The sequence below is a fragment of the Marmota flaviventris genome, chromosome 2 (assembly GCF_047511675.1).
Source record: "Marmota flaviventris isolate mMarFla1 chromosome 2, mMarFla1.hap1, whole genome shotgun sequence".
NCBI lineage: Eukaryota > Metazoa > Chordata > Mammalia > Rodentia > Sciuridae > Marmota > Marmota flaviventris.
The window spans coordinates 184,814,654-184,958,832 of NC_092499.1; positions in this window are offsets into that span (position 1 = coordinate 184,814,654).

The window sequence follows — 144,179 nt, forward strand, 5'->3', positions numbered from 1 at the left end:
TCAACTCCATTTTTCCTACTGGTTTGTGTGTGTATGCTTTTTTGTCAATTTATTATCAACTTGTTAATCATGGATTTTATTTTTTTTATCTAGCACATGTGTAGAATTTATCTTCTACATTTCAGTGTTCGTTTTCAAAAATTCATAAACAAACAAGGAAGTTACAATTTTATAGAGTCAAACATCCCTGCCTTTTCGATACCAGTTTGCAAGTTTATTATTGCTTAAGCCCTTTGGCATTAACTTTTCATTTAGAATTTTTAAAAAAAATTTATGTTTTTATCACAGATAAGTATATTTTTTAATGTGGCATGAAATAGATGTCTACCTTCTTTTTTTTTTCTTTTTGATGGAAAACCAGTTGGGCTGGCATCACTTTTTAGATTTCCACTGATTTGAAATATCGCCTTTTTCATTTTTCAAGTTGTCATCCATTCTGGAATCTGTTTCTAGGCACTTCATTCTCTCTTGTTCCTTAAACTTTTTTTTAAATGCCAACATTAAACTGTTTTATTACAATGGCATTCTACTATATTTCAATGTCTGGCAAAGAGAGTTCTTCTTTACAATTCTCCCAGATTTGAAGCTGAGGTTTAGTGTTGCCCCTACCCTGATTTTTTTATCCAGCAAGCCCCTGAGAGCAGGGCATCTGTGGCTTGAAGGATAGCAGGCATCCAGTCCCCTTTATAAAATCTTCACTTGTAAACCTGGATGGATTACATTTTTATGGCTGGACCCTGATGGAGAGAATAAGAGGGTATTAAGGTGGATGAAGGTTCTGTTGATATACAAAGGAGCTGGCATCCATATTTAGAACAATTAATTTTCCAGGATATAATCTTCAATAGCAACAAGAATATAAAGTGTATAAGAATAAATACAACAAAACACATGAAAGACATTTATGGCAGATTTTCATCAACATTCATAATGAAAAACATTTGATATATTAAGACATATTAAAATTGAAGTTGACTGGGCAGAACGGGAAGCATGAAATAAAGAGATGAGAAGCCGCAGACTGGACGAGGGGCTTGGTCAATCAACTAACCTCAGATATTTAGCATCAGAGTACAGAAAGGGCCTCTACAAATCATAAAGTAAGAACACAAGTGAGCCAGCAGAAAAATGGCAAAAGCCAGTAACGGTGACCTAATGATGAACTCCACAACCTGTGAAGGCCACTCCAACTAAAACCACAGGGAGTCATCTGTTCCAGCGACCATGTTTGCACATTCTGCGCTGGGATATGGCTCAGTTGGTAGAGTGCTTGCCTCGCATGCGCAAGTCCCTGGGTTCAATCCCCAGCATCACAGGGAAAAAAGAGTCATATTTGCACATTTTAGTTTTAATTGACAGCATTAAATGTTGGTGAAAATGCAACTAAGGAAGTTTTAAGACTCTGTTTATGAATAACTGTAATAGCACCATGTAGCAGAAAATTAAAGCAATCCTAACTTGTATTCATTTAACCACATAGCCTCAACATGTATAGACAAATGTTGACATTACTCTATGGGGAAATGGACAATTGTACACTTCAGTATACTCTTCTCAGTTATGAACAGTTCAGGCAGACTAAAATAATATTAAGAACAGAAAACGGAAGGCCACATTAACCAGCCTGACTTAATAGTCATTTTTTAGAGCATGACTTATGACAACTGTAAAAATACATTCTTATCAAGTGCACATGGAACTCTTAACAAAAAGACCAAATATGTGCCCTTAATGTAAGTTTAAGATTTCAAAAGACTGAAACCAGAGAAGAGGTCCTCAGATATCAATGGAGTCAAACTAGAAAACAATAATAGGAAGACAACTGGGAAATCCACCAATATTTTGAAATTAAGCAACACATTTCTAAGTAGTCCTTGGGTTTGTAAAATAAATTACAATAAAAATTATAAACTCTCTTAAATTATAAAAGACAACATATCAAAACTGCAGACCTCATCAATAGTAGTCTTTACAGGGAAAATTATAGCTTAAAATGTATATATTATAAAAGAAGAAAGGTAAAGAATCAAAGGTAGGTATTTAGGAGGAAAATAGCAAAATTAAATCCACAGAGATCAGAAAGAAGAAACCTAAGTGAAGACAAAAATGAAAAGTAAGCAAATGAACAAGAAATAAAATGAAAAAGTCAAATTATTTTTGTTTTAGGAGTTTTTTTTTTTTTTTTTTTTTTGCGGGGGTGCTGAGGATTAAAGTCAGGATTGCACCCTTGATAGGCTAGCACTCTACCACTGAGCTATGTGCCCAGCCCAGCTTAGTTTTCATATCATTCAATTGGAGAGAAAAATTTGACCTCTGTGTTATGGTAATGCCCCCCTGCATTGTAGGATATTTAACAGCATCCCTCTACCCAGTATATGCCATCAGTGCCTGGTTGCTAAAATCAAAAGGATTGCCAACAAGAAGTTGAAAGGATGCAGAACTACTAGGAATCCCATAATTATTCTTTGGGACCGCTGAAAATTTTTAGAGAAGTATCGTTTAAGGCTAAGCACGAAATATATGACAATACTATAACCTATGAATTGCCAGTTTCTCTTCTGAGTGAATCTACACATGCATGCAAACATACATATAAAAGATTTATACAACATAAATCTGTTTTTATATCCACTAGGGTGCCTTCATAACAATATTGTCTGTAATAGCCCCAAACTAGAAACAACCTAAAGTTAAAAAAAAATAAGTTTAATCTGGTATATCTATACAATGGAATATTATATAGAAATAAAAAAGAAATTTTGTCTATATGCAACAAGAATACATCTTACAGACTTGATGTTCAATGAAACAATGCAGATATAAATGATGCTACTTGCATGAAGTTCAAAACTTATCTATGGTTATAGAGGCCATAAATAATAAAAGACATAAGAGGCCTGGGCTCCAAGGGTTTTTTAAATGTATTAAATATTGATCTAGATAGTGACTGAATGTATATGCATATATGTAATATATGAGTAATACATATTTTTATATGTATTATATGTATTTATATAATACATATATTTATATGTATGAACATAAAGTTCATATGACATACTTAATAAAAAATAATTTTAAAATAAAATCCATAAGGGAGTTACTAACATACAGTAAGAACCTGACAAATATTAACTAATAATAGGATATCTCTTACATTGTGTCCATAGATAAGAGAGTGCAAAAGCATCACATTGGCTATGGAACTAAATTATACCTTTCTTTTGAATCTTAGCTACTTTGTCTTGTTACCCACTGCTGTAGCTATCAAGGACCTTGCTTCTTGGGAATAATGAGAACATCAACAGTGAGTTTGGGCAGGCATGCGATTGTGGGCACAGAGCTAATCCAAGCCTTTGATGATTGCAATGTACAAGCCTCATCTTACTGCCTGGCTTTCCTTCCTGATGAAAAAAGTCCCCCTACTCTGGCATCCCAACAGTACTCCTTGGACTCTTCCTGTGCATCGTTGTTTTGTAACTTGGCAGCTAAGATTCTATGACTACAGGTAACTTCGCAATGGATAGACTGCACTCTATACTGAGGTCAAGGACTCTGGGGCAGTTTCCACCCTGGTCTTGCCCTGGTCCAATTGAATATTACCATTATAATAGTATTGATTGCTCCAGGGAGGAAGGTGTGGGGAGATACTCCATGCATTTTCATATTCAGAGGCCTGTGAGCTTGTAGCCAACTGAAAAAAAATTTCATGAAGACCATGGTTGTGGGAGACGCATGCACATTGTCCAACTTGTGGCCACTGAGACTGAGGTTGAGGTGTGGGTCAAGGCACAAATACTGCAGGAGGAAGGAAGGATTCCAGCTCTGGGTGAAAATGTCCCATTCCCCCTTGAGGTCCATGGCTTATCAGGATGTCCCATCCTGGGATCCCAACACAGAAGCAGACTGAGGGAGAAGACGGAGTCAGAACAGCTCTGTGTCCACTTCTCTCCTGCTCCATTCAAGCCTGAACCCTCTCATCTCCCTTCACCCTCAGCAGATCATGTGGTATCAATGCTATGTTCAGTCAAGCCCTCCCGAGGTTATTCCTTCCTTCTTTTCATTATTTTTTAAATTAACTTATGTGCTTATGATATCCACTATTATGGAAAATAGTATAGAGGGTTAGGGTTAGGGTTAGGTATATAGCCAAAGGAAAAAAAATGGTATGAGACCCTGGAGTCTTGGGTTTATTGCAGAATTATTCACAATACCCAGGACATGGACTCAGTGTAAGTGACCATGGATGGAGGAATGAACAACAAACAACATGTGTGTATACATACACTACAGAATACTCTTCAACCTTAAATGGTGAAATCCTGTTATTGCCCACAACATGAGTGAACCTGGAAGACATTATAATAAGTGAAATAAGCCAAGCACAGGAAGACAATCTTCTTCCCTCCGCCACTGAATGAATTTCTAGTTGTTCATCTTCCTTGACCTACTTCTCATCCATAAGGCAACCTCCCTGATTTTCCACTATGCTCATCCTCTGTGCAATTTCCCTTTTCCATCTTTATTTAATTCACACCCCTTTTCTTCCAGCATTCAGTTTCTTTACCACCTCCCACATTGAAGTAGAATTCCTAATTTCTTTGGGGACCTGTCTTCCATTGTCCCTATGCCAGTCTGCCTTTCAAAATCAAACTCTGAAGACCCCTCAAAGTCTGCATACTTTCTAAGGATTTTCTCCATTGAACTAAAAGATAAACTTCTATGACTGGGAAATGCCACAGAAGCACTCGCATCACTTCAGCAGGTGTATTTATCTTCCTTGCAAGACAGGAAGTTCCCGGGGGGCAAACACTCAGCTGTAATTACTTTTTGTGTGTTGAGCACCACCACAAAGAGTAGACCCAATATATACTGGTTTATTGACATAACAATGATAAATATTTACATAAATCATCACATATGGGAAGAAGACATCAAAAATGCCAAACAAATCATTAATTTATTAGGAAAATTTAAATAAAAACCACAAGGAGATACCCCTAGAACAGCTAAAATGTAAAATGGACATGCTCTAGTGTGGGCAATTTTGTAGAGAAACTAGAATACTTGTGAATTTCTAGTAAAAATGCAAAATAGTACAGCCCTGTGGAAGATGTCTGACTGTTTTTTATGAAACTGTAAATGTAAACTTACCTTGTGACCCAGTAATTTCTCTCCTAGATATTTATCCAGGGAAGATATATTATGCTTATAAAAAAACAAAAACAAACAAAGAGATTCAAGATGGTGGATTCAGGAAGGCTGTCTTTCCAGTGGCTTCCTGGCTCAGAACTCACGCAGCAGGAGTACGGCTTCTCGGCAAGACGGGTGAAAGATAGAATTCATTAAGATTTGATACTGGATGGTCAGAGACTCTTAGGGACTCAGGAATTTAAGTGCATTTAACAAAGGACAAGAAAGAATATATTGGAGCCACGCCAGTTGTGGTGATGGTAGCTGTTCTGGTTCACTGAAGAGAGAAGGGACAACCCAGGCACAGAGAGAAACACAATGGACACATTTGGCAGGGAATGTTATGGAACAGAAAAGCAGCCTGAACTTGGCTGAACCAGAGGCGGCACAGTGAGCTGGTGTCTGGGGCAGGACCCAGCTTGAGAAGGCCAGGCTGAAGCTTGCTTCTGCTGCTGTCCCAGAGATCATGGCACACATTCCATATAGTCTCCGCAAGTGCTTCCCATGTGACCTAAGGTGTACCTCGCAGAACATGAGTGAAGATTGTACCTAGGGGCATTCAAGTCAGAAAAATGGAGGGCAGTCCAACCTGCTCTCCCTATGAGTCTGTGAGTGAGATGACCAGCTGAAGAGAATTGGGAGAGTGAACAGGCAGGCACGACCACACTCGGGGACTGAACCTGGGAAGGGTATATTCATGCATGGCAGAGCATGGGAGACTTGTGAAGGACTGGTTCCCCTGCCCTGGGAGTAGAATTCTGGGGAAGCTCCTGAAGTCCAGACTCCTAGCAGAGATTGGTGTCTGTCCCTGTTCATGTGTTGATCTAATCTTTTCAGAGCAGATGCCACCCAACAAAATCCCAGATGCCTGATTAGAGTGAAGCTCCAGCCACTGGGACTCTCCTTGAAGAACTCTGCAGCAGCCCCACCCTAGGAGTGCATGGATCTGGTCAGACAAGACAAAGCTCCAACACACGGTATTTCCTATTCTGTCTAACCTTCAATTAATAAGGAGGGAAATCTAAAGCTATTTCATCCAGCTTCAGTTTTAGGCCACTGCATCTGTAGGCTGGATGAGCAAAAATAAGGATTTAATAACCTCACTCTGTGCTCTCCGTAAAGGGTAGATAGCACGAGAAAAAATACAAAGTAGGTATAGGCAGTGGTCATCCATCCTTATCCATAGTTTTGACAACCTCAGTGGAAACAGTTTCTCTCTCTCTATCTATCTCTATCTCTATCTCTATCTCTATCTCTATCTCTATCTCTCTCTGGTAGTGGAAATTGAACCAGGGGTGCTTTACCACTGACCCACATCCTCAGCCCTTCTTATTTTTTATTTGGAGACAGTGTCTTGCAAGTAGCTGAGGGTCTTTTAGGGGGAGGTGCTCTTGCTAGGCACCAATTGGTTCATGGAGATAGAAGTATAGACATACAAATACACACTTGTTTCTTTTTTCTCATTTTTAGCATTTAAAAAATGATAGTTATTTATCTTGCCTTTTGAAGTCTAGAGCTTTATGGTTTTTTTGTATTTTTTGGTTGTTGTTTGATCCTCTTTATCTCCTTTTCTCTCCCTCTAATAACCAATTTTTCTTATTCTCTTTCTCTATCTAATTGTTTCTTTTATTTATTTTCCCTCCACCTCCTTTATTGCAATTACTGTTATAATTATGATTTCTCTGTGTTCCCTTTTTGAGAATTCTATACTTCCTTTCATCTTCCTATAACATTTTCTTTATCTCTTAATGAACTCTATTTTTACCATCTTTTAACACTATTTGGTGGATATAATTACTGCCATCGTTATTCATACTGTAGCAAGTATTAGTCCTGTGGATGGTACAGTTGACACCTGCTGTTTACTTTAATGCCAGATCTAGTTCATGGCTATTTGTTGTTTCTTCTGCTAGAAATTGCTGACCCCACCATTACTGTTTTTTTGGTAATAAGTATTATAGAAGTTATGGGACACACACCTTGATCCACAAGAAAACTAAACATACTCAGATTTCAACAATACATTAATGCAAAGAATAGAAGTGGGAAAAACCCAAACTAACAACCAGGCTCCAAATAGGAATGGCTGGAGAAGGCCTCAGATCCCACTAATGGAGCTTCACTCCTACAGAAAAAAATGGAGAAGGACTGGGGTTGTGGTTCAGTGGTAGAGCGCTCTTCTAGCACATGTGAGGCACTGGGTTCAATCCTCTGCACTACATAAAAGTAAATAAATAAAATAAAGGTATACAAAAATAGAAAAAAAATGGAGAGAATTACCACAAAGACTGGACATCACACTTATGAGGAGTGTCAGTTTAGACCACTCCCATATCCATTTAGAATATGTAGAGTTGTTAAGTGCATAAGAGGGATCACAGAGAGTGTACCCCACATATCCTGCTCTATAAAACATAATTGCCAGATGTCTAAGAAGGAACCCACTCTTTTGAGACCTACAAGGAAAATGGAATACCCAAGCTCTGACATAATATGAACTGTACCCAAATATACTAATTATAAGCAAAGAACTAGCAGAGAAGGTGTAATACAAAACATACTTGGAAATATATTGAGAAATTTACAGCACTTTAACATCACAGAACACTTTGGCAAGATAAGACTGTGTCCTAAAAAGGCCCACAGAAAAGAAATTCATTCCAACTAATGCATAAAACCCAGCACAGGAATACAAGAAATATGAAAAAAACAAGGTACAGGACACCTCCTAAATTTCATAATTCATCAGCAACTGACTGCAAAGATATTGAAGTGCATGAAATACAAGATTAAGGAAGTTTTTAAAAGATTATATAAATGATCAATGAATTCCAAGAGAACACAGCAAAACAACTGAATGCATTAGGAAAGTCACTACAGGATATGAATGAGAAATTTAATAAGGAGATAGAGATATTTAAAAGGAATCAAGCAAAAACCTTTGAAATGAAAAATGCAATAAATCAAATAAAATATTCAGTTGAAATTCTCTCTAATACAATAGAACATGCTGAATACAGAATCTCAGAGCTGGAAGACAGTATGGCCAGCCTTGAACATCCAAACAGTATTAAAGAAAAGAAAATAAGAAACCATTATTGGTGTATACAAGAACTCTGGGAAATTTAGACCAAATTTAAGAATCATTGCAATTTAAGAAGGTTGTGAGATGCAGGCTAATGGCATGGACAACCCCTTCAGAGAAATAATAAAATAAAAATTTCCAAACTTCAGGAATGAGATGAACATCCAGATACAGGAGTCATTGGGAACACAAAATAGATAAGAACAAAAAAACCCCCTTTCTATACTACATTAATTAAAATGCCTAACAAACACAACCATAATGGAATTTTAAAAGCCCCAAGAGGAAAACATCAGGCCAATTTAGAGGCAAGGCAATAATAATTACTTCTGATTTCTCAGCACAAATTCTAAAATCCAAGAGGGCTTGAGATGATGTGTTCCAAGCTCTGGAAGAAAATAACTGTCAATAAAGGTTGCTATATCCAGCAAAACCATCCTTTAGAAACATGAACAAATAAAAAGCTTTCAAGATAAGCAAAAACTAAAAATGTATGTCTTTCTAGATGGCACTACAAAACACACTTAAAGCAGTACCAATCACAGGAAAAATAAAAAAAACAAGCCCTAGCACTCACAAATGGACAAATATATTTAAAAAGTAGTTAAACAAACAGGAACAAAAAAATCAAAATGTCAGGAATTAATAAACATCTCTATATAATAATGTTGAAAGTAAATGGTCTGGTCTCAACTCTCCACTTAAGAGACATAGACTTGCAGAGTGGATTAAAAACAAACAAACAAAAAAAGACCCAATTATATGTTATTTGCAAAAGACTCAACTTAAAAGCAAAGACAGCCACAGGCTAAAAGTAAAAGGATGGAAATTAATATGCTACGCAAAGGGAGCCTGAAAACATGCAGAGGTAGCTATTCCCACATCTGAAAAAACAGACTTAAGCCAAAATTAATCAGAAGAGAGACAGCGAAGGTCACTTCATGCTGATAAAGGGAACAATCCAACCAAGAGATATAATGCTAGTAAATATTTATGTCCCAGACTTCAGTGAATTACATAAAATTACATAAAACAGGCACTACTCTATGTAAAAACCCAGATAGATCACTATACAAGAACACAGGGTGATGTCAACACACATTTCACCAACAGATAGATTATCCAGACATAAACTCAATAAAAAATTCTTCAGATCTAAAAAAAAAAAATCAAAATTAAATGGTCTTAATAAACATCTATAGAATTTTCCATAAAACAACAGCCAAAATCACTTTCTTCTCAGCTGCTCTTGGAAACTTCTCCAGTACAGACCACATTTTAGGCCACAAAGCAACTCTTAGCAGATCCAAAAAAAAAGAAAAGCAAAACTTATAATTCTGTACATCTTATCTGATCATAATGGAATAAAATTAGAAATCAAAACCAAAGAAAATGCTGAAAACATAAACACATAGAGATCAAACAATATATTTTTGAGTGAGTAGTGACAGAAAAAATCAAGAGAAAATTTTTTAAAATTCTTAGAATCAAATGAGGATAACGTATCAGAACCTCTGGGACACTATGAAGGCAGTTCTAAGAGGAAAGTCTATTGTTAGAGTGCTTACATAAGAAAATCAGAAAGAACCCAAACAAAAAACTTGGTCATGCATCTCGATGACCTCAAAAAATAAGAGCAAACCAATTCCAAAATCAGAATAAGAAATGAAATAATTAAGATCAGAGCTAAAATTAATGAAATAGAGAATAGAAAAATATAAAGGATTAATAAAATGAAGAGTTGGTTCTTTGTAAAGATAATCAAGACACAAAAATCCTAACCCAACTAACTAAAAGAAAAAGAGAGAAGACCCAAATTATTAAAATTAGAGATAAAAAGAAATCTCCACAAGCATCACAGAAATCCAAAGTATCAAGGTTTATTTTGAAAATGCATACTCCAATAAATTAGAAAACCTAGAAGAAATAGATATGTTTCTAGACACATGACCTGCTAAAATTGAATTAAGAGAAAACGGAAAACCTAAACCAATCAACAGCTAGCTATCTAGAAGCCAGATAGATAGATAGAATTGAGATAGAAGCAGTAATAAAATGCTTCCAACAAAGAGAAGCCCAGAACCAGATTGATAGTTAACTGAAGTCTCTAGACCTTTAATGAAAACCTAATGCCAATGCTCCTCAAGGTGTTCCATGAAATAGAAAATGTTAAAAAATCCAAATTTATGTTTTGAAACCAGTATCACACTCATATCACAACCAGATGAGGACCCATTCAGGATAGGAAAGTAAGAACCAATATCCCTGACTTAGATGTAAAATTCTTAATATTAACAAATCATATTCAATAGCATATTAAGAAGAGTGTACATAAGTACATAATAATCAAGTTGGTATTATTCCAGATTGCAAGAATTGTTTAACATGTTCAAAGAAATAAATGTAATTCACCAGGTAGATAGAATTAAAGATAAAAAATATCATAGTCTTCTTAGAGAAAATCTTCAACAAAATTCAGCATCCATTCCTAATGAAAACACCAAAGAAAATAGGAATAAAAGGAATCTCAACATCATAAAGACTATATATGATAAACCCATCATGATAAATGTGGAAAAACCAAATGCATTTTCTTTAAAATATACAACAAGTCAAAAATGTCCTCTCTCACCACTTCTATTCAACATAGTACTATAAATTCTAGAAAAGACAAAAATTGTGATCTACTAGAAGACTTGTAGAGCTAATAAACAAATTCACCATAGTGGCAGGTTACAAAGTCAACATACAAAAAGCTTTCCTATACACTAATTATGAATTTTCTGAGACATAAATCAGGAAAGAATCCCATTCCTAATAGAATTAAAAAAAAAAAACTAGGAATAAATGTAACCAAGGAGGTGAAAGACCTCTACAATGAAAACTATGTGAAAAGAAATTGAATAAGATACAATAATAGATGGGAAAACCTCCCAAGTTCATAGATAGGTAGAATTAATATTACTAAAATGGCCATGTTACCAAAATCAGTATGCAGGAAAACCCCAATGTAAACAATGCAATCCCCATCAAAATACCACAGAAACAGAAAAAATAGTCTTAAGCTTTATTTAGAGGAATAAAAGACCTGAAAATAGGAAAAGCAATTCTAATCCTAAAAATAAATGCTGGGAGAATTATAACACCTTATTCCAAATTATATTATAGAGTCTTAGTAACAAAAAACTGCGTGGGACTGGCATAGAAACAGACATATGGAACAATGGAGTAGAATAGAAGACACAGAGACAAACCCACACATCTACAGTCTTCCTGATTCTTGATAAAGGTGTCAAAAACATACACTGGAGAAAATATAGACTTTTAACAAGTGGTGCTAAGAAAACTAGTTACCTTTACGTAAAAGAATGAAACTGAATCCCTGTCTTTTACCCCACACAAGTCAACTCAAAATGGATCAAAGACTAGGAATTAGATCAGAAACTGCTACTTCTAGAAGAAAATGTAGGGTCACGACTTCAACATATAGGTGCAGACAATGATAATCTTAGTAGGACTCCAAAAGCTCAGAAAATAATACCAAGGATTAATAAATGGAATAGCATCAAACTAAAAACCTTCTGCACAGCAAAGAAAACAATTATGAATGTGAAGACAGAACCTACAGAAGGGGAGAAAATCTTTTCTAGCTATGCTGACGGAGAATTAATATATAGAATATATAAGTAACTTAAAAAAATAACATAAAAAATAAATGAATAAGTGAACTGACACCTCTCAAAAGAAGAACTTAAATGGCCAACATGAAAAAATGTCCAACATCTTTAACAATTAGAGAAATGCAAATAAAATGAGATTTCATCTCATTCCAGTTAGAATAGCAGCCATCAAGAATCCTAACAGACTCAGCTGCTACCCACCCACAGCACAACGCCATCGCCGGGGTCCCCCAACCTCACCAGACACCCTGGTGCTGAAAGCAGACCATCTTGGCTCAACAATCTCCCCATATTAGGTGGGAGCAGTTCCCAGATCGGATCTCCAGGGGCCAGTGGATTTTCACAGAAATCACCACCGCTGCAAACACCTGCACAGAAATTAGAGCCTCTGGGCTCAAGTAAGTCTGTGGACTCTGGACCCAAAGCCCATAGTTCTAGCTCACACAGGGCTCACAAGCAGCTTAGCAGAAACACCTACCAGCACCTCTGCAGAACTCCAGACTGCGCTGCTCCCACGAGGTCACTCGGCTGCTACCTATCCACAGCAAAAGGCCATCGCCCAGCTCCCCCCACATCAACAGACACCCCGCTGCTGGAAACAGACCAACCCCATCTTGGAAAACATTCCTCCATATTTTGTGGTGGGCGTGGCTATCAGATCAGATCGCCATTTGAGCAGGTACCTGATTTCCAATTCCTCCACCATCCCCAACAGCGTTAACTCAGCACAGTGGGCACCCAACACAAGAACAGCTCTCAGTTGGACTGGAGTGCAGTGCGATCAGGGCACCGCCCACCTGGTGTGAGCCTGGGGGTGACAGGTCCCATAGTTGGGACCTGATAAATAAGAGAAGGGAGGGGACTAAAGTCTAGAGCATAATAGAGAGATCAGGTTTTGGAAAATCTCCAGGCAACAAAGTGAGACGAAACCAGGGGCTCAAGTCAGATGAGTGGTCACAACAAAAGACCCTTGAGGTGCTATTTCCCTGCTAGGACAGGTGGGAGGCATTCTTTGCTTCCAGGTGCTCTACAGTAAGTCCAGTCTTCACATCCTGGTTACCTACACCATCCTGAGGGCAGAGTCACCTACTGGATGAGAAGAGAAAAATACGGATCTCTAAGAGTATTTTTTTTTTTCCCTCTCTTCTTCTTTCTCTTCTACCCTTCTATGCTCTGGCCCTCACATCCCCAACATATGTAAAACCAAGAACTTTGCATGAAATAGGACTTTGAGGTCTAAGTCACCTGAATAATATAATATATAGGAATTGCATAAGCCCCCCTTTTTTTTTCCTTTTTCTTCTTTTTTGCTTTCTTTCTATCCCTTTTTTCTTTCTTCTTCCTTCACCCTCCAAATTATACTATTTTAACATCCTATATTTTTCTAAAAACATATGCATGTTTGTTTTATGTACTCTACTATCTTCCCACGTAATTGTCTACCCCAAATTACCTTCTACATATTCTCCTGTTACTAACCCTCTTCACTAGATTTCTCCTTCACATTTCCTAAGATATATTAACCTTTTACCCTCACATCTTCTCCCCTCAACATTTTGTCCTACTTCTGATCCCTGGTTTATTGTCCACTGTCAGAAACTGTAAACCTTTTTATGAAACTACTGATTATATTTTAAATAATAATTGAATCCAACATTTCTGTACATTGAGACTAAACTTTAAATGTCTTAATAACAACAATTTGTTCACAGGTGATGTATTGTTGATATTTGGATCTGTTAACATTGTCCTTCCCCACAAAAGAGAGATCTTGGAACCTTAAAAGAGCACTATGAATCTAGAGGGTAAAAACAATAACACACCAGATCCACAGAGCTAGAAAGAAAGACACATGATCAACATGAAAAGACAAGGGAAGAAAGTACCACAAACAAATCAAGACAACACATCATTAGAAGCCTTGGCAGCTATAGCAGAAAAAAGACAGAAAAAGATTTCAAGATATTCATGGTTAAAATGTTTTTAGATCTTAAATAAGACATATGAGAACAAATACAGGCAGTGAAAGATCACTTCGACAATGAGCTACATAAATAAATCCAAGAAGCAAAAGATCACCTCCACAGGGAGATAGAGGTTCTATAAAAAAAACAAACAGAAATTCTTGAAATGAAAGAAATAATAAACCAAATTAAAAACTCAAATGAAAGCATCACCAACAGAGTAGACCACTTAGAAGACAAACATCTGACAATGAAGATCAAATAAATCATCTTGAAAAAAAACAGACCACACAGCAAAAATGATAAGAAACCACAAGCAGAACATTCAAGAAATATGGGATAGCATAAAAACACCAAATTTAAGAGTTATTTTATTAAGAGTTATTTAAGAGGAAGGTATAGAGGTCCAAACCAAAGGAGAACAATCTATTTAATGAAATAATATCAGAAAACTTTCCAAACATGAAGAATGAATTGGAAATCCAAATTGAAGAAGCCTACAAGACGCCAAATGTACAAAATCACAACAGACCCACACCAAGGCACATTGTAATGAAAATGCCCGACATACAGAATAAGGAGAGAATTTTAAAAGCCACAATAGAAATGAATCAGATTACATATAAAAGAATACCAATTGGGATAACAGCAGATTTTTCAGCTCAGACCCTGAAAGCTAGAAGGTCCTGGAAAAACATATATCAAGCTCTGAAAGATAATGGGTGCCAAGCAAGAATCTTGTATCCAGCAAAATTAAACTTTAGATTTGAAGATGGAATAAAAACCTCCCATAATAAACAAAAGTTAAAAGAATTTCTTGCTAGAAAATTGGCACTAAAAAACATCCTTGGCAAAATATTTCATGAAGAGGAAATGAAAAACAGCAATTAAAATCAGCAGAGGAAGGTAGTACACTAAAGGCAAAACTAATTAAAGAGGAAAACTAATCAAGTAAAATAACAAAAATTAACAAATATGTCTGGAAATAAAAACTATGTCTTAATAGTAACCCTAAATGTTAATGGCTTAAACTCATCAATCAAAAGACATAGGCTAGCAGATTGGATAAAAAAAAAATACCCAACAATATGCTGCCTCCAGGAGACTCATCTGATAGGAAAAGACATACACAGACTTAAGGTGAAAGGTTGGGAAAAATCATACCACTCACATAGACTACGGAAGCAAGCAGGGTTTTCCATCCTCATATCAAATAAAGTAGAGTTCAAGCCAAAGTTAATCAAAAGAGATAAATATGGACATTACATAATGCTCAAGGGAACCATACACCAATAAGACATAACAATCATAAATATATATGCCCCAAACAATAGTGCAGCTATGTTCATCATACAAAGTCTTCTCAAGTTCATGAATCAAATTGACCACAGCACAATAATCTTGGGTGACTTTAACACACCTCTCTCACCACTGGATAGATCTTCCAAACAAAATTTGAATAAAGAAACTATAGAAGTCAATATCACAATCAATAACTTAACCTAAAGGACATATATAGACTATTTCAACCTGTATTAAGTGGATACACTTTCTTCTCTGCAGCACATGGATCCTTCTCTAAAACAGACCATATACTATGCCACAAAGCAACTCTTAGCAAATACAAAAAAGTAGAGATACTACCATGCATTTTATCAGATCATAATGGAATGAAATTTGAAATCAATGACAAAATAAAAAATAAAAATTTCTCCATCACCTGGAGATTAAACAATATGCTGCTGAATGAACAATGGGCCACAGAAGACATCAAGGAGAAGATTAAAAAGTTCTTGGAGGTAAATCAGAACACAGACACAACATATCGAAATCTCTGGAACACTATGAAAACAGTTCTAAGAGGAAATTCATTGCATGGAGTTCATTCCTTAAAAGAAGAAAAAGTCAACAAATAAATGAGCTCACACTACATCTTAAGGCTCTAGAAAAAAGAATAACAAACCAGCAGTAAAATGAGTAGAAGGCAAGAAATAATTAAAATTAGAGCTGAAATCAATGAAATTGAAACAAAAGAAACAATTGAAAAAAATTGACAAAACAAAATGTTGGTTCTTTAAAAAAATAAAAAAAATTGACAGACCCTTAGCCATGCTAACGAAGAGAAGGAGAGAGAGAACTTAAATTATCAACATATGGGATGAAAAAGGTAATATCACAACAGACACTACAAAAATACAGATGAAAATTAGAAATTATTTTTGAAATCTTATATTCCAATAAAATAGAAGATATTGAAGGCATCAACAAATTTTTTAAGTCATACAATTTGCCCAGATTGAGTCAGGAAGATATACACAATTTATACAGACCAATATCAAGTGAGGAAATAGAAAAAAACCATCAAAAGCTTCATCCAAGAAAAGCCCAGGACCTGATGGTACTCAGCCAAATTTTACAAGACCTTTAAAGAAGAACTAATACCAATAATCTTCAATTTATTTCAGAAAACAGAAAAAGAGGCAGTAATTACAAACTCATTCTATGAGACCAATATCACCCTGATCCCAAAACCAGACAAAGACATATCAAAGAAAGAAAACATCAGACCAATATATCTAATGACCATAGATGCAAAAATTCTTAATAAATTTCTGGCAAAACAAATACAAAAAATATCAAAAAGATTGTGCACCATGATCAAGTGGGATTCATCCCAGTGATGCAAGGTTGGTTCAATATACAGAAATTAATAAATGTAATTATCATATCAAGAGAATTAAAGATAAGAATCATATGATGATCTCAGTAGATACAGAAAAGGCATTTGATAAAATACAGCACCCCTTTATGTTCAAAACACTAGAAAAACTAGGGATAACAGGAACATATCTCAACATCATAAAGGCTATCTACGCTAAGCCTCAGGCCAACATCATTCTAAACAGAAAAACTGAAGGCATTCCTTCTAAAAACTGGAACAAGACAGAGATGCCCTCTCTCACCACTTCTATTCTACATAGTTCTTGAAACACTGGCCAGAGCAATTAGACAGATGAAAGTAATCAAAGGGATATGTATAGGAAAAAAGGAACTTAAATTAGCACTATTTGCTGACGATTTGATTCTATACCTAGAAGACCCAAAAAACTCCACCAGAAAACTTCTAGAACTAGTAAATGAATTCAGCAAAGTAGCAGGATACAAAATCAACACCCATAAATCAAAGGCATTTCTGTATATCAGTGACAAATCCTCTGAGAAGGAAATGAGGAAAACTACTCCATTCACAATGACTTAAAAAAAAAAGATACTTGGAAATCAACTTAACAAAAGACATAAAATATCTATACAATGAAATTATTTTGAAAACTTATACTCCAATAAAATAGAATACATTGAAGGCATCAACGAATTTCAATGAAATTAGAACCCTAAAGAGAGAAATCAAAAAAGACCTTAGAAGATGGAAAGATCTACCTTGCTCTTGGATAGGCAGAATTAATATTATCAAAATGACCATACTACCAAAACCACTATACAGATTTAATGCAATTTTGATCAAAATTCCAATGGCATTCCTCATAGAAATAGAAAAAGCAATCATGAAATTCATCTAGAAAAATAAGAGACCCAGAATAGCTAAAGCAATTCTTAGCAGGAAGAGAGAAGCAGGTAGCATTGCCATACCAGAACTTAAACTATACTACAGAGCAATAGTAACAAAAGCAGCATGGTATTGGCATCAAAACAGACTGGTAGGCCAATGGTACAGAATAGAGGACCCAGAGACTAACCCACAAAGTTACAATTATCTTATATTAGACAAAGGTATCAAAAACATGCACTGAAGAAAAGATAACATCTTCAACAAATGGTGCTAGGAAAACTGGAAATCCATATGCAACAAAATGAAATTAAACCCTTATCTCTAACCATGCACAAAACTTAACTCAAAATGGATCAAGGACCTAGGAATTAAGCCAGAGACTCTGTGTCTAATAAGAAGAAAAAGTAGGCCCTAATCTTCATCTTTTATAGGATTAGGTCCCAACTTCTTTAATAAGACTCCTATAGCACAAGAATTAAAAGCAAGAATCAATAAATGGGATGGAATCAAACTAAAAGTTTTTTCTCAGCAAAAGAAATGATCTGTGAAGTGAACCAAGTGCCTAAATCCTGGGAGCAAATTTTTACCCCTCACTCATCAGATAGAGCACTAATCTCTAGGGTATATAAAGAACTCAAAAAGCTAAACATTGCAAAAGCAAATAGCCCAATCAACAAACGGGCCAAAGACCTGAACAGACAACTTCTCAGAAAAGGATATACAATCAATCAACAAATATATGAAAAATGCCATAATCTCTAGAAATCAGAAAAATGCAAATCAAAACTACTCTAATATATCTCTCCAGTCAGAATGGCAGCTATTATGAAGACAACAATAGTGTTGGTGAGGATGTGGGAAAAAGGCTCACTCATACATTGCTGGTGGGACTGCAAATTGGTGCAGCCAATATGGAAAGCAGAATGGAAATTCCTTGGAAATCTGGGAATGAAACAACCATTTGATCCAGCTATTCTTCTCCTCGGACTATACCCAAAGGATTTAAAATCAGCATACTACAGGGACACAGCCACATCAATGTTTATAGCAGCACAATTCACAATAGCTAAACTGTGGAGCCAACCTAGATGCCCTTCATTAGATGAATGGATAAAAAATATGTGGGGGAGGGATAGGAAGGACAGCAGAATAAATTAGACACTAGTAAAAAAAAATATGGTATATATATATATATATATATATATATATATATATATATATATATATATATATACACACACATACATACACAATGGGATTTTACTCAGCAATAAAAGGGAATAAAATCATGGCATTTGCAGGTAAATGGATGGTGTTGGAGAAGACAATGCTAAGTGAAGTTAGCCAATCCCCAAAAAACAAATGCTGAATGTTTTCTCTGACATCAGGAGGCTGACTCATAGTGGGGTGTGGGGGGGAAACATAGGAGGAATAGATGAATTCTGGATAGGGAAGAGGGGTGGGAGGGACAGGGAGGAGGCAGGGGATTAGCAAGGATGGTGGAATGTGATGGACATCATTATCCAAAGTACATGTATGAAGACACGAATTGGGTGTGAACATACTTTATATACAGAGATGTGAAAAATTGTGGTATATATATGTAATAAGAATTGTAATATAAAAAAACAAAGTACATGTATAAAGACATGATTGGTTTGAACATTCTTTATATACAAAGATATGAAATATTGTGCTATATATGTCTAATAAGAATTGTAAAGCATTCCACTGTCGTGTATTTAAGAAATAAAATCAATTAAAAAAGAAAATTATGAAAAATAAAAGCTTCCCTGTAAAAAAAAATTAAAAATGCTCAAGAGGACAAGAGGATGTGGAGAAAAATAAATACTTGACAATTATGAATTAAATTACTATGGTATTCACAGGTTTTATTTTGCTTTCTTGTTTTTTGTTTTGTTTTTGTGATTCTTTTATCTATTTTTTTTCTATATACCACAGTATTCATTTAAAATAATTAAAGTCATGATTCTAGAGCGATACATAGATACCTATGTTTATACCAGCACAATTCACTATAACCAAACAGCCTAGGTGTCCATTAGCAGATGAATGGATAAATGAAATGTGGTATATATACACACTATGTATATGTGGTATGTATATATGTGGTATATATATTCAGCCATGAAGAAAAATGAAATTATCATTTGCTGGAAAACATATAAAATTGCAAACATTATGTTAAATGAAATATGTCAAACTCAGAAAGTTGAGGGGGGGTCACATGTCTTCTCTCTTATGTGGAAGCTACAAAGGATAAAGGAAAAGAAAGTTTGGGGATCTCATAAAAACACAAGACAATAAGAAGGAATGAAACTGGCCAAATTATATTGTTAAATTGTGTGCATGTATGAATATTTAATAGTAAATCCCACCACTATATATAATACAACAATAAAAGTAGGAAAAATAAGTAAAAGAAAAAAATCACAAAGCAAAACAAAATCTATGAATGTTTCAGTAGTTTCATTCATAATTATCCAAAACAGAAGACAAATCAAATGCCTTTCAACTGAAGAATTGGTCAACTGTGACACATCCATACAAGGGAGTTTGTTCTTTTTTATTTTTTTCCAGCAAAAAACAAAAAACAAAAACCATAAACAAATTCCTAATACAAATAACAACTGGATGCATTTCAAATGCATGATGTTGAGTCAAAAAAACACTCAAATAGCTTCCTAATATTTGGTTCTATTTGGATGACATTCTAGAAAAAAAAAACCCTATAAAATAGAAAGCAGATCACAGATTGTCAAGAGTTGGACATGTGGTTAGATTTTGAGGGATGTTAATGTTCTATGTCTTGATTTCAGTAGTGTTAAGATATCTCCATATTTCTAACAGTCAGAACTGTATTCCCCCCAAATGATCTTTTTCTGTATGTAATGTTACACCTGGAGTTGAATAAAAAATGGGAAGAAAAGACTTTTTTTTTTTATTGTGGGTTGTTCAAAACATTACAAATTTCTTGACATATCATATTCCACACTTTGATTCAAGTGGGTTATGAACTCCCACCTTCACCCCATACACAGATTGCAGAATCACATCAGTTACACATCCATTGATTTACAAATTGCCATACTAGTGTCTGTTGTGCTCCGCTGCCTTTCCCGTCCTCCACCCTCCCCCCTCCCCACCTCTCCCCTCCCCTCCCCTCCTCTCTCTCTACCTCCTCCACTGTGTAACCCTGAGGGTCTCCTTCCATTACCATGCAATTTCCCTTCTCTCTCCCTTTCCCTCCCACCTCTCATCCCTGTTAAATGTTAATCTTCTTCTCCTGCTCTTCATCCCTACTCTGTTCTTAGTTACTCTCCTTATATCAAAGAAGACATTTGGCATTTGTTTTTTAGGGATTGGCTAGCTTCACTTAGCATAATCTGCTCTAATGCCATCCATTTCCCTGTAAATTCTATGATTTTGTCATTTTTTAATGCAGAGTAATACTCCATTGTGTATAAATGCCACATTTTTTTTATCCATTCGTCTATTGAAGGGCATCTAGGTTGGTTCCACAGTCTTGCTATTGTGAACTGTGCTGCTATGAACATCGATGTAGCAGTGTCCCTGTAGCATGCCCTTTTTAGGTCTTTAGGGAATAGACCAAGAAGGGGAATAGCTGGGTCAAATGGTGGCTCCATTCCCAACTTTCCAAGAAATCTCCATACTGCTTTCCAAATTGGCTGCACCGATCTGCAGTCCCACCAGCAATGTACAAGTGTACCCTTTTCCCCACATCCTCGCCAGCACTTGTTGTTGTTTGACTTCTTAATGGCTGCCAATCTTACTGGAGTGAGATGGTATCTTAGGGTGGTTTTGATTTGCATTTCTCTGACAGCTAGAGATGTTGAGCATTTTTTCATGTACTTGTTGATTGACTGTATGTCCTCCTCTGAGAAGTGTCTGTTCAGGTCCTTGGCCCATTTGTTGATTGGGTTGTTTGTTCTCTTATTGTATAATTTTTTGAGTTCTTTGTATACTCTGGATATTAGGGCTCTATCTGAAGTGTGAGGAGTAAAGATTTGTTCCCAGGGTGTAGGCTCCCTATTTACCTCTCTTATTGTTTCTTTTGCTGAGAAAAAACTTTTTAGTTTGAGTAAGTCCCATTTGTTGATTCTAGTTATTAACTTTTGTGCTATGGGTGTCCTATTGAGGAATTTGGAGCCCGACCCCACCGACTGTAGATCGTAGCCAACTTTTTCTTCTATCAGACGGCGCGTCTCTGATTTGATATCAAGCTCCTTGATCCATTTTGAATTCACTTTTGTGCATGGCGAGAGAAAGGGATTCAGTTTCATTTTGTTGCATATGGATTTCCAGTTTTCCCAGCACCATTTGTTGAAGATGCTATCCTTCCTCCATTGCATGCTTTTAGACCCTTTATCAAATATAAGAAAGTTGTAGTTTTGTGGATTGGTTTCTGTGTCCTCTATTCTGTACCATTGGTCCACCCGTCTGTTTTGGTACCAGTACCATGCTGTTTTTGTTACTATTGCTCTGTAGTATAGTTTGAAGTCTGGTATCGCTATACCGCCTGATTCACACTTCCTGCTTAGCATTGTTTTTGCTATTCTGGGTCTTTTATTTTTCCATATGAATTTCATGATTGCTTTCTCTATTTCTACAAGAAATGCCGTTGGGATTTTGATTGGCATTGCATTAAACCTATAGAGAACTTTAGGTAATATCGCCATTTTGATGATGTTAGTTCTGCCTATCCATGAACAGGGTATATTTTTCCATCTTCTAAGATCTTCTTCTATTTCTCTTTAGGGTTCTGTAGTTTTCATTGTATAAGTCTTTCACCTCTTTTGTTAGGTTGATTCCCAAGTATTTTATTTTTTTTTGAAGATATTTTGAATGGAGTGGTTGTCCTCATTTCCATTTCAGAGGATTTGTCGCTGATATACAGGAATGCCTTTGATTTATGCGTGTTGATTTTATATCCTGCCACTTTGCTGAATTCATTTATTAGCTCTAATAGTTTCTTTGTAGACCCTTTTGGGTCTGCTAGGTATAGAATCATATCATCTGCAAATAGTGATAATTTAAGTTCTTCTTTTCCTATTTTTATGCCTTTAATTTCTTTCGTCTGTCTAATTGCTCTGGCCAATGATTCGAGAACTATGTTGAACAGAAGTGGAGAGAGAGGGCATCCCTGTCTTGTTCCAGATTTTAGAGGGAATGCCTTCAGTTTTTCTCCATTCAGAATGATGCTAGCCTGAGGCTTAGCATAGATTGCTTTTACAATATTGAGGTATGTTCCTGTTATCCCTAGTTTTTCTAGAGTTTTGAACATAAAGGGATGCTGTACTTTGTCGAATGCTTTTTCCGCATCTATTGAGATGATCATATGGTTCTTATTTTTAAGTCTATTGATGTGGTGAATAACATTTATTGATTTCCGTATATTGAACCAGCCTTGCATCCCAGGGATGAATCCTACTTGATCATGGTGTACAATTTTTTTGATATGTTTTTGTATCCGATTCGCCAGAATTTTATTGAGGATTTTTGCATCTAGGTTCATTAGAGATATTGGTCTGTAGTTTTCTTTCTTTGAAGTGTCTTTGTCTGGTTTAGGTATCAGGGTGATGTTGGCCTCATAGAATGAATTTGGAAGTTCTCCCTCCTTTTCTATTTCCTGAAGTAGCTTGAAAAGTATTGGTATTAGTTCTTCTTTAAAGGTTTTGTAAAATTCTGCTGTATACCCATCCGGACCTGGGCTTTTCTTAGTTGGTAGTCTTTTTATGGTTTCTTCTATTTCCTCAATTGATATTGGTCTGTTTAGGTTTTCTGTATCCTCCTGACTCAATCTGGGCAGATCATATGACTTAAGAAATTTATCTATGCCTTCACTATCTTCTAATTTGTTGGAGTATAAGGATTCAAAATAGTTTTTGATTATCTTCTGTATTTCTGAAGTGTCTGTTGTGATATTGTCTTTTTCATCCCGTATGCTAGTAATTTGAGTTCTCTCTCTTCTTCTCTTCGCTAGCATGGCTAAGGGTCTGTCGATTTTGTTTATTTTTTCAAAGAACCAACTTTTAGTTTTGTCAATTTTTTCAATTGTTTCTTTTGTTTCAATTTCATTAATTTCAGCTCTGATTTTAATTATTTCTTGCCTTCTACTTCTTTTGCTGTTGTTTTGCTCTTCTTTTTCAAGGATTTTGAGATGAAGTATGAGATCATTTATTTGTTGGTTTTTTCTTTTTTTAAGGAATGAACTCCAAGCAATGAATTTTCCTCTTAGAACTGCTTTCAATGTGTCCCATAGATTCCGATATGTTGTGTCTGTGTTTTCATTAATCTCTAAGAATTTTTTAATTTCCTCCTTGATGTCTTCTATAACCCATTGATCATTCAGTAACCTATTGTTCATTCTCCAAGTGATGTATGCTTTTTCCTTCTTTCTTTTATCGTTGATTTTCAGTTTCATTCCATTATGATCAGATAAGATGCATGGTATTATCTCTACTCCTTTATATTGAAGAAAAGACATTTTGGAAATAATGCAATCTATTTCTCATCATCAGTGGTCCACAGAGAATCAGCATCTCCCTGATGGCTCCCCAAAACTCCCTACCCTATCCATCACAGAGGACATTGGGATGGTGAATGACCTTGTGACCATCAGTTTCTTCCAGGGTTCAAAGTGGGAGGCTAACAACTTAAACTACAGGTATGGAGAAAGTAGATATGAGTAGTCCAGAGTTGTCTAACCATTCATGTCTAGAACATAAACCAAACATTTGTCTGACATAAAATTTATTGGGCTTTTTTATATTAATCTGACCCAGTGGACCAATGGATAGAATTCAATAAAAATAATGTCTGTCAACAGACTGACGTTATTTAATTTTAAAACAGAGTTAATCACTCTTTCCTTGGGGCTCTCCCCAGCGCCATGCATATGCCTTGATTACAATATTTATTAAAATGTATCTTGATTATTTGTTTGTATCTCAGGATTTTCCACAAGGACTTTGGGTTCCTTAAGGTCAGGGATCTTAGCTTACTTATATTTGTACTCCAGGTGCATAGTAAAGTAGGTGCTTGATATATTTTTCTTTTTTTATTGCCAGAATGGAAGGATGAAAGGGAGCCCATGTTTTCCACCACTATGTTCCTAGTCCACCCTCTCTCCCTCTTCTTCCTTATGAGTCTCAATATACTTCTTCCCATCTTTAAATTCTACAGACCCCCCCCCCAACTATTCTGCCTTTCTCATAGCTCTAGCAATAGCCCTCTTGTGCCCCAGACACACAGATATTCACAACACATTCACCGTGGCCCTCTTGGGCTGAGATCCACCAATGGTTTCCAGTCAGGCTTAAAACAACAGCCAGTTTCCATAGTTGGGCTTTTAAAACCTATAATTCCTGGCCCTTTTACCTCTCCAACCCTGTGTTTCATCACTCAGTCTCAGTCCAATACACCACTGACCACTGGATTTTTTTTAAGCCCCTTAAAAATGCTTAGTTTGGTCTGCGTTGGGGCTTTTGAGCAAAACTAGACTTGTCTGCACTAGGCTATTGACAGTACTGGTTCTGTCTTCTTATGAGATCTTGGCTACATAGCTCCTCCCCTGAGAGTCCTTTCTTTACCCTATGGTCTAACTACTGTCTTTGTTATGTCACCTACTTTAGCTTCTCACCCCAGTGGGATATTTGTACTGTTCATGGTGTATTATGTAACAATTCTGTCTCCTCCCCTAGAGAGCATGCCCTGAGAGCAGGGACTCTACCTTAATGCTCCTCTCCTGTAACTGACACACAGTAAATGTTTAATGGACAGTTATTGGGAAATGGATGGGGGGTAGACAGATACTTGAATGAAAGACATCTTTCCCTGAAGCATGGGAACAGCCATTATTTCACAACAGACAGAAAACCCAACCAACCTTATCCATAGAAGTTTCCCCACCCTGCCTTACACTGAAACGTGTTACAGATAACCCTACTGATGCCTGTCTTCATCTAATGTGTGTTATTTGGTCAAGTTAATAGGGAAGGGAACAGAGATTCAGACACAGCCTTCAGCTGTGTGGGGAGGGCAATTGAAAAAAAAATGGCAGGGAGGAACAAATACAGGGTTGTTACTTAATTTGTGACTCCTGCAGCTACCTCTGATGGACATAGCGCCTAATTCCCCTTAGAAGATAATTAGAGGCATCTGTTTTTCTTTGATCCTCATGAAGCTGATGTTCATCTTTTTGTACTAGCCTGCAAAGGGCGCACAGTCTTTGTTACCTTTAGAAAGGGCCATTTAGAATTTTATGTCATTCCCTCTGTTCTGACAGCCCAAATTTGTAGTTAAACTTAGCATGAAACAATAGCAGAAAAATCAGCATTGTCCTGTTGTTTTTTTTTTTTTTTTTTTTGATTGCTGTTGTTTGTTTGTTTTGGTACCATGGATTGAACTCAGGGACACTTGACCACCGAGCCACATCCTCATCCCTATTTTGTATTTTATTTAGAGACAGGGTCTCACTGAGTTGCTTAGTGCCTCACTTTTGCTGAGGCTGCCTTTGAACTCGCGATCCTCCTGTCTCAGTTTCCCAAGTCGCTGGGATTACAGGCATGCACCACGATGCCTGGCTAGCATTGTCCTGTTTTTAAATGGGAATGTGCCTTCTGAGGGCTACTGAACTTAATATGGTCTCTGTGTGCTGCCCTGTACAAGGATAAGCATCTGTATGTTTTGCTATAACTTAAAAATCATGCATTAAAAAAATTCAGACTTTTTAAAAAAAATCATGCTTCATCAATGATTCAGCTAGTAAAAGAATAAATACAAAAACAATATCCTATTACACATCTGATATGGACTTCAAGTGTACCCTGTCAACTTAAAAATTGAAATTTGCCCAAATTCAAAATCAGACCAAGCAAGTGACCGGTTGCCAAAGGTTTTTGGAATGCAGCTTTGAGACCCAGATTGCCTGAGTTCAAACTTTTTCCAGCTAAAATTTCTAGGTCACTGAGTCTCTGTCTATGTTTCCTCCACTATACCGATCATCTTGGGGGTGGGTTAAGGCTTCCATGAGTGAATGCATATAAAGTACCCTTTGTACAGTGGCTACGGCATAGTAGGTGCTCAGTACCTGGTGCATTTACTAAAATTCTAATCACAGGAGTGAAGAGATGCAGATTTTCTTTACTTTTTCTTCCCAGAAATAACACCAGGCTTATCCCATCCTTTAAAGCAACAATTACTAAAAATTATAATGGGTGATTTCCTTCAGTGATGACTTCATATCACGCCTGTTTGGGTCTTTTTTTTTTTTCCTTGAGAATGGAGAGGGCAGGGTGTGGGGAGGATGGGAACACTTCTTGCCTCATCCACCAATAGCAGCTGGAGTGAAATTCTAGCAGTCTCCTTAGCTGGAAAGCATCCAGCGACAGCGCCCTGCAGGAAGTAAACAAGTTCCACCCACTCCTACTTCCCTCTGGTCTACATCTGGGGACTTATGGCCACCCCTAGACTCCAGAACACCCACACCCTACACAGTGGGTCAACTGACAGAGAAAATCACTGCTATGGAGTGATTAATAATGATAAAGGCCAAGGCTGCAACTTTTCATGGTAGTTCAAGAATTCCAATTCTTAAGAACCCTTGGGAGAAGGCAGTGTCTTCCTCAAGGGACAGGATGGCAAACTGTATCATTTCAATTCACACCCATGAACCATGTTTCTGCAGCTGTTGGAATTAATTCTGAAATACAAGCATTCACAGCAGGAGTCTGGTTTTTTTTTAAATATATTTTTTAGTTGTTGGTGGACCTTTATTTACTTATACGCTTGCCCCACACATGCTAGGCAAGCACTCTACCACTGAGCCACAACCCAACCCTGTATTTTCATAAAACAATTCCCTACAGAGTTAGTTCAGCCAGCTTCAACCTGACCCTTCCATACACTTCGGCGATGAGGACATTTACAGGATAGAGCCATTTTTTTGCTTATTAAAGAGTCCTGAAATGCCAACTTTTCTTGAAGAGCACCGCTGGGTACGGTCCATTCCACATATGAATCAAAACAGGGCTCCAGAATGTCTTCATTGGCGATGGAAACCCAGGGGGACCTGTTCCCTTCTCAGATGTCTCAGCCGAGGCTCCCCACCTGGAAGCCTGACTTCCCTGCTCAGCCCCTTGGTCCACCTGCACCTGCTGACCTGTCACCATCCGGATGACAGTGCAGCCAAGTCACCAAGATTTCCCAAAGACAAAGAAAGTGTCCTCAACCCAGTCCCTTTAGCTCAGCACTGAGGCCATCACAAACACTCATGACCTCTTCCCTGGGACCTAACGCAGCACCCCAGCATTCTGTTTTTACTGAAGAGGAAGTAGAATCCTTCACTCTTCTTCATTCCTCCACCCAGTAGCCTGCAGGGCTGTGGAAATGAGGAAGGAGAGAGCTACATCCGCTCCTGCAACCACCCTCATATTTGCATTTAGTTGGAAACATATTTAGAAGTGATAACAAAAAACCTATCTTACTGCTTATGGGGAGTAAGATTCCCTCTTTATGGAATTTTGTGACAACATCTAACAGCAACGGAGGGAAGTTGTTACTGGATTTGTTTAGCAGTTCCAAAGCAGACTTACATTTTTTTTTCTGGTTTAATTTAATTAATTAATTAATTTAGGTACTGGGGATTGAATTCAGGGGCACTCAACCACTGAGCCACATCCACAGCCCTCTTTTATATTTTATTCATAGACTGGGTCTCACTGAGTTGCTTAGCGCCTTGCTTTTTGCTGAGGCTGGTTTTGAACTCGTGATCTTCCTGCCTCAGCCCCCTGAGCCGCTGGGATTCCAGGCATGTGCTACCACGCCTGGCTGATTTTATTTTATTTTATTGTCACTTTTTTCTCATGGTTGCAAGATGACTGCTGCAATTCCAGCCATTGTGCCCTAGTTTGAAGGTAAGTTTGAAAAGGAAAATACATTTCCAGTCATGGTTGTCCTCATATCAGAAAAGCAAACACTTTAACAAATTTTATTTCTCAATCAACAAATGACTTCAGTTTAACTCTTTTGGCCCAAATTGGTTATCATGGCTATTCCTAGCTGGAAGAGAAGCTGCAAAAGTTTGAAAAGAACTTTTGTAGAAGTCCTAGACACCATTTGGGGGCTGGAAAATTCTTTGGTATAAACATTTCCTAGGAAATGTAGGGAATTTAGGAACATGCCTGGACTCTACCTATTAGTTGTGGAAAGTGTATATCTCCAAATATAGCAACCAAAAATGTCTCCAAATTTTGCCAAGTGTCCTTTGGGGAGGTGAAATGCCCTGTTGAGAATTACTGGCTTAGACTAATCATGTCTGTATTGGAGCCAAGACTTCCAGGAAGAAAAATAGAGTAACAAAGAAAGAGAACAAGGGAGCAAATGATATATAAATTGCTGCAGTCCGGCTGCAGCAAAATAACCGGGGGGTGACGAACAACTTGTGTAGATTGATACAGCAGGAGTGGGAGCCGTTTATTGCAGGACAGGAGCAGTATTTATACATTCCACACAGCTTATCTAATTAGCATAAACTAGATACATCAGTCAACCAATAAGGAATCTCCACACTTAATGGCTTGTTTTTGTTACTTCTCAAACCACTCCCTCTGGCATTTTGCCAGGCACCATCCAGACTTGTTTACGAACTCTAACATTCCCCTGACTAAATGCCAGGTGTTATTTTGACTTGTTTACAGACTCTAACAATAAATAACAAAGCCATGCTCCAGACAGAATACCTAGACAGGCATGCCAGACCCAGGACCCACCTAGCACAGCGCGCACGCACGCGCGTGCGCGCACACACACGCGCATGCGCGCACACACACACACACACAGAGCAGTGAGCATATGCGACTGGCTTTTCTTCTCTAGTTCCCTGTGAAGTGTAAGTTGCTTTGGTTAAATACAATTCAATCCACATCAATCACATCCAGCAGATATTCACTTCCATAAACCAAAATGATGACCTGGGCTAGACCTGAATGTCAAGAAATCAGTGCAAAGGGAAAAACCTCTACTGTAGGGGAGTTCTTCAAACCAACAGAGACAAAGAGCCTGAGCAAAGGCAGATGAAAATCCAAGCAAAGACCCAGGGGAAAAGTTAGGTAAGCAGGAACCAGAAGGAAGCTTAGTATTGAACGCCTACGATGGGTTGAGTATCACTTAGAATGTGAGAGGTTGTTACCAACAAAGCCCCAGACTTCTAGAGCAAGGATGGCATTGGTCAGTATGCACCAGAGCAATCTATTCAACAGTGACCTTGGAGGATAAGTCCGGGAGAATCTGATGTTCTGCCTACCTGAAATCTAGGGTGGGCAATAAATAGTGCCCCTGACCCTAGGGATTTTGACACAGGAGGGAGAAAGCTATTCCACCTGCACAGTTCATTAGGGGATCAGAGAGAACCAACTTCCTTAGAGGACCTCTTTAAGTCTGTACCATAGTAAACAAGGACATAAACTGCCACAGATACTTTGTGCGCCTAATTCTGGGATATGCGTTTTCAGGCACAGGAATGGAGAATCCTTGGCAATGTGACCATGAAATTGAGTGGCAGAATGTTACCATACCAGTGGTTGAAATGCATTACCAAGAAGAAGATCAAAGGATAATTCAGAACAAGGCAATTTAAGAGAGTATTTTAGTTAGATTAGAGGAGACATGTTTATCTTTTCCATTCTTAGCCAGGGGTTCCTCTAGTTCCTAGTGATAAATGTTTGAAGTAAACACCTGAGCAGCACTATAATATAATCATATATATATATATATATATGTAAATAAATATATATTTACATATCTATATGCACACATACATACATATATATAATTTCAAATTTATTGATTTAAGTAGGATAGGTATTTGCATGTTTATGTGTAGTTAACTATCAAAATATTTATCACACTGTCTTGATTTTCTAATTACCCACCTGTGTTCCACACTAGACTGCAACATCCACAAGGGTAAGTTTTGTGAATATTATATATTATGTAACCAAATCATTTATTTATGCAAGTCTGTATTCAAACCCTATTCAATGCATACTTATAAGGTTGTCAAATAGCATACTGGGTACTAAGGACACAATACTAAGAGAACAAAACCAAAACAATGTAGCATGAAACAATTATCATTGCCTTCATAGACAGATTTTAATGGATTCAGGCAAAAGTAAAATTCACCCCTGAAGGTGGAGGAAACAATATCCCATCCTTGTGTTAGCTGGGTGTGTGGTGAGATATCAGCCCTGCAGTCACAATCCACAGGGCCAAGAGGCACAGGGAGGAGAAGGTGGGTGAGGGATGGTCAGCTTGACCATGTCCTTCAACACAGACACCCTCCCACTGGTAACGTGGACTCCTGAGCTGTGACCAGTGGTTAGATGTGGAGCAAAAGGCAAGCATGTTCTTCCCTGTGCGTCCTTCTCCGAGCATGGCACAGGTTTGTGTGAAATGACTTTTCCAAAGACACCAAGGAAGTCAGTATACACTCCTATGCTGCCAGCACTTAAGGATAACAGTCCTCTGTAGCCAGTATCCCCTCTACGCATAATAGGGCGAGGCCTCTGTCACTAAAAATAACAGAAGAGATAAAATGGAAATGCAAAAATGACCATTTTTATTTAAAAGAGGCAGTGCGATACAGCATTGAAAAGCAGGGACTCTGGAGCCAGAGAATCTGGATTCAAAATCCGACTTTGTCCCTTTACTAGGTTCAGGACCACAGGCAAGTTCAGTGAGCCTCAGTTCCCCATCTGTATAATGGGCTAACAACAGTACTGATCTCACAAGGTTGTAGTGATGGTTAAGTGAGTTAATATGCCTAAAGTGCTGAGAAGACTGGCTGTCACTCAGGAAATAGTGTAGAGATGTCTGTTAAATATGTTAACCCTGGTTTCATGCCACATGCCTCTGTTGTGTGTTTGCATGTTTTGGGTATGGATCTGAGCCCGTTGGTCCCCACATATTCTCCTCCTGAGACTACTTTCTGCTGGGTTTCTCAAGGAGGTGCTCATGTTCTGTGCTCAGAGTTGAGAACAGAGAGCCCTAATACAGAAGCTAAAAAGAGGAAGATATGTCATGAGTTTCCTCCATGAGATACAAAGCCCTTTTTCCTTGTGGCTTTGACCTTGATGGCTCTGTCACCTAAAGCCATTGTAGCTTCAGAACTTGATCGGTAATGCTTTTGTGAGCTGATCTAATAAAAGAATGAAGAGCACGGTAGCCCAAGTGAAACCTGCCAAATTGGTCCTCTCTTGTGAGCTGGTTTCAGTCAGCTGTTTATGTTGCTGTGACCAAAAGAGATCTGAGAAGGACTAGAGGAGGGAAAGTTTATTGCGGGGCTCACAGTTTCAGAGGTCTCAGTGCATTCATGGCCCACTCCTCTGTTCTGTGCCCAAGGTGAGAGAGACCATCATGGCGGAAGGATGTGGCAGAAGAAAGCAACTCAGGTCATGGCAACCAGGAAGCAGAGAAAGAAAGCTTCTCTCACCAGAGACAAAATATATAGCCCCAAATCAAGCCCCCAACGACCCACCTCCTCTAACCACCCCTACCTGCCTACAGTTACCACCCAGTTAATCCCTATCAGTGGATTAATGGAGTGATTAGGTTAAGGCTTTCATAACCCAATCATTTTACCTCTAAATTTTCTTGCATTATTTCATGCATGAGTTTTGGGGGGAACACCTCATATCTGAACCATAACAGAGATCCTGTCTTAAACGTCACCTGGTGCCACAAATTGAAGACCTTCTTTGTCCAGGCACCTCCACAATAGCTGCATGTGGACCACCAGCAGCATGGTACCATACCCAGATTATTGGGATTCTGGATTGTTTCCTTCCACCCTAGAAAGAAGGCTAAAGGTCTGGGTTGCCTCTAGAACACCACAATTGTCTCTCCCTGTTGGACTACAACTCTGGTGTCCTTCTCATGGTGTTCCTGGCCCACCCAGTGCTTTACAACAGGAGTACGAAACATCCACCTAGCAACGTCAGGTTATGTTTATTTGACTTTCCTTTTACAAGAGCAAACCCAGAAATGAAGTGGGGTTGCAAACTGGCTTATTTTCCTGACTGAGTTGAAGGAGAAAGTCTGTGGTGAGGCCAGAGATAGATGGCCAGGGCTGGCAGCCAGCGGAAAACACTAGTGAGAGCTTCTCCCAGTAAGTGTGTATAAATGGGCTGAGGGGTCTGGCACTGGGGCTTGGAACCTCTTCTCCTCATTTCACAGAAAATGCGGGAGGTTTCTGGGACTTTTAGACCTCTCGGAGCTCTGTGGGTTTGGTGAGTTTCCTAGGCTGTTTGAATGCACAGTCTCTGGGGACTTTCCAAGGCCAGGGAATGACTCTGAAGTGAAAGTTGGTTTAATCTCAAAAACACAAGTGATTGTCATGACTTCTGGGCCTCACAAAAATGCAGGCAGATTCAGGAGATAGCTCCAGGTTAACCAGCCTTTAGGGAAAAGTAGCTCATCATAGCAAATCAGAACTTATGGGCACAGGGGGGACAGTGGACTCTTGTGCCCATGAAGCCTATCTGGGGTGCTCACAAAAAAAGATTAAGAGGTTTTGAATGACTAAGACTGGAGTCTTCAGCTCCTCTAGCCTAACTCCATGACATAAGGAGGGGAATGTTCCCCAGAGGTGAGTAATAGACGTGTCCTGCGGAGGAAGTCAAAGGGAATAATGATTATGAGAAAATTCAAGACAGAGGGAACTTGGTACCCTGATGTCTGGCCTGTCTATTGCACTAAGAAGCAGAGACTCTTCCACTTGGTAGCACCATCATTGAGATATAAAACCTGAAAACTGAATGGGTCATGGTCAAATAAGATGGAAACAAAATATAGCAGTTACGAAAGGGGAAGAGTTGAAATCTGAGGTCAAAACCCACATGCTGGCTGCAGGAAGACAAACCACATAAACAAGAGGTCCACTTACTGAAATGGCTAAATACAGACTCTATGCCTAAAGGCCTCTGGTGTTAGATCTCAAACACAGGGACTTCTGAATTCTGATTGACCCTGTCCTGTCCTTGCCCACAGTCTGAGTCTGAAAAGTAGAGGACAAAGAGAAGATCTTTGGATTGGTTAGCTTTTGCTATATAGAAATCCGCTCCTAAACCTTGGGAACCATAAACATTTATTGTTCTTCATTGATCCTCCTAGCTGCATGAGATCCTTTGTTCCAGGGTTCAAGGGTTCTTCCTCTAGTAGAGGTTGGCTTGACTGAGACTGGGTGGTCTAGAATGACCTCACTCAGACATATAGTGGTTGGTGCAAAGCCAGTCGGGAATATGGACTGATTGGTGGGGCTATTGGGCTAATTGGTCTGAAAGGCCATTGAGTGAGGGAGAATGACTTAACCATGAATGCTTCATCACCTAAAAGGTGGGCTCAGGCTCACTCACGTAGTGTTGGTCTCAAAGTTCTCAGGAGTAGCCATGGATCCAGTGTGTGTTCACTTCCTGAGCATCTGCTTGGATCTCATTGGTCAAAGCAAGTCAAGAGGGCAGTCCAGAGAGTGTGGAAAGGCAACTCACTGCCAAAGGTCATAGAAAGAGGGTGGAAAATAACACACCTGCTTTTACTGTAAGTCACAAGTGTCTGCCCCCTTCTACCCATCCTCTTTGCTCTAGACAGTTTCCTAAAGGGTCCATTCACAGTGACTGGCTTGGAATTCATTCACTAAATAGGAGTCTCTTTCATGTGCATGATGAATACTTAGACATTTGATGTCAACAGTTAATAAGATTCTCCCAGATGTCAAGGACTGGATGAAGTGAGCAGGTCAGCATGTTCTGAACACTCACCTTTTAAATAGAAAGGGTTCCCGGCTATAAGTTAAGTCACAGGCACAGCCCTGGATTTTCTTACCAAGGGTTAACTGCTGAAGCTGCTGCTTTTCCAAGAAGAATCTTCCTGGAGTCTTTTGTTCTTTTGATTGAAACTTAATCAGCTTCTTGTTTGACAAAAATGACAAGCTGCGTGAAAGGGGAAACAGAGTTTGGGTTTTGCTAATCCTGATTCCTATCAAACATCAGAAGAAAATAAGCACTTACTACATAATGTTCTCCACTTTGTGTTTTAGACTAAAATTTATCACTTAAAGAGAGAGGGGGAAAAACACCCTGTTTAGACGTTAGGGGAAAAAAAAAGAAAAGAGACAGTTAACTCCTTCTCTCTGTTCTTTTTTTTTTTTTTTTTAAGAGCAAAACTATCTTGAGTTTGCCACTTGGCTTGGTAGAGAGGTGGGGAAGTCAACATTTGAGAGATCACTTTCAGATGATGTCCCCTGACATTTGTCTGCTTCTGACACCAAGGATCTACCCTGGAATCAAAGTTTACTATCTCCCAAGTCTCACACAGACCTTGAATTCTGAACCCAAGTGCTCACACTCAATTTCATGAAGAGAGTAAGAATTTTTAATTCTGTTACGAGGAACACACTAGATTTTAAATTGGAAACATTCCTCTTGGCCAGACTCTCACTAGCTATGTGATATTGAACAGATTAAAATCATTCTCTCTGATTCTTTCTCTGCATCTATGTATATTCTTTCTCTATTTGAAGAGTACTTGGAATTTTTAAATTAGAGAATGGGCATCAGTGTACAAACCTAGGGCCCACGACTCACTAAGTGCTTAGCAAATGGCTGTTTTATGTTATCTTATTTCTTTCCTTTCATCTCCTCCATATTGTTCCCATTTTCCCATTCTGGAAAAAATGCAGGCTACCATATGCCCTTTGAATAAAAAAAAGAGAAAAGCCATACTGTGTGTTTGTGATTGACAATATGGCAGATATTTAAGAAAGAGGCAGCTTTGAACCAGTGTATAACTTTGCTAGTGATCAGTCATGGGGTAGGCATGGGGCTCTGCCCAGCCAATGACACAGATGGGAAAGCCTACCTTTGGATGATAATCCATGACTAGTGAGTGCAGAGCCTGGGTGTGAACCCCAGAAATATGGATTCAGAATCCATATGCTTTTCTACTAAACTATGACTCTTCCTAATGTAAAGTAATTGATGCATTTACTTACCCATTCATTATTTTAAAATGTTTTTCAAAGTCAATGAGAGTCAAGCACCATGGTGAATGTTAAATCAGAGCAGAGCTGATGGAGCATCCCAGAAAGGGAGGCTCAGAATTTCATCTGGGGGTCTAAGGCAGAGTTGACTCAAGTCTCAGATTATCATTTCCAGGATGTGAGGTTCGCCTGTTAGTTGAACTCCATGAGTTGTGGTCTCCTGCTTAATAGGGTGATGGTGATATGCCTTCAGATATGTCTCAGAAGTTCAGTGTAATGAATCAAACAAAGACAGATGGCAAACCACCTATGCCAGCACCTTGTACGTGGTAATTACTCAATAAATGTTCCTGTAGAGATTTCACACAAAAGGCAGGTCATCGTGCATGGGGTCATTTTCAGAGTATCTTGGAGGAGGCAGAAGTCATGCTGAGAAAAGAGAAAAGGAGAGGACATGGGAAATCAAAGGTGTGGTGCCAGCAGTAAGTAGCTTACACATAGAAGGCAGTGACAAGAAACCCTAAGGTATTTAGGAGCCCTGAAGTTGAATCCTCAACCTGATACTTACAACTACTGGGCCATGGCCAAGTTGCTGCACACCTGAAAACCTCAGTTTCCTCATCTGCCTCACAGAGGTGAGAATGTCTCCCTCCAAGGAAGTGTGGGGATTCAATAAGATTATGCATTTAAGTACCATATTGGTGATACTATACATGCAACATATGTTCAATAAATGGTGGCCTAAAGGTTAACCAATAGCTGAGAGGGTGAGAGTGGTGGCAGGGGTGGGGAGAGAAGACGGGTTGTACTTTGTAAAGCTCTAAGGTCTCCATCAGAGTCCAGACCATTGTTCAGGTAATTCTGATTTTCTCAGAACTTAGCCAAGATTTTTTGATACGAAGTCAAGAATCAACTACTCGTTTCTGGTCAGTGCCTGTCTCCAACTTGACAGGGTCTGTCTGAGACCTGGAGTGCCCTTACAAGAGCCCTTTCTCCTCACACACACAGCAAACCTACCATTAGCAGCTTGAAGTAGGATCTTACCTCACAAAATTCCAGCTTAGATTGAGAAGTTAGAGCCATCAATGTTAAAGAGGCAGGATGCTTAGAAAATGTCCATTAGTATGTCTCCCATAATGCCCCTTAGGACATCCTATGGCCAGGGTTGACTTCAAGGCAAATCATTTCTGAATTGAAGCACAGCCAGGCTTGTCTCCATTGTCCACCTTCCTTTCTCAAATTTTCATGGAATAATGGCTTTCATTGCTTATTGATTCATCTCCCTAGATACTCTGTGGATTCCTCAAGGACAGCTCTCTTCTTCCCCCGTGCATTCCAAGCTTGGGCACAATCAATGTTCTGCAACTAATGCCTGAACAAGTAAACAGATGCCTATGAACAATCCATCCCCGCATCCTTCTATTGAGAGAGGCTGTACTCTTGTAGGGCCAGGCCCTAGAAGATGGGTCCCCAGGTAGTAGGGAAAAATACAAATGTACAAGGAGAAAAGCACCCAGAAGCTATAGGTCTCCACAAAATAAAAACGGGGCATGTCACAAAGCTTCTAACCAATACCAAGGAAAGAAATGTTGGATCTTTCCAAAGAGCTGGGCCCCACCCAGTGACCAGCATCCATTTTCTCATACTCTTCTGCTTTCTCCACAAATCAAAGGGGACGCCAGGCCAGGAGTCCGAACTCCACCTCAGCAGAGAGCACAAAACATGGTGGTAGGTGATGCGAGGGGTCTAAGGACACTCCTGTGACTTGATGACGGTAGGAGAGAGAAGGAAATAGGAGCAGGAGAATTTTGGGATTATCAGATAAATGGACACCAGACTCTCAGGCAAATGATGCTGAATTCTCTGTGGAAATCTCCATCATGTACCAAATAGAGCTGTTTTTTCTTCTGACAGAGATCTTGTTTGCTTAGGCGAAATGATAAACCCAAACATTTTTTATTTATCCTTAAAGGAGTGGACATATAAGGAAAGAAAGGAAGGAAAGAAGGAGTAAGGGAAGAAAATAAGAAGGAACAGAGAGAGGTAGAGAGGGAGGGAAGGAAAAAGAATGAGAGAAGGAATGAAATCCCCTCAAGTAAGAACCAGAGAAATCCCAGAAGCTGAACCACTTTCCTCTTTCCTTTTTAATCTTACTTTAGATGTTCTCCTGGTAAAATCATTACAAAGGCCGTTTATTTTTAAAATTGAAAGATTGGGAAGAGTCATAATGAGATATTATGTGTAAAAGTTGCACATAAATTTCCTCTTGTCATATTTTGGGCTTCACTAACGCATCCCCTTGGCAGGACGGAGGGAAGCTGATCGCTTTAGTATAGATTGTGCGCGCCTCAGAAATATTGCCCTAGGAGTGAGCTCCTGGGCGGCTGACTTGGCTCCATGCTGATTTAGAAATTAGCTGGGCTTTTATTGGCCACACTAAATTGTTCTCAGGGAAAAAAAATACATTTTTATTACAGAACAAGGGGCAGATGATTGAAACAAGCCTGCCTTCCCCTCCGTTCGGAGCTCTGTTTTAGACTGTTAAGTATACTTGCTTCTCTGGGGTTCTTGCTGCTGTTTAATGGGGGCGTGCAATATCCACCAGTAAAGAAATTACCTCCTTTCTTGCAGTGTCCCCAGGGAATCTCTTATCCTTTAATAATGTTCTGTTTGAGTTCTCCTGAGTGCATGAGTGGGCAGGTGGAGGGAAATGCAGGCTCTGTGTGATATTTTCATTGCAAGAGTCCCAAGGAAGGGGGATCTGGGAGCTGTCCTTATAAAAGGGGTTAGGGAGACAGAGTAGCTGGCCACTGGCCATTAAATCCACAGCCAGAGTCCATGGTAACGCCATAAAGACCTACGGCCATGACATTCTCTACCAAATGTAGCCCAAGGCAGGGGCCATGCAATGGATTCATTTGTAGGCAACATCCATAGGGACTGTTAGTGCTCCCCTCTCTCAATGGACAGCTGGACGCCCCTTTCTGACCACCACCTGCTTTGCCCCAGGAACTTCGGGTTCTTCCTCAATTCTGGAAAGGCCTTGAAGCATTTTTGTGGGATTTCCTACTACTATCTTCCCACTCAACTGCCCTCTGAATGTCAGATAGACTCTTGCTCAGAATCTGCTCCAGGTAGAAGCCATATATCCCTCTTCCAGTAGAAATGCTATATCCTTATAGATGGGAGCAACTAGTTAATGTCTAAAACTTTCTAAAGATTCATGGCACTTATTACAAGCTAAAAACCAAACATATGATCTTATTAAAGCAAATGAGTAGAGTAATAGAATAATTGGGGTGTTTGAGGAATAGATTGTGCAGCCAACTCTGTCATTCTATTAACACTTTCAATGTAATCCTTGACCTTATTTTCTTCTAAAATATGTAATTTCATCTCCCTGCATCAATATCCAATATGGGGGAGAAGTTTAAATCTTGTACTTGAGGTTAAGTCATTTCCGAGTGGGACATACATTTCAGATCTGGGCCCCTGAGCAAACTTTATGTGTTTTCTGATCCTGTTTCCCTTGCTATAAGATGAAAATAATCACAGCCTTACCAATGAGAATTTTACATGTGATACATTTAATTTAAAGATATGTAAATTAAATAAAATCTATTTACATTAAGTATGTTAAATTATTAATGTAAGAATAAATATGAAAATGTATCAATAGATCAAAATGGGCTTGATATATGCTAAATGTATTTAATTTAAATAAGTCAGTATCATGCCTAATGTATAATACAAACTCATTAAACACGAGCTGTTGTCAGTACCCACCATCAGCACGCCATGGCTGAAAGGTAAATTTATTTCCCCCACAAGCTAAACTCTACAACAGAGCCAAGTCTCACAAGAAGTTAGTGGTTAAGCTAAGACAGAAAACATAACTTTTGATTACTTATCCTCCTTGACTAAACTTCAGACCACACTGCCTCCTATTAAAATTAATTTCTGTTCCCTTAGAGTGGAGATTTAAATTTGTCATGCCGCCCTAAGCCACTGGACCCCAAACCCCGTCACTGATTGTTCCTTCGGGAAGCCAGAACTACTTGAGGTAATTAATCCGCTGCAGGCTCCCCTACCAAGACTGGGAAGGAAACGCCAAATTCTACTTGGTTTCTTCCTAATTAGGAACAGAGAGGGGGAGAGAGGGAGCAAGAGACAGACGAAGACCGGGAAGGGGCCGAGCTAAGTGGGGTGTGGTCACATGTGTTCCCAATCATGGCCACACAATGAAAATGTTTTCTTTCTGGGGCAATCAGGCAAAATCTTGGAAAGATGAACTTTTTCCCCCCCTGTATGTACAATAATAACAACATCCCAAATTTGAAACTTTTTTTTTTCAATCTTGGCACAGTGTGGCTTCTAAAAGATTTGGAAATCATCCAAGCTCTAATGGCCTGTGTGTGACCCTTTTCTCCAAGACGCAAGGCATTCATTCTATAATAAGAATAAGCAAACATATATTTGAAATATACTATGCAGCAGGCTCTGCTCTGAGTGTCTTGCCTATATGGAGGAAAGTTCTGCCTCCTTCAACAACCATACGATTTGACACTATTATTATGTCCATTGAACAGATCAGGAAACCAAGGCACAAAAAAAGTTTAGCATATTTTCCAAAGTGAGTTAGCTCATGATCAGGCTGTGTGGACTCCAAGACAGTGCTCATCATCAGTACCTGTATTCCTGCCACTTACCTCCATGACAACGACTAAGGCAGAGACAGAGAGGTGGACCTGACCGAAGTCTCGAAATCAATGAGAGGATGTTCAGGAAAGGAGGCAAAGTCCGCAGACTGGACAGTCCATCCTTTGTACTGGGCTCTGCCTTTCTGGTTCCATGCTTTCCCAGCTCATGAACCAAACAACTGTCATCGCTGCCCTTGTTCACTCTGCTCCCCACAGTGCTCCTCACATTGATTGACATCCAGTCTTCCTTCTCTTACACTCCTGACCTTGAATTCCATTTCTAGCCTGTGCTTCCCTCAGGCCCTGACCTCCATGCCTCCAGCTCTGGCCAAGTACCCTGACCCTGGCTCCTAATTGCTCCCTTTGCTTAACTGTCTAGTCCAAAGGTTCAGACCCTGTAGTGGCCCTTGGCTCTGATTAATTGTAGCCCTGGGGTTCAGTGACAGGGGTCTGAGTCTCTTCCCAGTGACCAGAGTAGCCAGAGTAGACCTCTGTGGGCTTAGCAATGGGGGCTGCCACACCCACCTGTTGAATCTAGAGCTGCTGTGAAACTTACTTCATGAACTGGTGCATATGTCACAGATGTGACTCTGCCGGCAGGAAGACCCTCAGGGGCTGGCTGCCATCTGCTGAAGGGAAGGCATGGATAGGTGGATAGATGGATGGATGGTGTCTGAACTCTGATTCCTTCCAGGGTTAGAATTTTGGGGCAGCGGTGTTCAGAGACCTAGGGAAACCACCACTCCAGGAACAGCTGGCAGAGCTGGCACAGTGCAGCAATCGATGGCCTTCAGGGGCAGAGATTAAGTTTAGGCCAGGAAGAGAGGCACAGGTCTGCACACAGAGCAGTGAGTCAAAGATAATGGGTCTGAACTGACTGAGGAGAAGAAAGGAACTGTATAATCTGTGAGGGATATTGATGGTGGAGATACTCGAGCTCACAGTTCAACTCAAAGGCCCTATTTTTCCCATAAGAGAGGAAGGAATTGGAGACATATTAATCTCTCCGCGCAGTAAAAAGCAGACTTTTCGCTCCCTGCATTCTTGAGGCATATACTCTGGTGTAAACTTATCAAAAGTGACATAAAAAGAGTTCAGAGAAAGAGGAGATAAGCACTGTAAGCAGCTTCACATATGGGGATTGCCTAATACAGGGATGTATGGTGTATTTACTGGTTTCTTAGATGGGGTTTCTAGAAATCATGTGCATATAAGCCTTGATCTATTGTCTCAATCACCTATTAAACCCAACTTATTTGGTTTTCATAAGTAGCTCTGGGTGGAAATGGTGATGATGATGATGATGATGATGATGATTTTTGTTATCAATTTTTACAAGTGTGAAAACTTAAGCACAAATAGTTGAGTTACCTGCCTGAAGTCACCCAGTTAGTTTGCCTGCTGAGCCCTGTGCTACTCTGCCATCATGGTACCATGACAGTTACTGCCTCCCGACCTTCCCCATATCCAGACTCTCTTGCATATCCCCCAATGGCCCCATGGAAGGAGAAGCCTGTATACAAGCAATTGGGACGGTGATGGGCAACTGGCCAACCAGGGTCAATCAGGGGCTCTGTCTTGGAAATTCAGAATTGCTCCACAGACTGAGTGAATGATGGGGGAAGTTATGTCAAGTTAGAGGAAGAGTGGTAAGAATTGATAGCCAAGTCTGTCACAGCCACGTGTACTCAGAAATCCTGCGGTCGAGGGGACTATCAGGTTTCCTGGGATAGTGAAGGGACAGGCACATGCCCAGGGCAGAATAGAGGCCAAGGAGGAACCGCCTCGTTCTCTTATTCTCAGTCCGACAGCTCTGTGGTCTGCCAAAATTGTATTTTCTGTCTTTGATAGTTACGTAATTGATCATGCCAATGGTCAATATGGAGTAATATAGTTTTCTTTTTGTTTAGTTCAAACCATCTTTCGTTGGAAGATGAGCTACTTTTTTACAAAGAAGGATGATACCTGACCTAGTGTAAAGGGGATTAGAAATACTAATAAATGATAATGAAAGTGACAGTGATCTCTTGAGCATTTACCAGGCCACAAGCACTGTGCTAATAGCTTATATGCATTGTCTCAGTTAATTCTCAAGAATAATAACAGTAGGTGCTGTTATTATTCTTGCTTTAAAGAAAAGAAAATCAGAGTTCACAGAAATTAACAAATGAATTTGTCCCATGAATATTGATTATCTGCTATGAGCCAGTCACTTTTCTAGGACTTGGAATACATTATGAAACTTACAGACAGATTGTTTGCCCTCATGAGAATTATGTTCTAGTAGAAAACAAGGAAACAACAATAGCAAATAGGCAACTTGTATGGGCTATTACATAATGAAAAGTGTGAAGAAAATTAAATTAAAGCACTGGGTAGAGTCTACTGGGAGTGTCAAGTGGACATGGGTGCTAGGTTGCAGTTTTTAAATAGAGATCAGTGTGTGTGTATGCTGGATGGCTTTTCATTGCTGTGACAAATTACCTGAGAAGAACAACTTAGAGAAGAAAAGATTCACTTTGGCTCATGATTTCAGAGGTTTCCGTCCATTGTCAGCTGTCTCCATGGCTATGTGCCTGTGGTGAGGCAGAACGCCACAGGGGAAGGGCATCACTGCTTACCTCACAGCAGCCAGCAAGTCAAGAGAGACAGACAGACAAAGGTGGCCAGGGACAAGATAGAGTCCCCAAGGGCATGCTCCCAAGGACACACTTCCTTCAGCTAGGTTCTACCTCTTACCGTTTCTATTCATGATCCAGACACTTCCCCAAAGACCCACTTCTGAACACTGCTGTACTGGGGACCAAAACAATAACACTTGAGGCTTTGGGGAATATTCCATCTCTAAAACACTACAGATTACTTCCTTGAGAAGTGCTACTTTAACAGAGGTTGATAAAGGAGGTGAAGGGAAGAACCACGAATATCTTAGGAAAGAGTATTTCAAGCAAAGGTAACAGCAAGTACAAAGGCCCTGAGGCAGAGGCACAGAGGCTAATGTGACTGGAAAAGAAGGGCAGGAGGCTAGAGAACTAAGAGACCCAGATCAGAGGACTTCAAAGAGCATCCTGTGGACTTTTTATCCTCAGAGAAATGGAGACCTATCAGAGTTTCAATCACATGCACAACTTTATCCGACTCACATCTTAAAAGCAATTCTTTAGCTGCTGTTAGGAGAAGAGTCAGGATCCTAATCTTTGAGGTCACACAAATAAATGGCAGAGTGAGAATTCAAGCTGATCTTCCTCCTAAGCATTGTACTCTATTTTCTCTTCAGTTCTAAAGGTTCCGAAGCAATGAAGAGCTGCTTCAAATTGCTTTTCCTTCCACGTCATCCAGTATTTTAAAAAAGAATTGGCTCCAACATGCAAAAGTTCTGTAGACGACTTATCCTGTTGAACTCTCATCAGAATTTCAAAAGTAATGCTGAACACAAGTTAATAGGAAGTATAAGGTTATTACCATTTGCCTGGCACTGAACTAAGGTAAGAAATGTAGCATCTCATTGGATCTCCACCACAAAGCTATGAGACACTGGTGTGATTGTGATTCTATTGTACAGATGAGGATCCAAGACTTGGGGAGTTTCCTTATCTCCTTGGCTCCCAGGGACCTCTGCCACTTAAAAATTGCCTTGGGATAACAAGTTCCTAGTTGTTCTAGAGACTCCTCACTGAGAAGTCTCCCAGCTCCTGAAGACCACGAACCAAGTCATATGCTTCTCTTTTGACTTCTAACCTTGAGACAGTACCCTGCACTTGGAAAAAGTCTAATCTATTTATCTTGGATGATTGATTTATATTAACAACAACTTCCAGCTTAGTTAAAGTAGATCTCAGAAGCACCAAGAATTTCCTTAGGAGGTCATTATAATTCCATTATAAGCCACAAAGGAGTGGGTTCGATATGGAATTCTTGAATGCCAGGGGTTAATGAAATTTCAAGTGCGTAATGAATTTACATTTGCTGACCCATCAGTATGTACTAGGTGACTTTAAGTCACAATGCTACCACTCCCTTCTGTAAGTTATACACTTACAGAGGGGCCTCATTTCCCTTGATTGTAAGTGGAAATACAACTAAGGTTGGTGCAATCATGAAATGATCTCATGATGCTAAACTTTTACACAATGCCCAGTCCCTAGTATGTGTTCAATCAACATTATCATTTCTCATAGTATAAGTTTAGAATTCCTTTTCTTAGCCCGGAGATGCTTAGGTAGATCTGAACCAGGCATCTGCTGGGACAAAGGTATCTGCTGCCTTCTAGGTCTTCAGAAATACGTGCTATAGACAGTGGTATGCTGGTAAAGATTTAATGACTGGTCCTTTAAAAAAAAATACTTGAAAACATGGTGTAGCATGGGCCATTGGCTGATTTCTGTAAATTCTCCCTCTGAGGCTGCTTTCAAGTGAGCAAGATGATGTCACTGAACATGGAGCTGGGAAGGTCGGTGCAGGATTGGGCCTCACCCACCTGGAGCCAGTGGCTCTGTCACACTATTGCATAATGAAAAGTGTGAAGAAAATTAAATAAAAGCACTGGGTAAAGGCTACCGGGAGTGTCAAGTGCAGCTCCTAGCCCTCCATGAGGCCTTTCTATCACCAGTTCCGAATGTCCCATCAGCCCAAAAGTTACAGGCTCAGCCTCCTCTTTGTCCCACAGAGAGACTTATTTTCACAATCCAAGTGATTCTTACTTGATTTTAATAGGCATTCATAAAGGGCTGGGGTTTTACACACATGAACTCATTTAATCAATAATCGTCTTTGAAGACAGATGTGATTTCAACCACCCCCGCCCCTTTGACGGATGAGGAATCTGGGGGACAATGAGGTTAAGTAACTTGCCCAGGGTCACAGGGCCAGCAAGTGGCAGAGACAAAATTCAAACTAAGCGGCCAGGCCAGGCTCTGAGTCCGTTTTCATATCGGCTCTGCTGGCCAAACACACAACAGTGGTGTCAGTTCTAAGCGAGATCATTGCCCAGAAAGGAGGGCTCCAGAATCCTATTGGTCACTCACAGGCCTTTCTGCTGGGTAAGGACCAGCCTGGGAGCTTTTTGGCTAAACGTGTCCTGCTTCGGTAAACCCCTTCTATTTGGAGTTTATTATAAACCAGGCAGCAATACAAGGAATCTAGAAAGTGCCTCCCTGGTTGCTCCTTTGAGTGACTCTGGAGATACTGCAGGGAGTCAGCAGCTGAGAGCTCCAGGACCTGGGTGGCAGGAAGGGAGTTCCTTCCATAACTATGGCTTTTGCATCTCCCATGTTCCCACCTCTTCCTAAGCTCACCTTTCACAGGCCCAAACAGCAACCCCTGCTCTGGGGCTAGATTTCCCCGGGTTGTTCTGGCAGCCAGAGAACAACAGCTGTTCAGCCATGGATGATCCAGCAGCCCCAGAGGAGGAGGGTTGCAGAGAGCCTGGTGCCCTGTGCCAAGCCCAGCACCCACCAGCTGCCTCCCTCCCCCTTCCCACCGAGCCAGAAGAGCATTAACCCTATCAACGCCAGTGGGCGAAGGCTCAGAGAAGGCGCCCAAAGCTGACTTGCCCGCAATCACAGTCAGTCACTCAGACTCATCCAGACTCCTCACTTCTGGGCTGCCTTCCCGTTGTGGCCCTGTCTCTCTTGTCCGGAAACCACTCTGCTGAGAGTTCATCTTGTTTCTATGTTATCCCTGCTCGCCTTTTAGCCAGCACCCTGCAAGCCATCGCCATTTACAGTGCAGTCTAAGCAGCAATTTATACTAGAGAGGGCAAGTTGAGAGGTGTCCAACATTCAGAGGAATCTAGAATGATCAGAGAGCCTCTTCTTATTCTATTTCTCTATCTTTGCACAGTCATTAGCATTCTTGGCCACCACTAAGCATGAGTGAAAATACAGTGAGCTTCTCACTGCTTGATAGGATAGCCTCATCCCAGGTATTGATCCTATAACCAAAGGATGGAATGTAGACATCTGGGTTCCTGCCCCCAGAACCCAATCTGGCAGAAGCCATTTGGGGCCTGAATCTTCAAGGACAAGAAGTTTTAAACCAAGCAGAAAGCAAACAAAATAAAACAACACAGACGCAGATGCAGACATGAATAAATAAAGCAGACAAATTCACATATGGGAAGGCTCCCACCCTGCTCCCCGGAGGCAGGCTCCCTGAGGCCCTACAGATGTCAGAGCAGAACTGACTCGCATGTTCCAAGTTGTGCAAACCTCATGCCCATGGTTGCTCTAGGAAAAATGGAGTGCAGGGAGTAAATCATCTTCGATTTGAAAAAGATGGCACTCCCCACACACCAGCATAGCAGTGGTTCACTTCGTTGTCTCTAGTCGGGCTGTTTGATTATTCCTCCAACTATTCAGACAACCTCAGGGAGGTGGCAAGAGGCTGTCCTTGTCCCTTAAGGACGAAGAACGTGGGACTAGATTGTCTGGTGTCAGGGAGATGGAAGAAAGACAAAGACTTAGGGCAGGTCTGACTGACATGAGTCTTGGCTTTGGTGAAAGCCACACTGACACCATCTTGGTGAATATAGATTTATGGACGTAAGCAATAACGAGTTCAAACAATGGTCACTGTAATTTTTCTAAAATTAATTTCGATTTTAGTCTGAAAAGCAAGGTTTATCAGTTCCCAAGATGAATTTGTAAAGAGGAAAAAATAAAATCATACTTGGCTGGCACGATAATGATTTTTGAGATTTGTGCTTTCCATTTAGGTCATTTGTATGTGAACAGATATTTTAAGTAATTGTAAGAACAGTTTACGTTCTATTCTTTATTGCCTTTGTATTTCATTTTATTTCAGAGTTTAGATGTTTTTCAGGCTTTGAGAGTCTTCATGGTGACCGGTTTGGGGATGATGCATAATTTTCTAATGAATGGGAATTCTACCATTTCCTAATTCATTTTATTATAATCAGATTTTCAAGTTGTGTTCATGAGCTATATGCTTTCTATGAAGCCACTTCTTTTATTCTGGTCAATCATTTCCTTAGAAAAATTCCACGGAGAAGAATTATTAAATAAGAATAAAAGTAGTGTTTGGTGCCTTCTGTTACATATTGTCATGGTACTTTTCAAAAAATCTTGCAGTGATTTTCAAAGCAACATCATCATAAGAAGGGGGAGACCTCACAAGAATTGTGCAAGATCTAGACATCACCAAATTTTAAAATTTTAGGCAAGTTTTAAAAACCTCTAGTTCTTACCCTTTATATTTCTCATAATACTCTTTTTAGTCTGTTTTTTTTTTTTCTTTACTGCAACCAAAAGACCTGACAAGAACAATTTTAAAGGAATAAAAGTTTATTTTGGGGCTCACAGTTTCAGAATTTTCTGTCCATACATGTCTGGGACATCATGGTGGAAGAGTGTGGTGAAGAGAGAGAGAGAGAGAGAGAGAGAGAGAGAGAGAGAGAGAGAGAGAGAGAGAGACTGACTCTACATACATGGGGTAAAATATATACCCCAAAGGCACACCCCCAATGACCCACCTCCCCTAGCCTCACCCTACCTGCCTACAGTTACCACTCAGTTAATCCCTATCAGGGGATTAACAGACAGAATTGGGTTAAGGCTCTCATAACCCCAAAATTTCAGCTCTACACCTTCTTGCATTGTCTCACACATAATCTTTTGGGGGACATCTCACATCTAAACATAACAATACTCATAAAAATAACAAGCTGAGGCATCATGCTACCTGACTTTGAAATATACTACAAAGTTATAGTAACCAAAAGAGCAGGGTACTACCATTAAAACACATACACATACCAACACAACAGAGTAGAAAACTCATAAATAAATCCATGCATGTATAGCCAACTGATTTTCTTTTTTAAGAATATTTTATCAGTGCTTCATAATTCATAATTCATTGTGATTTATTTATGTATGCACAACACATAATTTGGCCTAGACCAACTGATTTTCAACAAAAGTACCGAGAACACAGGAGAATTTCATTAATATATGATGTTAAAAAACCTGGATATTCACATGCAGAAAATGAAATCAGACCCTTATACCATATACAAACACCAACTCATAGTAGGTGAAGGATTTAAATGTCAAACACAAAACCATGAAACTGCTAGACGAATCATAGGAGCAAAACTTTGTGACATTAGTCTGGGCAACATATCTTCTTCAGATATGACATCAAAAATACAGGCAAAAATAGAGAAATGAGATTACATCAAATTAAAAAGTTTATGTACAACAAAGGAAATAATCAACAGAATGAAGAGGCATAGTATAGGAGAAAGTATTTGCAAAGTATTGTTCCAATGAGGAGTTCATATTTAAGGAATACCGCTCAGTAACAGGAAAACGAATAACTCAATTTAAAATGGGTGAAAGACTACCAGTGGCTCAGGAGGCTGAGGCAGGAGGATTGTGAGTTCAAAGCCAACCTCAGCTAAAGCAAGGGGCTAAGCAACTTGAGACCCTGTCTCTAAAGAAAATCAAATGAGGCTAAGGAGGTGGCTTAGTGGTTGAGTGCCCCTGAGTACAATCCCTTGTACTGTCCCTCCACAAAATAGGCAAAAGACATGAATTTCTTCAAAGACATGATATATAAAAAAAATGATCATCACTAATCATCAGAAAAATAATGACATAACTACAAAGATATGTCACCTTAGCTGAGTTAGAATAGATATTGTCAAAAGGATAATAAGTGTTAGTAAAAATGTGGAGAAACAGGAACCCTTCTACACTGTTGGTGGGAATGCAAATTAGTACATCCATTATGGAAAGCAGTATAGGGGTCCCTCAACAACAACCACAGGATCTAGTGAACCTTCAACTGCATACATATACAGAGGAAATGAAATCAACATGCTGGGGAGATGCCCACTTTCCCATGTTCATGCAACCTGGGTTCATAATAGGCCAGGTATGAAATCACCTAAGCGTCCATCAGTGAATGAATGGGAAAAAATGATATTAATGCACAATGAACTTTTATTCAGCCAAAAAACCAAGGAAATCCTGCCATTTGCAATAACATGGGTGAACCTGGGGAATGTTATGCTAACTGAAATAAGTCAAGCACTAAAAAATAAATACCATGTGGCCTAACTCATACACAAAATCTAAAAAAAAAGAAAAGTTGATCTCATGGAAATAAAGAGTAGAATGGTGGTTTTCAGAGGTTGGGGTGGATATAAAGGGGATGGGAAGATGTTAGTCAAAGGATGCATGATAATAGGAGTAACTAAACAAAAGCATCTTAGATAGGCTTAAGAGACTTGCTGGGGGCCACACAGCTCGTTCCTGGATATAAACACAGCCAGCTGAATCCAGCCTCTTTGCTCTCCTCAACCATTGTGTCAGTCACCTCTTCCAGTAAACTTTGAAATTGACAGAACTTTGAGTTGATGTTTCCATTTTCCCCTTCTTTCCTAGAAATTTATAATAAATCCTCACGATCAAGATATGTAGCTAGGGTAAGGTGGCATGCTGTGGTAACTTGTGAGTGTCTGCTGCTTTTATTGGCCATCCACAAACATAGCACTGGTGCTGGAGATCTCTGGCATATTTCCTATCACAGGGAGGCTCCATCCACCTGGACGTTCCTTCACCTTCCAGGGCAGGGCTTGGCCTCCTGGCTTTATTTGGAATGATTGGCCTTGGGGGCCCATTCTAAGGTTAAAACTTTGTATTCATTGTCTTTTCCAGACAAATTGCAAGTTCCTTTTGCAAAAGAAAAACTTCCTAGTGGTCTATCCTGCCATAACTGTTATTTTTTTCCCCAATGGTATGTTTATGAGGCCATCTTTTGACCCCCCTATAACAGATACTATCATCAAAGAGTGGCAAGGACAGAAGTCTAATCCAAACTCCATCCTTCTGCTGATGCAGCACTCATGAGTAAACTCTTCTCTTCCAGCTCTCGTGTCAGAGAACCTGCTTTCTAATGTTCTTTCAATCCCCTGGCCCTAAGAGTTTGAGAAATGACATTCAATTCTCAGAAAATGTTGAAAACATTTATTAGATAAAAGAAAGTTTGAATAAAGAGATCAAGGCTTATTTTGGATCAAAAAAAAACAGTAAGGAAAACATGTCAAACGTGTCAAATTTGACACATCTTTAGTTATATTCATTGTCCAAATGAATTAGAATGTTGACATTTGTGACATGAGAGTGATAAGTCAAAGAAGGAAAGATTAGTGTTGATGGACGATTGCTTCTATGGACAAGGTGGGGTGGGAGCATCCACCAGGTTGAGTAGCAGGTTAAATGCCAATTCCTGAACCTCCTCCAGGGCTACCAGAACTGAATTTCTGGATTGGGGACAATGGGATCACACATTGTACTTTTCCCCTGGGCTTTCCCATTGGCTCTCATTAGTGCTTCGGTGCTTTCCCCACAGGGCGAGTCTCAGATGAACCGCTTGTGGGTAATAGTGTCAGAAACAATGGAAGAGACCAGGCATTGATGCCCTTCCTAAACCCTGAACATATTTCTCTCCGACTCTGGACTGGACTCTTTCCCCAGAATCTACTTAACTCAGGAGAATGTTTGAGTAGATTAATTGCAACACAAAGAGATTTCTAAATGTCCAAACCTGCCATTGAATAAAGTTGTTTATGCCTCACCTCAAACACCTCTACTAGTTTCTCCTCTCAAGATTAAAATGGAAGGATAAGAATAGCCACTAAGGAGCCTCCTAGAAGGAACAGGACATCATTTCCAATGTCTGTGATTCTTCCTCTAGGGATGTAGGGGTATACTGTAAAATTAAATGCTCATGAGTCACCCTTGATCCCAAATGTTCTATACGGTGAACTCCTCCATTGTCCTCAGACCTATTAGTCCATGAGTACCTTTTATTTATTTAGAAACTATCACCACAGTAACTCTCAGAAATGTCTGAGCCATTTGATTTGTTTAACTTTTGTTTTAGAGGCATGAAGGGCAGGACAATCATTATGATTCTGATTCCTTACCATGGGCATCTTGCCTGCCTTTTATGCAACTGGTTTCTGGAACCATTGGAAGGATGTTAATAGTCAAGTTCAATAGTACCTATAATTTGTTACTCATTTATCCCTATATGCATTGTCCAAATTTTTATTGAGTGCATACTATATGGGGCATGGACATTCTCCTAGTTTGGAGGAAAAGAAGGGCAAACTAACAGATGTATTTCCTGAGTACAGTGAGCTTTAGGTTTAATAACAGAGTTTATAAGTAAACAAGTAACAATAGGACAATAGAGTCTCATAAGGAAGAAGCCAGAACCAAAGATGGGGGACTTGTAAGAGATCTTTGGCAACCAACCAGGTGGGCCTGGGACGAGTTTGGCATACATTGATCTTCTTTGATGTTTTTGCTCATTTTTCTTTCTAAGCATTAGAGAGGTTTGTGGGGAGCCTAATCGCTCACTTCTGTTAATGGGTTCTAACCAATTAATCAACAGACAAAAGGCCAAATGTGAACCCAAATACATTATATGCACACGTGGGGCTGGGCCTCGTGTGTCTCCCTCCAATTTAAACTTATCCATCAGCTGAAAGGCAGACAGTGGATAATAGGACTGTTCTAAAGTGGAGTCACCTGCAACCTCACGAGGCGAGGCAGCATTATGGCCACAATTTTATGTGTCCCTTGTGTTCATGCCCTTGGTTATGCCCTCACAGAAGACTTGGAGTTCCGTCTTCTGTTCTGCATTGACCGATAGGAAGTGTGGGAAGCTTGCCAGAGCTGAGCCCAGGCTTCAAGAAGACTGTGTTCTTCTTCCCCTCTCTTCCACTCTCCTGGGCCACAGGGCTGGAGGACGAGAAACCTTGAGGAGGAGAACCTTGTCATCCCCTCCAAGGTCACTGTCAGTCAACTTCAGCCAGCTGAGTTGTGAAACAGTGCAGCCAAGTTAAGCAACAAGGTCGACTTGCCCTATGTCTCACCACTGATGTGTCAGTGAGCCCAGACCGGAAGAACCCCCTGGTTCCCCCATGAATGATAAGGACTTTGTGTTACACCACAAGGTATCGATATGATTAGTTACACGACAATATTGAACTGAATCCTCCCTAGAGTCTAAGACACCAAGAAACAGAAACCAGACAGAGAAGGACAAACACTGCCACGTTTATTGCCATGACTGTGTGACTTAGCTGAGACCCCGTTCACATCAGTTTCTCTGGTTGAATAAACCATCAAAAGGAAGGAAAGATCTTAGAGATGGGAGTCAAAGTCTCCCTCTGACATCTTGAGGCCTGCTCTGAGACAAAGCTTTACGTGGAGGAAGAACTGTTTTCTTCTGGGTACCAAAGATACTCGCCAAAATTCTGTCCTTACCCTCTCTATGAATCCATTAACTATCCTCCAATAAACCACTCTCTGGAACACATGAAAAGGTCATTTAAGGGTGGTGCATTGACTAGGACGAAAAGAAAAGAACAATTAATAACAATAAAAAGGCCTACATTGCAAAACTAACTAATAGGCTTTTCATCTTATTTCTTTATGTCTCCCTTAAAATAGTATCCATGCCTGAGTCGAGCAAAATCTGTATAAGAACAAGCTGTCAGGTTTCTGACACAGTCAATGCCTACAGGCAAATATTTCTGCTAAACTTTTGATGGAGCCCTGGGGAGAGCCAGAGAGGTCCCAGACTGAGAGGGATTGGCAGCTGGGCTGGGAAGGCAACCTGACGCTCCCTTCCCATTTCACAAAGAAGGTTTTGTTTGGATTGTGGGGCATGGTGAGTGACTCTGTAGAGCCATGGGGATATGTGTTCTGGGGCAACATCTGGGCTGCCAGTTCAGGCCAGGCTGAAACTCTATCCTGGCCAGAGCTGCTCCAATGAATCAGGTGTAGGTATATTTTTCCAGGATGTTCAAAACCACATCTGACCCTGAGAAATGATTTTGTCCATAGCAGCTTCATTCCAAAGGGCAAGCAATCCTCCTAGGTTCCCATGAAGGGTATGTTTACTGAGGCCTCATGCCCAAAGAATCGAATCCAAAGACTGAAAGCATGACCTCCACACATCCTTCTTCAAAGCCTGTTAAGAACCCTCACCAACAAAATCTCTATCGACAAACTCACTCCATGCCATTCCCATCCTGTATTTATAATATAGTTTCAAGAGATTGATTCATCACTTTGAGCTAAAGGATTGTATTTTTAAGTACCCCCCTTTTCTTCTTCCAGGGATATTTCCCATAATATTATAAAGTTCTTTTCTTCTTATCCCACCTTGAGACCATGCTAGCTATTGCTAATAGCAACACTTCTACTCTCAATATTCCCTTATCTTATTTACCATAGACTCTAGGGATACGTATGTTATGAAATTACAAATGTCAATATTTGCATTTAAAGAGCCCCTCATATTTAAAGTCATTTCACATGGATTAGTTTAACTTGATGCTATTGACACATTAGAAAGAAACTTAAATATCATTTCTGTATGCTATGGCATCTTAATGAGGTTGGTAAAGAAAGTATTATTTCTCATTATAAATGAGGCAACTGAGTCATGAATGGTTAGGGATGGAACTGGGATCTACATTCCAGAGTCGTCATGTGAGTCAGGGACAGTTGGTTTTGGTAACTTGGGGTGTGGGGAGAAAGGGCCAGGGCAGTTCCCGTGGTATACAGCAACAAACAGAGTTACAAAGAGATATGACAAACAGGGACCTGCACTCATTAGCCAAGAGTGGCAGTCTGGTGTTGGAGTGCCTAGATAAATGCAGACCAAAGATAAGCCAATTAACCACAGTTTTCTTGCAAATTATAATAACCAATGAAAAACTTATTTAGGAGCTTTAATTTGTGGGAAATAGTAACATAAAACTAATTTTATAAAGCATGAGAAGATGGAATTCAGATTACAGAATATATCGGTATGTTGATTCCAATTGTTAACAAAATCTGATGCTCTTAGGTATATAAATAATCCTAGTTGGTCAATGAAGATCACACTTCATACCATATTAGAAATCTGCTATTTGCCTTCCCAGAATTTCATTCTGTTCAATTTCTTGTAGAGTTCTGATTCCACTTTGAGGATTTAACCTATTTTCCATTCCCAACTTTGAAACTAGATAGTGAGGATGCCACCCTCAACTGTAGCCATGGGTCCAGATTGGCTTAAGTCAAGCTGATGAACTCTTTCCCTTTGTCACTGTGACTGGTTTAGTGATAAGGCATATAACCAAACCACTACCAACCAAATTCAAAGGGATATTTTATATAACCTCATATTTATCCTTACAAAAGGATTGGGTATCTAGTCATGGCTAAAATTAAGATATAGTGTTGGAAAGAAAGCATATTCTCCACCCTCAACATGCTCACAACAGAGGAGACAGGATTATGGAAATAATCAGAATAACTAGTGCTGCATCAGAGGTATTGATGAGTCATAATGAAAGGAGAGAATGTTAACCTTAATGTCCACATTTGAAGAAAAGGTACAAAGTAGTCGACTTGGAGTCACTTCAGTAAGTGCAGACCTCATGGTAATTTCCAGAAGGACAGTGTGAGCCTCAAGATTTTCTGGCTTTCCATTGGCTCCAACCACTTCATTCTTAGACCTTCTGATTGACTGGTCAGGCAGTTGGGTCTGTTCTTGAGAAATCTTCATTTCATATTACACCAAAGAATGGATTTCCCAGACCTTGATTTGCTAATATGCAAATGTTTGGAGGCCCACAGGAGAAAATTTGTTACTTGACCAACTAATGTCTGTCGAAAGGACGAATACCAGGACAGATTGTTTAATAATCTGCAGGATTGCTAAACAGAAAGAACTGTGAGAAATAAAAATGGACATTGAGATAAAAGAATAATCAAATAAAAGTACTACATTACTGTAGAAATACGTGGGACCTAGGAAGTTTGTGAAAATGTTTTGAACTTTGAGGAGAGATGTTACAATATCAATAAATTACAAGTCAGAAGTGATAATATTAATGGTTCTGAATTGTTAGATATTGAAACCTGAACCATAAAGATAGGTAGATATTGGAACCCAAGAAAAAAAGAGTTACTTTCATTGATTTTTATTGTACTCAACAAATATTTCCAAATGATCACAAAGTTCCATGAACTGGCAGCTGACTCTGGATCTAGCTGCCATAAACTGAACTGGAAATGGAATCTCTGAAGGTTATCTATAAGTGGAAATCTAAAATTTCAGGCTAAGATATTTATGCTAAATTATACATTAACAAAGAAACTTTGCTATCCATTGGACTTAGGCAGCAGATTTGTGTTTTGAGTGATTTTTCTAGGCACACTCATTAATAAATATTGTATCTGATCACCCATGAGTCCTGAAAAACAAAAGCTCATTGCTATAAGGGTCTTAGGTGTTCCCTCAAATTTACATGTAATGTGGTTGCTGTAGCTGAATACATGTGCACAGAGAGAAGCTTAAGCTCAAGTCTCTGTGTTTGTCATTTTTTAAAATATTTATTTATTTTTGTTTTCGGCGGACACAACATCTTTGTTTGTATGTGGTGCTGAGGATCGAACCCGGGCTGCATGCATGCCAGGCGAGTGCGCTACCACTTGAGCCACATCCCCAGCCCCTGTGTTTGTCATTATAACTAAGGTTTTGAAATCAGCAAAATCCAAACTAGCACCCTTACTCTATTAATAACTAGCTTAGGAAAGTTATTCAAATTTTTTAAGCTTCTGTTTTCTCATTTCTAAAATAGAGGAATAATGCCTAAATCTTGGTTATTAGAATGATTTTGTTACTTTCTTAAGATATATAAAACAGTACTTGGTACATGGTAGTGAATGAATGATCCTGAATGAATGAGTTCATGAGCACATGACAGAAAGAAAACAACACAGAGAAATGATGCATGGCTAGAGTGATTTATTAAGTTATTGGTAACAGTTTTTCACCATGAAAAAATGTTAGGTATGTTGCAGGCAGGTGCGAATAGATGTCTCAAAATTCATAGTGTATGCTTAATTATGGGCAATTTATCCTGTCCAACAAAAGTTACACAGTAAAATTATCACAAAATGTGATTTAAATTGGATGCCATGCTATACTTTTTCATAATAATGAATTTATTTTTCAGGGTATAATGTGTGCCTACAGCTTATTTACATATTTAGATATATTTCCTATATATAATCAGAATTTGAATTACTGTACCCATTCTTAGCTAAATAGTTTATAGTCATATTATTTCTCAGAAAGTTTGCTGTTTTTTTTTTTCTCTCCAAGAGAGGGCCAATTTAACCACAATCACTTGAAATTATTTCTTAGGTCAAAGGGTATGTGTGTATCTTGGTTGTAACCAAAAAAAAATTAATAGTTTTTATCAAATTCACCAAGACTATTTATTATGGTTTATAAAGCTAGTTTTACTAATTTGTAACTATACTTTATATAGTATATACATATATACATATTTAAATAACCTTCTTTTATTAAATGCTTAAATTCAATGAATAACCAGAAAACATGTGATATTAGCAGCAAAAGTCTAAAATAGAGGCCCTAGTGTCCCAATTTTCACCTTAATGGTTATAAATCTTTAATACTTACTTTTATGTTAACCTTTAAGTAAATGTGCAGAAAACAGGAGTGAGAAGATGGAGCCATTTCAATGATTATTTATAACTTTATAAAATGCTATTATGTCATCCTTCAAATTCATAAACCTTTATTCTGTATCTCATGGATCATCCTCAGGTGCTATGCAAAGTGGTTGGATACACAGTCCACAAAATCATTTATTCTTTTCTTTGGGTGAGAGGGGCTGGCAGGGATTGAACTAGGGCACTCGACCACTGAGCCACATCCCAATCCTTTTTTGTGTTTTATTTAGAGACAGGATCTCACTGAGTTGCTTAGCACCTTGTTGTTGCTGAGGTTGGCTTTGAACTCATGATCCTTCTGCCTCAGCCTCCCGAGCTGCTGGGATTACAGATGTGTGCCACCATGCCTGGCAAATCACTTATTCTTAAAGTCTTCTCAGACTTTCTCGGTCTCTCTCTCTCTCCCTCAAGGGAAGGTGAATTTCTTTAGGTTTAGGAAGAAGTACGTGTTAGAAGGGCTCACTTGCCCTTCTCCAGAAACAGGATATAATAAGTAAAACAATGTTTGCAATTGTCTTTCTCAAAGGAAGTTGAGTCACTTTTGATCAAGGTGGTGAAAAAAAAAAGTTTTCATTGTAATAAGCATTATCACCTTAAGCTCCCCCATGGAGGAAGTTGTCCTTGTGAAAATACCTTCAAGAGCCAGCTTGGAGTGGAGGAGACAAAGTGTCGTAGATTGATTGCCAAATAACACACATTTTCCTCCATCCTGCATCCACCTCTTTGGTAAAATGACTTTGTAGATCATCCTGTCAGGAGACAGATTCTATTTGTCCACCATTAAATTGAAACTGGTTTAGTGACTTGCTTTGTCTAATAGAATGTAACAAAAGTGACATTCTGCCATCCTGAGGCCAGGACTCAAAGGCTTTGCATGTCTGTGCTTGTTCCTTGAAGTCCTACCATGCCATGTGTATCTGGCTGACTAGCCTGTTGAATGGTCCAAACATGCACTTCCACGGTCACCATTTGGCCATCCATGTCATTGATCCATTCATGATCAAAAAACCAACCCCCTAGGAGACCCACCAGTTGACCACAAATGCATAAGCCAAACCAGCTGAGATCAGCTGAGCCCAACTTCATCTGTAGAACCACTCAACTGACAAACTGCCAGTGAGCTACAAAAACTATCCAAATCCTTGAATACAGGTAGTTTATTACTCAGCAGTAGCTAACAGATATATCTCCAAGGAGGAATATCTGTAAGCATCAGAATATCAAAAGCTGTGTGAATCGGCTCTGCAGGAACAAGAGGAAAATAATGTTTCTATTGCAGACAGTCAACTCCAAGTGCAAGTGGTTTGATGAAAAGAGAAGAATGAGAAAGAGAGAAAATCCAACAAAATGGAGAGCATATGTGGTTGTATGAGGAGGCCAGGGACCGTCCATTGGTGACAGGGTGGTCAGAGGGTTTTTTTAAGAATGGTGAGTTATGGCATTGTAGGAAGAGCATCAAGTCCACCTTACTCTCTACAAGCAAGAAAATCAATATATAAATGCACAACACAACTCATTCATGCAGGGCATGAGTAGATAGAGATCCTGTTGTTGTTTGCAAAACCTAACAAGAGAGCTGAGTGGTTCTACAGGGTTAAGTGATGCGATCTAAAGAGAGAATGCTCGGAAGTGACAGCCAGGATGCCCAGCCAACCACAGGAATATGACTCTCCATTTCTGCCTCCTCATGTGGATTCATAAAAAATGCTGAAGAAGTTGGGACTTCCACGGAGTATGGCATCTGTACAGTCAGAAGGAAGGAGGGTGAGCCTGGAACGGAGACCTGCAGCTGTCTAAATAGCATTCCTCACATGTAAAGGGTAAGGGAGTGCGTCCACACCAGTTATACCTAAGCCTTATCTCACACAGTTCTCACAACTGGACGAAGATCAGAAAACCAACCCCTAGGAGTTAACTGCATTGTATTTGATAGGAAACTACCTTTCAGAGACATTAAGGAACATACTGAATTTCACACAGCTGTTGAGTGATAAATAGTATTTTAAACCCAGGATTGCTTGACCCCAGCCCAAGAATCTTCCAACTCCACCGCAACTGTCAGAAGCATCCATCTACACATCAGGTGTACTCACCAGCTGTTCTGTTTGTTGTTGCTGAAATTTCAGTGTAACACCTCCCTTAGCAACTGAAAAGGCCCTTAGCTACCTGCGATGTTTAACAGCTACTTTCCACATAAACAACTTCTGAAGGTTTCATCTTACACCATAGTGGGTTCCTGACAGCTTTTATCTGCGATGATGCAACAGGAAAAATGCCCAGGCTCTGATCTGGCAGCTCAGGGCAGGGGTGAGGTTGCAGGTGGGGGAGCTCAGGCAAAGTCTCTTGGGAAATACTGGGGACATGAATTCTCCAGATGGTTGAGGCGTTTCTTTCACTGGAGCATGGAGTGTCGAATTAGCCCAAGTGCCCCACCTCTAGGAAATTATAATAGAGATGTTCTGAAATATGATATTCAACTCTTACTTTTTAGATCACTTGGGTTCAGCGGAAATTCCCTTGCAAGTGTACATTTGGTTTTCTCTGGCCTGACAGATGTTGAAAAGCACTCTGTCTCTGTTGAGGTGTTCTTGCAGGATTTTCACCTTTACTTCTTTGATACAAGTGATATATCTTCCCACTGATCTTACAAGGATCCCTTAACCCCAGAGTTTCTTACCTGAGTATCCTTCAACTTTGTGGCACATATGAATTTGCTTATTTTTATTAAACTCTTAACTAAACATATGTTCATCAATTATAAATGTGCAAATTCTAACGAAAAACTGGCAGATCCTTTCATTTCAAATGTAGTTTTTTAGTATTATTTGTGACTTTGTCACCAACAAACATAATGTTGTATTATATGACGATTTTCAGAGATTTCAAAAGGTTGTTTCCACTTATCACTGCTTCAAAATGATGAAAATAATGGTAGTTGTTAGAACTGATGCTAGACCTGTTTATTTAATGTGTTAAGAATTTTGAAATATTTTGATAGTTGCTTAAGTATTATTCTTTTGCAATTCTGTGAATTTAAACCATGCACTTAAAAAAAGAAGAGGTCATACATAGTTACCTATGCCCAAAAACGTCTATAGTACAAAAACACTCTAGTTTTGAGTTTCTCTTCCATCAGATACTGTGTCTCTGCTCTGCTCTGCTCTGTTTCCCTTTCAGGCAAACTTCTTAGTCCAATCCCCTTTAAGGCAGTAAAGGTGAGTTGTCTTTCTCCTGCTCATATGGCTGACATCTCCCAGGGAAACACGCACCTTTACCAGAGCTTGACAGCAGAGCAGGAACTCCCTAACCATAGCTTCTACTCTGCCTGCTGTTCAGCTCTGCTAATCAGCTGGTATGTGCTGGTAGGGCAGACTGTCTGTGCATGTGTTGAGAAGCTCCCATAATAATTGTTAAATAACTTGGGCCCTGAGCTCCCCTGCTGCAAGCCCTCTGCCAATGCCCTTGCCTTCCCAGCCTCCTTGCCGAAGCCTCCAGACCTCCCACTATTCAGGAACCTGAGTAAATACTTGGCAATTCGGGACCCTGCAGGAACTGACTCCAGTCACAGAGCTGATTTCAGTTCTCATTTGTCAGCGCTTGGGCCTCACTGGTTGTTGGAACACTTTGGAATCTCCACCCTGTTCACCGAGTCCAAAGGAAGCCATCTAGTACCCTAATTGGGTCTTTCCAGCCTCTCTCACTAGACCTGAGGATTCCTCCGAGTCACTCCTTGGAGTAACAGTAGGACAAATACTCGAATGCATTCCCCAAAGAAATTCTCATTTCAACCTATACTTCACTCTTTTTATTCCTTTTAGGTGGCCTTTTGAATGGTAGATAATGAAGGTCCATATTAAATGTTTATTTATTGCAATTATTTCAATTATTTCTGACAACCAGTTTCCATACACATACACACACACACACACACACACACACACACCCTACCTCTGCTTGGTCACAAGGAATTTCCACGAGGGAGAATGTTGAACTACAGAGTTTCAACATTGGCATTTGCAAAACCCTCAAACCCCAGGGCAGGAAAACCTATAGCCCTAGACCTCCAATTTAAAGATATAAGATATATTCCACTAATCCTGGAGAGGCCTCATGAGCACTGCGGTGCCTCCTCCACATGTGAGGCTGGCCCTCTTGCTCTCGTGTCCCTCCAGTCCCTGCTACCCAGCTGCCACCCGCTTCCTTTAATTCTCAGCCCCTGCCTGATACAAAACAGACACGAAGAACCGGGCCAGAGCACTGCACACTTATTTCCGGGGTGGCCAATTGATGTCTCTCATGTCCTAGTGCCATTTTAAGGAGAAAATAAAAATTCTAGAACATGGAATGCACAGAAGGAAAGCCGTGGCTGGCTTTTTTTTGTCGGGGATTTGTCAGTGTTTTGCTTTGTGGGTTTGACTCTTAGAGGGCAGGCCATTGTCTCACAGCCATAATCCTTGCTACTCTCTGGCATTTAACAGTGTCTGCCTTCAATGACTCAGCCAGGGTTTCCTTAGATAGTAAACAGCCACTTATTGCCTTTTACACCACCAAGAAAATGAGATTACTCCTAGAGGAGATCAGCAGCTCTCCACTGCTGTCAAAAGGGCGCTTGGCCTGCTTGGCTGCAAGGCACCACACAGCCCGGGCTTGTTTAAAATTAGCTTCCCCCATAAATCACTTGCACAATGAAGTGCCTGCCTCTGCCCTCTGACATATTTGTGTCTCTGTTTATTTTTAATGATGACATGGCTTTCTCTGTCTCCATTTGGCTCTTTATCCTCCATGCATCCAGTGCTAAATTCTGAGCCCAAAGTGCAAAAATCTAAGTAACTGCAGAGAAGAAAGATTTCTTTTTCTACCAGTACACCAAGGTAGTAGAGAAATTTAGTTAGCCCTGGAGGTCTTTCTATAGGAAATTGCCCCTTTCTACCTTGATTAGATTATGGGGTCCTAAAAATGTTCCCTTATGAAGGCACAAGGGGGTGATGGCAATGGTCTATATCTTATTAGGGACCTAGGTTACAGGTATATGTGTGTGCAAAATTCAGTGACTGTACGTTTGTTTAATGTTTCTGTGTTATTTTGCTTATGATTTTTTACCTAAATAAGACAATGAAATAATGAGCTCTAAAAATATGTATGCAGAAGTATTCAGTAGGAATTATACTAGTATCCACAATTTACTGTGAATGCTTCCCAAAATATGATGAATTAATTGATGGATAAAAAGAGAGAGAGATGGGATAAAACAAGTATAGTAAAATGTTAATGGTGAAGTATAGGTAATAGGGACAAGAAATTTTTTATTATACAATTATTTCAACTTTGCTATACGTATAAGATTTTTCACAATAAAATGTTGGAAAAAAATACTCCCTGGTTGAATCCTTGGGGGTAACAGAGGCTACAGTTTCTAAATTCCTGTATCGCACCCAGATTTTATATATGACTATGTGCATTTTCTTATAAATAGAGTTGAATTTCAATAATTTATACTAACAAGGAGAAAAAGAATCCTTGACCCAGTGAAAAGTTCAAAACATAGAATATTCTTAGAGACAGGTTGATGTTATTAGTTGGATATATAGGTATCTTTTTCAATTTAAAGTGACATCTGGCTAGAAGAAGCTTTTAAAGCAATGTGCAATCTATCATATGAAATACAAATACAGAACCAACAAACAGCAAGGCATGACCCAAATTCAGATAGGAGGAAGTCTAAGACCTATGTGTTATATAGGCCCACCATTGGTAGATCCATAGTTTATTATTAGAATAATTTACCCAGAGGAGTGTGAGTCAAAGAGAAAAGTAGGGAACTTATGAGTGCTATCTTTTTTGAGGCAAAGAATATATATTTTTTTTGTTTTCTTATTGCATCCTTTGGATATTTCTGCTTCCACAAAACAACAGGGTAATAGAGAAGAAGGGATTTTTAGGCCATTTTTGCACTGTGGTGGCAAGAATGTGGACAGGAAAACTCATGGCAGTGGTACACTATAGGAGTGGCAGGTTATTGTTCATTTACAGTGTCAGAGCTGAAGAAGTCATTTCTGTGAAGCAGTTCAGTTACACGAAAGCCATGAGATATTGGGACTTGGTTTAGATGTTGTGCCCTTACTGTATCCTCTGGGGCAGGGAACTATCCTCCTATCACGGAAGAGGGTGAAGGATTAGATAGTAAGTCAGTCAACCATTAGACTCATAAGAAGCGTTCCCCGACAAATGAAGATTATGAACTCATTCCTTGGTAAGCATCAGTTCTTGATAGATTTCCTGTTATTCATGAATGGGTAAGCCAAAAATCATTTTTGAAACATTTATTTGCAATAAGAATGTATCTATTTATATAAAAAATTATAAAGAAAGTTATAACAAAATGATGCAAGAAAAAGTGAAAGAATAAGATAAGGAAAGATGTCCACAAATGTGAAGAAAATCTATATCAGAGGTAGTGAAGAGCAGAAAGGACCCTGAACATAACATGTGGCCATGAAGTACAATTTGAGAAGATCGCTAGGGATATTGGTAGGGAAGAACAAAGGGAGAATGAGAGAAATAATTTACAAATGGTACACTTGAATGTATTCCTGGAAATATATCCAAATAGTTGGAAAAAAAAACAATAAAAACTAATAAATAAGAAAAGTCAGAGAAAGCATCTTAGATAGGTTCCTAACATTTTAAGGAAGTGGATGAAGAGCCAAATGTAGTTCTATGCACAAAAACTGCACAATAAGTTCAGATGGCAGGAAAATGAGGATTGGAGGTTTCAATAACTTGATCAAAGCCAGGAGCTAGGAGAGGCTCTCAGGAACTTCACTGTAAGAATCACAAATTAGAAATACCAGATCTGTGTTATTATTTGGAAATCCTAATGTGTGATAACGATTTGGAGATGCACCTACTCAAAGTTGTCAGCTCTCTGAAGCTCATGGTTATTTAATGTTCTCACCTTTATGAGGGGAAATAAAAGTAACTTTATTTGTTTCATTTTGTTCATCTCTTTATCTTTACAAAGAAGTAATGTTGTGCTGCCCTATTGGACACTTTAATATGTTCCTGACCAAAGAAAGTACAACATTCAATAGTATGGGTAAAGAATGTCAAAATAGCATGCAAAGTATGATATTAAATTATTGAGAGAAACAGAAAAAGAGGGGGGATTAGAAATTATTATTTGTATTCCAAATAGCTTTTTTTCCTTATAATGTCCCTACATATTTATCACTTTCTTTGTTCTTATTTCTCCTGGCATCTCTTACTTTCCATCTGGGATTGTTTTATAATTTCTATTGGTAGCATCTGCTAGTGCTAAACTGTCTCTGTTGTTCTTGGCTTTAAACGGCCTTGGTTTTACCTTCAATCTTGAAAGATATTTACTCTGGGTATGGAATTATAAGATGGGAGAATTTTCCCCCCATAAAATTGACTATATATGCAGATATATACATATATATATATATATTTTTTTCCTGGTTCCCATTGTAGTGGATGAGAATTTCGTTATTAGTAAATGCTCTTCATTTGAAGGTGACCTCTCATTTTTTCTCTACTTTCTCTTAAATTTTTATCTCGGTGTATTGGCTTTCTTCAGAATAATTCCAGCACATCTAGAAGAAGATATTTTTATTCCCACTTAAGACATTTTGGTGATTTCTTTAATGTGTAGATAAGTGTCTTTCATCAGTTCTGAAGAGTCTGAGCTGTTATCTCATCAAACATTACCTCTACTGCATTCTCCCTTTGCTTCTAGTATACCTATTACATACATGTTAGAATTTCTGTGTACATCCTGTATATCTGCACTGTTAATATGTTTGTAATCACATGTAGCTATCTATGTAAAGTTAAATTTAACTCTTTAAAATTAAGTCAAATTTTAAAAGTCAGTCATTTAGTATTAATAATCACAGTTCAAGTACTCAATAAATTAATTGGCCTAGGGTTACTGTGTTGGACAGCACAGAGTATTTTTATCATTGCAGAATTTTTTATTATATAGTACTTCTTTTAGTCTGGTATCCTTTTTCTATAGTCTGCCTTTGCTTTTTCTTCATGCCTAGATTTTCTGATCTGACTTCTTATATAATAATTCTTCATGACCTCTTCCTTTCTTTTAAACTTATCCATTCAGTGATTTTACTTATTTCTAGAATGCATATTTCATTCTGTTCTAAATATGATGTCAATTTTTATGGTTTATCATTCTTTGCCAACACTTTAAACTTGACTTTCATGTTAAATATACTGAACAATGTTGTATAGTGTCTGGTAATTCTGTTACTTGGATTCTACTATTTGGTCTGTTCCCCTGTTGTATTAATTTTACTGTTTTTCTCTTGCATTATTCATGTGTCTGGTTATTTCTGTTTGTGTCCTGGGCATTGTTTTGATAACTTTATTTTAGTAATAATTTGAAACTTGATTATATTTGTCTTCATCCAACACATATTTTCATTTGCTTTTGCCAGAATCTGAGGCATATTGCTTTTGACCATTTTGAACTGGTTTAGCACTTGGGGGTTTCTAGAGAGCAAAATGATTCAAAGCTGTAATTCTTATTACCAGGCTACCACCCTTAGGATTTGAACCCATTACCAATGTAGATTTCCAGGGAATTTTATTTGATTCATCAACATGGGAAATATTCCCAGATTTAAAAAAAAAAAAAAAAACTTTTATTCTAAATATAATTTGGTAATGCTATCACATGTCTATTAAATTAAAATTGAATAAGATGCTATAAAAAGATTACGATAAAAATTTAAAGAAAAGGTATTGTCAGGTATGGTTTGGAAATCTTTCTCTTAAAAGCAATGGTATAATACCACAGACATCAACCAAAATATGTGGGATGAAGGTAAATTGGTACTCAGAGGCAAACTCATAAACTTCATGCACATTTTTTTATATAAGAAAAGTGAATTAATGAGGTTGAAAAGAAGACAAAATCCTCCCCCTAAATATATAGAAGCTACTCATTACAAAAGATCAGAAATATGGAAATGAGAAATAACAAACAATGAAGAGAAGTACTAAAAAAAGACAAAAAGGAATTTGTACAAATAAGAAATACAATGCTAGACACTTTTAATATGACATAAAAATATAAATATAATAAATTGACATTAAAGAATCAAATTAATGCCTAAGAATAAATAGAGAGTATAAAATGCCAATAGCTAAATAATCTTTCACCCTACCAGAATAGTTTTATAAGGTGCCAACTAAACTATCAAGTAAGAAAAATCCTAGTTTTCTAAAAGTACTTCAGGTAACATAAAGAAATATTTTATAACAATTTTTCTTTTAAAAAGTAAACTTTATATTAAAAAACATATAAAAAGAACATGAAAAAGTATGATTCAGTTGGCATCATGTAGACACAGAAATTCAAGTGTTCTAGATCAATAATCAGACTTTGTTCACATTCGTCAAACTCATATAAATTCAGTTGCAAGCATCTCCAAACGCAACTAAAATTATTAGGGACTTGGAATATCAGAACTTTCTGGTCTCAGTATAAAGGGTATGGCCAGTTTGGTAGCACTATCTAGCAATGTTGAAAATACACCTCCCCTATGAAAAGGTGAATTCACTTGGAGTTTTCATAGAGAAATCCACACATACATTACTTGTTTATCAAAGCAGTAACACTATAGAAAATAATTGGGAACTATGCAAAGCCCATTAATAGGAAAGTGGATTGACAAGTTGTATATACTGATATGATTAAACATTACATAAATTATAATTAATACATTATTTCTATAGGACTCAACATTCATGAATTCCAAAAATTGTAAACCAAAGTGGGAAAGAGTAACAGAGAACCATATTATTTGTATAAATTTTTAAAACACAGAAAACAACATAACATACTGTTGATATATATGATATACACAGGATATTTTTAAAATATTTTTTTAGTTGTAGATGGACACAACATCTTTATTTTATTTTTATGCTCACCTCTTATCCCACAGAAGAGGTGAGCACTCTACCACTGAGCCACAACCCCAGCCAGACACAACGGATTTTCAATAGGAACTGTATACACCAACTATAGAAGAACAATTGCCTTCCTGGAAGGAGAGTAGGGAAGTAGCTCAAGAAGGGATGATAACAGGGATCTAACGCCTGTCTGAAAGAAAATATATAGCTTTAAAATGATCTGAAGCTAGGGCTAGGGTTGTAGCTCAGTGGTTGAATGCTTGCCTTGCAGTGTGAGGCACTGGGTTCCATCCTCAGCACCACACACAAAAATAAATAAATAAAATAAAGATATTTTAAAAACATGATTTGAAGCAACTAAGACTCACTGAAAGCATTTGAATACCTAGGTGAAGGTGTCTATTAAATGTAATGCTAGACCCTACTTTATAAGGTTAACACTGAGGATTGAATTAATGCCTACACAGGGCACAGAGAACACAGTAGGAACTCATTATATGTTGATTCTCATAGCTGTTACTTGGAGACTGAATTTCTAGAAAGCAGAGTCAATTTATTATTTATCACCATGTCTTTTATGCATACCACAGGGTCTGGCACAGAGATGTTTAGTAATTTGATTGAACGTAGGCATCTTAAATCTCTCTCTTCATCTCTGCCTCCTTCATGGCCCTTATCTACTTGCTTGGGTGTCAGTGAATGGAAGGAGGTAACAGATTGGCATAAACCACTGGTAAAAATTTTAGGTCTTATTATTTGACTCTTACAACCAGTTCCATATGTGACCTGGTTTATGGTTTCAGGGCAAGTGATTGCTTTTAAGTAACCAACCAGCCAAGTTTATATGTGTTTTGAGATTCTTGGAAGAAGGTTGATTACATAAATGCCAACTACATTAGTATTGATTTCTCAAAGAATAAAAAGAGAAATAGAAAAAAAAGGTCAGCTGAACTGACTATTTATTATTCCTTCTATTCTTTACCATTGCAATAATTTCTGAGGGGTGGAAATTTCAAAGCTCTTTCAAGATCATCATATATATATAGCATTCCTTAGTCTATATGGCCTTAAGGAGGAGAAATGGGCTTTGGCTGACTTCACCCACATGCTGAACTCCATAAATATTATATAGTTAACACGCGATCCAGATACTTTAACTTCACGGAGTTCAGGAAAGAACAGCTTTTGTTTATGGTGAGTTTTCTTATGTGTTGAATATAAAGTACCAATTAAAGTGTAATCGGAATAGCTGTTTGAATTTTTGGCAGCATATCAGAAGGAGTTACGGAAAGCAGGGGCTTTTCAATGATAGATATGATTTTGCAGAGGTCATGCTATGGCCTGGACAGGGCATGCCTGGCATGATTTCAAACCATAAATGCACACAAATCTAGTAAAATAAATTCTATTCCAGGATCCATGTCTTCATTGCCTTAGAAATGGTTTCTCCATTTCCAGAGAAATTCTGGTTTCCAGAATACTTTGCCTGGAACCTGATGCCTACATGCTGAAGAGATTCACTGAGCTCTTGAATGCCTAAAATGCTGGGGCGTTTTATTATATCATTGCTTTTGACCAACTCTTGAGGGATTTTGATTTAAAAATGCTGTCAACCCATTGAAACCTGAACTTCTCTCACCCTAAGTTTTCATAGAACTCAGTTTCTCATGTTCAGACCTCTGATGTGAAGATGTAATTATGTATCAAAGGAATGACTAAAAGGTTCAAACTGATGGTAGGGAGAGGCATTTAAAGACTAGAAATGGGAAGTAAGTAGAAAAAAGAAAGAACTACATGATAAACATGCATGGTTGACAGAAACGTGGAACAGGAACTATAGCAATAGGTTCTTGGAGAGAATAGTTGAATGGGAGTCTCAATTAATATCTGAAGATAGAAATCTAACTCAAGCTAAGGTGTATTCAGTGACTAGCTCACATTGTAACAGCTTCCAAAAATATGCCGTTGACCTTGTAACTAGGATTGCATATGGCACCCAGCCAAAACCCACCAGCCCTCTCCAGGGCAAAGAGTGACAGGTTTGCTGCCCTGCCGCTGAAACAGGTTGGAGCACATATTAAACTGTGCCAAGAAGGGTCTGCCACTAAGCTGAACACCTGTAATTCACCCATCTGTGTCCCTCAAGTCCTCACCCCAAAGTAAATTGATTTTGAACTCTAACAGCTGTCTGGGGGGACTCTGATGGGCTGTTCACAGCAAGGACAGCTCTGGGAGAAGACCAAAGCTGTGGGTGTGTTTCCAAGGTCAAAACCCAGAGAAGGAAGTTCCTTTGATTCTTTCATATGTGGAGATGACAAAAGGGGGCACCAGGTGAGAGCCACAATTTCCAGATCATTTAAGTAACTACCATACGTCATTTATCCCCATCATCTGATTCAAAAATACAAATAATCCTAGTTGATGAGAGAGGAGAAAACCTGGGCAAAGAAGTCCCTTTCATCCAGGAATGAAAAACAAAGAGTAGGGAAAAGGGATACAAATTTGAGAAATGAAAGGTTTAGGGAGCTTTTCTATAAATGTAAGAGAGTATTGGGAATATTTTAAACATACAGTCACTAGAGGCTACCAGGTCCATAGCCTCTAGTGACAGAAGCTACTATGGAGGCAATAGTAGAAAAATCAACATATATGTCCTAGCAGCAATAAATTCAAGACCTTTTGGAAGAAAGGAAAGAGAAATACACATATTGGTCACCTATGATATGTATGTATAATCCTGGATGCACCATACTTACAACAGCAGGCTCTTGCCAACATCAGCAGTCATTGACATAAATAGATTATTGTAAGTATGTGGAACAGTTGCATTCCATGTAGGTGATATTTTAAAGTAAACAGAATCTTAAAGGCTGAATAGCTGAGACTCCCTTGTGACTTGAATCATAATCACACTTTTTTTTTCTTCTTACAAGCTTACACGTTTTTTCGTTTCTGGATTTTTTAAGTACTTGGAGTTAAAGACCTTACTTATTTTTCAGGAAATGTTTGTTTTGCTCTAACTAAAGTTAGGGGATCTTCCTTTATTCATTCTTTCATTCATTGGTTATCCATTTACTAATTTATTTAAAAAATATTTACTGTCTAGAAACTGCAAATAGAGTGATAAGAAAAAATACTAGTCTTTCCTTTCAGGCTGGTGCTCAACAAATGGTGACTCTCGGTGTGTTTTATAGGTTGATGAACATAAAGCTGAAGCAGTAGGCGCAACACTGTCAAAACCAAAGCCATAAGAAATCAGCTTTTAACCAAAGGTGCATCTGTGGGGAGACACTTGACTGAGTTCACATCATTACTGTTACCACAGATATCTATTGAATAACACCTGTGCCTGGCCCTTGGTGAGCAACAGGATGCAGAGATTCATTCACAGAGCCCCAGTCTAAATGAGATCAGCCTGATAGGAAAATCAGTCCGGTCTGAAAGATTTCTGTCTGAACAAGCCATTAGTTTTTCCTTCATCTGTACACAACTGAGTCAACCAGCACCAAAAGCTGAGCACCTATAATATATTAGCTACTGGGAATGAAAAATGCTCTTGACATCCATCCTTCCACGTGCCCATCTATTCTTCCACTCATTCATCCAATTCAGAACATTTAATGAATGCCAATCACGTGCTGAGTGCTTATGTCAGACCATGGAGAGAAGGTAAAACAATATAGACCAAGTCTATGACTTCGTGGAGCGTATGTTATGGGAGCAGACTTGGACAAAATATAAGAAAACAACTAGATACATGGGATGCAGATACATTTCAATATTTAGGGAGATTTGCATTTCTAGAAATATGGATTACAAGGAGTTCTGAGAGACCCTGCTGCTCTATAGTGGGTAATCTCCCGGAGAAAATACACATTTTGGAGAAAATGCCTGTCCCACAAAAGTTAGGAAAGACTCCAGAGGCATCACTAAGTCCCTCCCCTCTGCACAGGAGTAAAGCAAAGCAAATGAACAAGGAACAAAGATACTAACAACTTCATGTATACAGGGCCTGGACTGGTCTGGAAATGGGACCGGAACAGCTTGAAGATGGGGAATGAATCTGGGGGTCCCAGAATCAAAATTCTGGTAGGGCTTGATGTTGTAGAGGCCAGGAGGCTGGGGCTGGGGGGCTGGGATTAGTAGAACAGGAAGTTAGAATGGGGAGGCAGAGCCATACTAAGCCCAAATGTGGGCAGACTTCAAGAATGAAGTTGCCATCACTCAGATTCCTATGGCACTCATCTTTGGAAGAGTATCAGGTGAGGACATGAATCTGGAACTCCCACTTCAAGCCAAAATACTCATCCAGGAGTAGGGATGTCCTCCGACTCTTGGAGGGAAGGCCCGGTTGGGATCATAGAACTGCCTGGTGATAATATGCAAACAGTGAGAACACTGAAAGTCTACAACATAGACCAGAAAGATCGGCACTGTGAGTGAGAGTCAGAAGAGAAAACTGAACCTGCTGTGCTGAGATTCTCAATAACAGAATGCACAGAACTATGAGATACTTACAGGAATAAGGAGGCCGCTGTAAAGATCACCACATAACATAACAACACAGTCTATCAACAAAGGCAAACAAAAAAAAAAATGTTGAAAGAAAAAAAAAATAATTAAGGAGAGAATAGCAAACACACACATACACATACACAAACACGTACATAAAAGTGATAAAGCAAAAAATTCTGAGTGTTTTAATGTTAACCACAAAGACCAGGAGATGCAATGGAGGAGAGAAATGGGGGATGTTAATCAGTACAAGCTAAAGGCCAGGAAGAAAAAAGACATTTTTTTTTTTTTTTTTTGCTTACAACTCCACAGAGAAAGGAGGTCCAGTCATGACCTCCACATACACTGATACTTTTCATTTGAGGCATTTTCCAGGTCATGAGTGGCTACTCAGAGGCTGTGAAGCTGAGACAAAAGCAATGGCTGACAGATGAAAGAGAATTCAAGGGCTGTTAAAGAATACATTTTAAGGGATAAAACCATGATCCTCATATACATAGTAACAAAATAAACATATGTCCAAGATTTGACTTAACTCATCAATTAATGAGGGAACTAGTCAGTATTATAACCAGATCAAAGGAGAATCATACATATTCCCTATTTCTGGTCAGATAAGAAATTCTTAAATGGATTTACAAATTGATATAAAACTCAGAAAAACTGGTCAATATCCACAGGGTGATAATCACTGCATTCCACCAGATACAATTTGCATTTCTATGGTGAGGGATAATTTGCATCACTATCAGGTTTCTGCAAGTTCATTTTTATCTCTACAAAATCATAACATGGCCTAATTAAAAACAATGCACTTATACCTACAGAATCTGATGATTACTGGTAGACTCCAACAGCCCATTAAAAGGACATCTAGTGATCCCTTATCCATTTCAAAATCTTCTCTAATGTTCCTCTACAGAGTCTCACAAAAAGAAGAAGTTGTGTTAAACTCCTGGGCATTCAGTTTCGAACTCAGAAAGACTGTTTTTCAAGGATTAGAGCTTGAGACAGCTCCCCCTTTCTCTGAGAATGGTCTCTGTGAATTAAACCAGTTTGATCCCCATTTAGATTTAGGTGATTTTTCCCTAGACTAACTACCTGCCAGGTACACAATTGGGTCTTCTCTGGAAGAATATAATGTGACTGTGAGCCTTAATTATTCAAAATCAGTATGTTATTTAATAAAATCTAAATTGATAGGGCAGGGGATTAGCAAGAATGGTGGAATGTGATAGACATCATTATCCAAAGTACACGTATGAAGACACGAACTGGTGTCAACATGCTTTGTATACAACCAGAGATATGAAAAGTTGTGCTGCATATATGTAATAAGAATTGTAATGCAATCTGCTGTCATTTATTTTAAAAAAATAAAAATAAATAAATAAATTACTGGATATATAAGGATACAAGTACAAAACGTTGACGATCAAGACATAGACAGAAATACTAAAAACAGATCAAAGGGAAATCCACCTATTGGAGTTCATAAACAATAATTTAAAATAGCTGTGTTAATACACAGAGGAAATTGATAAGTGTAATAAAATAAAGATGCAGAAAATACCACAAGATACACAGGGGACATGGTAAAAATGCCACACATACTTGAGTAAAGCTGGCATTCCAGAAGAAGAGACAAAATACATGGCAGATACTGTTAGATTGGAGTAAAATGTAAAACTCACTTGTCTGATGTACTTAAAATTATACTTCAAAAGCTAAAGACAAGATAAAATAGAAAAATGGAAAACAATGTACCATATAAACATTAATCATGAGTACAATAGAAAAGCCAAATTCATACCAAAGAAAGTAGCCTTCAGAACCAGAACCGTTACCAGAAATTAAGACAAACATTTTGGAATGAAGAGAATCAATTCACCTCCATGACATAGCTATCCTAAATGTGACTCCCCCTAATTCAGAACACGTGAAGCAAAGGCAGAAGAATAGAAAGGATTAAGAAGAAATCCACAAATGAAGTGGGATATTTCAACACAATTATGTCAAGTCTTTGGTTATATAAGTGGATAGAAAACCAGCAAAGACACCAACATTTTGGACAATATAATCAACAAAGCTGATTAAATTAATAGAATTCTACAAACACCAATGCCAGAAAACACATTCCTCAAGTGCACATCAAATATTCATCAAGATAAATTATAAAAAAAGTTTTCAAATTTCAAAGACTTGAAATTTTCAAATATGTTATCTAACCACAACAAAATGAAACTAAAACCAGTAACATAGGTTTTCTACAAAATACCTAAATACTGAAATTTCAATGGCATACTCCTAAATAATACCTGGTACAAATAGGATACTTCAGGGAAGACATAAATAAAAATGAAGATATATCATTTTAATATTAATAGAAAATCCACCAATATAGATAATACATACAAATCCATAAATAATTTTACATGTTTAAAAGACTTGACACCTGGGGAGATGGAGGCTGGAGGATCCAAGTTCAAAGCCTATTTCAAAATTAAAAAGAAAAAGAGCTGGAGAGATGGTTCAGTGGTTAAGCACCCCTGGGTTCAATCCCTGGTACCATAAAAAAAAAAATGACTTGAAATTTGACATAGTATATTCTCTAACAAATCAATATTAAACAAAAATTCAATAACACAAAATTTTCTGAAAAGTCACCAAATATTTGAAATGTAAATATTATAATTTTAAATATGTGGTTCAAATAAGTAACCACAGGGAGAATTAAAATACATTTGTATTTCAATGATAATGAAAACACAACATAGCAAAATTTGTGGGGTATAACTAAAATAGTGGTAAAATAAAAATCGTAGATTAAACTTCTCATAAAAGAGCATAATATCATCAATCTACCTAAATGTTAAGATTTGCCCAGAGTAAATAACATTGTCTCTGAAATACTGAATGCAAGAGGATACCCCTTTTACTATCTGTATTCAACATTATGCTGGAGATCAAATACTAGTCATTGTAATAATACAAGAAAAATAAATAAAGGGCATAAATATGACAGGATAAAAGAAGTTAAAAGTTGTTTTTACCGCAGGATACATGAAACTGTACATAGACATATTCCAAGAATTTGTTTTTAATGTTAAAACAATAAGTGAACACAGCAAAATTATAGAATATAACATTAAATCCTAATAATGAATCGTATGATAGATGAGAACAAATATAAATAATATTCAAAAATACTACTCACAATAACATTAGGGGAAAATGATATATTTAAAGGAATATTAGCAAAATGTATATGCATCATATATATAGAAAGCCACCAAAGAAATGAAGAAACACAGTGAAATATTTTCATGGATTTTTTTTAAGATGTCTGTTTCCCCAAGTTGATCTGTAGATTTAATAAAGTCCCTTTTTATAGAAATTTGAAAATGTATTTTAAAATTTACATAGAAATTCAAAGAATAGCAGAATTGGAAGTGATGGGAGGGAAGGGGAGGGGATGTGGGGATAGGAAAGATAGTAGAATGAAACAGACATTACTACCATGTGTATATATGTGACTGCATGACCAGTATGATTCTGCAACATGTACACTCAGAAAAATGAGAAATTATATCCCATCTATGTATATCAAAGTGCACAAATGCATTCTACTGTCATGTATAACTAATTAAAACAAATTTAAAAAAAATTTAAAAAGAACAACAACATCTGAGTACTTCAAGATAGTGTGGTATTGGTGTAAGCAAAGGTATGTGGATCAGCAGAAGAAGGGAGGTCTCAGAAATATACCCTCATGTGTGGCCCATTGGCTTTTGGAATAGCATGTACACTCAGAAAAATGAAAAATGATATCCCATCTATATATGATATATCAAAGTACATAAATGCATTCTACTGTCATGTATAACTAATTAAAATAAATAAAAATTAATTTAAAAATTTAAGGTGTGACTTCATAATAATGGGATTCCAATCTTTTCCTTCATTCTTAACACTCAAATTGTGATCCATGTTCTGACTGGTAGAGTCAACGTCAGCTGAGAACTTGTTATAAATTAGAATCTCAGGGTCCACTCAACACCTACTATATCAGAATTCTCATTAATCATGTCTCAGGTCATTTACTGTGTTAGTCAGCTTTTTCATTACTGTGGCAAAGTACCTGAGAAAAACAACTGAAAGGAGGAAATATTTATTTTGGCTCATAGTTTCAGAGGTGTCAGTCCATGGTCATCTGTCTCTATTGCTGTGGACTTGTAGTGAGGCAAAGCATCATGGTGCAGAGGGTGTCGTGGAGCAGAGCTGAACACCTCATGGTGGGAACAAGAAATATCCTACCAGGGCATGCTGCAGGGACCATCTTCCTCCAAGTAGGTCCCACCTCCTACAGTTTCCCTACCTCTGCACATTGCTTCACTAAGGACCATGCCTTCTATGCCTTGGGGGGACATTCAAGATCCAAACCATAGCATTCATATGCATATTAAAATTTGAGACCCTGATGCTTTTGGCTGCCTAGGAAACCAGCTTCCTGCTGCTGTTAGCTATGGTGATATGAAAGCATGTCCTGGGGATGTCTGGACTGTACTCTACCCCACCACTGAGCTCTCCCACTGCTACCCATATGGAAAATTTTAGACAAGTCTCTTGGAATCTCTCAGTTTTAGCTTCCTCTCTATAATCAGAGGATGACTATCTCTTCTTCAGAGGCTTGCTGTGAGGATTAAATGAAATGTTAGTTCATAAAACACCCAAGACAATAGCTGACATGGTGTTTATTCTCAATATATGCAGTCCTTTCAAGTGGTCAATAAATAATGACTCTATTTTGCATTAAATAAATAACAAAAGTCAGTGCCTTAGAGCCACTGCAAACCTCTGACACCTTACTTCAAGAGCAGGATCCTTTGCATCTCTTTCTATGTGGGCTTTTTTTTTTTTTTTTTTTTCCTGGGCCTAGCAATCTCCATCAAAGAGGGAGGGCCAGCAGTTCCAGGAAGAGCCCTTGCCTTCAGATCATGGCCTCCCTCTCATCCATGTCCCCAACAGCCTTCTTAATAACAAGAGCAATAACGGGGTTCATTATGCATGCAGCTCTGCAATCATTGCTGAGGAGAAAATTAGTTTGATGCCCTGAGCGACAGTTGAACTGTAGAAAGTGCCTAAATAAAATAAAAGCCAAGGAAAATATATACATATACAGACATATAATAAAGAGTGGTATGAGAAAAGTTATAAAAGAGGAATGTTACAGAATTCATTCTTCTCCTGGAACTTCCTGACTCTTCAGGAAGGGGACACAGGTACTAAGAAGTCTATTTATTTCACCAAGAGTTGACTTGTCTCTAGGATCATTTTGGATGGTGGGAGATGGTCTGGGAGGTTGAAGGATGTATGAGTGCATGTGTTTAACATTTTTTCTTTTTGTCCATAATTTCAAATTTATAAAATTTCAAACACAGCACAGTGTTCACAGATAGCCTTTCCCTAGTATCTGCTAATGTTAACATCTAACATTGCCATATTTATCAAAGCTTGGAAATTAGCATTCCTGTATACTAGTAACTAAAATATAAGCTTTCTCTGGATTTCGTCTTTTCCTTTTACTGCTTCTGGATCCAATCCAGGTCACCATATGCATTTAATCAGGATGTCCCCTTGTTCTCCACCAATCCACTAGTTTCTTTCTGTCCTTCCTTATCTTCCATGACCTTGAAACTTTTTTAAAGAGTACTACCCTGGCATTTTGGTTAAAGCCCCTCAATTTCGGTTTGTCTGATGTTTTCTCATGAATTACTGAAGTTATTAATTTGGGGGAAGAATATCACAGAGATGATGTATGCTTCTTATCCCATCTTATCAGGAAATGTGATATTAATGTCTTTTTTTAACTTCGATGTCAACCTTGATTACCTGATTAATGAGTTTCTCTAGGTTTTTCCACTATGAAGCTATTATTTTTTTTTCTTTTCTGTATTCTCTCCCTTAGAAGCAAGTAACTAAGTTCAGTCCAAACTCAAGAGAAGAGAAATTAAACTCTTTCATTTGGAAGAAAGAGTATATCAAAGAATTTTAGTTTGTATTAAACCTTGGTATACTTGGTCATGTGTTAAAACCTCTATGTTAGTCAGTGTGGGGAAGATAATTGAGGCAGCGCAAATATCCTCTTCTTCCTTAATAATCCCCCTGCTGATTTTAGCATTTGTCAATGGATTGTGGCTACAGCAATTGTTACTGTGGTTCCAATGCTAATTTTTATTTCTTTCATCCTTCTACCTTTACTAATTACAGTTCTTTTGTAGGGAAATTTTGTCCATTCTCCATTTATTTAGTTATTCAATGATTATATCAGTATGACTTAATGCATTTTTCAATTTTATTTTTAATGCTATCATTATTTATTTCATTATTCAAATTGCTCCATCATTAGCCATTGGGAGCTATTTCACATTGGCCCCTGTGTCCCTTCACATAATGTTATCATGTTGTTTTCTGGTGGCTTTCTTTCCTGTTACACTACAAGGTACTCTACTCTCATCTTCTATACGTCCTACTCCAGTCTAAGAATCAACCCTTTCTCCAAGAAGCCCTGGTTCATTTTAATTGATGAATGGTAATTAGAAATCAAGACCTGGATGCTGGGTCAATATTTTTAATTGCACATTTATTGGGTATATACTCAGGGTTAAGCACTCTTCTACCTGTTCACATATGCATGACATCATTAATTTCTTTATCTACCTTTCAGAAACCGTAGCTGAAAGATACTCCTCCTTCCATGGTTCCAGATTTATTTATTTATTTATTTATTTATTTATTTATTTATTGTCTGTCCAACCTGTCCAAAGGCTCACCCTCTCTGCCTACCATCTTTCAGGTACACATATGGCTTCTCTGTGGTCCCAGATTTATTAATGCTCTTTATTCAGCCTCTAATGTCCTTTATATCCTGCCTCAAATCCAGCAGGTGCATATGCATGCAAACAAACACATTCACACACCCAAATGCTCTCTCACACATACATGCACACATTGGAACATACCATGCTTCCTGTCACCAAATAACATTCCAAAAAGTCTGAAACCAGCACATGGTATTTTGAGGGGACTTTGAGAAAGCTGTTTCAGTGAGCAGAAAATTCATCCCACTGTAGTATAAGAGAATATGGAATGATGGCCTCATCTAAGTGAAGTATGTGTTCAAGGAATTTGTTCGATAAAGTTTTCATGCATATAGAAATAGACTTCCGAAGCATTGGAGTTATTCATTAATCCATTCATTTACTCATTTGTTTTCATTTTCTAGAAAATTACGAAAGGCTTACAATGCATCAGGCATTGCATAGGATCTGGGGTACAAAAGATGTGCAGGGTAACTCCCATCCTTCAATGATTTATAGTCAAAAGAGAAGCAAAACTATAGGGAACTGAGTGACATAAAGCAGGAGGTGACAAACATTATGATGTTGCACGGTCTTCATGTACGCAATGCCATTGTCTGCAAATAATGATGAGTTTTCCCTCCTGTGATGGTTGCTGTTTTAGTATTCTGATAAATTGTTATTATGGTGATAGCAGATTTTGCCTGAGTTTTTGCCTTGTGACATGCTTTAAACAGTATAATACAAGGACATACTCTCTCTCTCTCTCTCTCTCTCTCTCTCTCTCTCTCTCTATATATATATATATATATATATATGAAATCCCTTTGATTATTTTTTTTCTAATTCTTCCTTTTGCATTAAAAGACACATAGAATCATCCCTCCATATCCACAGGGCTTGAATCCAGGACCCCTTGTGGATACCAAAATTCATCAGTGCTGAAATTCCTTATGTAAAATGGCAAAAAATCTGCATGTAACCTATATACATCCTCAAGTATATTTTCAATCATCTCTCATTACTTGTGATACCAAATACTTTGTGTTACACAGAGAGTTGTTATACTGAGAATAACAAAAACCAAAAAAAGCTATACATATACAGTACAAGTACAAATTATTTTTTATTATTTTCAATGTGCTGAAACAAAGTATCAACTTACTTGCTTTTTCATATATATATATATATATATATATATATATATATATACTTATAGACTATTGAAAATTAATGATTTAGAAACTGATTTGTGTTATCCCAATGTTAATTCTACATTATATATTTTCTTTTCAAAATGCTGAAATTTATATTTGTTATTGTTACCAGATAGACAGCAGCGGGGACAGGATTTTTTTTTTCTATTTTTGTTGTTTTATTGAGGTCCCCCCCACACACACACCCGCCTTCACCTTCATGTGATCTGAAATTTTGTGCACATTTTTCAGGTTTCTTGGGTTTGTTTATTTTTTCCTCCTCTCACACCTTGGCACCCTGCCCAAAAGGCTAGTTTAGATATTTTTGTATTTTACAAAGAATGCATGTTTTCCTTGAGTGGAAAACAACTTGGCAGCATGCTCAAAAGAAAAACAAAGCAAAACACAATAAAACACACATTAAAAAATGAACAAGGTCTATTTTCATCAGCACTCTGGTGACTCGGCCATTTTCTTCTTCTAACATTTCATGTTTGAGATTAAGGATCTCAGATTAGGTAAACTTTTGTTCCTTCCAAGTTGTTAACATATTTATTTATACATATTTTCAAGTTTCTTCATAAGTAAGATAACATTGATTAAATGTTGAAGTATTATATTTTGTATGTGTTACTAAATGAAATAGATTTTGAAAGTTTTTGAGTTTCAGTGATTTTTATCAAAATGGTTTGAGCACTTAAAAAATTCTTCAGGTTTAAAAAGGAGTTAGGAGAATAGAATGCCTGACTAATGCACGTGAGACATAGCACTACCAGGAAAAGAAAAGAAAAGGGAAGAAGAAAGAAAAGAAAAAAAGAAGAAGTCTAAGAAAATAGCTACAGCTTTCATTCTGACTGACCTGGTTCTTTGTAAACTTCTGTGGTTCTCAAATATTATTTTCCCCCTATCTTACACAATTTGCTTTTGTTATAATTGTGATGTTTCTTTCTTCATCTTCCTAAACTTTCCTAGTCTCTTTACACAGCAGAATCCATTATTTTTATTTTCATTCTCCATTTATTCTTTATTCCAATTTTTTTCTCTTGCCATTTTTATCTCAATGTTTCTTTACTTTTTATTCTCAGATGTGCTCTCGAAATGCCCCCTGCGTTAACCATTCAACATTCCTACTGTATCAATTATACTCTTTTCCCCACATCCCATGTAAATTTTACAGGAATTTTTTTTAAATGTCCACTAATACTTGCTCAACTCATCACTTTGTCTTTTCAAATGTCTAGGAATATATTTTCCTATATTTTCTATAAACTTGCCATCTCAATTTTTTTCCAACACATTTAATTGTCATTATTTCCTGCATATTTGAGTATGACAGGTTTTTTTTTTAAAGTTTTTTTTCTGAAATGCAGTTGATCATTTTGAGGATTTCACTCTTCTTCATGATTTTTAAAACTTCTTCTTCCCAATATATCAAGCCATATATATTCTGCTTATGTCTGTTTACATCTGTATTTACCTATCTTTCTGTGTATTTATCTTTCAAGAGCTAAAGAGACTTCAGTTTTTTCGTTTGTTTGTTTGTGGTACTGGGATTAAACCCAGGGATGCTTTGCCACTGGGCTACATTCCAGTCTTTCTTTCTTTCTTTCTTTCTTTATATTTTTTAAATTTTGAGAAATGGGCTTGCTAAGTTGCTTAGGGCCTCACTAAGTTATTGAGGCTGGCCTTGAGCTTGCTTGCAATCCTCCTTCCTCAGGCTCCTAAATTGCTGGGATTGTGCCACCACCCCAGGCCTCAGCCAAGTTATTTGTAGGGAATTATTGCATGGTTTTCATTGTTTTCCCAAAATTTTATGTTTTTTACATCTTTGAAAATATTGTGAATGACAATTAATAATGTCTTTTAAACATGAATTTCTTTTAATTGTTGTAAGTATTCAAATTATTTTATTATTTATTGCTTGTTGAAATTCCTTCTTTAATGAATTACCCATTTGGTGTATTTTCCTATTTTTTATGAAGATATTCATAATTTTGTAGTTAATTGACAGAGTTTTTTGCTCGCCACAAAATAATATTTTAACTGAAAAATACCTAGGAAATACTCTTTGTTTATTTTAACTTTTTCTACTGCTATTGTTTTGTTTATGGATTAGTAACATTTTAGAGCTTCTACATACTCAAGTTCATTTCTCTCTTCCTTTTTCCTTAGAAAATCTTTTCCCAGCCTAGGACAAGTTAAATATGTGTTTATGGGGACATGGTGAAGACCTAGAGTAGGAGAGTGGCAATGGGTAGGCTGCAGGCCAACATGATAGTGAATGCTGTTAAGAGGGCAGGACCAATAGCAGGTGCCACCTGGTTGGAAATGCAGCATCCCTCAAAATGAGATGAGAACTAATGTCTGCTTTTTCTGTCTTGAAAATGTAGATAGATGTTGGTCACCAAGCAAGGGAATGATTTTAGAAACTAAGAAAGTGTGTTTCCAGTGGAAAATGATAGACTCAGAAAGCAACCTTCTGAGATGTAAGAAGCATAAGAGTGAACACTCACAGGCAGATGTAGCCAAAAATAAAACACAAAAACAAAACTAGAAAGGGAAAAAGGGAAGAGCTTGACTAAGAATCTGCAAGAGAATGTTAGTTGGGCTGTGAGTGGGGAGGGGTGAGGATTCAGACTCTAGAGAAATCAGGGCAAGGTTATAGTCCAGAGATCAGAGATCAACTTGGGAGAGAAGAAAATTAGTAAACACTGCTTAAGGGCTAGAAACTATGTTGAGAAGCATTATATTCATTCTGACTGGTTTTTTTTTTTTTTTTTGGTGGGAGGGCCTGTAAAACATCTTCTGGTTTTGCAACCTGGTTGAGAGAAGCAAAGTCTTTATCTCCCAAAGGCAGAGACTGGCTCAGTTGTCTTTGTACTAGCACTGGTGTTCCTATGTTCCCATCACTATGCTACATGTAAGTAGGATTTCAGCTTCCTACAAAATCCACACTCAAACGTCAGGTGGACATGAATGCAGCCTGCATCAATGTCTGCCACCCATTCTCCTGACATCACAGGAAGTTGACATCACAGGACTGACAGAGCCTTGTTATCTTTAGGTTAAAGTGGATATGTTATCATTACCCTGTGCAAAGGAATCTGATCATTGCCCTGAGGATAATTTTGTTATCTTGCATTGCATATGTGATCATTACCCTGAGGGCAGAGATGCAATCACTGCCCTATAGGAATACCTATCATTATGGCTTTGCAAGTGGAAAAGTGATAATTAACTTGCACACATAGATGAGATCATTGCACTACAGATAGAGCTGCTATTGCATTTCTCAGAGAAATGCAATCTTTAGTGTGCAAAGGCGATGAGTTAATTACATTTATGGTAGAGATATGCTCCTTATATTGCCCATAATGATAATATCAATTGCATTTCAGGTAGAAATTGGGATCTTTGCATTGCTGATAAACCTGTTATAATTACACTGCAGGAAGAGATGCAATCATTCCCTTGCATATGGTACATATGGAGATGGGATCATTATAGGACAGGTGGAGGTATAATCATTATGCTCTACATACACCCATTTTTATGTCATGGCTAGCAGCTGAAGATGGGACCCTTTCTTTGCTGGAAAGGTTAGCATCAGTAGGTTGCAAAAGATGGGCTCCTTACCCTAAACAACAATTAGGGTCTCACCACTATTTGAAAATGTGACTGCTACACTGAGAATGTAGAGAATTGAAATGCCTCTTGGAAAATCTAGTGTAGATTCCTTAAGCATGAGAGGGCACGTGAGTTGGGAAGCCCTGAAGGATGAAGACCACCAAGGAAGCAAGAAGCCCAGTCAGCCCCTCACTGTTCCAGCCTCCTCAGCTGAGGTGCCAGATTGAGGAGGAGGACACCTTGGATCATTTAGGCCCAGCAGAGCTGCCAACTGCCTGCGAATACATGAGTCAGTCTAGCTAATACCACACATGGAGCAAAGACAAGCCGCCCAGCTGAGCCCAGTCCAGATTAGAGAATGATGAGCAGATGGGGTCATTGTTATTTTAAGTCACTAAATTTAGGGGTGATCTGCTTCACTGTGATAAATAACAAGAAAACGTGTGTACACTTTAATGATACCTAATCAATCAGTAGTATTATGATAGCCTTCTCAACAGAATTGAAAAGATAACTTCTCCAATTATAGTGCAAAGCAATTTAATGATAATAGCTACAACTGCTCTGAAATGATCTGAAGCCTCATGGAGTTGATTTATTATATAGCTACTCAAAATACCTAATCACATGTCCACTTGATGAATAGTGATTGCATCTCTATGGACAATATAGCAGTCAAGTTTCTCCATCCCTGCTTGAGTTGAATCATCACATTTCTATTGTGAAAAAGTTGAAATTGCTTGTCCTGGAATTATTCAAACTTAGGTTCAAATCTCAGCTTTGCTTTGTGGTATCTGAGTGACCTTTGGTAAGTTGCTAAAACTCTAAGCCTTTTGGGTAAATTGAGGAAAAGAACTACAAACTCATAGTATTATTGGGAGGATTAAATCAGATAAGTTGTGCTAAGCATTTCCCATAACTCTCACACATGTTTCTGATGTAATAAACAAGGATCTTACTCTCCAAGGACACAAAGACCAGGATTTTTCCCAGAATAAAATCCTGTGATATAACTCAGTAGGCAGACATTCTCTGATTTCATTTTCTGTTAAGTTCCATTTGATTATCTATTTATTTCTTAATTTAACAAGCATTGCATAAGTGAAATAATACCTATCCTATTTTATATTATTCTGTGGATGTAAAGATGGATGAATTATACTTGAATTAAAAATTTTAGTCGCCACCCTAAAAGAAAAAGAAACGAAGGGAAATAAAACGAATTTGTCAGGAAGTAAGCATGGGGTCTAGCTTTGAAGAACTTTTGTGGAATGGTTAAATTTTTCAAAATTAGTACTATATGTTGGTGAGATATGAAGCAATTCTAACTCTCTCACATTGCTGATGATGTATACATTGGTTTAACCACTTTAGGAAACTGTTTGGTAGTATCCGAATATGCATTAAATTTGAACTGACACTTAAGTCTTATGCCCTAGAAATTTCAGAACCAGATATATACCCAAGAGAAGAGAAGATATTCTTTAGAATATATATATATATATATATATATATATATATATATATATATATATATATATATAAATGTTCGTAGTAATCCTAGTCATAAACCCTAAAACTGAAAATGATCCAGATGTCCATCAACAGTGACATTATATATACTTCCATATCTAAACAATAGGGTGATACATATCAGTAAGTATGAACAAACTACTGCTACTTGCTGCCACATTAATGATCTTATAGACATTGTGTTGCAGGAAGTAACCCAAATTTTTTTTAAAAAATGCATAGTGCACAATTCTGTTTATAAGGAAGTCATGAATAAGTAACTGTTACTTACAATGATATAAGTCAAAATAGCAGTTACTTCTTGGTGTAGAGGCTGCTGTGCAGGTAAGTGAAGGAAATATAAGTTGGTAAAGTGCTGCATGTCTGGACCTGGACTAGATGATGTGCCTATATAATATTAACCCACCCCACACTTAAAATTTATGTCCCATGGTAGGTGTGTGTTACACCGCTGTTAAAAACAAATTGGCAAGTACAAAGTAGTATCTTTAGGGCTCCCAATGGGGAGGGCTGCTAAAGCCTATTTTTAGGAGCTCTGGGGGATGTAGTGGATGGGGTGTCTCTAGGAGATTAGAGGCACTGCTGTTTGATCCTTTTATCCAAAGAACAAAGCTCTTCTTTCCAGCTACAGATCCACACTGTCTGAGGAAGAGAATCTTCCAAGGAGAAGCTACGTTTCTTGGTTTTCTCACCAAGAGGCTATTTGCCTCTGACCTTCACTTCTGGGTGGTTTGGTTTGTTTCTTATTCAATCCTGAAGGACTTTCAGGACAGACTATCCACTCAACCCAATGACACAGAGCAAAACCTACTCTTAGATCCTTGTCACTCCCTGGGGAGGGGCCATACTGCTGGACACAGCTGTGCTCCTCACTAGGGTCCTTGATAAAGCCTGGGGCCACACCAAGCCCTGGTGGTTTGCCCCTACAGCCTTTTTTGAAAGAGAGCAAAGGGATGTCTGGACAAGACTTGGATACAGTGTCCTGACCCGAAGCCTCTGATGTGCAGGCCATTCAGATTTATGAGCCAGGCTGCAGAGCTGGCATTGCTGTGACCATCTTCCTTTCCACATGACCATATCCTTGGCAAGATCCTTCTATCCTTATAGTGATGTTTCCTTTTGCCCATCCTGAACCCCTCAGGGCTGCAGGCAGTCTGCCCCTCCCAGAAGCATTGACATCCTCTCTGAACCCACTGAGGTCTCCTCCGGGGGCATCTGTTTCTAGGACAGACATGTGAAATGTCTTCAGTATTGGTTGCAGTGAGGGTGGTCATGTTTTCAAGGAGAGGTGCCATACCTAATAGTCACATCAGCCTGTTTTAATTATTTTATCTTTCATTTACTGGTTTTCTAAATTTGGCCAAATGACTTCTCCTCTCAGAGTCTCATTCACCTCATTGTCAAAATTAAGTAAGAGAAGAATTTGCAAGGTTTTTTCCAAGCAACTGCACAGTTCCAACAGAAAAGAAATTGTGGTTTATTCATGCCTAAAAAGAAACATTTTTCTTATTTGAAATTTGCAGGTATTAAAAAGGGTGGGTATATATACATTTACCCCTTTACCTCCTAAATTCATTCCTTCTCTTCTTTCCTCATCAAATGGCTAAATTCATTTTTTCCTAAGCCCCTCCCCGTAGATGCCTTCGGGACATCTTCAAATTCGCACTCCTGTTCACATCCTACCTGGAGACACTCATCAAGCTCATGGCCTTTGTCCCTAGTCAGCCCCTTTCCCTCTCCATTCCCACCACTGTTAACCTGTCCATGACCACTCATCCCATAGGGTACTGGATTGCTGTCCCTACCACAGCATCTCCTTTTCCTCCCTTGAAACAACAAATAACTTAGCTCTCAGGGTATCACATTTTTATTCTACAGATCAAAATTTTAAATGATGTTTTACTTCTTTCTAGCTCTGCCTAACAACTCTGAAGACAACTTCAGTCCTTCTTTTGGGAATAATCTCCTGTTCCTTTTATATTCTATGCTCATTACCATAAGCATGAGAATTTCCTTGTGAATACATTGTCACAGCTGATTGGTTAATGGGTGGGCACTCAACCCAAGATGAGCCAATTATAATCCTTCCCTGAAAATATGGATTATTCATTTAAAAGGAATAGGTATATTTAAAACTATGTCTCATTTAGGAAATATAATGGCCTGTGAGTAGCAGCCATTTCTCTACACTATGAATTTGTAAATACAAAAAAAAATTACTTGCCTAAAAAAAAATCAATGTAAAGCCAAGAGGAATACGTACAAATAGAGTAAGAACAGAGCAAATGAGAGGATCACTCTCCATTTGGATTCTTTCTGAGAACTGAATTTTTAAATTGTCATTGGTCTATTTAAGATAAATTCGACTTTTTGTTTTAAACAATTGCTTTCTAATTTTTCAATGCAAGGACTCCTATCTATTTTAGGGTTCACATACCAACTATCATTGATCAAAATGATATTTAATCACACAACTTTTTCATCTGATTATTTAAAAAACAAATCTGAGGAAGATTGCTCTAATATTCTAAAATACTTGGGGCACGCATAGTAATATAATTGAAACTCTCTTGACCTTCCTGATCTTGAACTCTCCTCTTATTTCACTGACCTCTCAATCCAGCACTCCCTTCTATTTCCTTTGTCTGACTCTCCTTTTCCCACCATGCTCCAAATGCAAATAATGTCCCAAAGAACAGCTCTTTTCCTTATTGTCTCCTGTATTTGCAAGTTACCCTTTAGTGGTCTCATAATTTCTGATGTCAACTACCATTTTTATATGGATATCATCTGACTTTTACATTCTAAACTCTTCTTCCGCTCACACTGTTTGACTTTGCCAGGCATCTTTACCCTTCCTGTGCTTTAATTCTAAAATGCCCCAAAACACTGCTTCTCAACTGGGGATGATTTTATTCACTAGTGACGTTTAGCAATATCTGCAGACATTTTTGATTATCACAACTGGGATGGAGCTGCTACTAGTGTCCAGTGAGCAGAGGCTAGGGATACTGTTAACAACTCTGTTATGATTTGGATACGGGGTATCCCTCTAAAACTCCTGTATTCATGTAGAAATGTTCAGAGGTAAAATCAGCTCATTAGGAGAGCTGTAACTTAGTCCATCCTAGTTTAAATGACTGGTGGTAACTGTAGGCAGGTGGGGTGTGGCTGGAGGAGGTGGGTCTGGGGTGTGGCCTGGCAGGGTGCAGTATTCCATGCAGCCCCTTCCCCTTCCCTCTCGGTTTCCTGATCCTGCCAGGAGCTGAGCAGATTTCCTTTGCTGGGCCCTTCCCTCATGATGCGTGGCCTCACCTTGGGCAGAGCCACTGGGTGAGTCAATGGACTCTGAAACTCTGAGTCCCAGATAAACTTTGTTTCCTTTAAGTGTTCTTGACAGGTATTTTGGTCACAGCGATGCAAAAGCTGCCTGAATCTGCCCTTCAAAACGAAGAATCCTCTAGACAACAGTGCCGAGTTTGAGAAACCCTATCCTGAAACAAATTTCACCACATCCTTCCTATACGTTTTATCTCCCCCAAATCTGACAATTTTCATGTGTCTTCTGCCTGTTAATAATACCTTCCACCTCTAAATCACCCCGGTCATAAATTGCAGTAATCTTGGTCAACTATTTGTCAAGAATGATTCACGAAGTATGTCTACAATAGGAATATACAAGTAAATATTACTTCTAGAATACTTCTTATAAAAAGGAGTTTTAAATAATTTTAGTTTTAAGTACAAATTTTATAAAAATTAGACATTAATGCATTCAAACAATTTAATTTCAAATAAGTTATTTATTGAAGAGATTCTGGTTAGATCAGCTACTCTTCTGAAACAGACTGGCAGACAGACACATACACATAAATATATACATGTTTGTGTATATCATATATATCATCAGAAGTTCTTGGGATCGCTCCTGTACTGCTGTAGTTTCCCTGCACATCAAACTAAAGGAAATATGGTGAGACTTCTGATGGAGATAACAAATCTGCCCAATACCATAAGGATGGAAATAAAGTTCATTAGATGCTTTAGTAGCTTTTTCCTATGTGCCATGAAAGGGCCATCCAAAGAAGATGCAAGGCAAAAAGAATTGGTCCCTAGAGAAAAGCTCACTCAACTTCTCTGGATGGATTAACAACTTCCTGTAGTGGATCATCTACATAAAATTTATCCCTTTCTAGCATTTGTTTACTGTTAATTTGTTTCTTTTCTGTTGCTTCCCACTAGAATTCAAGGCCCATGATATCTGGGGTGTGTGTGCCCTAGAAGGGTGCATCTTATCTGTTTTGTTAGCTGTTGCATCTTTAGGCATAAAACAATACTTTGTACTAAGCATTGCATTTGTTGAGTTAAGGAACAAATAAATGAATATTGGATGAATCAGAATGTGAATTATAGAGGGAGAATCCTGTGAATATCTGTATGTCAAGGACTTCTGTTTACCCTTCAGATCTATGTATCAATAGTGTATCAATATGTATTCAGATCTATGTTTCATAATTCACATCTAAGGTTTACCATTAGCCTGTAACTTTGAGAGAATTACATATCATTAATTCATTCACTTACGTAGTAGTCACTGCTTGAGTTCCTAATTTATGCTGGGTCTTAGGCTAGACTCTGGAAATTAGTAGCAGAGATGGGCAATAGGGCCCTTGCTCCTAAGGAACTTCTGAATAACTAAGAAACAGGCAGCAAATACATACACTTGGGGTGGGCTGGGGAAATAGCTCAGTGCTAGAGTGCTTATCTATCATGCTCAAAGTTCTGAATTTGAGACTCAGTACTGCTGAAAAAAACAGGCTGGAAATACATGCATAAAAGAGTTTATTGCTTTGGAGAGAAATCATAAGATGGTAAGGGATTGAACAGGGGAATCTACTTTCCCTCAGTGAGTTCTCTGTGTGCTTCCTAATGTATAAACTAAAGGTAATACAAGTTTCCTTAATGTTGTTCTTGTAAGTAATAATTATTTTTAAAAAGCTAAATTACTAATAATCTGGATCTAGTATTTTTTGCAGGAAATACACTAAGTCAATGTTGGCTCCATCTTTTCTTATTCTTTCTGGTTACAGTAGCAGTTTGGAGTCAACAATCTGGGGCTGGAGCTGAAACCCTTCCAGCTCCCCTCCCCCAACTGGAGCAGCAGCATGAGGGTGGTGGTGGGGGAAGAAGCCCAATTAACTGATTTCCCCATTATCCAAGGGCTGCAGATTTACCCCAAATGGTTGAAACAAAGGCTTTTCAATTCCACTACATCAACTGTTTGGCCTCTACTTAAATATTTTTCAAACCTTTCCTGGGATTTTTCTCCTTCTCATAAAGGATATCATACACTTGGGTATGATGACCCCTTGCACTGACTCTCTGACTTTGTAGAGGTTGTACCAGCCTCATGATTATTGCTTGCATCACATTTTCTTTACCTGGCAAGGTAATTGGCAGTTGTGGTACCTCTCCTAGAAGAAGAACTTATCTGGGTTGATAATCAACAAACATGAAAAAAATGTTTAACATCTCTAGCAATTAGAGAAATGCAAATCAAAACTACTCTAAAATTTCATCTCACTCCAGTCAGAATGGCAGTTATTAAGAATCAAGCAATAATAATGCTGGTGAGGATGTGGAGGGGCGGAGGAAGGCACACTCTTACATTGTTGGTGGGACTGAAAATTGGTGCAGACAATCTGGAAAGCAGTATGGAGATTCCTTAGAAAACTTGGATGGAATCACCATTTGACTCAGCTACCCCACTCCTTGGTTTATACCCAAAGGACTTAAAAACAGCATACTACATGGACACAGCCATATCAATGTTTATAGAAGCACAATTCACAATAGCTACATTGGGGAACCAACCCAGATGCCCTTCAGTAGATGAATGTATAAGGAAACTTTGGTATACATACACAATAGAACATTACTCAGCATTAAAAGAGAATAAAATCAAGGTATTTTCAGGTAAATGGATGGAGTTGGAGAATGTAATGCTAAGTGAAGTAAGTCAATCCCCCAAAAACAAAGGCCAAATGTTTTCTTTGATATGAGGGTGCTGACTCATAATGGCGATGGTGGGGAAGCATGGGAGGAATGGAGGAACTTCAGATAGGACAAAGGTGAGGGAGGGGTAAAGAGGTAGGAATGATGGTGGAATGAGTTAGACATCATTATCCAAAGTATATATACATGAAGACACAAATTTTGTGAAAATACTTTGTTACAAATCAGTGACTTGAAAAATTGTGCTCTATATGTGTAATATGAAATGAATTTCATTCTACCATCATGTATAACAAGTAGAATAAATAAATAATTTAATTTAAAAAAAGACTGAGGGAGATGAAGCTCTGCTGAGCGTTATGACTGACCCATCTCGCAGAGACCAAACAGTGGCCATTACAACCTGCCCTTTGAAGAATTCCCTGGGAAAGTGGAGAAATTGAGTACTTAAAACATGAAACAAGTCCTTATTGAACAATATCCCATACTCAAGGTGATGAACAAGGAAGGATTATGCAATTGTGTAAATATGGTCATGATCCTAGGAGGCCAACTTGATCAGGATTGGTGTTTCCGTCCAGATAGAGAAAAGGGGGTGTAATTAAACCCCACATTTGTAGGAGGTGCCTTATGGGGTGTCAAGTCCTTCTTGTTAGTCTGTGACCATGGTTTGTCACTTACTCTCCATACATCTCAACTTCCCTACTTGTACAGTAAGGGTAATAATCACTATCATGTAAGGAAGCGATGCCATGTACTCTGCCTAGCCACCTTTGTCATCTCATGTCCTGCTCCCAAGGACACAAAGAGATAGGCAAATTTAGCATCTATGTTTTACAGATGAGGAAACCAAATGTCCAAATGGTTACATAACTCTTCTGAAGTTATAAGGACAGTGAATGACAGAGCTAGGAGGTGAGTCTAGCTAATCTTCTGCCAGCACCATTCCTGGAAATTATGAAACTGTACTGACCTCATGGAGAGGATGGGAAGATTAAATGGAGTATTAAATGTCCACAGGTGGAGCATCTAGCAGCTCTTCCAGCTGTTGCCATTGCTGTGATCATCAGGATCATCAGGATCACCACTGGGTAATTATGGAATGATTCTTGGATCCAGAAACGAAGAATAGTAAACTAGAGACCAAGAACATTAAGTATAGAAAAAAAATGAAAGGACCCTACTCCTTGGCAAGGGTGTAGAACAGGAAAGCTGTAGACACTGTTAGCACAGCCCAACCTCTCCAATGTGCTAGGGTCCACGTTCACCTGATCTCAAACCATTAGGCTAAGTGAAAGAGACTAGTCAGAGAAATGCATATTGTATGATCTAATTTAGGAAAAGTATCCAGAAAAGGCAAATCTCTAAAGAGAGGAAACAGATCAGTGCTTGCCAGAGGCTAGAAGCTGGACTGGGAATTGACAACTAATGGACATATAGATGTTTTTTACATGCTGGAAATTCTAAAAATCCAATCAGATGATAGTTGTACAAATGTAGAAATCTACATTCTTAACCTATGCAATTAAAAGTGGTGACTTTTATGCTAGAGAAGTGATACTGCAATAAAGCAGTTTATAAAAAGAAGTAACAACTAAATAGGAACTAGATTTCTAGTCAGAACTGGTTAACACTGCCAGACATGGAGTCGTTTTTTTCCCCAAACACAATTTAAATACAATGCTATTTATTCCAATTAAACGATGCATGTTTGATTTCTCTTCAGCATGTGGTCAGCTGGTCATCTTGTTATTTTATTTCCTTCTGCATATTCTGGTTGCACTTTTGACTTAATGTCTTCATTGTACCCCTTAATTAGATTCTTGCTGTTTCCTTAAGGCAATGTCTTCGATTGATACTGTCCAGTTTAAACTTTATTTTTTACTCTTAGATTTGATCAAGGCTACCCCATTTAAAATATCTTATATTTTATGTCTCTGAAAGTAAGGAATACATCCTTGGCTCGCTTTTCCAAATTTATTACTGAAAATCTAGACTAGAGGGTCCAATGATTGATTCTAAGAGACATCAATTGCTCTCTTCCCCTCCCTGATAATGAGCCCCTCCCCAGAGGGACCAAGCCAGCATTAAACCTCATAATGACAAACAGCAATGTGCAGTACCGTTATCACTAAGCCAATACCATTAAAGGCCAGTGTTTATTGACACTTCAGATGACTGGATGATGCCTCTCCTGCGGAGCTAATGAGGAAAACCTCTCCATTACCTCTTATCGAGATTTAGCAGCATCCACAGCTACCCGATGAACATGGAAATTACTGGGGCAGCATTGACATGAGCCAGATGCTGGCCCTAGTCATAATGCACAAACTCAGGGACAGATCTGTAGATTCAGAAGTCCAGCTTAAAGAGGCTTTTCTGTCAGTCTGTTCTTTGTGAAAGCCTGTGCCCTCAAACATTGTTACATTGTCCATACCCTAGTGTAAAAGTGAATGTGCTCATGGGTAGGTCCCCTGTCACTTCACTTAGGCACAAAAAAAGACCAGAGCACATATTTAGAAGTCTTTTCAATTCTTGCATTTCTTAGAATCCCAACACAGTTGTTGTTTACTGATGGGTTCTATTTTCTCCACCCCAATCATCCATAGAGCAATGTGTAGATTTATTCTTTCTGCAAACTTCCAGTGTCATTAATTAGTTACTTCCCCACCCCCCGCCCTGGAATTAATTCACATTTAAAATTTTTATTTGTTTGTAAAAGAAATACAATCTTACTACCATTAATGAAAGATAAGATTTAAAAACACATTTACTCAAACATGTAACTATTAACTGCTGTTTACCTAACTCATATGCTTTCTAAACTTCTTTAATAATAACATAAGAATTTGTTTTCTGAGAACAATGCAAGCAAACAGAAAAGTACATTTTCCAACCTCGTTTGCAATTAGGTTGGATATAGATAGCCAGGTTCTGGCTAAAAAGGAAAGAAGTCTTTCAAAAGAGATTCTGGGGAAACTCTATTAAAGGGATATGAGGGGAGTGACATGGCTTTGCCTGTCCTCCTGCTTTTTCCTATCCTGAAAATGCACACGCTGTTAGCTATGAAGCAGCCAGCTTGGGTCAGTGTGGCAGCAAGCATGAGGCTGACAGCCAAACTTAACCTCATGTAAATAGGAGGACTAAGTTCAAAAGAAGTATTACATCCCAGGAACTATGCAACAGCGGTTCCTGAAGATCATTATGAGAGAGCATTTTGAGTGTTCTCATCACATACCCCCCCCCCCCAAAAGAGAAGTATGTCACGTGATGCATATGTCAAATACCTTGATTTAGCCATTCTGCAATATTTCAAACATTATGCTGTACACAATGAATACACACAATGTTTGTCAATTGGAATAATTAAGTAATTAGCCTTTTAAAAGATAGTTAAGCAGAAATCTGGATAGAGTAGGTTCTTTGGTTATTGCACAATAAAAAAAATGAACTTGCAACTTGTTTAAGTAACTTTTAAATCAGTTTTTCTGTTATGAGAAGTCAGTATAGTCCTAGCTGAGATTTTATCATTGTTCTACTTAAAATCATTTCAAGTGCTGCCATTGGTTTGGGTACTGCAGTTTGATAAGCTCTCTGCTAACTGAATGCAGTGTGTTGTAAATTGTCTTTCTTGAGGGCAGAGAGAGTTTTTTTTTTTTTTTTTTCTTTCATCAACAAGAGTTAAGTTTGAGAGGGTCCAAAATGGTATCTCCTTCTCTCCGAATGTGAATTATTGATGGGCATTCACTGTATTCTGCCTGTCATTGCAAAGTGATTTAAATGGTTATGGTATGAATTCAAACTTGTTCATATATAAACACAACATTGAAGGGCCAGTCCCTAGCTGGTCTTGTATTCTAAGGTCTTGTTTCTTGTATCCTGTTTCTCTGTATGGAGATGAGTATACATGCAGCCTTGCAGGTTGCTCCAAGTTATAGCTGCAGCCAGTGCCTGTGTCTAAGGTTTAAGGAAGTTGATACTCTAGTTACTCCAATCCTTGCTTGCTTTTACAATAGGAAATGCAGAACCAATCAGCCAAGACAGCAGCGATTCATGAGATCAAAGGTTCTAAACTTACTTACTATCTTTACCTTGTTTTACTATTCCAAACAGTAGACATGTGGGCATGTATAGTTTTTCCTGAATGATGTATAACATAAATTCTTAGAAATATTCTGTAAATAATAATTATAATAATACTAGTAACTATCATTTATTAAATTTATTCTGTTAAGCATGCACTCTTACATTTAATCTCTAAGCAACCTCATAAGGTAGCTGTCATTATTTTTATTTTTGTTACTGTTATCTATCTCAGTTTTACATTTGAGAAAATTATGTCTTAAAGAAACCAAATCCATTGCCCAAGATTACATCATGAGTAGCAGAAATGAGAACTAAAATTCTTCTCAGTGTGATACTAATGCCAGAGCTTTTAACTATTGCTATCATTGATGTATCTGAGTGTAAAAGTATCCTGACATTTTTGTGTGTTGGCTAATTTATATTAAGTATTTATAATTAAATTATTATAAAATATTGATGCATATTCATATTTTATATTAAGTCAATAAAACTCTTAATAACCCCTTAATAACATGAGCCAATTAACTGACTGACCCTAGGCAAGTTATTTATTTATATTTATTTATATTTAATTAACACTTATGGCCTTAACTATAAGCTGGGTGTCATCCTAAAGATTCTACAAGCATACCCTTTCAGTTCAGACTCTAACTCAATGAACTAAGTACTTCACTTACACAAGAGAGAAAACAGGCACAGACAGGCAGAGTTACCAGGCAAACAGCAAAGCAGCTAGGAGCAGAGTCAAGGCCAAGGCCTTCATCTGCAACTTGGGAAGATAGAACTGAAGAATCTCTGAACTCTTGTCACCTTGGGCATTCAGTGAACTGTGAATTTTGAATTTCTGTTTTTTGGGTTTTTTTGTGACCAATTGGTTGATCATCTGGTTGATTATATGGGGAATGTGCTGCCACTGAGCATAACTGGTATTAACAGTCCTTTCCTATCATGGGTATTTTCCCCAGCTCAGTCATAGGCAACCTTTATGAATGTGTGTGTGTGTGTGTGTGTGTGTTGTAAGTTGTGTGCTCTATTTATGTTTCTGAACTGATATTTCTATCAGTTCAGCTTATGAACCATGTGGGTATAGCTGGTAAATAATTTAGAAGACAAAGACCTGTGATAAAATGATTTCTTTGAGGACATTCCTGATGAAATTTGGAGTGTCTTTATGAGAGGCCAGCAAACACTTTCAGGATCAAACACAGGATTTAGAAGTCAGATGACCTGACAATAGAAGTCAGATGACTTGACATTGTTTTGACCATGACATGATCTAGAACTTAACCACTAATCAGCTGTGACAATTCAACTATCACGGATCCACACATTCTGAGGAAGATTGGGACTTGCTATATACATGGAATTATTTTTGGTGGCAGAGCAGTGGTACAAGTTGCTTTCCTAGACCTTTCTGATGTATGCAAGGATGTCTCTTATAGGGACACCCTAAATTACCTGAGCTCCAATTGGAAGCTGTCTTATTGGGCAAACAACTTTGTTAGTTATTATTGAGTCTGCTTAGATTCTTGTAGCTCTTGAATGCTGATGAGTTTGGGAAGGTCTGGGTTGTTGCATTGTAGGTACTCATTCTCTCTGGGGTTATTTCTACAATACATTATTGGGATGCTTGATGTTGGTTTTCTGCCTCATTCCTCTTTACCAATCTGATGCCCTTATTTTTTATCTTCTGAGGATCCTGGTTGCTAATGACTCACACTTCTGGAAGATTTCCCCTGGCTGGTGGGTGCTGCCTTGCCCAAATGCCTGGAAACCTATCTTTCTGTAGAGGTGGCTCATTTACAACAATTGACAGAGATATACAATTATACATATTTGCAGCCTTTTCCCCTGGGGTAAGGGTTAAGGATAGAGGAGGAGCTATTTTGATGCAATTCATCCTCCAAAACCATCTGTGGGATGACAACAAAGTGAGACCTTTCTTGAATCCTCTCTTCTCTATCCTTCCTCTCTGACCCTGTATAGGTTTGTCTTGCAGGCCAGCCTTTCGGTCTATCACTTACACACAATCCAAATGTAACAAAGGGAAAAGTGATAAAAAAATCATAGTATTCCTAAGATCAAAGGTTCCAGTGCTGGGCTCCACTCTCTGGTTTTGACTCACATGAGCCCATCCAAAATGGCAGAGCTCTCTGATAGCCTCACCTTCATTCATCACTTTTCCCCATAACTCTACCAAACAACAGACACTCCTTTCATTGAAGGTAACTAGCCAGCACTGCAGTTCCCACAGGAGAAGAATGGAAGGAAGTGCAATGCCAGAAGATGGAATATTCTGCACTCTCTCAAGAGTTAGGGCTAGGTTAGGGTCAACCGGCCACCAACAGACATAGCATTTAATCTTACCAGGATCAGAAAATAATCTGCAATATTTCACAGTAAAAGGATCAACTCCAAAACAGGGAAATTAAATATAAGTTTTAGTTTGGAAAGTACATGCCATGTTTGAACAGGAAGATCAGATTGGAAGAAAATTGATTTCTGTGATTGATAATACATTTTCTCAAATATCACTTAGCATGGTAAACATAATTTTTGAAGAATCCAGAAATAGATGGTACAAAAGGAAACACCATAAAGTGGACGCATTTGAAACTTGTGAACTCATTTAAGAACTGACAGGGAAGCTTCTTGCCTCTAACCATGAGGATATCTAAAGATTTGGAACATTCAAGTAAACTTTTTAATGCAAATGTTTTGCTACTATTTGGACGCAAAATTTGTTTCCTATCATCTGTCAGCTTCATTTTACATTTTATTTGGTGTGTGAAGCTCAGCAATCATTAGAAGCAAGTTTTCAGTAAGAGAACACATTAAATAAAAATAAAAAGAGACTCATGGAAGGTATTTTCCATGCCTGCCTACATGAAAGTAGGTTTTACCCTAAAAAATGAAGGGAAGAATCAAATGTGCTGAAATTTCAAAACTACCTTTTAATATAATGAAATATGACTTGCCCATATGTAATCTTGAAACTCAAATTACAGAAACTTTATAGGCAAAGCTATCCCCTCCAGAAATTGGTAAGATAAAAGGAAAACCTTATTAAATATCAATTTAATTCTAACCTTTTCCAACAAATATTTACCAAGGGATCACTCAGGGTCCAGAGGATATTTGAAAATGATAAATAAAGAAAAAGAACAGCATGTTGCTAAGGAGAACAAATCACTTTCTGTTGGGAATATGAAGAAAACATGAAAGAAGCAATGGATGACACAGGCCATTCAGAATATGTAAGGTTTGGATAAGTATAAATAGTGGAAAATATCTTTGCCAAGCAATAGTGCCACAGGTTTCTAAGAAAGAAAAGGTAGATATAAGAGTTAAGCAAATCATAAAATTATTTGGTACTCAAGATACTATATTAGTCAACTTTGACTATCTTAGTCAAATACTTGACATGAATAACATGAAGGTGCAAAGATTTATTTTGGCTCATTGTTTCAGAGGATTCAGTTCAGGACTGGCTGGCTCCAAGTTGGAAACATCATGGCAGATGGGCATGGTGGAGGAACATTGCTTAGCATGAGGTAGCCAGGGAGTAGAGAGAGAGAAAGCAAGGAGCCAGGAACAAGAAATAGTCCCCAAAGGCACACACCTAGTGATCTACTTCTTTATGCCATTCCCACCAGCCTACAGTTATTACCCAATAATCCAAATTATTAATACAGAAAATGAATTAACCCACTGAGGAGGTCAGAGCCCTAATCATTGCCTAAAAATCCCACCTCTGAACTTGGCTGCTTTGGAGATCAACACATGTATTTTGAGGGGACACTCCAGATATAAATCATAACAGATTCTGTACAGCATCTCAAGGGGTGTTCTGGAAGGGTCGATTGAAACTAAGGAAAGAGAATAAGATACTTAGTGAATCTGTGAATGCCAAAATGCGTGGGTGTGTATGTTGGATTAAGAAAAAGAGACCTCAAAGCTGAAATGCCAGGGAGAGAGAGATTGCCAGGGCCTCAGGTGAGAGAGAAGGCATGGACATTCGGGTAGTAGAGGGAAGCAAGGGAAACCAGAATTTCAGTAGAGAAAGAAAGATCACCATGGTCGAGTGCTGTAGAAAGAACCAGGAAGAAGGTCAAAGCAAAGCAATTGCATTTGGCAGAAGGAAATCATTTGGTCAGCCAAATCAGAACTTCCTCTAAGTTGCCATAATTTGAGTTCCTCCAAAGCCATTCTCACCATCAGAGTTTGAGCACTGTGAAATTGTTTAGGAGGTAACCCCTAGGAAGCAGAAAGGAGAGAGTTGGGACAGTGAAGCAGGGTCAGTGAGCAAACAGAGACCTTCTGGAAAAATCTACAGAATGTATCTAGAATCACCCCACTGAAACAGGAGTACAACTGAAGGATTTATCCAGTAACTTTAACCCAGGATTGGTTGGAAGCTGTTTCTAGGGGCATTAAATCCCCTCTTCTCTGGAGTGCCCTACCCTGGATAGTGCAAGTCACAATGACCCTTCTTCAGTAGAGAAACAGAGACATACAGGTCCTTGGATTATGCAAGGAATCATCCACTGCAGACTCAGATAAACTTTGAGGCAGGTGAAGAATTTGGAGTAGTGGTATAATAGCTACGTCAAGTTCCGGCAAGTCCTATGGACTTGTAAGTGGCATCTCACAGTTTAAGATGGTGGCTGAAATCCCACCCATAACATCTATTTGGTGGGCAGCAGAAACCATCTTCAGAGGCGTCTACTTCATTTAATCAACATCCCTGTTAGTTTGCCAGGACTTAGTCATATGACCAGATCTTGCTGCAAATGAGGCTGGAAATATTTTAGCATACAAGTATTGTTACACTTAAAATTATGATTTTTTTTAAGGAGAGAAGAGTGAACAGATGTTGGGTGGTAGCAAGCAGTCTCTGCCATACCATATAAAAACTTATTTAAGTCAGGTTTTCATTTATTTTTTATTTATTTGTCATGGGTCCCACCCACAAAATTTCTAGTTCCTTGAAGACAGGAACTGTGGGAGATTTACTGTGTTATTATTCAGTGTGACTCATACGTTGAGGCTCATTTTTCCCACAGCACAGTCTAGCCCACTTTATCCCTTTAGATTTTCAAGAAAGGACATCAGTATCATTACTGAAATTAAAGGGAAGAGGGAAGATACCCAATAGCATGCTAAAATAAACCAGAAAATTCTAAATCTCAATTTGAGCTTTATCAAAGAAGCAGGTGGCCCCAGAAACAGAAAATGTGGGTTATTTCATACATTTAATTATTTAAAATATCAGAAAAAAACATATGCATAGAACTCCTTTAGAACACAATTTCTTCTTTCTTTCTTACCATACACTTGCCCTGACATAAACTTCTGCCACCACCCCCTGGTCTTAGCCAGGTCAGGAAGTATTTTTTTAAGTGCTTTTCATGGTACTCGAAAAATGTCTTTCATATCTACCAGTTTGGACTTGGTAGAACAAGATGAGACCGTGTGTTCTTTTTTTTCCTTTTAATTTGTTATATATCACAGCACAATGCATTTCAATTTATTATTACACATATAGAGCACAATTTTTCATATCTCTGGTTGTACACAAAGTAGAGTCACACTATTCGTGGCTTTATACATGTAATTAGGGTAATGATGTCCATCTCATTCCATCGTCTTTCCTACCCCCACGCCCCTCTCTTCCCCTTTGCCCTATCTAGAGTTCTGCCCATGCCCTTCCCCAATCACATGATGAATCAGCATCCTTAAATCAGAAAAAAAAAAAAAAAAAACCATTCAGCATTTGGTTTTTTGGGGATTGGCTAACTTCACCTAGCAATATATTCTCAAACTTCATCCATTTACCTGCAAACACCATGATTTTATTCTCTTTTAATGCTGAATAATATTCTATTGTATATATATTTAACACAGTTTCTTTATCCATTCATCTACTGAAAGGTATCTCGGTTGGTTTCACAGTTTAGCTATTGTGAATTGTGCTGCTATAAACATTGATGTGGCTGTGTCCCTGTAGTATACTGTTTTTAAATCCTTTGGGTATAGACTGAGGAGTGGGATAGCTGGGTCAAATGGTGGTTTGATTCCAAGTTTCTAAGGATTCTACATAATGCTTTCCATATTGGCTGCACCAATTTGCAGTCCCACCAGCAATGTATGAGTGTACCTTTTCCCCCACACCCTTGTCAACACTTATTGTTGTTTGTATTCTTAATAGCTGCCATTCTGACTGGAGTGAGATGAAATTTTAGAGTAGTTTTGATTTGCATTTCTCTAATTGCAAGAGATATTGAACATTTTTTCATATATTTGTTGATTGATTGTTTATATTCTTCTGAGACTTGTCTGTTCACTTCCTTGGTCCACTTATTTATTAGGTTATTTGATTTTTTTGGTGTTAAGATGTTTGAGTTCTTTATGTATCCTAGAGATTAGTGCTCAACTACCTCATTTACAATAACCTCAAAAAAAATACTTGGGAATCAACTGAACAAAATGGTAAAAGAATATATTGCTAGGTGAAGTTAGCCAATCCCCCAAAACTACAGAATGCCAAAGAAAGAAATTAAAGGAGACCTTAGAAGATGGAAAGATCTACCTTATTGTTGGATAGGCAGAATTAATATTGTCAAAATGGCCATACTACCAAAAGCACTATGCAGATTTAATGCAATTCCAATCAAAATCCCAATGGCATTCCTCCTAGAAATAGAAAAAGCACTCATGATATTCAGCTGGAAAAATAAGAGACCCAGAATAGCTAACACAATCCTTATCAAGAAGAGTGAAACAGGTGGCATCACTATACCACACCTTAAACTATACTTCAGAGCAATAGTAACAAAACAGCATGGTATTGGCACTAAAATAGACCTGTAGACCAATGGTACAGAATAGAGGACACAGAGACTAACCTACATAATTACAGTTATCTTACATTAGACAAAGGCACCAAAAACATACATTGAGAAAAGATAGCCTCTTCAACAAATGGTTCTGGGAAAACTAGAAATCCATATGCAGCAAATTAAAATTAAGCCCCTATCTCTCACCAAACACAAACTCAACTCAAAGTGGATCAAGAACCTAGGAATTAAACCAGAGACACTGTGCCTATTAGAAGAAAAAGTAGAACTAAATCTTCATTATGTTGGATTAGGCCCTGACTTCCTTAATAAGACTCCTATAGCACAAGAATTAAAATCAAGAATCAGTAAATTGGATGGATTTAAACTAAAAAGCTTCTTCTCAGCAAAAGAAACAATCAGTGAGGTGAATAGAGATTCTACAATTTGGGAACAAATTTTTACCACACACACATTAGATAGAGACTGTGTGTTCTTGATTACAGTAATGAGCGTTGCCAAACCATTTGCATTTCAATACATTGGTCTTCTTATTTTAAAAATAAACACAATAATACTGCAGGGGTTTTGAAGGTAAGGAATATTTGAAAAGTCTCTGCATAGATCTTAGAATAGTAGACTATCAGAATACAAACCTTAATCTAAATCTCATCTTTTGTCTAAGACTAAAGAGAAGTCCAACTTGATTTTGTGCTCTTTGATAAGGGGAAATTGCTGCTACCACCAATCATATCCTGAGGAGCCTCTGAGATTCCTGAGAATTCCCAGGGTCTTTGTCCCTTACTCTTGAGAATATAACCTTGATTTTCCCCAGAATGCAAAGGAGATCTCCAAACAACAGCTCCCACAGGGAAAACCACCTAAATGTTTTTCCAAGCACAAGGAATCAATCCCCCCTCCATGCATATTCTGAGAATTAGCAGAAAGCACATACATATTTCAGAGTTACTTCTTAATACAATTATAGTTCACTTAGGCAGCAATTACAGTAAATAGAAAGATTGGCAACCACGGCAAATCAGGTTTAAAGGAATTGATAGCTTGAACTGCTAATGCTTCAGTTTGTCTAGCTCTAGTATCAGACAGTGTTGCTTAGTGACCCCACCAGGTTGGGGGTGGTCATTGGGCACCCCTACTGGGATAAGATGACTAATCATAGTGTCCATTTTAGACTTGGACAAGTAAGTGCTCTTGGAAACTTCACAATCTGAGGCTGTTTAGCTTACCAATCCAGCAATCTGAGCTGTGGTTTTTAAGGAACTATTGTTAAGAAAGAAATATGTATAGATTACTACAAGAAAAAGGTAATTTTACGAAGGGGTGATGGACCTCTACAGCATAGGAAAGCCCCATTCTAATGTTGATCTCCAAATAGTGTTTCACTAAACTTTATGTAAGCTTTGAAGACAATTACTTCCAAGTATGTCTCATCCTCATAAATGAAAATCCACATCTGTTTCATTGTCTTTGAGATATTTATGCCCAGATATATAAATTCAAATGGCATCTGGCTAGAAGACTTCAATGCATTGTTGTTTCTTACTAACATATTCACAAAGAAAAATAATCATATAAAAAACAGCGACAAGGACTAAAACCAAAGATAAATAACTGAAAAAAGAGATGAAATACTTTCAGAAAGAAATGGGAAATTGAGCAGCATTTAAAGGTACATAGGGCAATTTTAAGCTAAGAAAAAAATAAAGATGAATAAGAAATCACATAGACAGCAGCTTGGTAGACCCTTTGCTGTGCAGACATCCAACAACTTATCAAGTTAACAAGAGCCATAAGCAGCCTTACTTCTTTCTACCCATAGGTTTTTAATATGCATTGAGAGAAAATAAACAACTTAATAGAGTCAGTGGTGAATAGAGTCACTTTAAGTGGAAGACATGTTGGGAATGTTCTCCTGAACTGTGGAAAGAAAAAAAGTTATGAATATGATTTAAGAATAAATAAACAAACATTGAATAAGAATATAGAAAAAATAATCTGTGAACAAGTTCTGTTTTTTTTTTTTTTTTTGGTACAGGGGCTTGAACTCAGCCCACTTAACCACTAAACCACATCCCCAGCCCTTTTCTGTATATAATTTAGAGACAGGGTCTCTAAATTAGGGCCTTGCTAAGTTGCCGAGGCTGGCTTTGAACTCATGATCCTCCTGCCTCCTCAGCCTCTGGAGCGACTGGGATTACAGGCGTGCGCCACTGCACCTGACTGATTTCTGCTCTTGGAGATGTTTTAGGACAAAAAAGAAACAAATTATGTCAGGCAGGGAGAGAAAGATAGGAAAAGGAAGGAGAGATGAAGGATGGAGGGAGGAAGGGAAGGAAAGGTAAGAAAAGGAAGAAAGTCCTTCCTAACTCAGAAGAAAAATTAGTGCTCACAGAAGAAAGCAGAATTATAACTGACAAATGGTTGAAAAATAGGGAGAAGAAAGAGTACTTTTTCTAGTCATTGAGGCAGAAAAAAAATATTGTCCCAGCATCATACTTCACTGTGGCCACACTGGTCTTTCTGTCACCCCCTTAAACATTACTTGTATAAAATCCAGAGTGACCTTTCTCCAGGAGAATTTGACTGTGCATCTCCTCTGCTTAGATGCCTCCACTGCCTCTCCCTCATCCTCCCAGTGAGTCCCAGACTGCTGAGCAAGACATGGCCAATACCTTGCTCCCTCTCCTCACTTGTCCCCTGCAGCTCCTGACCCCTCACTGCCTCAAGCACCTGCAGCAGATGCTGCTCAGCCTCCTGCACAACCCCTCCTACTTTCTGTGTCTGTTCCACTCTAACTTTGCATTCAGAACTGCCGTCATATTCCACCTTCTCCAGAGAGCTTTCCCTGCATTCTCTTCTCAAATAAGATCAAAACTCTATCTCCTGAACAGACCCTCTCTTTTGGTACTTTTCCAGTGTGTTGATTTTTTTCCATATTGGTTCTGCGTGGGTTTTCCCTTGGAGGTGAGTATATGTCCCAATCTTCAACATGGCATGTTGTCCTTCACAGATGTGGGCTTTGTTCTTGTTCACCTGAACCATGAAAATGCCTGGGTCATACTCCAAATGCAGAAAGAGAACTCAGAGGGAGAGAGGTGGTGCTCCGTGAAGGGAGGGACTCTAATATTACACTTGCTATTATGAAGGTCACTTGTCTTTGCTGGGTTTCCAGCAAGCAATTCAGGGAATTCTTGGGCAGTAGTTCAAACTGAGTCCCTTACTTTGTGATTTTTTTTTCAAGCTATTTGAAGAGAAAAGAATTATAAACAAAACCTTTCATTTGCATTATAATTTATTTTATCACTAGGATAGAACAGAGAGATTCAAAGTAGACTGTAGCAAATGGAGAAGCCCTGGGGCTAGAGGGAAGGACTTCTGAGAAGTCCAATACCTGGAGCAGAGGAAGCCGCCGGGGGAGGGAAGTAGAAGATGACATGAGAATGGAAATGAGGGGACAGATCATTTGAAGGTCTTAAGTTCTTTGACATTCATTCTACATGAGACCTAAATTAAGAAACCATGACTTATGTTTTATCAGGATCACTGTGGCTCTCTTAGGTGTGTAGGGGCAAGGTCAGACGGAGAGAGAGAGCAGTTATTATAGATAGCTAGCCAAGAGATGATGGGGAATCAGGTGGTAGCCATGAAGACAGGGATGTGCCTCCTTTCTTTTTCTTCTTGATTCTTATACTTCTCTTCCACATTCTGCGTGGGCTATGAAATTTGGATTTCCCTTGTATAAAATGCGCTGGCCAGGAATACACTGAAAAATCACATGATATACAAATAATTTTGAAATTTGGGGACGGGACAGTTCTGCGACCTTAAGGGTCCTGCTTCCACACTGGAAGGAGAGAGAGAGTGAGCCTGCACTTGGTTTACTTTTTTATGGGGGATACACAAAGGCTTTTCCATAGAATATTCTTCAACAATTAAGGCAGGGGGTGGGCTGCCCAAGCTCAATGGGTAGTGCCCAACTCCAGAACTATAGAGAAGCCTCTATAGCCAAGCAAAGACTGAGGTCACATGCTTTGTTTAATAAGCCACAAAATGATTTTCAAGGCCAGACCAAAATCTCCTTGGCTTCAAGGTGAGTAGGAGCTACACAAATAGTTCAGAGGCAGCCCCCCATAGATGTGGTTCAATTACAACATGCTTTATGCATACAGCTGATGGGATTGGTTGATGGGTTGTATGAGTTGGTGCTTACAGGAAGATCAGCTATGGAAGACAAGGGACACATCAAACAGAAGATGAGGACAGTGATGATAAGAACCATATCATTCCAAAAATTCTAATTAAAAAAAAGGTACTGAAATTCACATCCATTCATAGACAATGGGCCTGGCAAGACCAAAGTTTCAGAGAGGTATCTGAAGCAGGAAAAATGTGCTCCTATGGATCAAATCCTCTAGTCCCCAACTATGCCAGAGGACCTGGAACTATGGTACAAACTTGGCTTCAAGAATAAGGTAGTTTGGGGCTGGGGATGTGGCTCAAGCAGTAGCATGCTCGCCTGGCATGCGTGCGGCCCAGGTTTGATCCTCAGCACCACATACAAACAAAGATGTTGTGTCCGCCGAAAAAAACTAAAAAAGAAATAAATAAAAATTCTCTCTCTCTCTCTCTCTCTCTCTCTCTCTCTCTGTCTCTCCCCCACCCCTCTTTCTTTAAAAAAAAAAAAAAGAGTAAGGTAGTCAACGGATCAGAAAATGAAGAGTCATTCCAAGGGAACTGTGGGAAGGAATACGGCTGATAAACAAGAGTGTGTGAGATCTAATACCTTCATCCTCACCCAACAAAAAACCAAATGACATTTTCCAAGCCCCAAGACTGTATTGGCAAAAGAATCCTGATGAATTGGCCCAAGTGAGCTAGAAACACAGGAAGATAAACCTGGCAGCTGCAACTCATCAGACTGAAAAGCAGCTACATCAAGGCCCTTGATCTTCCTCCAGCTCTTCCTGGTTTCTGCTCCTCTCGCTCAGTCCTGAGGTTCATCATCACCCCCACCTTCAAGTAACAGAACTCCAGCCCCAGGCCATGTGGATCATTCCTATGTCCAGGAAGTACAGCCCACCCTCCCAATCCTTCTGTGGCTCCAGAATCAGCAGCAGCAAGACAACTGCACAGAGTTACTTAACAGATTCCTCTAGTTCAGACACAATCTCAACGAAGTGATTAGGACAGTAAATCCATTCTGCATGTTGCTTCCTAGTGTTGGCCCAGACATTCATCATTGTCTCCATTTGGAATCCCCTGCTCTCAGTTGTGCATTTTAGAACTTCATTCCCTGGGAAATTCCAGCCAGTTCCACTCAAACATGAGGAATAAATTTAGATAGTTACAAACTTAGCCATTGCTTTGTTGCGTAAAATCTATATTCCTCATTTTCTGATTTGGTCGTCTGTATACTTTATCATGACAGAACGTTTTTAGGTCTTTTAGTCAGAAAACTCAGGAAAGCTCTCAAAGCATTTAGCTATAACACATATATTGACTAGCATATCTATGATCCTTATTCTCTGACCTCTAATCTATTCCTCTGGCCCAGTGATCTGGATTTTGTCATTACAATCAAAATCAAGTTTTAAAATTTTTAATTGTTTACACTGACATTTCACACATATGCATATTACATATATATAAAATATATATGTGTGTACATATTTATGTATATTATTTATCTTGTGGTATGATTACTCTATAAACGAGATAATTTACTTATCTCTAAAATTGTGGAGTATGATGTACTTAAACAATTTCTATATACCCTAGACATTAGTGCTCTATCTGATGTGCATGTGGTAAAAATTTGCTCCCATTCTGTAGACTCTCTCTTTACCTCACTGATTGTTTCTTTTGCTAAGAAGATTTTCAGTTTGAAAATCTTCCCATTTATTGATTCTTAATTTTATTTCTTGCGCTTTAAGAGTCTTGTTAAGGAAGTTGGGCCTAATCTGACATGATGAAGATTTGGGCCTACTTTTTCTTCTATTAGGTGCAGGATCTCTGGTGTAATTCCTAGGCCCTTGATCCACTTTGAGTTCAGTTTTGTGAATGGTGAGAGATAGGGGCTTAATTGCAATTTGCTGCAGATGTATTTCCAGTTTTCCCAGCAGTATTTGTTGAAGAGACTATCTTTTCTCCAATATATGTTTTTGGCACCTTTGTCTAGTATGAGATAACTGTATTTAAGTGGGTTTATCTCTGTGTCCTCTATTCTGCACCATTGGTCTACAAGTCTATATTGGTACCAATACCATGCTCTGTAGTGCTGTTTTTGGACTGGTATTTCTGATGCCACCTGCTTCACTCTTCTTGCTAAAGATTGCTTTGGCTATCCTGGGTCTCTATTTTTCTGGATGAATTTCATGATTGTTTTTTGAGCACTAATCTCCAGGATTTATAAAGAACACAAAAATCTTAACACCAAAAGAACAAATAATCCAATCAATAAATTGGCTAAGGAACTAAATGATGCTTCTCAGAAGAAGATATTCAATCGATCATCAAATATATGAAAAAATGTTCAACATCTCCAGCAATTAGAGAAATGCAAATCAGAAATACTCTAAGATATCATCTCACTCCAGTCAGAATGACAGTTATTAAGAATTAAGCAACAATAAGTGTTGGTGAGGATGTGAGGAAAAAGACACACTCTTACATTGCTGGTGGACTGCAAATTGGTGCAAACAATCTGGAAAGCAGTATGAAGATTCCTTAGAAACCTTGGAATGGAATTACCATTTGACCCAGCTATCCCACTCCTCAGTTTATACCCAAAGGACTTAAAAACAGCATACTACTGTGACACAGCCACATCAATGTTTATAGCAGCACAATCCACAATAGCTAAATTGTGGAACCAACTTAGATGTCCTTCAATAGATGAATTAATAAAAAAACTGTGTTATATATATACAATGGAATATTACTCAACATAAAAGATAATAAAATCATGGCATCTGCAGGTAAATGGTTGGAGTTGAAGAATATCATGCTAAGAGAAGTAAGCCAATCCTCAAAAACCAAAGGCTGAATGTTTTCTCTGATAACAGGATGCTGATCCATAATGGGGGTGGGGGAAGCATGGGAGGAATGGAGGAACTCTGTAGAGGGCACAGGGATAGGGGAAGGGAGGGAGCATGGGGTAGGAAAGATGGTGGAATGAGATGGACATCATTACCCTAGGTATGTGTACGAAGACACAAATGATGTGACTCTACTTTGTGTACAACCAGAGACATGAAATATTGTGCTTCATTCGTATACCATGAATCAAAATGCATTTTGCTATCATGTATAACAAATTAGAACAAATAAATAAATGACAATTTCTAAATATTTTTTTCATAAATATCCTATTTTACTGATAATGCTTATTGTTATTTACTCTATTCAACCCTGTTCTAATTTTTTTTATCCCTCTAGACAATTTTATTTTCTCAATATCCTTGGGACCTTATGATATAATGTTGTTCATTTCACTAGGTGAGAATACTAGAAATTGGTCAAAATAATGCTGGTATTAAGTGAGAGGGTAGGAATTAAATCTTGATCTACGTAAGGTCAGATTCTGCACTCTTTAAGGGTTCACTATATACTACTAACTTACTGTAAGTGAGTTAATAGTATATTTTGAACCCTTAAAGAGAACATTTTACCAGGCCTGGGCATGAATATAGCCCAACTATGTTTGCATTTATTTCCAAAGCAAATGTAAATAAATTCAAATTTCTTTATGAAGGAAGAGTTCAGAATTCATCAAAATCTTTGGAAAAAAAACAAACATCTGAATGTAGTTTTAAAAACAAAAAATTTGAAAATCCCCTTTTTTTCCAATATAGGAAGTGGTTTCTGCAGGTTCTTCTTTTACAGGAGTTTTTGTCTCAGCAACTAGAGCGCTTTGATTGCAACATGTAATAAATCGAATACCATTGGTTTTTCCAAGAGGAGAAAATGAGGAATAGGTTATTCATTTTGCAGAAGAAAAGAAAATTTAACTAATGCTGCTTTAGTAAGAAAGTTATATTTGCAAACATATAAATGATATGTCAACAAGGAGTTAGATTTCTGCTATACAAGGTTAACATATCACTGAATTGTTGGTCCAGATTATTCACTGCAATTTCTTTTGTTCCCATGTATCTGAAGTTGTCATTTTGGGACTGTGTCCTGAGGGAGAAACTTTTCTTAGAGATGAATCAATACTCAGAGGTTCTATCCTAGGGGATGCTGACACACAGCAGCCAATGGAATGCAATAGCAGGCTATGGAGTTCTCAAAGCTCTCTGCGGAGACCTTGCTGAAATCCCTGGTAAGAGAACTCAGTGGTCAGGAACTAAACCACAGACCATTGAACTGAAAGATAATACTCTTAGAAATATATTGCTGTATGTATATATGCGACTGTGTGACCAATGTGATTCTGCAACCTGTACACTCAGAAAAATGAGAAATTATACCCCATTTGATTCAAATGTATGATATGTCAAGATCATTGTACTTTCATGTGTAACTAATAAAAAAAAAAAGAAAAAAAGAAACACATTGAACAGAGAAAGAACACTGATACTGCACACCATGTTAATTTATAGAGCCTAACGGTAAGATCTTATAGCTTAGACATGGGAGTTACACTGACATTTTCATGTATCAATCATAAGAGACTTTTACCAATTGCTAACCCCTTATATGTTCCACTTTATTGGGGGATATTGCTGTGCAAATTTCTCAGCTGATATATCTATAATCATTGTTCTCTGACTTCTAATCCACTTCTCAGCACCTACTCATCTGGGTTATGTTATTGCAATTAGAAACAGGCTTTGTGATGTTTAGTTGTTACCCCAACATTCCATTGCTCTTTGGTAAAGAGAATATTGATTTTGAATGGAAAAGACAGGCACCTTGAATAAAAGGACTACATTTCCCAGCCTTCATTGTCATTAGGTATCACATGTGACTAGTTTCTAGCCAAGGAGAAGTAAGCAGTTGTGCGTTTGTGGGGGGGCACACACACAGGCATGCAGCATGTGTGTGTGTGTGTGTGTGTGTGTGTGTGTGAGAGAGAGAGAGAGAGAGAGAGAGAGAGAGAGAGAGAGAGAGGGAGAGAGAGGTCTGCAAAGGCTGTGGAGTGAGTTCAAAATGCTGTGCTTCTTTATGCCCTTCTATAGTTACTCCTACTTTGGTTTTTTGGTTGTTTTGTTGTTGTTGTTGTTTAGGATGTTTTAGCAAACATAATTGCTGGAAATGCAGCAACCATCTTGGAAAACAAGAGATGAGGAAATTTAACTATGATAACAACAGAAAAGTAGTATCCTGTGTCCCTCATGCTGCCAGGTGAAGATGCATGCCTTGGCAGCCCTCTTCTTAATATTTACATGTGACAGAGAAATGAACGCCATCATTAAGCCTACTCTTTTGTAAGGTATTCTAACAGTGAAAAATCACAGCTTAACTGGCTTGAGATGTGAAAGAATAGAACTCAAGACAGGCAAAGCCACTGGTTATTTTGGAAAGAATTCCTGGAAATAGAAGAGTTGCAGAAGAGCTGATACCCTGCATCTAATTAAAAACTCTTTAATTATCTTGATGACCATTGAATTACACATGCACACGAGAGACCCCAGAGGCCAGTGAGAACATAGGTAGAAGTAAAAGAATTTTCTACTCCTAAAAGATAAAAGTGCACTCGATGACATTTGCTAGTAGTTTTATTTATTTTTTACCCATGCATACACTGAAGTGGTTGAATGCCAGAATCTTATTATTCTGAAGTGCAAAAGGAGAGAGCGTGGAGCTGGCAAAGCAAGATGGAAATGTATATAGTAAATATTGACAACCGAGAGTCAAAGAGGGGATGAGTCCCAAAATGTATATGTAAAATCTGTCCAAACCGTTGGCTAAAAAACTAAATTATGCAGTTAAAGGGAACACACACAAACAAAATGAGACTAAAACTGCAAAACCAGGAAATTCTAAGAATGAGCAGAAGTAACAGCTGATGCTGATTATGGGACACAGAGTTCGCAGTTACAGAACATGCAAAGTCACTATCTGCAGAAATTTTTTAATTATCAAGATGAAATAACAATATTAAAAATAACTGAGATATATAGCCTACAATATTTACCTTACAACCAAAAATGAAATACATAACAGCATACAAAACAACAACATAATATAATCCATTTACAGAAAAAGGAAGTCAGTAGCATCTGACTCAGAATGTGCCTGATGTCAGATTTGATGGGAAAAAAAAAAAAACTTTAAAAAGCTATTATAATATGTTTCAAGAATTATGGAAACTCTAAATAAATGAGGAAAAGTGTCTCAGTAAATGAGAAGATAATATAATCAGAAAAAAAAAGGAAAACAGAAAAAAAGAGAAATGGAAAATCTTCAGCTAAACATTAGAATAATTTACATGAAAAATAAATTGCCACATCCAACTAAAAATCCTCCTGTACAGAAAGGAAACAAACAACTAAATGAAAAAGTAGCTGTGGATTGAGAGAAAATATTTGCAAGTCATCTATCTGACTGGAGTTAATATCCAAAAACAGTTGTGTGTACTAGGAACACACATCTCAATAGTCAGAACCAAACAAGAACAACAACTCAACCCCAAATAACCCATTTACGTTGGACAAGGGATCTGAACAGATATTCTTGCAAAGAAGATCACAGTGGAATTTTACTTAGCAATAAAAGAGAATAAGAGGATGGAAACATTGGAAACATGGCGACGGGAATTCGTGACACCCCCCCCCCTCCCCCGTGTGTGGCACCTGTGTCTGCAGGTCTTACCCAGGCGGAATACTCCATCTCTGAAAGTGTCAGAGGACCCCTATCCAGCTGCTCTCTGCAGAAATCACCAGCGCTGTGACCCCATGCAGGGCTCCGGGCCTCAGCGTTTGAGTAGGACACAAGGCATTGGAACAGGACCCAAAGCCCGAAGTTCTAGCCCACGCAAGACTCAGCCAGCGCCTTAGCAGAATCGCCTATCAACACATCGGCCAGGACTTCGCTGAGTTCCCACACAAGTAACTCAGCTGCTACCTACCGCAGCACAAGGCCATCGCCCAGCTCCACCCACCCACCAGGCTCCGCCCACCTCAGCAGACACCCCAGCGCTGGAAGCAGACCGCCGCCATCTTGGCTCAACATTCTCGCCATATTAGCTGGAGGCAGTGCCCAGATGGGAATCTCCAGCAGCCAGGTAAGAGATTTCCAACCTCCCCCCCCCCCCTCCCTAGCAGCGGTAACCCAACACAGTAGCTGCCCAACACAGGTGTGCCGTGTGACCAGGGAGCCGCCCACAGGAGCCCGGGGTGAGAGGTTCCTCAACTGGGAACTGCTAGGGGAGAGGGAGATGGGGCTAAAGGCTGGGGCCTAACAGATAGACCAGGAACTAGAAAATCTCCAGGCAAGAGAGGGAGATAGTACCAGGTGCACAAGTCATACGAGTGGTCCCAAAAAGAGACCCATGAGGTGCAGTTTTTTTCCCAGGGACTGGGGGGGGGGGGGTGCTACTCCCCATATCCAGGAACCCTGCCCCAGGACCAGTCTTCCCACCCTGGTTACCTCCACCATCTGGAAGGCAGAGACACCAGCTTACAACAGACAACCCCACTTATTGGATGAGAAGAGAAGCAAGAAAGATACAGATCTCTAAAGCTAGCTACAACACTGGTTTCTTCTTTTGAGTTTTTGTTTTTGTTGTTGTTGTTTGTTTGTTTGTTTTTTCTCTTCTACCCCTCTATCCTCCAGCCCTCACATCCCCCAACATATGTGAAACCAAGAACTTTGCATGAAATAGGACTTTGAGGACTGAGTCATCTGACCAATATAATTTAGAGGTGTTGTATATGCCCTTCTTTTTTTTTCCTCTTTATTCTTTCATTTTTCTTTCCCCCTCCAAATTTTACTGTTTTTGAACATCTGTATTTTTCTAAATACATATATGTGTTTGCTTTATGAGTCATCTGAATAATATAATTTAGAAGTGTTGTATATGTCCTTCTTTTTTTCCTTTTCCTCTTTATTCTTTCATTTTTCTTTCCCCCTCCAAATTTTACTGTTTTTGAATATCTGTATTTTTCTAAATACATATGTGTGTTTGTTTTATGTACTCTATTGTCATCCCATGTACTTACCTACCCTAAATTACTTCCTGTCTATTCTCTTGCTACTAACCCTCTTCATTAGATTTCTCCTTCACACTTCCTAAGATATATTAACTCTATATCCTCACATCCTACCTCCTCAGCATATTGTCCTAAGCCCCACTCCCAGTTTATTGTTCACCGCAGAAACTGAAAACCTTTTTACGAAACTACTGGTTATATTTTAGATAATAATAGAATCCAACATTTCTGTACATTGAGACTAAACTGTAAATGACTTAATAACAACAAATTGTTCATAGGTGGTATATTGTTGATATTGGGATCTGTTAACATTGTCCTTCCCCACAAAGGAGAGGTCTTGGAACCCTACAAGAGCACTACAAACCTATAGGGTAAAAACAATAATAATCTAGACCCACAGAGCTGGAAAGGAAAACACATGAGCAACATGAGAAGACAAGGAAAGAAAGTGCCCCAAACAAATGAATACACCACATCATTTTAATCATTGGCAGCCACAGAGGAAGATATGACAGAGAAGGGGTTTAGGATGTACATGGTTACAATGTTCTATGAGCTCAAGGAAGATATATGAGAGCAAATGCAGGCAGTGAAAGATCACTTCAACAAGGAGCTACATAAACAAATATAGGAAGCAAAAGATCACTTCCAAAGGGAGATAGAGGTCCTAAAACAAACAAACAAAAATCCTTGAAATGAAAGGAATAATAAATCAAATTAAAAGCTCAAATGAAAGCATCACTAACAGAGTAGACCACTTGAAGATAGGACATCAAACAATGAAGACAAAATATATAATCTTGAAAGGAACATAGACCACACAGCAAAAATAGTAGGAAACCATGAGCAGAATATTCAAGAAATATGGGCTAGCATAAAAAGAACAAATTTAAGAGTTATTGAGATGGAGGAAGGCATAGAAGTTCAAACCAAAGGAATGAACAATCTATTCAATGAAATAATATCAGAAAACTTTCCAAACATGAAGAATGAATTGGAAATCCAAATTCAAGAGGCTACAGGACGCCAGATGTACACAATCACAACAGAACCACACCAAGGCATATTATAATAAAATGCCGAACATATAGAATAAGGAGAGAATTTTAAAAGCAACAACGGAAAGGAATCAGATTACTATAGGGGAAAACCAATTCACATAATGACAGATTTTTCAACACAGCTCTGAAAGAAAATGGATGCCAACCAAGAATCTTGTATCCAGCAAAATTAAGCTTTAGATTTGGAGATGAAATTAAAACCTTCCATGATAAACAAAAGTTAAAAGAATTTTTAGCTGGAAAACTGACACTACAAAATATCCTTGGAAAAATATTCCACGAAGAGGAAACAAAACAACAATGAAAATCAGCAGAGGGAAGTAGTATTCTAAAGGAAAAACTAATTAAAGAAGAAAAATCAAGTCATGTTAGATAACAAAAATAAACAAATGTGGCTGGGAATACAAACCATGTTTCAATAGTAACCATGAATGTTAATGACCTAAACTCACCAATCAAAAGACATAGGGTAGCAGATTGGATTTTCAAAAAAGACCCAATAATATGCTGCCTCCAGGAGACTCATCTGATAGGAAAAGACATACACAGACTGAAGGTGAAAGGTTGGGAAAAATCATACCATTCACATGGACTGTGGAAGTAAGCAGGGGTTTTCATTCTCCTATCAAATAAAGTAGAGTTCAAGCCAAAGTTAATCAAAAGGGATAAAGATGGACATTACATAATGCTTAAGGGAACCATATACCAACAAGACATAACAATCCTAAATACATATGCCCCAAACAATGGAGCAGCTATGTTCATCAAACAAAGTCTTCTCAAGTTCAGTTGTCAAATTGACCACAACACAAAAATTTTGGGTGATTTTAATGCACCTCTCTCACCAATGGATAGATCTTCCAAACAAAAGTTGAATAAAGAAACTATAGAACTCAATAATATAATCAATAACTTAGACTTAACTGACAGATATAGAATGTTTCAACCTGCATCAAGCGGTTGATGCAGCACATGGATCCTTCTCTAAAATAGACCATACACTATGCCACAAAGCAACTCTTAGCAAATACAAAGAAGTAGAGACACTACCATGTATTTTATCAGATCATAATGGAATGAAATTGGAAATCAATGACAAAATAAAAAAAAAAATAAAAATTACTCCAACACCTGGAAACTAAACAATATGCTACTGAATGAACAATGGGTTGCAGAAGACATCAACTAGGAGATTAAAAAATTCCTAGAGGTAAATGAGAACATAGACACAACATATTGAAATCTCTGGGACACTATGAGAGCAGTTCTAAGAGGAAAGTTCATTGCATGGAGTTCACTCCTTAAAAGAAGAAAAAGTCAACAAATAAATGACCTCACACTACATCTCAAAGCCCTGGAAAAAACAAACCAACAGCAAAAGCAGTTGAAGGCAATAAATAATTAAAATCAGAGCTGAAATCAATGAAATTGAAACAAAAGAAGCAATTGAAAAAATCAACAAAACAAAAAGTTGGTTCTTTGAAAAAAATAAATAAAATTGACAGACCCTTAGTACACTAATGAAGAAAAGGAGAGAAAGAACTCAAATTACCAGACATATGGGATGAAAGAGGTAATATCATAACAGACAATACAGAAATACAGAGGATAATTGGAAATTATTTTGAAAACTTTTACTTCAATAAAATAGAAGACATTGAAGGCATCGATGAATTTCTTAAGTCATATGACTTGCCCAGATTGAATCAGGAAGATATACACAGTTTAAACTAACCAATATCAAGTGATGAAATAGAAGACACCATCAGAAGCCTACCAATCAACAAAAGTTCAGGACTGGATGGTTACACAGCTGAGTTCTATAAGACCTTTAAAGAAGAACTAATACCAATAGTCTTCAATTTATTTCAGGAAATAGAAAAAGAGGCAGCACTTCCAAACTCATCCTATGAGACCAATATCACCCTGATTCCAAAACCAGGCAAAGACACATCAAAGAAAGAAAACTTTAGACGAATATCTCTAATAAACATAAATGCAAAAATTTTTAATAAAATTCTGGCAAATTGAATACAAAAACATATCAAAAAGATAGTGAACCATGATCAAGTGGGATTCATCCCAGGTATGAACAGTTGGTTCAACATAAAAAAATCAAGAAACCTAATTTATCACATCAATAGACTCAAAGATAAGAATCATATGATTATCTCAATAAATATAGAAAAAGCATTTGACAAAACACAGCACCCCTTCATGTTCAAAACATAGAAAAACTATGGATAACAGGAAAATATTTCAACAGTTAAAGGCTATCTATGCTAAGCCCCAGGCCAACATCATTCTAAATGGAGAAAAATTGAAGGCATTCTGTCTAAAAACTGGAACAAGACAGGGATGCCCTCTCTCACCATTTCTATTTTAACATTGTCCTTGAAACACTGGCCAGAGCCATTAGACAGACAAAAGAAATTAAAGGGATATGCATAGGAAAAGAAGAACTTAAATTAGCACTATTTGTTGACAATATGATTCTGTACCTAGAAGACCCAAAAAACTCCACCAGAAAACTTCTAGAACTAGTAAATGAATTCAGCAAAGTAGCAGGATACAAAATCAACACCCATAAATCAAAGGCATTTCTGTATATCAGTGACAAATCCTCTGAGATGGAAATGAGGAAAACTACCCCATTTACAATTTCAAAAATAAATAAAATACTTGGGAATCAACTGAACAAAAGAGATGAAAGATCTATACAATGAAAACTACAGAACCCTAAAGAAAGAAATCAAAGAAGACCTTAGAAAATGGAAAGATCTACCTTGCTCTTGGATAGGCAGAATTAATATTATCAAAATGACCAACTACCAAAAACACTATACAGATTTAATGCATTTCCAATCAAAATCCCAATGGCATAAATAGAAAAAGCAATCATTAAATTCATCTGGAAAAATAAGAGACCCAGAATAGCTAAAGCAATCCTTAGCAGGAAGAGTGAAGCAGATGGCATCACTATACCAGACCTTAAACTATACTACAGAGCAACAGTAACAAAAGCAGCATGGTATTGGCACCAAAACAGACTGGTAGACCAATGGTACAGAATAGAGGACACAGAGACTAACCCATAAAATTACAATTATCTTATAATAGACAAAGGAGCCAAAAACATGCACTGGAGAAAAAATAGCATCTTCAACAAATGGTGCTGGGAAAACTAGAAATCCATATGCAACAAAATGAAATTAAACCCCTATCTCTCGCCATGCACAAAACTCAACTCAAAGTGGATCAAGGACCTAGGAATTAAACCAGAGACTCTCTGTCTAATAGAAGAACAAGTAGACCCTAAACTTCATCATATGGAATTAGACCCAACTTCCTTAATAAGACTCCTATAGTGCAAGAATTAAAACCAAGAATCAATAAAAAAAAAATGGGATGGACTCAAACTAAAAAGTTTCTTCTCAGCAAAAGGAACAATCTGTGAGGTGAACAGAGAGCCTACATCTTGGGAGCAAATATTTACCCCTCACACATCAGATAGAGAACTGATCTCTAAGGTATATAAAGAACTCAAAAAGCTAAACACCAAAAAAAACAAATAACCCAATGAATAAATGGGCCAAGGACATGAACAGACACTTCTCAGAAGATGATATTCAATCAATCAACAAATATATTAAAAAAATAATCATCTCTAGCAATTAGAGAAATGCAAATCAAAGCTACTCTAAGATACCTTCTCATCCAGTCAGCATTGCAGCTATTATGAAGACACACAACAAGTGTTGGCGAGGGTATGGGGGGAAATATACACTCAAATATTGCTGGTGGAACTGAAAATTGGTGCAGCCAATATAAAAAGCAGTATGCAGATTTCTTGAAAAACCTCGAATGGAACCACCATTTGATCCAGCTATCCCTCTCCTCAGTCTATACCCAAAGGACTTAAAAACAGCATACTACAGGGAACAGCCACATCAATCTTTATAGCAGCACAATTCACAATAACTAAACTGTGGAACCAACCGAGATGCCCTTCAGTAGATGAATGGATTAAAAAAATTTGGCATATATACACAATGGAATATTACTCAGCAAGAAAAGAGAATAAAATCATGGCATTTTCAGGTAAATGGACAGAGTTAGAGAAGATAATGCTATGTGAAGTCAGCAAATCCCCAAAATCCAAATAGCAAATGTTTTCTTTGATATAAGGTGACGGACTCATAGTAGGGTAGGGAGAGGGGACATGGGAGGAATTGAAAGGGGGGAGAAGAAAGATTGGGCAAAAGACTAGGAAAAAGAAAACATAGAATAAAATGATACAGACCGAGGTAAAAATGAGAAAAATGTGGATGTTGGGGTGTTTAAGATATTGGCAGCCAGTGTGAGAGATAAAAAGGGGGGTTAGAAGAGCATGTATAATCTAAGGATAGGAGGACACAGATGGGAAAATGATTCCAGATAATGCTTTAAGCCACATAGGTTGAAGGTAAAATAGTGGCTATTAGGGTAACAACAGTCAAGATCAAGAGTATTATATAGGCCCAAGATTGACATTAGTTTCTTATAGTAAAAAGTTGGAAATTCTTGCTGAACGTTGGTTTGGGTTTTATTAGGATTCAGGGCATTTAGAACGCGCCTGTCATTCTTTGGCTCTGGGTTCGCTCCTGAGGTGCTGGGATACAGGCACCACTTCCCTAGTTCCTACCAGCTGCTTCTGGTTTGTCAGCTCAGGGGCCTGTGGCTCAGTGCTTGGAGGGTGTGGTATTGTGCCTATCATTTGTTTCCATTGTCTGAAGAGGTTCAAGCTGAGGGCTCTGGGCTATGATTATGATTATCCTGGGTCACCTATACCCGTTCCCCTTTACAGGGTCCTTCACTTGGTATTGTAGATTCTGGTGGCTGTTAATAAGCACAGATCCTGTGGTCGTGCATTCTCTGTGAGTGATCTGTGGTGCAGAAATGTTCCCTCTGGTCTATGCAGCTCACTGAGGTACTGTGGTCACCACTGAGGAAAGGGCCTCCGCCGGTTTATGTGGGTTTAGTTCTACTGCTCCAGGTTGTGAACAGCGGTTGACAAGATGCAATAGGTGGGGGCTGTTGCCTTCCATTGCCTTGGGCACAGGCAAACTGCTGCCTTGAATGACCTCCTGCTGGCTGTGGTCATGATCTGGGCACTTTCTTTTTAAGCTTCCTGAGGACTTAGGCACCTTCTTGTCACAGCTTTCTGCCAGCTGTAGCCACGATTTGGGGTCCCACACCTCTGTGTCCCTGGATGTTTGGACAGCTGCTCTCTGGCTTGGCCCCTCACTGGCCCGTGGGAGCCGTCTATTCAGTTTTCTTAGGACTTGGGCAACCTCCCACATGTCTTCCCCCAGAGGGTGGCAGCAGCAGGTGTAAGGGCTCTCCTTTCCCCTTTCTTCTGCTCAGTGCCAAAACTGTCTCGCTGCTCAGGTCTGAGCTCTGAGTTCCAGCACCCTGAGTGGCAGGCATCTGCTCAGTCTTGCTGGGGGCTTTGGCGGCACAGAGCAGAGGGCTGGGTGAGAGGAGCATTTCCTGCTGGGCTGGTGCAACCTGTCCCTTTGCTGACAGTGAGGAGAGAGATTTCAGTATGGACCCCTCTACAAATTCTTTCTAGCCCAATTCCCAAGAGAACCCACCACAGGGGTGCTCTATTGGTCAACTGTGGGCTCCACAAAATGGTTGTGGTGCCCAGCGGGGCTTTCTAGGCATGACTTGATTTTTTTTTTTCTCTCTTGAACACTGCCAATTCCATGTGGAATATTTTGGGGCCCCTGAAACTGACAGCTTTTTATTATAAAAACCATAGTGGGTCACTCTTCACTTAAGCTTACACAGGCAAGTCAGGATCTTCAGGCTTTTTTTTTAAATCAATATTATTTTTTTAAATACATGACAACAGTGGAATGCATTACAATTCTTATTATACTTATAGAGCACAATTCTTCGTATCTCTGTATATAAAGTATGTTTGTGCCAATTTATGCCTTTATACATGTACTTTTGTTCTTGTTTTTGCATTACAATTCTTAATACACATATATACCACAATTTTTTCATATCTCTGTTTGTATATAAAGTATGTTGACACCCAATTCAAGTCTTCATACATGTACCCTGGATAATGATGTCCATCACATTCCACCATCCTTGCTAATCCTCTGCCCCTTCCCTTTCCCTCCCACCCCTCTTCCCTTTCTGGAATAACTTGGTATTTTACTATTTGATCTTCCTCAAGGACATCACAAGGTTCCAGACATGTTTAATTTTTTTTTCTAGTTTTCCTTTCGAATGCTGTGAAGGGGGTGAGCTGAAGAGTTCTTTGTTGCTCTCTCTCTCTCTGGTGGTCCACCGCCCTTGCCCTACCCTGGTTCAGAATGAGGGCACTATTTTCTAGTCTGGTCACCAATCTTCAAGTCTTTCCAGGTCTCAGACGTTGTAATATTTGGTCTTAGCACATTTATTCTGTCACCCACCTCTTACATCTGTGGTTTCTCAGTCTTCTTTCTGTGCTGTGAGGGGATGGGAATCGCGGCCTGGCTCCTTCCCACCCTCTTCCCCTCTTCTCAAGGCAGATTCTTTGTGGAGAAAGGCAAAGACAGGGCTCAAATACATCATTATCGAAATGAGAAGTTGGGCAACAAACCGGCCGAGATGTTTGCATAACATTTATCTGTTAAAATAATATCCATTTCTAGACTACTAAAAAAACTCTTTAAACTCAATAGTAAAAACACACACACAAAAAAACCAGTTTTAAAACCTGCAAAGGGGTTTGAAGAAACACTTCCACAAAAACAAATAAGAAAAAGCAAATTGATAATAAGAACATAAAAGGATATTTAAAATTCTTAGTCATCAGGGACATAAAAATTAAAGCCACAAAGGACATACCACGACATACCCTTTAGAGCAACTATAATTTAAAAAGAGTAAAATTAAAAAAAAAATCATCTTGGTGGGTATGTGAAGCAACTGGAAGCATCACACATCAGTGTGGGTATGCCAAATTGCCTGACCACTTTGGAAAACAGTTTGGCAGCCTCTGCTGAAGTTAAGTATACATTTATCATGTGGACTGGCAATTTCATTCTAGATGCTTATTGAAAAGAGATGAAATATACATCCAAACAAATATTTCTATAGTAATTTTCATAGTAACTGTATTGGTAAGAGCCAGACTCTAGTCATAGCTCAGTGTCTCCCACAGAGGAGTGATAAACAAAACCTACATCCATATAACAGAGTCATACTCAGCAACGAAAGGATTGCCCTACTGATACGTCCAATAACATATGAGTAGCTCAAAAACATTGCCCTGCATGACAAAAAGCAGACATGAACGCATGCAGATTGTATGATTCCATCCCTGTATATGTCTGGATAGGAAAAACCATTTTAAAGTAAGAAAAGGCAGATTCATGATTGTGTGGCTCTGAGGCAGGGCAAGGAGCTTGACTAAGAAAAGGACATGGAGAAGCAGACCCTTTTTTGGATGGATGAAGAGCATCCTGTGTCTTAAATATGATGATAGTTAATGGGGTGTATGCATTTGACAAAGTCCATTGAATTCTACATGTAGGATAGGTGTGTTTTGTTTTATGTAAATTTACCCCATTATGACTTATTAAAGAGGAACCTTATGAGAAACATTGTACTTAATTGTGCAAAATTATAACTTCTTAAATTGGAGGCAGGGAAAGAAAAGCTGCCACCGTCACTGTTTACCATAATGTTGAGGGTCCTTTCAGCGATGGATATGAAAAAGTAAATGAGATTTAGAACTTGAAAGGCACAGCAAAGTAGCAATAGTCAGCAGTGCTTCTTAGTCAAAATTTTAAAAAAGAAAAAAACAATTAAAATATAATCCTATTTGATAATAAAGCCATATATTTTAGAATTACAAAATTATTCAGTAATTGGTATGTTGCTGTTTATTGTTTTCTATTTGCAATGTGTCTATGATTCTAATTTAAAAAAAGAATTGAAAAAAGATTGCAAAAATATTTCCTATCCAGGAAATAGGTTAATGATACTCAGAGCATTATGGACATGTGGACATCTAGTTAAAAAAAAAAAAAAGTCACATGAAAAAGGATTGGAACTACTTGTGGAAAAATAGATGCAAAAAAACGATCAAGCAAAACCTATTTGTTAAATAGAAATATGTAAAGTTTCTACTTGAAACAGAAATCATTTGAAAGTCAATAGCACTCATGACATAATTTGACCTTTGTTAGCCATGACTGTTAAGTTATATACAACACAAATTATTTTAAGATCCTAAATACAAAACAATACAAAAAATGTATACATATTTATAGTGAAATCATGACACTAATTCCTTTGGAAAATGATCTATGTTCTCTGACAAATTTAAAGTAATCAGATTTAGAGTTTATAAAATGGAAACTTTAGGAACCCATTAGATCATGTGGTTACACAGAAATCAATCACTTCTGATAACCCACCGATAACTAATGAGACATTTTAAATAGAAAAAAAAAATCCCATTGACAAGGAACCAACAGCACACAGGTTGTGTGTATGCATGACCCCCCGCACGGCAAGTGAACTAAAAACACATAGAAAGGAGAGCAAGAGCAGGTGCTCAGGACTGAAGTGTTCAACTTCAGGTGTTCACGATTACATTCCCAGTGTCTGACAGTGTCAAGTGCTTAATGAATGAGGAGAAACACCTGAATATGTGCAGAGATTTAATGGGTCATTTACTGGAGGAGCCAATAATAAATTACATAGATTATCACCAAAATGATGTAGGCATCAGTGTAATGAAATTCCAGTGGAATCTGTGAGCCATGTATGACCTAATATATGTCAAAGGAACATTTGAATCTGTTGACAATGTATAAAGATTTTGGTTTACCACTAAGAGATCTTTTAATTAGACATCAACTGAAAATAATATTATTTTGGATCTCTGTTTTCATATTTGTAATTATTAGTCATTTTAATGAATTTAGTAGACGTCTTACATAAGAGAAATTGAATGATTAAAAATAATTTGGACATGTGGTGTCATTTTCTATTTCATTATCTTAATAGAAAAGCCTTAAGTATGATGTTAGTCATTACTGTAGGAAAAGTGTTTTTGAGATTGTTAATTACTTTTCTATTTCAATATTACTTGTAATACATTTTATTATTGTTTGTTATTAAATAATGGTTTTTCTCTTTCCATTATTTGTCTTTAAACATCCCTTAATAGGATGTTTTCTTCTATTCTTAGTAACTCAAATGTCATTCCTTTCTGTTCCCTGTCAGTGTTTAAATCAGAATTAAACCAGCTCACTACATTAATTGGAAAGCCCATCTTGTATTGCTGAAATAATTTATATAATCTAGACATTATCTGTTCAAGATTAAAATTCTCTGCATGAGGAAAACAATAGTGTTTACACTAAAATCAGGTACAATTAATTTAAAGACAATAAAAACATAAAAGAGAAAATATTGTCTATTTTATAGAAATAAATACAATTCACAATGTTGATATAATAGTTATGAAATTTTATGTGCCAAATAATGTAATATCAAACTATATAAAGCAAAACCTATAAGCAATGAAATGAGATGATGGGAAATAAAATTATATTAACAACCTTAAACATAATATTCTGTATATAAGAAATATGTAGATGAAAATAATTTTCACTTACAAGAACATTCTAGCATCACTATTTATTACAGTGATAAATTTAAAAAGCACAATAATAGAAGAAACATTAAGTAATTATGATAAATCAATAATAAGAATACTATGCATTCTTTAAAAACCATATTCTAAATGACATTAAGAGAGGTGGAAATATCTTTGCAATATCATTTTAATTATGATCTCTTGGAGATTTTAAAGCTTCTATAAACTATGAACAAGTGAACTGGATAAAACCATCCAGAAATGATAGAATATAACAGTTTCTGGTATTTGCCTTGTTTTACAATATCGCGTCACACACGCACGCGCACACACACACACAAAGACACAACTTACACTGGTTTCATTTTCTTTTTTCTTCCTGTTCTGACAAGTATTCACCTTTAAAAAATTAGTGTATTGTTATATATGTAACTCATTCTGCATATTCAAATGCAAATATAACTATAAATAATATAATGTGCTGCTTTGTAACTTTTATTCAGTCAACAATGTTACAGTAATGGCAACTATTATTATTCAGTTTGACAACATCACATTTCTAAGGTCCAGTCACACTGGAGCATAGTAGCTATAGATTTAAATAGAGATGATGTAGTATTTAGTGTTTTCTGCTTTTTCCCTACATCACAGTCTCTCTCATTTTTCATTCTTTACCCTTAACTAAAATTATAGAATTTTGCCTTTATTCTCTCTCTTTTGAAAAAAAAATGTTTAATCCATATCTGCTCCTGTGTTTGTTCCAGAATTTTCTAGGATATGTAATTAGAACTACCAGGTCCTGAGGGCTGTCTGTTTTCAGTTTTCTGTGTTCTACTAATTGTTTTCCAAAGTGGTCCTACCAACAGACACAGCAGGGTCTGCTGTGGGGAAAAGTCAAGATGTGCCTCACTTTGTGACTTTTCTCCCATCTGGATGGTGGTAAAACATATTTCAATGTTATATCAATTTATACATATTTCACCTGTGGTTGGTCCCAAGACTCCCAGTTCTACACCCCACCCCTCATGAATCAGAGGAAATTACCTCCTTCCATTTTCCTATTGGTCTGATTCAAATAAGTGAAAGTTCTTGATAAAACTTAGGTAAAAATCATTTGTGTTTTATGGACTTGGAAAATATTTGTCCCACACAATGAGTCTTTTAAATTTTTTTTATTTGTTGTTTGATTTATCAGTTCTTAAGCTGAGATGGTAGGATGTATCTATCTTGTCCTTTAAGTCTTTATACTTTCTCTTCATCTTTAAGACACTATTCCTACCTTGAGAGAGTAAAAGCCTTACCCTCTGAGATTAAATTTTTGTTTTCACATTTAAGTTTGAATCTGCATGCAATAATGTATCTATCTTTTTTTTTAGTATTTTGACATTTAGTTAGTATTTTAAATAACTATAGAACTTTTAGCACTTTTTAGTAACAATATTTCAAAAAAATTTTATTGCATCAAGTTTATAATAGGGGGACTCATTTTGACGGATTTTAAATGTGTATATATAGTTTTCTCTACTTCCATTCCTGGTTCTATCTTTTTCCCTGATCTCCTTTCTGGGAACAGTATATTTCTTATTAGCTGCTTGAGTTATTTTATAGACACAGAGAATAATTACCACCATCAAAATGTACTGAACATTTTCTTATTTTCCCCAATTTCATAATGTCTGCTTACTTGTAGCAAAACATAGCTATGATCACTTTTTTACCATTACTTTATAATATTTTAGCTGATCAAGCCAATTTCGTCTCAATTTTCTTCTTCAGCTCTTTTCAAAAAATTCAGAATTACTTTGATTTTTAGAATATTTTTTTATTTAAATTTTAGAATTAATATCTCAAATCTCCTCACAATTTAGGATCATGGCATTGAATTCATTGATAATTTAGGGAACAGCTTATATTTGGCATATTTCTAAACTGCTTCATAATTAGTTGACAAAGATCATTTTCAAAGATGTATTTCTTTCTACATGTTTAATTAATTCATTTTGATTAAGAAAGAGACTTTAATTGCATTTTTGTTTTGCTGGTTATTGCTGATATATAGGAATAATACTGGATTTTAGATAGGTGTCTTATTGTTCTGGACTCCCTTAACAGCTTTGAGAAAATGCATATTCTGGGTGGGATTTTCTACGCAAACAATCATATTCTGTAAACAATGACAATTTAAAGACATATGTCTTTCTCACCATCTTTCTTTTTACTTTTTTCTTTCATTGGTTAGAAAGAACATCATCAGGTTGGGTAGGACTGGTGACGATAGTTAATTTTGTCTCTTTTCCTGTTTTATTGGAACCTTCCTGTGTACTGTGCAGTATGTTGACAGCCGAAGTTATTAGGTCAATATACTTTGTTGGGCTAAGGAAGTTTCCTTTTGGTTCTGTTTTGTTAAACTGCATTCAATCATCAACAGTTGATTTTTGCTTTACCACATTCATTCAAACAAAGACATTTTTATTTTCTCTCTTAACCTGCTAAAATATTGGGATATTCCCTTTTATTGACACATTTTTACATACCTAAGATATCTGAGGTATATATATCTAAGATCTGCTTGTTTACAATCTTAAATGATAATTTAAAATTTTATTAAAAATTGCAAATTCTGATTTGCTAATATTTGCCTTGGGAGTCCTGTGTGAATGTTCCAAAGTCTGATGGACCTATATTTTGCCTTCTTGAACTTTCTCACTTGAGTCTGATATTGGTACTTGACTCTTCTCCTAAAGCGAGTAAGGAAACTTTCCCCATTTCTCTGTTTTCTGAAGTTCTTTGTAAAAGAGAGAGAGACTAGGTTTTCCTTCATTTATAGAAAACAGCAGAAAGTAACTGGGTGTGGCAGGTTCAATATTTTCTGATAAAAATTTTAAGATTTTATTATTAATTTAATAACTTTAATGTTATTCTTTTGATAATGGTTTTATTTTTCTTCTTGATTCAGCTTTGGAAATTTATTTCTTTTACAAATTGAATTTGATTTAATTTTTCTTATCTATTACTACAAAGTTATTATTATTATTATTTATTTCTCTCCATTGCTCTTAATAATTAATTTATGAATTCCCTGCTGTTTTTACTTGATCTGTTTTGTTTGTTTTTTATTAGTATTTTCTATAGAAACTGTTGATGATTTTATTGATCACCTCTAATATATATTTATATTTTAAAAAATTTATTGATGTCTGCTTTTCTGTTATTCTTTTCATTTCTTTCAACATCTTTTCTATTTACTTTTAAATTCTTTGCTGTGTCTTAGTTAAGTGCTTAGCTCATTAATCTTAAGATACTTTTTTTTCCTAAAACAATTCTATTCAATATCTGTATTTCTTTTTAAATGTCAGTTTAGCTGCATCCTCTGGTTTTTGATATATATTAATTTCACTTTCATTAATTTCTGAATATTTCTTTAATTATAGTATTCCCTTTCCTTTCCTCTTGCTCCTGATGATTAGTAGACACTGCAAAGTTTATAATGTTTTAACCTTTCAATTATTTCAAAGCTCTTGATCAATTGATTCACATCTGTTCCCTTAACCTATGAGTTTCCCAACTGCAAGAATTGTCTTCATTTAATCTCCTGCCTCAGGCCCTGCTATAGTCCTGAGCAGAAACCATAGACACAGATAAATAGTCATCAGCTTCTCAAACCCATTCATGCATTGATTCATTCATACATTCATCCAATCATTTAATAAACATTTCTTGAATCTCTAAGGAGGAAATGCTGAGGGAAGTTGTAGGCACGCAGGCTGGTTCTTCTCTGGATACTGTTGGCATCTAGCAAGCTGGGACATGATCTCATCTATTTAATGAGGTAATTCAAATATAGACACTATGTTGATGACATTTTTTTCTGTGATTATTTTCTCTGAACCTTTCATTTTGTTATTTTGGCTTCTGGTTGGCAGAATCAGAGTTCATATTATAAATTAATGATGCAGTATCGTGTTGAGAGGTTGAAAGAAAGAACTGTGGATCCTGTTAGCTCCTCTCTTGGCTTGGATGCACATATGAGGCTATTTAATTTGGTTGGATTCTGTTTTTCACTCTTCTGACATTGGAATCATCTAGTTTGTCAAACTACTATCATCTGGACACAAACTCAGGTGAAATAAACAAAAATATAAGTCAGGCATGGGCCTGGTAAATGGTATTTTGTCAAAGATTCCCAGATGATCCCAGAGTTTTCTGAGGCCTATGACAGCTCGAACAGATTTATTGTTTAAGTTATAGCTTAGTGCAGTATTCTACCTCCCATTGTCAGGTTTTGTTTATTATTTCTTATTTGGTTTGGGGGGACTCGAATGGGGGAGAGACTGAAAGTCGGACACATAGAGCATGAAGGCACTGGTGAAAAGGTCTCCCTTTTGCTTTTAAGTAAGCACACCTTCTTTAAAAACTGCCTATTTTTATTCCTGCCTGAGATGAAAAAATGGGCCAATCTCACCTTTCCCCCATAAGACAACCAAGAGGCTGCAGATTGGAACTGGACAGTCTCCATTTCACAAGGGCAAGGGACGCCCTTGTGGTGCTTGTCTCTTCATGGTTTTAGAGACCTTGGAAACCTAAACCAGCTCTTCAATGTCTCCCCGAGCACGTGGAGTCCTGCCGCTGTGGTCGAGCCATGAGGATCAATACGTCCAGAGTACTTTTTCCTGTTTCTGCTATCCTCACAACAGTAGACACTCCAGACTTTGGAGATGTGGAGTTCATGAATAACCCAGCTGGGGGCCAAAGGGTGAGACAAGATCAGGGCTGTATTCTTCTCGCCATTTGGCCATCAGAACTTAATCAATGAACCTCAGTTATAAACAAATAAATAAAATACAATGGGGTAATAGCCATTTTTCAGGTTAAATATACCTTATCCCATATGCTTGGGATCAGAAGTGCTTCAGATTTCAGTTTTGTTTTATTTTGTTTTCAGATTGAGGTAAATTGCATATTCACAATGAGATACCTTGGGGGTGGAACCCAAGTCTAAACACAAGATTTATTTATGTTTCTTGTACACCATACATATAGTCTGAAAATAACTTTATACATTTTTTAGTGTTCCTGTGTCCTGAGGGCACTCCATCACATGAGGTCTAGTTTGGAATTTTCTGCCTGTGGCATTATGTCAGCATTGAAGAGTTTTGGACTTTGGAGCATTTCAGATTTCAGATTTTGGGGGTAGGGAAGCTCAACCTGTAAATACTTTTATTCATAGCAGCACTGGTAACATAAGATGTTGATCCTCCTGATTCCACCAAAGAATCACTAACCAATCTGGAAGTAGCTTGTATCATCTGCAAGTCAGGCCTCTCCTGCCTTTCTGCAGAATTACAGGACTTCTTTCCTACAGGATTACAGGACTTCTTTCCTGCAGCACCAAAACCTGAGATATGAAGAGTTGTCTTCCATCAGTGGAGTCACTTTTTGCTGGATCCCTTCCAATCAATGGCTGTATCCATAAGTAACCTCAGTCTCACCAGATAAGAGGCCTTTCTACTATCCTATTACAGGAATGGTGCATTTTATGGAGACAATAAGTGTCGGATTTCTCCCAAACAATAAATCCTGTCATCCTTCTGAATCACTTTTTGGGGAAAAATTATAAAATGCTATCTTTTGGGACCAAATAAGGTCAACTAGAAATAACTGGAATCATATCCAAATAATTTCTTCTAGTTATGACTTAAAACCTCAGTTGGACTTTCTGGACTTTAACTTATAAAAATAAATAGCATCTTTCTACTTATGTAGCAACTTGAGGAAATCCTCTTATAGCTAATGTAAACATTTCTGTGACATTGTTGAGTCTAGGAAACTGAAGTCCCCAAATTATTCCTCTAATAAGAATATATAAACTGTCACCCATACAACTTCCTCAGCATCACCCAAAGAAACACACTGCCTGAACAATCAGAGAATTACAAATTTGAAAGGGGAGGATCAAAGTCCATCTAACTCATCTAACTACAGATGGAAGCCACCTTTTCTTCCAAAAATAATATTTATTTTCCAGGGACTGTTTTGCAAGCAGCATGTGTCTCAGTAGTTTAGAAAGGTTTATGCATTTAAATACTTATTAACTTGGTGTATTGCTATCATTTCTGCATCTGGAATGTTTATATATATATTTAGATTTCAAACCTGCAGTGTGGTTGACATGTATCAATGAATTTATTCCCAAGATATCTTAATTGGCTTTTTTTCCCCTCTGCTATAACAGACTATCACAGACTGGGTGATTTATAATGAACAAAACTTACTGGCTTCTAGTTCTAGAGGCTGAAAAGTCCAATATCAAGATGCCAACATCTTGTATGGGCCATTTTGCTGTGGATTCCACAATGGAAGGCAACCATGGAGGAAGGGCAAAGAAAGGGGGAGAGAGAGAGAGAGGGGGGGGGGGGGAGGGAGGGAGGGAGGGAGGAAACAGAAAGGTCCCTTTAACAAAAACCCAATTCAGAGATAATGAACTCACTTTCAGGATAACAGGATTAATCCATTCATGAGGGCAGAGTCCCTGTGGCCTGATCTTCTCTTAAAGGTCCCCTCTCATTATCAGTGTTTCAATGGTAATGAAATTTCAACATAAGCTTTAGAGGGGACAAATGCAGCACAAGCGTCAGCAATGAAATATTCCAGAAAGTACAGAAAAACATTATGAAACATTTATGTCGCTAGGGCACAGAAAGTTCTCACATCTGTAGTTATTGTAATTCAGGGTTCTCAATCTCCTAGTTAGGGAAGATTTCATTTTATCCAGCGTCAGTTCAAGGCTGATTTGGCTAAAAAGGTTTGAGGTTATGTTTCTAATGCTCTTCAAATAAGTGGCAGTAGTGGTGGTGGTCATTGGGGTGGGGGAGGTAAGGAGCCTGATGAACTTGGGGACATAGTTCTAAGAACTGGCCTCTCCATTGCTATCCAGCTAAGCACTTTAGTCGCTCTTCTAAAATGTCACTTCAATGGACCCCCCCATCATCAGGTTCACACTGCAACAAAGACCAATCAGCACTTCCTCATGTAAGGTAGACACCCACAAAAAGATGTCAGGGGTATTGTCCACAGAGTAAGATAACCTATTTGTCCACCCAAGAAAAAATGAAAACATCTATCCTAGGTTATTTTGAGAACTTATATCTTAAACTTTGAACTTCAATAACAAGAGATAAACACATTAAGTCGGACAAAAATATTCATTCCCAGAAGAAATTGCAAAAGATTTATGATCCTTATCTTCACTGGTTATTGAAATTCATATTTGTTTTGTCCTTTGGGCATAGAGTTATTTGAACTAAGAATAATTTATTAATTTAGAGGATGCCAATTACCAGTTTTTAGAACAGAACTACTCTATAATTTACTAACTTTGATGATTGATATATCCCCCCCAAACCTGCCTTCATAATGACTATTGAAGCCAAGGGTCTGGCATTGTTGGAAGAAGGAGTAAACCACTGTTTTAAAAAAACAAAATAATTCAGATTTACTTAAAGTGACTATGCTCTTTCAAAACTACTTTTTGATGTAGTCATTGAAAACTACAGGCAGAATGCTCGTTTCAGTCTTGTTAAAAATCATTGTGTGTTTGTGTGTGTGTGGCACGTATATATGTGTGTGTGTGTGTGTGTGTGTGTGTACACTCTTGGTAACTATGGAAACCAACAAAACAGGTTCTAAAATGGGGAAAATCTTTGTTTACCCAGTGGAGAGGGTGGGAGGAACTCACCCTGAATAAGGAACTTAGAAATGAACCAATGCAGAGCTTTATGAAGAAAAAAAATGGAATCAGAAATCTAAATAACTGAGACCCTTACGCATCATATATAAGCATAAATATAGACCATACAATTATCATGTCGGGCTTTGAATTTTCTAGGCTTTTAATAAAATACCCTTTCCTTTGTGTTTTATTCTCCAGGAAGCATAGGAACAACTCCAATACCTGTTGCCTTTGCGGACACTTTATGATGAACGGTTCCAAGTGTGACTCGCTCACACTGTAACCTCCCAGTTGCCCGCCTGTAGCTTCCACTTGTTCCAATCCCTTGTGTTCATCATTGTATTTATTACATCTTTTCAACTAACTGATACAAATTCATTACGAAGAAATGCCAATATAAGTAAAAGATAACATGTGCCTTTGTGTGCCTCAGTTTAAATACAGCATATGGGAGTTTAATGGCTAGTAAATCAACACACTTGCCTTCTCTGCACACATAATGTATGCACTCGTGACATTACCTCCTTGCTTCTTTTATTCTGAAGAAAAGCTACCAGGACCATGTCCTATTTTGATTTCAGGAAGGTTTTTATTTTTTTCCTCTCAGTATATCAGTAGCCTCTGACTCTTCTTTGAGGCCTACAATCAGCTGGGTCAGGCAGAGCCTCTGCATGAATAGACAGTGATTTCAGGATATGAATGCAGGTAGTTTACCTGGGATGGGATCCTGGGAAGTACTGTGATGAAATGAGGAAGCAGGAGAAGTAAGGAATATCATGATGTTTCAATAGGTTGGTGCTACAGTGGGAAGCCAGGCTCAACCTCATGGGGGATGACTAGGTGACAGTTATGATATAGCTCAGAAAGGTCCAAACCAGGAGCTGAACTGTTTTCCATGTCACTGATTGAAGACTGTTCCACAGGGCACTGGCTTCCCAACACGTGCAGCCTGACCTGTGTGGGGTTCAGGATTTCACCTCAGCTCCCTGTGACATTTGTTGCAGGAGTTTGCCTTTGGTAGAAATAACTAGTGTCCCAGGTACATGGAGGAGGCCTCAGCAATGACTGCTACAGGAAGCAAGAGAGAGAACAGGACACAATGGGGCTTCATCGTCTTCATTCATTCTTCTCATAACTTGATAACTTGTATGATTTCGTTTTTCTTTGGAGAACAGACAGAAGGTGAACCATGGTTCAAACAGTATAATGTTTAGCTCCTTCAATTAGAATTATGTCCAAGGCTACTCGACATATTCAGATATCAGTGCATGAACGTATTTCAAAATCGAATCTAAACATCTCTTAGGCCATCACTGGGGTGTATTCCTGCTGTTTTAGTTTAGTTTAGTTTTGTTTAATAGTGTGGCTTTTGGAGAATCAAATATTGTGAACAATCTTGCAAGCTACAGAGCAAAGTAGAGCCATCAGAATAAATCTTTACCTCCCTTTCCAGCAATTACTCCTTTCATTGCTTTCTACACAACTCAGTCAGCCAAATTCTGTCTGGTTCCCATGCAATATTTGCCCCATCTTCTCCTGAGATAAACTTTTCTCGAGGCCTTCTGTCCTGATCCTTTTATACCTCCAACAGTCAGCTTCTGTCAAACTTGTGGGAAATAAAAGATTTTTTTACAGATGCTGAGAAAAGATCAGAAGCACAAACTTTGTTTAAAATTCCAAAATCGATGTTTGAAAAAAAAAAAAAAGGATGAAAAACCCCAGGAAACCTTCAGGTTGTCTAAGAAGGCCTTAGTTCAAAGGTAGTAATTCAGGGATGAATCTAAGGATCTGAGTGTCAATAGCATCTAGGTTTGATAGGAAAACAACGATCTTTTTCAGGGTGCCTTGGGACGATTTGACTTTATGACCATCGCACAAGGTGAAACAGTAAGTGAGGGCATTGGGGCCATTGGAAGAACGTGAAGAGAAAAACAGCTTTTCCCACCTCCCTCTAATATCCACTGCTTAATTTTTCTGGAGGGAAAAAATTTTAAAAAAGCAACTCAAGATTAAAGACCCTAATACTTTATATCTAAAGGCTCCATTTTAATACATAGCCAAACTAGTAGGCCTTTTAAGGAGACTACTAGTGTGCATTTCGATAATATTTCTACATGGTCTTCAACTTTTGGCAAAAAATGAAAGGGCTGGGAGCATTTTGTGTTTTGTTTTGTTTTGTTGTGGAACCAACTCTTTGCAAGTTTTTCTCTTGTAAACAAAAATACAATAACTTCAATGGTGTAGTTTGCCTGATTTTGTATTTCATGTCAGAAATATATCTTCTTCAAATCTGTTGTGACAACTTTGAATCCAGGACCTCTTCCTGCTATCATGCTAGTCTAGCCTATAGAAGGATCTCAGACTCTATTTTCCAACCAAATTTTCCTGTTCTTCTAACCGTCGGAAGGCCTTCCCTGACAGCAGCTATATTGCTTTTGTTTGTCTTGGAAATTTTCTCCAGCACAGGGGTTCTCCCTGGAACTTCATCCTCTGCCTGAACAGGAAACTTTCCTGGATGTCAGGTGGTTCCTAGAATATGTTCTCTGAGCAACAGAGCCTTTGCTTGCTGGGTCTTCCCTAGGTTTTAAAGCCTGTACAAGCCAGGCCTTCACTTCTCTAATGTGTCTTTGAGGGCCTGGACAGATGTCTGTGTTGCAATAATCCCAAAAAAGCAGTGGCCCAGAATTCTTGATTACCCATATTGTCCAGGACCTCAGCTCTACACATTAATGAGAGAGGTCCCTAAGATGGGGAGATGGAGTCATTTAATGGGCCCAGGATAAGGATTCTAAAAACCAATGCCTGGTTCTTGTGACACACAAACCATTCTGTTCCTCTGAGCATGGCTCTAAGTCGAAATTTCTACTTCATACCTAGGCCAGAGTTATCCATACTTTGTCATTTTTATAGCTAATGCCAATAGATTAGACTTCAGTGAAACACACCATGTACCTAGTAGAAGCCTTGCTGCAAAGGTGAGCACTCAGGAGACAAAGTGCCATGAGCTGACTCAGAGTATATATCTGAACGGAGGGGCAGTGCCCCTGAAGACATGAGGGAGCTGAGTAGGAAGAAATAGTAAGTGGATTACGTTGAAGGATCAGAAGCCAAAAAGTCTCTCTGTGGCAATGGCCCAATGGCGTTCAAATTCTTGGTTTTATCTAAATCCAGTACTTTATCTTTCCTTGCTCAGGAGCCCATAGTTAGAGCTACAGAGCATGCATTAGTTCAAATCTGGGAAGTTTCATGATAGCAATACAAGGGCACTCAAGTGAATATACAGGGAGAAGTCTCATTCCTTCTTCCTACTGAGTGTACGATGCCCATACTTGATGGTGCCTACCCACTAATCTTGATCATGGTGGTGAGCACTCATCAAGAGCTATGACTCCTTTTAAAGAAGTACTTTCACCAGGCTCCAGAAATCTCTCTTCTTTATCATGGAGAAGAGAAAAAACATTCTGATTAATAACCACCATTCAAAGAGGATTGCTTGAATGTCACATGAATGATGAACAAGTGGATGTTTTTGTTACCTTCAAATTTACATTTGCAGTTCCTTTTTATATGAACTGTACCTAATTTCCACAGGATCTTCTGCTCCTAACTATTTAGAGCTTGAATCCCTAATGACCCAAATGGTTGATACTCTCCAGATCTTGAGCCAATATTGGTAGGGATTCCGTTGTAATTGCAGTCCTAACATTTGCTTGGGCTTAGAGTGGTCACTGTCTTTGTTGGAGAAGAAGGACACTTGGACTCTCATCTTCTGATTCACAACTCTATCCTTGATATTAGGAACACTTGCATTAATTATGTCTCTGTCTCTCTCTCTCTCTCTGTCTCTCTCTCTCTCTCTCAGCTCTTCTCCCTTCCCATTGAAAGAAGAAACTTTAGCTAATGTTAATACACAGGGTATTCTTGAAGCCATGTTTTCCAGTATATAGTAATACTATGTTATGTCTTCAATATCCAGTGTCAGGGGAACTCTTTGTCTCTGTACCTTCTAGGTGGACAGTCCCCACCTTGCCATGCCCAGATCTCTATTTTGCCCATGATTGGGTAGGATTGGCATGGACATTTGGCCATTTAGGATTTAGTAGGAAGTAAGAGGTTCAATTAAGGTAGCATGGTCTAATGAAAGTTTGTAAATTCTCCCTTCCTCCTCCTCCTCCTCCACCTCCTCCTCCTGTTGCTGCTGCTTCTTCTAAGAAGCTGGGCACTTTAAGAGAGGGGAAGTTGTCAAGAATTTGCTGAGCTTTGGATAAACATTAATTTGGTTCCTGTTTTGCTTTTGATTCTTGTCTAAGCATAGCCTTCGTGGAGAGAACTGTGGTTTAGATCTGGAATGTCCCCCCAAATCTCATGTGTTGAAAGTATGGTCCTCAGGGTAACAGGATTCAGAGGTGGAGTTTTAGGAAGTGATTGAACCATGGGGGGCTCTCCCTCATCAATGGATTCATCCATGGATTAATTCATTGATGGCTAAATGGACTACTGGGAGGTGGGGACAAGCTGGAGAAAGTAAGCTGCTGAGAGCACGCTTTGGAGGATTCCTCTTCTCCCTGGCTCTCTGCTCCCTGGCTGCCATGAGCTGAGAAGCATTCCTCAGCCACACCCTTCTGCCATATTTCTGCTTTGGAGGCAGCTGACCAAGGACTGTAATCCTCTAAAACTGTGAACCAAAATAAATCTTTCCTCCTCTAAAGTGTCCTTGTCAGATATTCTGGCCATAGCAGTGAAAATTTGACAAATACCATACACTTACAGAATGATCCTTATAAATTTTTTCATCATCTAGTTTAAAATTTCATTTCATTACAAAGTTCTAGAATGCACGGTATTAGAATTTGCCACATGATCTAGTGTTATGGCACAAACATCTGCTTCTACAGACCTGTCTCTGAGAACATGGCACTATACATACGTGTAGCTTGGGCATGGAAGCATCAAAGTACCTGCAGAAACTTTTGGAAATAACCCCTGGCTCAAAGCATGCCCATGTGCACACACGTGAAGGTAAAGCATGCTCAAAGCATGCCCATGCACACACACACGTGAAGGTAAAGGCACATATTCCTTTAGCTATACATGTTAGGTTTAGCGTAAATACATGGAGAAATAAAACCGATGCACTTAGGGTCTATCTCTGAAACAAGTTCAGCAATGTCTCTTTCAAATTCTATTTTGAGGTCTCAGAATAAATGCCCTTTCTTGTTACAGCTTAAGTTCCAGCCAATTCTGCAAATGGTCTTGGAAAATTGCCTTCAGAATTGACTTTCCCTGGGGAAGGTTTACCAGTAGAGAAAGCAGAGATACAGGGGAGGTTTCAAGACCCAGAAAAAAAAAATCGAATGAGGAGGTGTAAGTGTAACTTGGAACAGGTGGCTTCAATTTCTCTATGACCAGTAGTACTGTTCATTATTAACAGCAAATGTTACCATTTGTGTGGAGAACAATTTTGTATTAATCCAATTGAACTTGCAAAATCCACAAAGTTCAGGGTCTATATTCCAGACAGTCCAGTTCAGGAAAATTATTCCCACTAAGGAACAAAGATTTTCTATTTTGGAATTTGAATTTGAGTCTGACCCAACAAATATCTAAGGGTCTATTACATAATATCACTCATTCTATGTATTTAATTGTGCCCTCAAGAAGATGAACATTTACTGTCAAAAATTATAAAATAAGACATGATAGGTGCCATGATCATATTAAGTAATTAACAAATTGCTCAGCTGTAAGAAAGATCTTATTCAACTGAGGTAATTAGGAAAGAATTCAAGAGGGAAACACCATTTTAAAGTGACCCAAATAGATGAGCAGATCTTCAGGGGAAGGGGACTTCACTGTTGGAGGAATTCACTCCACATGAGCAGATGCACAGAAGCAAGGACCTCAAGAGACTCATGCTGGAAGAACAAGATACTTCATTAGATTAAGGGCATTATTGGGGAATTTTATGTAAGTGCCAGAAAATTATGACATGTTCAATCAATTTTAGTCCAATCTACTTTCAGAGTAAGTTATCCAAAAGTCCTATAAGATATTCTCTGGTGACTCTATAATCTGCAGAGACATTAGATGAGAATTAATAAATATATTGGCATTAAAATAATTCAAATACCCATGAAGAAAGAGAAAGCAAAAACTGGTAAACAATGGAAATGAGGAAACTGGTACCAATAGCTAGAGCGGTCCAGGTGCAGTCTCGTCACTGCGCAATTTTATTGAGCAAGATGCAATGAGAAAATATGACCTAACTATTGAAATAAAGAAACTAGCATAAAACAATAAAATAAGCATAAATAGAATAAGAAGAAATGTATAAAAGTATAAACTAATAAATTAAAAATTTTAAAAAGGGAACAATTGTATGTACGTATGCATCATTGGAGAGGAAGGGAAAGAAGAAAACAGTAAAACAAATAAATATGAAAAAATAGAATCAGTAAGTTAGATAACATTAGGCACTAGGGAAAATAAACTATATTAAAATCTTAATTAACTGGCCATGCAGAGACCATTAGACCCAATAGTTCAAGAATACCTGTTTCATTTATGCACAATTGAACTATCTATAAAACCTGAATTTGGGCTAGGTCATAGAGAGTCTCAACAAATTATGAAGAACAATTACTTAAATTGCTATTTAAGCACTTTCTAACTATTTCAGAAATCAGTGCAAATGTCACAAAGCTGTGATATATTTGGAATATTAAAACTATCTCTAAGTTACTTATTGGTCAAAGCAAAAACTGTAAGAGCTATCAGGAAACATCAATAGAGTTAAAACACCAAAGTTAATGGATTCAATCAAAGTGACATTTATAGGGAAATTTTATCCTAAAATACATGTATATTTAAAATAAATGAGCCAGCGTACAAATTAAGGTGTGTGTGCTTTGTGTGTTTTGATATTATAGAAAATGCACTACAGAAACTACATTAGGAAGGATGCAATAAAATGACTCTAGTGAAAGAAGAAATGAAGTAATAAATGAAAAACTTAATGAATAAAAACAATCATAGGTATAGAGAACCAACGAGGGCAGAATTTGGTTTTTTGAAAAGACAAAATCTAGACTGAGTCCTGAAAATACCTATTGGGCAATGGGGCAGGAGGTGGAGATTAACAATAACAACAAAAAACAGGATATAGAAAGAGAACAAAACTAAAGTTTCAGCAGAGAGTAAATATGAGATAATTAGGAAAATTTCTGGAATTTTAGAAATTATTTTGAACATTAAATATTATTTTAAAGCAATGTATCAATTTTAGATTACTAAATAACATTTTAAAAGTCTGAATAATCCATAAATATTAGAGAACAAAGGAATTATTTGGTGGGTTTTATTTTGTTATTATTGTTTAGATACTGGAAATTGAACTCAGGGTTATGACTGAGCCACATCCCCAGCCTTTTTTATTTTTTTATTTCAAGATAGGGTCTTGCTAAGTTGTTTAGGGCCCTGCTAAGTAGCTGAGCTGACCTGGAACTTGGATCCTCCGTCCTCAGCCTCCCGAATCAGCAGAATTACAGGTGTGTGCCACTGGACCCTATAGAAATCCAATTTTAACAAATCAATCATTTGCTTAATTAATGTTAAAAATATACAGGAATAAATAACTATAAGATGATATTGTTTACAGAGAAGACTCACATATCTAATGAATAGCAAATACATATTGCATTTGTGTTTTATAAATCATCCATAATGGGGAAATATATCCAAAAAAATAATCACAATACAGTCATAAATATAATATGCCTAAGAAAAAAATCTAAATAAGATATGTACAAGAACTTTATTGAAAATAACTTATAAAACACTTTTCAAAGACACTGAGGAAGAATGAGATGAATGGAGAAAGAATAGGTCAATAATTTAAATGGTTCATCCTGGATGGGGTGGTGCAGCAATCCTGAAAGCTGAGGCAGGAGGATTTCATATTTGAGGACAGCCTCAGTACTTAGCAAGACCCTGTCTCAAAATAAAAATACAAAAGGAGTAGGGAAGTAGCTCAGTAGTATAGTGTCCCTGGGTTCAATTCCCAGTACTAAATAAATGAACAGGTTCAATAATAGAAAAGTTTCACATAGTTCATCTATAGATTAGAAGATTGCATATTTTTAAAAATGTGTTTAGAAAAACAATGCTATTAAGTATAAGGAAATAATATTCATTGGTTGGAAAATAAATCTCTGTAGCTATTAATTTTATGCAGAATAATCAGAGATGAGCTTATTCATATATATGTGTGTGTGTGTGTGTGTGTGTGTTTTCATCACAGCATTACTTACCTCTAAAAGTAAACAAATGTGTATATAAAGAAGCCACATGTCCATTAAATCATGCCATTCAAGAATATCTAATAACTGAGAAAATGTTCCTGAAATTATTCAAAAAGGAAAACTAAATCGAAATAAAATGCACCCAATTCCAATTTTTGAAAAAGCAAATATATACACATATAAAATACATTTGAAAAAAAAACTATTGAAGTTTGTTAATTATTTCTAAAGATTGAGATTCAGTAAAAGGAAAAGTCTACTTTCTCTATTTCCTAAACATCTTCATTCTAATATTATTTATTTAAAGGAGATTCCTCAATAGCATTTTTACTAATGTTACAGAAATGTCTCTTTAGTTTGTCAATTGCTTTAATTTATATTTATGAATCGGATTTGAACTCACCTTACTCTCAATACTACTAAGCATCTTTTTCCACCAGTCACCTGTATAGTAGGGTCTCCACTACTCATGGTCATTCTGTTTGCTCCTTCTCTTTGTCGGCTACTCTGCTAATAGAACTTAAACTCAATGCCACTATGTAAGACAGAGTAAATGCAATGTTCATTGGGGATCCTTCTGGAGAAATGTATTGATCCTTTCTTATGCTTCATGGAGAATAAGAAATTTCAGAACATAGGGTAGGAGGCAAAATTCTCTCCCACCTGGACTATATCATTTTTCCAATCCAAAATCGAATATTTTGCCTAGTTAAAATAGACAACGCTAACAAGTCTTGCAAAAGAATTCAATCTGCTTAGTTTGAAAGAAGGAAAACTCAGACATCGAGTGCCTTGTTTGCAATGCATGTGCAGGGGGTCTCAGCCTCCCACCTCCCTCCCAACCTCAAACTACTTCTCAGCCTGGCCAAAAATTTCTACCACCAAACTCTCAGAATTCTAAAATAAGAGTGGGAAGAGATTAGAAAGAATATTAATATATTACTTCTATCTATTTTAGGATTTTCTTTTGAATAAAATTAATCAAGAGTTAACTGGTTATATTATTGAAAACTGGTTAAGTAATTTTTTGTTGGTGGTGGTTAAAAGTCTGCTTCCCCTTATCTTCCTACTCTTAGGCTTAGATCTCTCCCTGAGAACATATAAAACATGTTTACCTCTCACCCATTTTTACAGCCCGAGAAATTTGCAGTCAATGCACATGATTCCTGGATTTTCCTTCTTTCAAACTGAGCAGAATGAATTCTTCAGCAAGATCTGGTAGTGTCTTTTATAATTAGGCCAAATATTCAATTTTGCATTTGGAAGAGAATGAAGTTATCCTTGCTGGTTCCTCTTTCTCTGGCATTCTGTGAAGAGCTTCAAATGGAAGGGCCATCACTCTGGACCTTCTACCCAACTCTGCATTGTCTGGCTTAGGTATCAGTGCAGGCCGAGAACTTTATATCAGCTGATAGATGGTCATTTGCACATTCATTCCTGAGAATGGTTAAAAATATAGAGAGAAAATAATTCTACTTGAGATTGAAAATTTTAAATATAAGTGCTGGAGATTTTTATTTACCATGTCCTTGGTCACATCACTATCTTTTTGTATTGGGCTTTTTTCGTTATGTGACAGAAAATGCAATTCAAATTGTTTAGACTGGAAAGGGGGTGTGTTGGCTATTACATTAAATATTTTAAGATTAGCAAATCATAATGGCTATGTCCAGACAATTCAGATAATATTGCTTGACTCCAGTCCCTCCTTCCTCATCTCAGCTTTGCTTTCTGTTGGCATCTCATGGATGGAAAGATGACTGTCCTTTGCTCCCAGTTCACATCTGTTCTCTCAATACTCCAAGGGAAAAGAAGTTCTCTTTTATTATATATTCCAATGGAAACTAAAGAAATTTGTCTCATTTATACTCAAAAAGAGAGTAATGTTCATTCTACAAAGGACATGAAGGAGCTAAATGGAGGGTACGTTGTCCTAAACATGTTATGGAAGAATGTTCTGGAACTCCAGAATGCTTCAATAATGTCTAGAAACACACTGGGGCTCCTGGGTTCTTTCCAGTTTCCTCATCTATAAAGTGAAAGGGTGATGTAAAGAACTGGCCTTCCCAAGTCTGTGAGTCTGATTATCTCAGAAGCATTAGTTGCTGGTGGTTTTGTTTCCAGCTCATGTACACTCCCACAGCCAAGACCCCAGGAGTTCAGACCCAAAGGGTAGAGCCTGTTCCCCAGTTGCATTACAGGCCTGTAGAAAAAGCCAAAACTGTTTTAAAAAAAATCAGTTGGATAAACTCTTAACCTTTAGCAGTGGGGTGTTGATTTTCCTGGCCAAACTGCTGAACTCTGGTAACACAAAACTCTTGGTCCCTGGGGAACCACTATGTGCAGCATGCCTAAAATGTGGCTTCAAGCTGCAGAAACCCAAGCGGGGCCTTCCGTTTTCAGTAAAGACCAGGAAATCTCTGATGGTCTCCTACATTCCTCTGCTCCCAACCAATCCCTCCTCCCCCAACTAAAGACCATGCAATTGGTGCATGTAAATCGCCTGGGTCTGCCTGCCAACATTCCAAATGTTTCAGAGGAAATGTGACCACTCTGGGTGCCTAACTTTGCTTTGAAAGGTCATGGGCAAATGTGGACTATAAATATCTTGGTGTTACAGCTGGTGCACTACCCCTGCCCGAAATACCCAGTACTCAGCCAGCTGTACTAAACCTACACAGAGTTTGTTTTCCCAGATTTACAATCCAAGCCTGACCCTTGGGGAGGCGGTTAAGAAGGGATAGGAAGGGGTGATGAGAGGTTATATGTAGAATGAACAGGAAATAGTCATTCATAGAATTATCTTTTATTCTCACAAGTGCTCTGGTTTGAAAGATAAATTATATGGTCATCCTAGATATAAACTAGATATCAACTTTATATTGAAAATTCAGGTCACTTAATTTCTCTACAGTGGTCTGTAGATGGTTCATGAAAATATTACCTTCCATCCTGCTCTTGAAGGGCCCAGCCCTCTCCCTGTAAATATCACAAACACCCCCTCATCCCTTCCTGTATCCTAGCACAGAAGGTGAAGGACTTTCTTTGGTTATTTCATTAGCACCTGAGAACCATTAGTTCTGCTGAGAAGGAAACGTCCAACCTTTAGCACATGCTAACAATTTCCCTACTGCAATTGAACTTGATTTTTATCTTTCGTTGGGAAATGTGATCACTGGTTGGCAAGGGAAGGTAATTTGATGCCTTTGTCAGGGGCAAGGGGAAAAATCCAGACCTTGGTTTTAGGATATGACTTTGGCAAAATGTAAACAGAATCTTGCATGTATGTATGTGTGCACACACATACACATATCCCCCCAATCCGTTTGATCTCAACGTCTCTGTACATAGTGGTTGCTAGAAATGAATAACCCATTAACCTCCTCAAAAAAAAAAAAAAAAAACTGGCCAGTAAATTCAAACTAATTGGTTAGATCTGGGTTGAGTCAAGAAGAAGGCTATTTGTTGGATCTGAAGGAGTATTTGTAGGGGCTAAGTTAGGACAAGGTATTAAGGAAGCCAGGATTGACAGATGAAAGACTCCAACCTCTTCAAGGTTGCTGAAGAGAACTCTCTTCAGAAAGGCCACTGTCTCCTAGGAGCAGCCCAAAGATACCAGGTATTAGCTCTGAGAGATGTTTGGTTTGCAGATTTCTGTCAAATTCTTTATTCTTGTTCCATGTCCTTCTTCCCTGATGGTTTTGATGAAGTACAGAAAGATGGAATGAGTTCCCAAACATCCTTAGGTAGAAAAAAAAAAGGAAGA